At 43.9% G+C, this 136428-nt stretch overlaps 6 protein-coding genes across 15 annotated transcripts; 3 read left to right on the forward strand and 3 right to left on the reverse strand.

The window, feature by feature from the left end:
- The first annotated feature begins 2998 nt into the window (after positions 1-2998).
- Positions 2999-8945, forward strand: zgc:193711 (uncharacterized protein LOC569781 homolog). Its single transcript, XM_036525714.1, has 4 exons — positions 2999-3139; positions 4499-4548; positions 7218-7243; positions 7874-8945. The coding sequence occupies exons 1-4, from the start codon at positions 3108-3110 to the stop codon at positions 8219-8221; spliced, it is 456 nt and encodes a 151-aa protein (XP_036381607.1). The 5' UTR covers positions 2999-3107; the 3' UTR covers positions 8222-8945.
- Positions 8946-10455: 1510 nt separating this feature from the next.
- dixdc1b (DIX domain containing 1b) lies at positions 10456-60998 on the forward strand. 5 transcript variants are annotated; one of them, XM_036524698.1, is made up of 22 exons: positions 10460-10534; positions 15501-15651; positions 21088-21217; positions 21957-22082; positions 22182-22437; positions 24518-24637; positions 49270-49382; positions 49513-49667; positions 50132-50221; positions 50699-50752; positions 52949-52999; positions 53306-53410; positions 53636-53689; positions 53910-54002; positions 54215-54286; positions 54503-54577; positions 56805-56966; positions 57202-57268; positions 57593-57701; positions 57823-57931; positions 58555-58634; positions 58746-60998. In XM_036524698.1, exons 2-22 carry the CDS (start codon positions 15592-15594, stop codon positions 58750-58752), a joined length of 2088 nt encoding a protein of 695 aa, XP_036380591.1. In that variant the 5' UTR covers positions 10460-10534; positions 15501-15591; the 3' UTR covers positions 58753-60998. The 5 variants fall into 5 exon arrangements, with proteins under 5 accessions (XP_036380593.1, XP_036380591.1, XP_036380590.1 ...); XM_036524700.1 differs by lacking the exon at positions 15501-15651 and having other exon boundaries at positions 10456-10534; XM_036524697.1 differs by lacking the exon at positions 10460-10534 and having other exon boundaries at positions 15427-15651.
- Positions 60999-64165: 3167 nt separating this feature from the next.
- LOC118774761 (dihydrolipoyllysine-residue acetyltransferase component of pyruvate dehydrogenase complex, mitochondrial-like) lies at positions 64166-88361 on the forward strand. 2 transcript variants are annotated; one of them, XM_036524236.1, is made up of 14 exons: positions 64166-64479; positions 65824-65925; positions 66267-66391; positions 66770-66911; positions 67247-67373; positions 75398-75585; positions 76394-76547; positions 84489-84556; positions 85215-85343; positions 85560-85667; positions 86296-86414; positions 86867-87029; positions 87534-87670; positions 88131-88361. In XM_036524236.1, the coding sequence occupies exons 1-14, from the start codon at positions 64207-64209 to the stop codon at positions 88258-88260; spliced, it is 1965 nt and encodes a 654-aa protein (XP_036380129.1). In that variant the 5' UTR covers positions 64166-64206; the 3' UTR covers positions 88261-88361. The 2 variants fall into 2 exon arrangements, with proteins under 2 accessions (XP_036380129.1, XP_036380130.1); XM_036524237.1 differs by having other exon boundaries at positions 64319-64384.
- Positions 88362-91942: 3581 nt separating this feature from the next.
- On the reverse strand, positions 91943-101516 carry zw10 (zw10 kinetochore protein). 2 transcript variants are annotated; one of them, XM_036525741.1, is made up of 16 exons: positions 101351-101516; positions 100296-100430; positions 100028-100129; positions 99730-99807; positions 98782-98941; positions 98224-98382; positions 97774-97968; positions 97500-97636; positions 97199-97381; positions 96318-96565; positions 95393-95464; positions 94829-94998; positions 93847-93977; positions 93296-93427; positions 92991-93193; positions 91943-92235 (listed from the first exon to the last, which is right to left on the reverse strand). In XM_036525741.1, the coding sequence occupies exons 1-16, from the start codon at positions 101453-101455 to the stop codon at positions 92115-92117; spliced, it is 2331 nt and encodes a 776-aa protein (XP_036381634.1). In that variant the 5' UTR covers positions 101456-101516; the 3' UTR covers positions 91943-92114. The 2 variants fall into 2 exon arrangements, with proteins under 2 accessions (XP_036381634.1, XP_036381635.1); XM_036525742.1 differs by having other exon boundaries at positions 101325-101400.
- A 2216-nt stretch (positions 101517-103732) lies between these two features.
- On the reverse strand, positions 103733-109170 carry LOC118774649 (G protein-activated inward rectifier potassium channel 4-like). The gene is made up of 4 exons (XM_036524036.1): positions 108689-109170; positions 107032-107290; positions 104677-105874; positions 103733-104193 (listed from the first exon to the last, which is right to left on the reverse strand). The coding sequence occupies exons 2-4, from the start codon at positions 107218-107220 to the stop codon at positions 103997-103999; spliced, it is 1584 nt and encodes a 527-aa protein (XP_036379929.1). The 5' UTR covers positions 107221-107290; positions 108689-109170; the 3' UTR covers positions 103733-103996.
- Positions 109171-109325: 155 nt separating this feature from the next.
- Positions 109326-135842, reverse strand: usp28 (ubiquitin specific peptidase 28). 4 transcript variants are annotated; one of them, XM_036523625.1, is made up of 26 exons: positions 135783-135842; positions 133769-133843; positions 133320-133425; positions 132853-132961; positions 132117-132279; positions 130513-130599; positions 129514-129651; positions 128659-128729; positions 127998-128074; positions 127349-127497; positions 127082-127209; positions 126701-126796; positions 122271-122456; positions 121312-121526; positions 120588-120658; positions 120069-120297; positions 119442-119657; positions 119030-119166; positions 117011-117520; positions 116581-116688; positions 115875-116053; positions 115365-115443; positions 113824-113903; positions 113601-113724; positions 112487-112682; positions 109326-110057 (listed from the first exon to the last, which is right to left on the reverse strand). In XM_036523625.1, the coding sequence occupies exons 1-26, from the start codon at positions 135828-135830 to the stop codon at positions 109882-109884; spliced, it is 3753 nt and encodes a 1250-aa protein (XP_036379518.1). In that variant the 5' UTR covers positions 135831-135842; the 3' UTR covers positions 109326-109881. The 4 variants fall into 4 exon arrangements, with proteins under 4 accessions (XP_036379518.1, XP_036379519.1, XP_036379517.1 ...); XM_036523626.1 differs by having other exon boundaries at positions 116593-116688; positions 119442-119660; XM_036523624.1 differs by having other exon boundaries at positions 119442-119660.
- Positions 135843-136428: the final 586 nt, after the last annotated feature.

Below are 136428 nucleotides of genomic sequence, written 5' to 3' on the forward strand. Positions count from 1 at the left end.
TCATATGAACCCCCCCACCACAACACATACCCACACACATTAAGAAGATGTGTGAATCAACAAAACTGCTTCTGATGCAAAAAGTCTACCAATGAATTTCTCTGGCTGGGTACACTAATTTGCCAGTTAATTGCCATGAAGAGCAGTGGTTCCCATACTGTGTGTATGTGTGTGTGCGTGTGTGTGTGTGTGAGTGAGTGTGAGAGAGAACATTGTGAAAAACACTAGTGTGAACAGCTGTGAAAAAGTGCATACAATCACACAGGCAGCACACCTTTCTAATACTGGGTAGGACCCCCCTTTACCCCCAGAACAGCCTGAATTCTTTGTGGCATGGATTCAACAAGGTGCTGGAAACATTACTTAGAGATTGTGCTCCATGCTGACATGATAGCATCACACAGTTGCTGCAGATTTGTCAGCTGCACATTCATGATGCGAATGTCCCATTCCACCACATCCCAAAGGTGGTCTACTGGATTGAGATCTGGTGACTGTGGAGGCCATTGGAGTACACCGAAATCATTGTCATGTTCCTGGAACCAGTTTGAGATGACATGTGCTTTGTGGCATGGCGTGTTATCCTGCTGGAAGTAGCCATTAGAAAATGGGTAATCTGTGGTCATAAAGGGATGCACATGGTCAGCAACAATACTTAGGTAGGCTGTGGCATTTAAACAATGCTGAATTGGTATTAAGGTGCCTAATGTGTGCCAAGAAAATGTTCCCCACACCATTACACCACCACCTCCAGCCTGAACCGTTGACCCAAGGCAGGATGGATCCATGGATTCATGTTGTTTACACCAAATTCTGACCCTACCATTTGCATGTCGCAGCAGAAATCAAGATTCTTCAGACCAGGCGATGCTTTCCAATCATCTACCGCCCAGTTTTGGTGAGCATGTGCCCACTGTAGCGTCAGTTTCCTGTTCTTAGCTGACAGGAGTGGTACCCGGAGGGGTCTTCTGCTGCTGTAGCCCATCCACCTCAATGTTCAACATGCTGTATGTTCAGAAATGCTTTTCTGCATAGCACTGTTGTAACATGTGGTTAAGGTTGCCAACTTCCTGAAAAAAAAATGGAAATTAGGCGGGGGGTGGGGTGTTGTTGGACTGAGGAGTTCCAACTACTGTGGACCTATAACAACTATATCGGGTCTTACACCTGCATTACCCTTCAGCAGTAGACTTACTGCATCTAAAGATAGAACATAAAAATGCCCACATACTCGGTTGTGAAAAGTCCTATCCATACCATACATTATCACATCAAGGAAACTACAATGGCTTCCATTTACCAGACATGTATCTGGCCCATGAATTAAGACAAGCAAACACACAAACCTGAATTTGATCAGTTTTGTATTTTTGAGTGAAAGAAATACATGTGTAACAAATTATCATTCAAGAATTTTATTTGGGCTGTGCAAAACAGTTTGACATATATTCTCATTCTTTAGAATAAAACAGTACTGTATTTTAAGAAAAACAATATATATAAAACTACATTTGATGGACTCTGATAAGCTTCTTGAATCCCTCATTTTCAACAGTGCTAATGGCAAGCATGTCTTTTGCAATGCAAAATGAAATTGCATTTGTGATGTCTTTGTGTCTTTTCGTTTTTTTGTCGTAAGGCACGGTGCTGGAAAATGCTGATACGATCGTTTGGGGCTGGGTAGTCGCACTGGGTACTGGCCTGGTGCTTGTGGAGGGTCCATTAACAACACTCGTTTGGGACTGTTATTTCTTAATTTCTGCGTGTTCTAACGGGTAATGTTGTTTCAAATGATGAAACATGTTTGTGGTGCTGTTTGTCTTTAATGGCACGTGTCTTCGGCACAGTTTGCAGCGCACGCTGCTCTGTTTTGTTTTCTTGTCGGATGGCCAAATTACCCCCAAACTAGCCTACTGAAGTTGAGTGACCTTTCTTGTCGACGATGTCCTTCGAGCTGGTTACTGGCACTGTTTTTTCTTCGGTGTCGCTCATTTCGCTTATTCCGCTCCAACTATTAGCCCGTCAAGCACATCCGCTTCGATTAAACTATCCTAATTGTTTTCACATATTTAGACTACTCTAGACTATTTTACGTGTCCTTACATCTCAATCACATTACAAATAAAAGAGGAGTCCGTAAAACAAAATGGAAGACATATAGAGAACATACGACAAGAACACTGGTCTTACGAATTTACTCTGTCTGCAATGCGCTACCAACAAGCCTCCCTGGCTTTGTTGGTCGCCACGGTGTTAGATTTAGCTGTTAACGTTCCTGTAAACTCCTCATATACTTACATTACCAACGTGCATCCTTCGGGGAAAAATACAGAGTACGAGCTGTTACGCAAAAACTCTGGCTGTGTTGTCGAACACGCCCCTTTCATGCGAACGCGCACAATTAAGTTAACACCGAATCAACTAACCGACATCTTAATCACCGTCGTAGTGCCGTTTAACACCAATTTAGACAATCAAAGTGACTTTCCTTGATAACCCCGAGTTAAATCTGAGTAGGTTAAACTACCTTCGTAGTACAGCCCTCTGTTCTGAAACCGAAAACCGAGTTTGACAGTTTAGTCAACCCAGAGTTCAGGTTTAAACTAAGAGTTTGTTAAACCTGCTTTCTGAAACAGGCCCCAGGTGTACAGTGTACCTAATAAAGTGGCCACTGAGTGTATTTCGCCAGAAGTTTTCACAAAAGGGTGTGCCACAAAAACATAGTAACACGTTAAGTTACGAATAGGTTCGGAAACCCAAGTCAGAAAATTCAAAAGCTATTACCAACTTAAGTTCAACTTATATGTTTTAGACACAATCTTTAACTAATTTTAGGAAGTACTTTTTATTTTGTCAATTTCACACTAGCCCTATACACACCCATTTTTAAACATAGCAGTAATAGTTAAACATTAATTACTTCAAGGTCGGACGGCGGCAGCGTAGTGTTAAGCTTAAAAGTTGGGGGCGTTTCTCTCGGGAAAGGTAGAGTATTTCGCCCCCTGTGCACTTGAAGCGCTGCGTCTGCCGTGAAACAAGGAAATGACATACCAGAGAGCAAATAGCGTCCGAAGCGAGTGAGTGCGCCTGGAAAAACATGTATTACCATGGGAAACAACTTCACTAAAACATTTGAGAAGTAAGTGACACAACTTTAATAATTCAGATACTTTAGGTATAAATATCTGAATACTATGCAGATTTTTAAAGTAGTGCGTTTTACCATTTTCAAACCGCCTGTTTTAAATGAACGAACTGGTACATATATATTTACATATACAATACAGAAAGCTGCTTCGCACTGATAAAGTACCTAAAAGCCAAGTGTTAATAAAATGAAGCACCTGACTGAATCATGATGCACGTAATCAGTGATAAACTAGTGTTATGATAAAATGTGACATTTCGAACACAAGAATAGCGGGTTTCTGTTATGTTGGCGTAGCCCGCTGTCCTTTTAATGTCACGTGGTACAAAGTCTCTTACGTTTCCCCACCTTGATAGTCCTCATTACTAACTTTTGATACTACAGTAGTATTCCTGTTCACACGTGTTGAGTTCCGCGGAAATGAACAGCACGGAAGAAAAATTGTTCTTAAACTTTGCATACTTTTATAACAGGAAATAATCTATTTCTCTCTCTAAACATTTGTGGAAATATAGACCTATTAAAATGTAGATAACTGAGGTCAGGTCATTTTTTTGGTTGATAACTTACGGAATTTCCCAGTGAGCACTATTAATGTGTAACCAAGTTCCTCATACCTTTGGAGGTCATTTTCTCTTACTTGTTAATATTAATTGGGTATTCGTTAACTTATTTATGATGCGTTTTAACAGTAATTAATTTGAAAGCCATGTGTGCAGAAGAAACTTCGAGGTGAACATCTGGAATGAGTATGTTTACAACATGCTGAGCACAAACCTGAAAGAAGAATTGGTAGAAGTGACCTCGACTGAAATTGGAATGAGAGTGCTTTTGAAGGATGCAATGGTCCCTAACCCAACATTTAAATAAATTGGTCCTACTATATTGTATTCAGTGATACCTAAAAATCCAAAATGAACTTGAAATAGAGGATATTTTCCCGAAACCACGATATATGGAGGTCAAACTCACACAGGAGGGGGAACCTACATGTAAAATTTACAAGGATGTAGTTTACAGCAGCGAGCACTGGTGTTTCACAGCCAGTCAGTGTCAGCTCATAACCTGGGGCTCCAATTTTGCATTTGCAGATGGTTCAATATTTTACATACAAATCCAGCTCAACAGTAACTGTAAACAAGTTTAGTTAGAGAGCATGCAATAGCACACAATATACACCTGAAGAGAGAGTTTTATACAAGTAAAATAACCATAAAAGCTAAGGGTTGTCTACGACAACTGGCATATACTAGCTTGGAAAATGAAAATGAATGTACTTATGTGTATTTGGATTGATTAACATGTACAGCAAGTTCAAACAATATCATCATCATTATCTCCTTCCCTCAGGTGGGGCCTTAGTCCTCACAAGTTCACAACCAAAAGCAAAAAGAAGAAAGGTGAGAGAAGATTTACCATAAATGTTTGCATTGTTTGATCTGAGTATCAGCTTTGATGAAGGGTTTGGTCACATGTTAATGCAGTGTTTCTCAACCCTCTCCTGGAGGACCCCCTGCCCTGCATGTTTTAGATCTCTCCCTGCTCCAAAACACCTGATTCAAATGATCAACTTGTTATGAACTCCTGAAGCTGCTTAATAACAAACTGATCATTTGAATCAGCTGTGTTGGAGCAGGGAGAGATCTAAAATTTGCAGGGCAGGGGGTACTCCAGGAGAGGGTTGAGAAACACTGTTAATGCAAATGACCTCAAATCCCAGATACATATACTAAATATAAACAGGATTAACTGAAGAATAGTGTTATTTTAAGTTGACAAGGTGCCAAAGTGGTTCTGTTGGGAAAATGAAACCTGGGGAAACACTTTGTTTGTTTTTAGCATGCAGTTGTTTGCTGTGTGTGCTGGGTATAGACAGTTAAACACCCATATTGGCCCAAGTGTAAAGCAGGTTTGGACAATCTATTAAATACATCTATTACAATTTTAATTTATTGTATATTCACAGATTGTGAGAAATTGCTAATGCTAAGTGGTGAAAGGAAGTGCCTTTGGCCAAAGCAAAAGAAGGGCTGTCAGTGGGTTGGGAGAAGCATAGTAGAGAGTCAAGTACTGGTACGAATCTTCGACCACAGCCAATGGCTGTTTTTCATATACACATTTTTGGAGGAGCAATAAACATTTTCTTACTCACCACAGAAGGTGTCTGCAAGCGAACAGAGCTCATATTTGTTACCCAACGTCAAGACTTGAAATCCAATATGCTACCATGCACATGACTAAAAAAAAGTTTCCATATCAATTGTAAAACTAGCTGCTGCTTATTGACTCGCCATGAGTCACCTACGAGTTGCTAAATTGTCATCACAGAGTGAACTGTGAAATCTCCAGTATCAACTCTTCTGCAGTGCACTGTAGGACATGTAGTGTATAAAATGAGCTTTAAATTCCAAGTAGATATGCATTAAATGATCATTTAAAGGCTTACTATGAAGTGTTTTACCGAACAGTCCTTGGTGTTCTTGAAGTTTAGTGGAAGCACAGTATATGGGAGGTCAACAAGGAAATACTGGATTCTTTTAATCCATAGGAGAGCTGTGTAACAAACCTCATATGTTGAGGGGGTACTATAAGCCTTTGAATCTTTATTGAACAACATCCAATGTTCTCTGTTCCTCCTGATACACATCTGTGAGTGGAATTTCCATGAACATTCTTGTCATCTCAGAAACAATGGCACCCCATGTCAATATGAATGATGTCAGGGGCCCCCTGATAGGAATTACATGGTGACATCTGCTTTTGATAAAGATGGTCTCTGTCTATACTATGTATATAGTGGTTCTCCATGTGTTTTGGCTTTGTGGTATTTTCATGTTTTAAGTTACAATACAAGTTATTACACTTATGCATTTGGTTAAATGCATGCCCTTATATATGATAAGTAATATCCACTGCATGGCCAAATGCCTGAATAATGGGTTGGGGGAAAAAAGGCCTCTGTTGTTGTACACAAAACTTTCAAATGTATTTTCCATTGTTTCTGTTGCTGCAGATTTGCATGAAATGTTACCATCTCAAGGCAGAATCAGGCTGTTTACATAGTACAATGTTATCATTGTTATACAGCTGTCATTGCTGGGTATCTGTTTGGCCATTGAACTACCAGCCACACTCCCTTGATATCCTAGTTAAGATCTGTAATGGACAAAAACCTGATGAGATCATTTCCATACTTTTGTTCTCTACCTGTTTTGCACACAAAAAAAACTTGTGGAACCTGATTCTTAATTTCATGGGTAGCAGGATCCACTTTGAACAGGATTTTAAATATTACATTAGATTATTGCCATTTAGCAGATGCTCTTATCCAGAGCAATTTACATCAATTACATGTTTTTACAATGAATATCCATTTATACAGATGGATATTTACTGAGGCAGTTACGGATTAAGTACCTTGCTCAAGGGTACAGCAGCAGTGTGGGGAATCAAACTGGCAACCTTTTGGTTATGAGTCCTGTTCCTCAACCACTATGCTGCACTGCTGCCCCATAAAATCAATACAACCGGACACCCATCTTTGCAAATTTAAATGTAGCCAGAGATTATAGACCCTTAGCACTATGATTGTTTCTGTGCAAGCTTCCTCTGGTGGTCAATTCATGGCACTAACATTCATGGTCCTCAAAGCCACAGTGGCTTACATCTATGATAGCTGTCCACTGATCCATTCAGATATGCTAAAACTCAGTGTAGATGAACAACAGTAGTGGACACAATTGTGCTTACATGAAAATCTGACATGAATCCATGGACCATGGATACTCACCTACAGACAAACAGACCAATCCAGCTGCAATACTGGTAGGGTGAAGGTGATGCAACCAAAAGAAATCTGACTTGTGAACCTTAACAAATGTTCACTTGACAGTAATCAAGTTCAGTTCTTCCAACTTGAATCTGTAGTTTCACTTGAACAGTGTTTTAAAAAGAGCTGAGTTAATAGCTTGTCTGATGTGGTGTTGCAAGTAGTTTTGTTGTTGTTTGCTGTCACTCAGGCCCTGTGAGCGTCAGTGCTGGGACTCAGAGTTTTTATTTGTACTTTCAGATGCCCCAGTGCGTCCACCGTCTCAGGTAAGATATGTCAGTCTGAGTTCTCTGGCTGCTAGCCTACTGTAGTGTGTGACACTTCCACATTCCCCACACAGCAAAGATTAAAAGCTGTTTGTTTTCTGCAGCCTATAATTGATATGACTCCAGTCTGTGCAATTCCAAAGACATGCACAAAATGCTGTAATCATGATGAATCTAAGCTATAACCAGCCCCTACCCTTACAATACAGCAAACTCCAACATGTCTGCTTTAGCAGAAATAGGTCTGGTCAGGTTTTGGCACAGCATGTTTTGTAATCTCAACCAATGAATGTCAAAAATACTGTACTTTGTCAGATTAAATACTGTAGCTGGGGAAAGGTAGACTGCACATTTGCTGTTACAGTAAAAATGTTGTTACCAATATTTAGTGATGGAAGAGTGAGGCGTCATAAACCTCATTGTTATTAAAGCACAGTAAGTCTGAAATCACTGACTGAGATGAACCAATAAAAACACTATGATTAACTCTAACCAATTTGTGATGAAACATGACAGCTGCACCTGATTTGTGGTTTGTTAATCTTCCCTCTGCTTCCTATCCCTGCTAATATTATGTACAATGTTTACACCTGTTTTTCATCTGGTCTTCTCACTGCCCTCTCCCTCCAGTCAGCCGAGGCCCACATGTATGACACAGTGGCTGAGATGCCAATGTACTCGAAGGTGAACAAGAAAGGGAGGCCTCAGCAGGAGCTACATTATGCAGAGGTGCAGGTCCTACAGCCTCACACTGCATTCAGCAGGGGGAGCCACAGACCAGCTCCAGCAAGCAGCAGCACAGAATATGCCACCATAGACTTCCTGTCTAAGGCAGCAGCCCCCTTTCACAGTGGTAGCAGCAGGTCAGCCACCTCCTCTGCACCTGCAGACATCATCATCCCCCCAGGAGCCCTGCAAAGGCCAGTCCCACAGCCACAACCGAGGAAAAACTCCTCCAAGAAGACAGTGGTTGTTTAAGAGGGAATACCACAATCATTGCAAATCCTGTCAAATTCACAGTAACTCTTCTAGACTATGCTGTGACATAGTTGTGTCAATAATATTGCTGCAATATTAAAGCAATACTGTGAAAATGTGATATTACTGACACATGCATGCAGTGCCTGGCTGTGTTGATTTTAAATTAATGATTGTTAAAAGTTAATGTTTAAACATTTCTTGCTCTACATGTTTATTGTGGACTGTTATAGCTAGAGGATGTATGCACAACGTGAATATGGAAGCGTTTGAGCATGTTAAGGTTTGTAGAGAACACTACTACCTTGCCTCAGCTTGTCCTTACTGTTCCCAAGCACAAACCACATCAGTTACAGTACATTGTGTAGGTTTACAGTATACTGATTTCATTAACTGGACTGCAGTTTAATCTGTAATTAAATTATAGGAATGACTACATTCTTCTGACACTGTAATTCCACAATTTCACATATTAAATGCATTTCCAGTTATGCATTTAAAAACATAAACAAAATTGAGCATTCATTTTTATCATCTCTGGATAAAATCTGGATAAAATTTTTCTTATTATCCTTAATGAACTGTTTCTGTATTATTATTTTGGACTGTTGTACTTATTTAAGTACATTTGTATAAATGGCTTGCACATTTTGGAAGTAAAGGAACTCACTAACAAGCACTCATTTTTAAAAGAAAAGTTGCGTCTTTGTATGCACATGCACATCCCCTCTGAAAACACAGAACACTTTTAATGACATTTTGTGTAACGTTTTTCTTTGCTTGGTGTCCGTTGTTTTGGGGGGAAAGGGTGTTTGCTGTGTTATACTTCTCTTTCCCAAACTAGACTAAAAGAAAAAAATCCCGTCTGATATTAAACGAGCTAGCACTCTGCTACGCGGTGAGTGCAGTTTACCGCATGTATAAAACACGTGGTGTTGCTACATCGTAACCATAGAAACCTGCTGCATTTCGTGGAAGTGAATCAAACATTGAAACATAGACTGGGACGAAAACATTGCATCTTCCGAGTTAACCGGTTATTTTTTAATGAAGGACGGAAAATGATTTATTATACAAGGGAATCTTTCTGACTTGGTGAGTTAAATCACATTTTAGGTGAAGCTGCACTAGGTTCCAGCGTTCCCGAGCCGTTTCTTATGCCGATGGAATAGCTTAGGGGTAAATGGCTGTGTTTGCTCCGCGTATTTGCATACTCGGGTATTCATTTAAATGTTCAGGCAAGTGTTTTACGAAACAAAGAAGTAACCCACATGGCTATAAAAGAATACGCCATGATTCTGATGACTTACCAAATGAGTTCGGGGTTTTCGAGGGTACTGTCTTTGTTGAGAGCAATGGAGAAATCTGTAGGGACTGTTAAGACCAACTATTTCTGCAAAGATGGACAGTCAGTTGAATAGTCGGTAAAAAGCTACCCTCTAGGCATTACCAGACATTGATACATTATAAATAAGCCCTCTTATGTAGCCTACTGTTAGGCCTATTTGTTTTTCTCGGCCATATTATATAACTGAAATAACAATTAATAGCACAACTTGCATTGAGAATCTGATGAAATTCATACATCATAAGATTTACAGGAAATATACTTCATCCCAAACCTTTGCAGCAATATCTGTACTGTCAGTATGGTAAACGATGCTACACTTTTAACACACAGGACTGCAGAGGCACAAGTACGAGTAAAAAAAAACAATAAGATGTTAAGTAGAAGACGTTAGAGGATTAAATAAAGAAATGCGCAAGATCTCTGACGTGAAAAACGAATATAAACTTATAATAGGGCTACGAGTTTCTCATTCGTTGTAATCTAAAGCAATGGAAAACATCGCAAAGCTCTGCATTTTAATAACTATGATATTTTGTTTATTTTCAATGATTTTGGAAAAAGTACCCATATCTATAGTTTTTAACACCTCCGGAGAATTTTCTAATATATGACTGCTTGCTCAGATTGATTCCTTTCAGTGAAAGTCTGGTGGTGAAACATTTCAATTTCACATGCAGTCAAACTCATGATTCTAACTCTCTTGGATGATTGAATTAAAAGCAATGTTGGCACTGTTGGATGAAAATAGTTTATATCTGGGGTCCATGTTTCAACTTAGCCTTTCAACCTAACATTGACATGTTGATATACTTCAGTATTATTTCAAGTTTCTCATTCCTGTTGGATTAACACCAAAATGTTTTGCAGGTATTTGGAAAATGGGCAGGCTTTGAAGTCAACTCCCCATTGATATAATCATGGCTTTCACTGCACATCACAGGACAGCAACAGTGGAAGGAACTGTGAGTTTCAGTACATTGTTTATTAACATGGGTGGTCTTTTTTGTACAAACTGCTAAAACAGCTGCAATGCTTTTCATATAATGTTTATCACATCTCTTTCTCTCTGTCAACATGATTTTTGATGTGGGATTTAGTTGGCATTGTTCTGGGAGCTATATCTTTATCTCTGTCTCTCTCTCTCTCTCCACTTTCCACACACACACACACACACACACACATATATATATATATATATATATATATATATATATATATATATATATGTATATATATATTTAATTGCATTTTGCATGCGCTATTTACACACTGTATGACAATCACAGCACTACGTGGCAAGTCTGATGTTCTCAGTGAGCTTGACTGTAATGTCATCTTCCCTTATTAACACACAGCATAGTACTTTAAGAGCTTTAGAGCTCTGCAGCCCCATTTACAGTATTACTCAGAATTATGTTATCTTTTCCAAATCTACGAAGAGGATCAAACTTGATCAGTAAATTAAGTGCTCATATAAATATTCATGCATACTGCCATTGAAAATAATGAACCACTGTAAATACTGTTTGTAATTTTAAGGCAGCAGACAAAAAGACCAAGTCTAGCATTTAGCTAGCCAAATATTTTTCATTTTTCTTGCCTGCTAAAACATAAATGTTTTAAAGATATGTGAAACAAAAGACTCTGCAAACACATTCTAAACATTCTTAACTCTTAATTCCTCTCAGAGAACATATAATTTAGAAAGATGAAATTTGACACTGAGTTCAAATGGAACTACACCCATTTCTGTTGCACATACTGCATTGTTTTTATATGTATTCTTGAGACTTGACTTATGGAAATTGAAATATGGCCAGTGATGCAGGCAGTGGAACCATTGTACCCTAAACAAACTGTAAACAATGTGTTAACACATTCGTATTTTAGGCAGATGATCCTGTCTGAGATGTCTGGACAAGCCTCAAAATAATAAAAGACAGACATAAACTAAAGTTTAACCTCATTCTAAGTAGGTGTGCATTGTTGCATGCAGACATTAGTGCAGTTATGAAAAGCTCACTAACTGGTGTTACTTCAGCCAATGATTTTCACAACACATTTATTGTACACAATGGTTCTACAGTGAAGTGTGGTAGTTAAAACAATCATGTAAAAATATGTGGCAAAATGGCAAAAAAAAAACTATACCTGACTATCATGGAGGTGACAATAAACAATTTTCTTTGAGATATTAAATGAGTACAGTTAACATTGAATCCATTGGTGTGTGGAAGTGGTTTTTAAACAAGCAAAACAAAACAAATAGAAAACATATTCATTTAAATATATTAAGCCAGGTGGTATTGACATATTAATAATAGGTATATTTCAAATGAAAGGAGTTTACACATTTATTTCTTGAAGGTGAATATATGACCACAAGGGGACACCAAATACAACAAGATCACAGTTTTCATCCACTGGAACAGAAGCTAATGTGTAGGCTGTGGGCTGTAACAGAAAATTGATTCACCTCAGCATTTTATAATGATGTGGTTCATTTATTTTCTCACCATTTAATTAAGTATCTTGCAAAAACCAAAATAAAAACATGTGGATATGGCGTTAAACTTGTTGCCTGGACAAAGATCTATAATATAACAGAATATGAAACAGAGCATAATGTGAAGAGCAGGAAGTTAAGATCAGAAAGGAAGGATGTGGTTTTGGTGTGGTTTTGTGCACAGATGTCTCTCTCTGTTCTATACTTAATGTAGGTGTTGAGGTACGTATGTCCTTTCTGGTTGCACACTTCTGTCTCGCAAACAGCATCCAATCCTCATCATCTTGCTTGCTTTTATTCATCTGGTGTTTTTGCCCCTGTTCTTAAACTCACTGCAGCTCCGGACATGCCTGAGTTTGCTTCTACAAGTCTGTAATAGCATGCAGGGTCACAGACATATGTAACAACAATATAAGTGTTGGAGAATTCATCAGATGTCTAAATCTATTAATATGATTTACAGGGGAGATGGAAAAAAGGTAAAATTGTGCTAGTGTTTATTCCGTTTTTTCATCAGTGATGGAGAGTAAAGGTAAAATTACATCTGTTATACAATCACTCAATTTTTATTTTATTTACCATTCACAGATCTCTTTAAAGTGGGCATTTTGCTGAGGGAGTTATAATAAAACACTTTTGAGCCAATATGGGAAAAACTAGAAAACTATCTGACCCTCTGTCTTAGATGATCAAATTATTTAGCAGTAAAACTTCTCTAAAAATGAACAATTGCTGTGATCATTTTATTTCCTTAATAGCTTTCCTCAGGAATGCAAATAAACAATACCAAGTGTCCTCCCTCATTTGCTTATCTCAGATGAATATGAATAATTAGAGACTCTATTTTGCGTGCCTATTGAGGGTAGAAGAAAGGTAATGTCTTGCCACCTGATTAAGGTGCACTGCAAAAAGAGGGGTGAGCCAAGGCTTGACCACGGCCACAGCCCCAACTGCAAGCTGTCACATAACCATCACCGAACTTGAAACACATGCATTGGTTGCTTCCATATGAAAATGCAGCCCCGGGAGAATGAAGACCCCAGCCATTTCTAAGTCAGTGTCATGAGCGACATTGGCATGGTTAGTCTGTCACAATGTGTTCAATTGAACATTTACCTCTGGGTTAATTTTCAAACAACTTTAGATTTTTCCTATAAAACATTGATTTGTAAAAATTCCATTTATGTACACATGGCAAAAGGTGATTGTAAGGTAAACTACTCAATTTAGTGTGCTCTCATTATTCAGAGACTGAAGTGAGCTAAATTTTTTAATGGCATTTGGGATTATGCATTGATGATGAACAATATGCTTGAACGTTCAAAGAGAAAATTTGTGCCCTTTTCACATCTGTATGATTCTTAGGTCTGACACAGGATTTCTGCTGTAAAAACTATAGCAGTATTGTATGCGCTCTGTCTCAGTGCTAAAGCAGAGCACAAGTTGAAGACTAAACAAATTATTAGTGGACCAGTTACAGCAGTTTCCAGGAGCTTGAAAGGAAGAGTGTCTATGCTATTCTGGTGTGTTCCCCAAAGATCTTCCCTGTCCATTTCCTGAGCAAGGCTGTGTTTCTAGATACTGTTTAAAAAAAGGAAAAATTCACTCTGACAAAACTGTTTGAAGTTTGCTTCATAGTTGGTGCAGGGAGTGAGGGGATTTATTGAAGGGGTTCAGTAGCATGGTCCTCCAGTGGATCCATGGCCAAGATGCAGCACTTCTCTGTGTCAAAGATATACGGACCCCCAGCCCAGCACATCCACAGTGATCGGTCTGAGAGGATTGCCTCTCATTGAGCGAACAGCAGGAACCTTTACATATTACGCACTCCTCAAGAGCTGGGAAGGTATTGCAAAGTAACACTTTGTAGTAGTAAAGGTCATTCCCAGCAAATCGCAGATGACAATTATTCAGTGTTAATCTACTGAAATATGAGAAGTTTCTTTTTTTTTAGCTTGTGGTAGCGTTTGAATGGTTTTGTATTCACACTCACTGGTTTGGGAGTGTTGTTAGCCTGGTCTGACACTGTCGCTTATTTAACCTGGATGGATACACTTCAATTCTCTTACGCTGGAAGTCACTCTGGATAAGAGTGTCTGCTAAATGAATGTAATGTAAATTTCCCCAAGACTGAATGAATCTGAAACCACATAGAAACTGACTTGCATGCAGCCCTTTAGTTATGATCAGCTACACCATCAGTTATGAGTATAGCAAAACCTGTGAACTACAAGTCTGATTTGGCTTTGAAGATGTGCATCTCTTGTTCTGGACTAACAACTTGTTTGGCTGTTAAATTTTTCAAGAGTCAAGATCAAATTATATAGCACAGTTAACATTCCTGTGCAGGATCCCCAAAAACGAGAATTTTAAAAGATTAGGGAGAGTTGTGCTTTGCAGTGAGACAACTCAAAACTCATTTTCTTTTCAAGTGGAGGCTGCAAATCTGTAGCTGATTACCAGTGTGAAAGCACCTCTGTGTGTTGGAGGTCATTAAATTGGATTAGAACTGAAGCAACTGTACACCACAGCACACAGACGCCCCTCTCCAACGTCGAAATTCAGACCTATTTTTTAAATAACACTCACTGACTATATGTTTGCACTATTCCATGTCTTCTGAGATTATCATTGAAGCAAATTTTGAAATTTTAGTTATGGTTAATTGCAGTTGTTATCAATTGATATTGTTTTGCCTATGCAAACTTTTATTCAGAATTTGTCATTTTTGATATGACGTGACACAGACACAGCCTTGGTGTTGAATGATGGTTTGTTTCATGCTGTTATTGTATTAATGGCCTTTGAAGTGAGTTTACACTAAATGTTTACTGGTCTTGTTTTAAAAGACATTGAAACGGTATTTAAAATATAGGAATATTTCAAAAATAGGAGTTATGGCTAAATTTTAGTAGGCTATTTCGACTCAGTGTTTTTTTTAGGAGCACTTCAGATGTTATCGTTGCATATCTTGTGGTTTTGCAGGTACAAGTAGTATTGTATTGAGTGATGGGGATTGTCAATCACGGCAAAGCAACAAGTGCAGTAATATTATTAATTCAGTATAATGGTATCAGATGATCAGTACACCATTTTTTATGATGTTCTACATATTCTGTTGTATGCAAAAAAACCCGCAAATTTCAGGGTGTAATGCCCAGCAGTTATGGAGATAAGTTTCGCATTTGGTATCTTCATCATCATCCGCCTTGCTTCTCTATGCTGTCAACTTCTGTATGCTGAGGCGTCGCTATGACGACAGTGGAGCGAAGCCTATTGCTGGGCATGCGCAGTGTTGCCTCTCTCGCCCAGCTCACCTCGTATCCTGTTTCATTTAACCAGCTAACGGGTTGCAAGGCACAGATGGCCATTGTACTGACGGGGATGCTGTCTGTATCTCTCTTTGTGTGCTGACTTCATAGCTGTCTAACGCTGGATTGTCAGTTCATGTTGAGATCCGTGCGCCGGCCCCTCCGCTGACTTCCCATCCATGCTGTATGAGAAGACAGAAGAATGATCGCATCCTTATCTAAAGGAAATCTACTAGACGTACTCCAGGAGGGCTTCAATGAGGTAGCTAGCAAGCCCTCTATTTAGCATGATGGCTAACATTCATTGCTGAGCTTCTGCTTTCATTCCGAATGTCACTTTTTTATTTGAATGCTGCAAATTTCTGACGTTTTGATGAGATGACTTTTATAGATGAGATACTTGTTTGATTGTTTTTGTATGCTTTGTTGCTACTCGTTATCTATAATGTAGCTATGTCTTTTAAGTCACACGTGTTTATTTTGTTTATTAAGTGGTTTAGGTAGCCGTTAGCTATGTTCTCCTGCAGCGCCGATTTCTGCATTCAGTAAAGCTAGGTGGCCAGCTAACAGTTAGTTGCAGAGAACGGGGAGAATTTTTAAGTATTAGTCTGGAGTGTCTGGAAGGCGTTACCAAGTTAGCTTATCTACCAGTCTTTGGTTTACACGCTACAGTTAGTTAAGTAATAAATTGGGTTCATCCTCTCATCTCGTCTAGGGTTAGCAGTATTGGCCCGCTGTTTAAACGAAGGAAATCTGCATGAATGGAAAGCGGGCTAGCTAACTAATGATTAAGTATAGTACTTGAGACCTGTTAGCAACGTATACAAGGTCACTGGCAAACAATGCAGTAGTTAGCTAGTAAGCCTGCTACCCAACTGAAATTGTAGACGAGACTTTATATCAAGCTAAAATCTGGGCATTTAAAGCTATTTATGTGTGAAGTTATGGGAAGCCGTGGGAGGCCAATAAGAGAACAAAGGTCCCCATATTCATGGCTGAGAAAAATGCAGTACAGTGTCATGCAAAGAGGGTGGGGGTGCAATTTGTGGGATGTAGCCCAAGCTGACGTTGAAGACCTTAATTACAAGACAGTCATTTCAAAAGTTTGAATTGTGCAGTCAAGTGTTGTGTTCCACATGTGGAATTAGAAGTTGAGACCAGACATTATATTTATGGATTATGTAGTTAAATGCATACCCCAGAGGTTTAAAAATGTTTTTCTTTTCCCTAAGTCAGCTGTCTCCTTCAGATCCAAACCTACCACCCACCCACAAGGAGTCCAGAGACTTCACCAGTAGTTATTGCTTTACTAATGGCATAACTCCAGGCCACGACAGTGTTTACCTTCATGCGTGGAGGTTTATAAACTTCCTGGCTTCATCCAGCTTGTAATGTGTTTTGCTTTTTAAATAATAGTATGCAGCACACTTATGTGATGTGCTCTGTTGTCTTTCAGACTTATTGGTCATGCCTTACTTGCATCCTTCACCTGTTTTGTAAAGTTTACTGGTATTGCACTTTGTAATTAAGATCCACATACAAGCAATTTCTTGCTTTCTGTGGACTTATGTGTACAGACTGTATTTTCACATTGCAAGCCTGTCAAAATGTAGCTGTGCTGTTCAACATTTACAAAGGCAGTCATGCCTACCAAATGCTGTCATTCTGTCACAGCTAGTGTGGCGACAATGCGGGTAGCAGAAATTGTGAAGGATGCTGATCCAGTACGCCTATCCGTGATCATGTGAGTGTCTCAGACAGTTTAGGCTGTGCAGAATTCTAGGAATAATAAACTTCAGAGTCTAGGGAAAAAAAAAACAACACAAGTAGAAACACATGGTAGATTGTAACAGGTACTCATTCAAAATATTTTTTTCTTAGGACTGTGCCCTGGTGGAGGGGCCAGTAAAGTGGATGTTTATATTGTAGGTATGGCAGTGATCTGATGTGAGAGGAAGAAGCCCTCACACTTTCTCTCTCTCTTTTCCCTCTCGCTGTCCTCTCTCAGGGCTGATTATTTGTATATATATTTGTCTTCTGCTATATCGCTTCCCACACCTGTGTTCCTCTCTACATGCAGGTGGCACAATCAGTCAACCATACACTCCCTCCAGCAGCAGCACCCCCCCCCCCCCATCAGCTGTTCTGTCCGGTTGACTTGCTTTGGCAGCTCTGCTAAAGTCCTTAAGCACCTGAAAACCAGAGTGATTGCAAGCAGAGATGTCAGTCACTGATTAATAGAAACATAAGGATAATTACGGTAATGTGTGTGTGTGTGTGTGTCTGCAGTTTTGTGGCAGTGTTGGATCTGAGCTGGCTGGGCTCCAGGTGCTGGGAGCAAACAGTGGCTTGATTCATTCTGCCCGCCGCACAGGGGCAGCCCCCGTATTCCCACAGGACAGCAAACTTATTCTTTCCCGTCCAGGACGCACTGCGGCCTCAATACGCCCCTGTGTTGGCTGATAGTATCAGGCTGGCGACTTGCTCCTCCAGAGCCTCCCTCCCAAGTTGAGTTCCCTGGGGTGGCACAACAGATTAGGTTGGAAGGACAAAGTGCTCCTTGGAGAGAAACCCATTGTGGTTGCAGCGTGGCATGGTTTGTGCCACAAAATACCCATCACATGAGCAAGCTGTCGCAACAACAACACAGGTACAGAACTTCAGAATTATAATAAACTGGTGTCAGGCTGAAACAGTGTGAAAACAAAAGTGCACAACAGTAAGAAAATAGTGCAAAATTTAACTGCAACGCATGTGCTGCTGTCATACTAAAGACAACAGTGAGTTATATGAACTTCAGGGAGATGCTGTGATACCTAGCTTCAAAGTTCAGTATTTACAAACATTTTTTATGCTTGCCCTGCTTTATGCAGTCCTATTTTGGAGTCACCAGTGTCACGTCAGTGTCCTCTCACTGTAACAACCTCTGTATTCGTATGGGAGCATTGAGGCGGGATGAAAGCAGTCCTCCAATACTGGCAAACAGCCAAGGGCTGTTGTTCACACTTCAAGTCCCACAGTTCACCACTGTGAAGTGGGAACGGAAGGGATAGGTGCTCTCTCTCTCTACACTTAACCTCATTTGACCAACCTGTAGGCACATGACAAATTGTAGGGTGCCTGAGAGTGGTGAGATGGCAAGACCCATCTCTATCCCTGGTAGGATTAAGACAGTTTTTTCCTCTGCAGTGAGATCCCTGTTATTGTCAGCAAATGACAGGGTTCATTCCAAACCCTGCCTGTAGGTCTCAGCCTGCTGTGAAACCAAGCATCTTGCTCACTGAGCCACTCAGGACCCTTACAAAGTTGTTTAAACCCATATTTGAGAATCATTACAATTTTGTGATGATTAACATCCCGCTACGATAAACTTGCTTTGTCTTCTTTGTGCTTGCATTGGAGGCCAGGGCCATGGCGCAGAGGGCTTAAGTAGCTCCCATCTGTGCTCATTGCACATAGTGGAAGCTGCAGAAGGCCAGACCCATTTCTGATCACATTGCTTGAAGTCCACACTACAGGAGAGGGAATCCATGTGTGACAGATGTGACCACAGTATGAGTTCCAACAACTATTGTCCCCACAGTAGAGAAGGAAGCAACACGCACCACAGTGCTGTCCTGATGGTTTCGGGCTGACGTCGTCCATATGGGGGCACATTTTCAAATAGCCTTTATACAAAATGCAGGGCTTTTTTGTTGTTGCCAATAGCAACTTAGCACCCCTGAGGTTGCTGTATGATTTTTTTTTTTCTTTTCATTTTGTGCGATCACTTTGATTTCTGCAGTATCACAGCTCCTAGGAAGCAATCCATTGGTAGTCTCACAGTCCAACTCGCAGACCTACCACAAAATCACATCTGCTGGGCAATGCCTCTATGGAAAGGTGATACGACTGCTGCAGATAGCGTGTGGCTTTTTTTGTGTGTCGTGTGTGGGATGGGAGAGATGCCAGTGTGTAGGTGTGTGTATGGTGTTGGGTCTGGTATGAAGGCCAGCATGTACGAAGGGTGAAACCGAACTAAATATTTAACTATAAGAACTTTACCGAGCACTTGTATTAAAGTAGTAAAATGCATTGTGAAGGAGAACCTTTACCTGTCCCTCCAAGAATTGTTAAAATTGTTTTAAATGTTTAAGAATTTTTGTGTTTAAAATTGCTAAATTCTTCAAATGACTGGGCTCATTTCATGCCAATTACATCTAACTAGTTAATTGTGTTGTTACTTGTCAGTTTGTAGTTGTCTCCCTGTGTAAACCAGCCATTCCTTAATTTGCTTCTCTGCCAGTTAAGGCCTATGAAATACGGGTGTGTGGCTGCAGAGCAGGGGAGGCAGAGTTGATTTGGCTGTGTGCTCAAGGCTGGTTCTCTTCTGTGTGTGGTTTTATAAAGTAAATTGTTTTATGTTTTTGTAAGGGTTGCTCCTTCTTTTTGGTTTTGGGAGATGGGTTGACCAGCTTCCTCATACTTACCAGCAGAAAAATTCAGTTTCATACCCTCTCATTCTATAACCTCTCAGGAGATCTTAAGAACGCTGAATATAATTATTCATTCATATTAATTTCCTAAACTGAAAGCATGCATTTCTCTTTGATCATCATTTTCACACAAGTTAACTGGAAATTCACACAGTACTTGAGGGTGAGGGGGCTAGCAGGGAAAGGTATGTTATCATTGGAATGTTAGATCTGGGGAGTCATAGAATATTACAAGATCAGATTAATCAAAATGCTTATTAGTTGTGTGTAATTTTTCTAAGTAAGATGGATGCTTTCATGTAGGGGTGTGTGCCATTGGAGAAAAGGATGCTTGTGTGTAGGTGTGTGAGTAGTATTAGAGAAGAGGATGATTGTGTGTAAATCTGTGTGGTATTGGAGAAAAGGATGCTTGAGTGTAGGTGTGTAGTGCTGGAGGCAGGAAGGATGTCAGCGTGTATTTGTGTTTTATAGGGTTGGAGGCTTTGGGCTGTGTGGATGTGACACCCGTGTTGATCATGTAGAGAAAGTGCTACTTGGGCCGGTCTGGGCGCAGAATCCCATTTGGCACGACCTGGGGCTGGCTGAATGGAGGGGGGATTTGTGCTGTCAGTAAGGCTGAGACTGGAGCTCTGATCCGTAAAGCCTCTTTTTCAGCTTTTAGCACGGCGGGCACCGTGATGCCCCGGTGGAGCTGAGCTGGAGGGGGACACCGACAACCCCCCACCCACTCCCCAGTAGTTGGATCCGGACCCATAACCCGGATAGGGGCGGGTGGGGGTGAGAGACGGGGGGGCGGGGGGCTCATGCGGTTCAATTGTTGTGAGCCCCTGCTGTGTGTCTGGCTCCTACTGTAGACACTGTTCCCTTTGCACAAGCTGTTCTGTACATGTTCCCACTCTCACACTGCATGCTTTTCATAGAGTTAACAACTAGATGCAGTCAGTCAGGCACATTGGTTTTCTGGCTTTAGTATAGACAGGATATGTAAAGGAAAAGGAATTAGCTGTAATGGGTACTTCTCAGGGGCTGTGACTGCTTTGGTCAGCACCTTGCCCTCCTATGGGGAAGCTGCTGAGGGAGCTGCTTGAGTGGACAGAGGAAATGAGGGACACAATCGTTTTTCAGGCTGCTTCCTCAGGTCAGAATGAAGAAGGGGATTTTAAAATAAGAGACGGTCTTGGCTGGAGGAGAATGTGACCCTCATATGGCCTGTGCCTTTTCAGCAACAGCTGGCGGCATATGTGTCCTGGGTGAACGCGCAGCTCAGGAAGAGGCCGGGCGTGGCTCCGGTTCAGGACCTGCGGCAGGACCTCCGGGATGGCGTGGTCCTCGCACACCTCATCGAGATTGTGGGTGAGCACTCCACAAAAGTGAAAGCACCAAAACATACAGGCAGGTCTGATAAAATGTCTGTGTATTTATAGCATTCCTGGGAACGGGCCTCACAATGCACAAGCACATAGGACACCACAAGTCAAACACTGAGAAATGTTACAGTCATTGTGTGCCTTTTCATACTTTACATGGATCTCCCATAATATATACCATAATGTGTGCCTTTTCATACTTTACAAGGATCTCCCATAATATATACCAAAGAGAGTCTGCTGTCAGCCTCTCTGCTTTTAAAGCTAATTCATGAAGCTCTGTTGTATGGCCGCTACAATGTGAAATCCGCAGTTGTCTGGCTCTGTTGTCTGCAATCTTATCAAGCTCAGAGACCATCTCAGGAGACCAGCGAGCCATATCATCAGTGTTTCTTATAGCAGGTTCAGCGTATTGTGAATAGTCTCACAGGGAAGCCTCATCCAAGGGAGCCAGTTATGGCTCAGCACCACAAAGGTCTAATGACCTCACAACAATGGTGTCTGATGAAGATGGACATATTTCCGTTTTCCGTCTTAGCTCTGATTTTAATGGGTGAATCCAAGCCAGGGATTGGATAGGAAGTGCTTTTCCTGGTGATGTAAGTAGCTGGTTGACAGACATCCCTAAAAAGGACTTGGAGGCACAACCATTGTTCTTTAATTCCTCTGGAGAGAGGCTTTGGAACATGCCTTCATTTCATACCATGCCATCTCTGTGGCCTCAGCTGGGGAGGTCCTAGAGGGGATTCACTACCTCCCGCGCGATGTTCAGGACAGCAGAGAGAATGTGGAGAAGGTCCTGCAGTTCGTGTCATCCAAGCAAATCCGCATGCCTCAGACGTCGGCCCGCGGTGAGTGGCCCCTTGTGGCTCGCCATCCTGAAGCTGATTGACAGTGTCTGTGGGTGGTGCCTTGTGTCATTATCCCTGCCCTGTCCTTGTACCCTGCAGACATCATGGAGGGGAACCTGAAGTCTGCCATGAGGCTCATCCTGGCGCTGGCAGCCCACTTCAAGCCCTCTGCCTCCGCCGGTCACAGAGCAGCCGCTGCCATGGGACGGAGCCAGCCTGGGCCCTCCTCGACCAATCACCGTCCTCACTCCACCATGGCCATGGCTCAGAATGCCATGGCGACTTTGGCAGCAGCCCGGCAGGATGCCTCCCGTTCGGGGCGCAGTGTTCTCCAGCTGAGGCAGGAGTGGCACAGGTAAGCCGTTGTGCTCTTTGGTGTTGATCGAAGGTGTTGTTAGTCCCAAAATGGATGACACAACTTTGTGTTATCAATGACTCATTGATCTGAACCAAACATATTGTTATGCTGTGTAGACACAAGCTTGAAATAACTTCACTGAAGACACTATTTTAGTTCGAGTGCAATCCTCCTTTTTCTAGTGTTTCCAGTTCCTTCTGGGTTAAGTGATTCTTACATACCTGAAGAGTGTGGTAGTAATAATGGAAAAGACTACATCTGTACATATGTTACTGTGTCCTCATTTGACTGCCTTTGGGCATTATTTAAAGCTAAAAAAAATCAGGAAGAAAGTAAATAGCACTGGGTCTGTATTTATCAAAACACCTCAGTATTACTGAGAAACATTTAGCAAAAAGTCTGACCTCAGAGTAGGCAGTGGGAGTTATTTATGAAGCTTCCTACCCTCACCAGGGAGTTAGAGACATTTTCTCTAAGTAGATGTCGAGTAGTAATTTTAATGGCACGTGTAGTGCCACAAACAAACAGTAGTGTTGACATTTTTCACAGTTCATTTGATAAAATGGGAAACAAATGCAGTTGGTGAAAGGAATAGTGTTGTCATACAGCTACAACCACAATCACGATCAGGAGTTTCATAAATCTCAGTACATGCCAACAAACAAATTAGCAGAGATGGTTTCCATTCTTGGTCAACTTGAAAGCAACAATAAGTGATTTTTTTATTGCTTTTGTTAATGATTGAAATAATAGAATGTTTGTCTAGGCTGTATTGTTTTATGTCATAATTAGGGATAATATGATTCCAGATTCCTCTCAGGGTAATAGGCTGGGAAATTCCACCTCTGCCAACATGAGTCCACAGTTTACAGATATTTTGTAGAATTACGCAAGCTGTTGTTGTGAGGCTGGTTTTCAGGGACTGTAGCAGCTTTCTCTGGAAAACATGAATTTTCCTCTTCCAGCTGCTCAGTTCCCCTCCTTGCAACACTTATTTTATGTGCCCTTAGATGACATGATTGAAATGAGAAAAATTGTTTAGGTCATTCGTTGGCTTTAAACAGTGCTAGGCGTGCTATACTTAAATTCAGTTTGACATGTAGCTAACTGTGCTGTACTTAAGCTGTGTACCTGCAAACAGCTTTTACCAGTAGAGTCATCTGGCATGGGTTTTAGGGATATCCAGTATCACTGAGTAGGTGACAGAGATTTAGTTCAAATAAAACATTTTTCCCTGTCGGCAAGAAAAGCAAAGTTATAATTACTATTATTTCAATGATAAGTGTTGACACTCTACTGCTATAATGAATGACAATGTTTCTGATGGGGGTCAATGACAAATAAAATACCCTCCTTATCTTTTTAACAGCTCCGTGCTGTCAAATGTATTCAAAAAAATTATCTGCTCCCAAAAAATGTGTACACACCACCTCAGTTGGTAACCCCTAGTGGGTTAGGACACCTTGTGAGGACTCTTAAATACATGTTGAGATAGGAGAAAGCATTTTGATAAATAGCTTTTCACTTTAGGAGTGAGAGTAGGAACAGATTTCAAGAACTTGGGGCCCATTTCCTGCGCTGAGACACTTGTTAAATACAAACCCTGGTTTTAAAGCCACCTATCCATCTTCTGACTGTGACCCTAAAAGTGTGGAGTGTAGCTGCTAAGTGTTACGAGTGCTGTAAAAATTGCTGGGTAATTTTCTGGGTAATTTCTGCTCTTCAGTATTTCTTGTTTACCATGAGCACCATAATGCGCTCTTCTGTGAGCCTATTCCCAACTACCACTCTGCCTTCAAACTGCAAGTCTCACTCCAACACATTAATATCAGTCTAAGACCAGGCCTCACCTGGTCAGTTGAATCCATTGTCAGCTCTATGTTTAACAGGATTATCTGACTGAGCGGACGCATACATTCTTGCTTTAAGAGGATCCGTTAGCCTGTACTTGTCAGGTGGGGGGGGGGGGGTGTTCTGTCTTTGCCTGTCAGGGATACTCTGTCACCCTCCGGTGGCTGAAGTGGTATACTGCACCTATGCTTGATCCTCCATAGTTTACTGTATTCTGTACCCACAGCCGCAAGGCCAGCGTGGATGAGGAGATTGAGAGCCCGTGCTGGAGCGTCCGGGCACTGGTTCAGCAGTACGAGTGCCAGCGGGAGGGGCGAGAAGACAGCACAGAGACCCTGCCCTCCAGGTAAGCCTGCCCCGTTGACAATGCCAAATCCAGATGTGTGTATTCCCTAAATTACTCACCCACCCCACATCTTAACAGTTTAATTGCCACCATATTTGTAGTAGTGGTTATTGAGAACCAACAACTAACAACAAAAGTTGTAAGCCTGCCACCAGATGGAGCAGGCCAGTCAGTTTAAAAATAATGATAAGTCTGTGTACCATTACCTCAGCATGGGAACCTGTGAAAACAGAGCACCATGTGCTTTTCACCTTGCTAAAGTTTCAAATCAAAAAGGAAAGAAGGCAGATACAGAATAGCTGCATCCTCATTTTCATTCAGAAAAGGAAGGTGCTGGTGCTTTATACATTAACTAGGCAGGAAAATGTAGAAAAAAAACATTCTGAAAACAGGTTGTAACTGAGCTGTCATCATCAGGTATTTAATCTGAAGTGATATTGGGATGAAATATATATGGGTAGTATAAGAAATGACCCCATTGATGAATTTCACTCAGAAATCTTGTTTCTAAGGAATCACATAGCACACCTAACCTGTTGTGTGCACTATATGTCACAGTGGGGAAAATGGTTTCTTTATAACATAGCAGTACAACAAGTGTTCCTCCAGTTTTACCAGTCTCTCGTGTCATGTGGATGGCAAAAGACTGTATCAGTTTGATTGGCATATTACTAACAATGCATTGCTTAGTTCCAGTGAATGGCTCCATAGCAACAGTGTAGAACTGTGGCTGTAATAAGGCAGGTGGAGCAGAACTAATCAAAACTAATGAGCTGAAGAATGAAATGAGAATAATTTCCTTGTGATCTGTCTGCATGAAGGTATTCTGTCCAGGAGTCTGCCTGCTGCTCAGAGATGTAATGCTTTTCAGTACTTTTTGGAGAACACTTGATAACTGTTTGTGTTTGACAGGTTGAAATGAAGAAAGAACAGGATAGTTGAAGTGCGTGTAACTGCTATATCAGTGGAAGAGGGACAGATAGGATATACACCAACTGTACACTTTGGAGAGGAGAGGCAGTCATTGACCTAGTCATTTGGGAATAGCAGCTCATTATTGCCTAACTCCAGGATTTGTGGGCTCTTCTGTGTGTGTGTGTGTGTGTGTGTGTGTGTGTGTGTGTGTGTGTGTGTGTGTGTGTATTTGTATGGGTGGGTGGGGGATTGGGTGGCTGTGCATGTATGTGTCTGCGTGTGTTTGTATGGAGGTGTCTGGGGGTGGATGGGTGTTTGGATATGTATGTGGATGTGGTTGTTTTTGGGTTTTCGTATGGTAAGTGGATGTTAGCATTTGTATAGGCACAATGTGTGTTGTGTATTGTGGAGAAGCTGGCCAACACTTCTCACAAAAGAGCAGAAAGAGCAAACATTAAAAAAAGTTTATTTCAAAATAGAGTTAACAAAAATAGTTAACAAAACCAGCCTGAGTAAGCAAACAGCTGAGGGAAAAATGCTTCCCCTGCTCCTCCTCTCTAGCCACACACCTGCATTTAATAGGCCTTTAATTAGGCAGGTGTGGCCCATTAACTAATGGGCTGGTTCACATAGACAAAAGCAATTATCAATTGACAATTAATAGAATTGATCAATGAGCTGATTTATTTACAAGGTTGGAAATGGAAAGACAGCAATTCTTAGACATTATAGGCATTTAGCAGACATTATTGGCATTTAGCAGGTGCTCTTATCCAGAGCGACTTACGTCAATTACAGGTTTTTACAAGTTCAAGTTTCAAGTTTATTGTCATATACTTGATAACAATACAACATCATTACCAGTAATGAAATATAAATAATAGCCTCAGAGCCAACTCAGCTTTACATAATAAATGAATAAAGTAAAACAAAATAAGTAAAACGAGTAAAATAAAGTAAGATAAAAAATAGAATAGGTAAAAAATAAGTAGGATAGTAACAAGTAACAATGTAGCAGTGTAAAAACATTGCAGTGCAATATTGATATAATTAAGGTGTCGAGTGGTGAATTAATCTAAACGGTGTAAACATTGTCTCCTTAAAGTGGCCAGTGTGTGAGGTAAGGTTCCATTCACTGTGGTGAGTATATGCCATGTGTATGGTGTGTGTGCAAGTGTTAGTGTCAGCAATTCAGAAGCCTGATGGCTTGCGGGTAAAACCTGTCTCTGAACCTGCTGGTTCGGGTCTGGATGCTCTGGTACTGCCTGCCAGACGGCAGGAGCGTGAAAAGTCTGTGGTTGGGATGGCTGGGGTCAGAGAGGATCTGCTGTGCTTTCCTCTTGCAGCGCTGGCTGTAGAGGTCCTGGATGGCTGGCAGCTCAGTCCTGGTGTTGATTTGACCACCTTCTGCAGAGCTTTGTAGTTGAAGGTAGTGCAGCTGCTGTACCAGGCTGTGATACTGCCAGTCAGGATACTCTCAATAGTACACCTGAAGAAGTTTGTGAGTATCCTGGAGTCCATGCCGAACCTCCTCAGCCGTTGGAGGAAGAAGAGCCACTGCCTTCAGGACCACACCTGTGTGGTGTGACCAGCTCAGGTGTGGTCGTGAATGTTATCCATTTATAGTGGGGCAACTCTCAATCTATGGGACATGCAGCTGTGCCGAGTGGGTGCAGTCAGTGCCATTGTCCCTCAGAGCTGTACTGGGGTGCCCGGTCAGTCCTCTGGCCCAGCTGAAAAATTGGGGAACATTGGGGGAGCCTTGTACTCCCCAGCTCCACTCAGGAGTTACGCAATATCTCCACTCCTTGCTACCTCCCTTGTTTTAATTGAGGTCATGATGTGACCCATTTCTGCATTTTACCGGAAATGTCATTTCTTTCAGTTGTGAATGTCTTGTGTTATTGTTATGAAAAGTGTTGTGAAAAGGATTTAATCAGCTGAACGTGGAGTGTATCATTACAGTTATTCCTTCTTTCACAAGCTCTGTTTGCTTTTTTGAGGGCAAATTGGCCTTGTGCCTTCATGTATATTTATAATGTAGCTAGCAGATCCTTGCTGTGCAGGGACTATGCTTTTCCTTTGAAACTTTTAGCTGTATTTCTTCTAGGTCTTTCAGCTCAGCATTCTTGAAGCCTCCCATCTAAAGAGGTTAATTGTATTAAGAGCATTTTAGAAGATTAATGTGAATCTTTAAATGCCAGATTGCACTAATAATTATTTGTGAAGCAGCAAAATCTGGCTTACTGTGCCTGAATAAAACATCCTCACCAGAAACACCCCAACTGTGTATTGTATCTCATACTACATTTGGATTAGTAGATGTATTTGTACATGTGTTTGTAACTGAGGTGGAACTGAGAGGCTTTCTAGCAGTTTAGCCAGCTTCCTTCTTTGCTTGTCATGTGGCCCGTGGAGCTGCCAGCTTTGAGCAGGCCAAGTTCTGTGAAGATCGTGTCGTTTCGTAACCCCCAGAGACCAGCGATTTAAACCTCTGGACGCTATCCGCTTCCCGTGGGTTGCGGTTGTGTAAAAAAAATCAGTTGGTTACATTCCTCCTGTCGGAGCGATAACATCAGACATGGTCTGCTGGCCTTGATGTCCTGCTGATGGCTCGAAGGCTCTGCTGGTTAGAAAACTAGGCCTCCTAGGGTGCAGAGCTGTCAGGGTAGCTCTCCCCTGTTTCCACCTCGCTGTTTACCCCCAAAGTCCTTTCTGATCACAGCTCCTCTGCTTTCTCTGTGATCTTTACCCTCATCGCTGCGCAGTGCATTTTGGGATATGACACATAAATCAAAGGTGGTAGGGCATTATGAGACGTAAGGCCCTGAGCGGTATTGTCTGTGAAGCCAGCCCGCTCCGCTGCTCAGCGGCAGATCTCTTAGTTAAGGAGGAAGGTGCCTGAATGGTGTTGTACTCACACTATACTACACTTCACTGGTCTGGGAGTGTTGTTAGTCTGGTGTGACACTGTTGCTCATTTAACTTGGATGGATACACTTTTGTTCTCTTATGCTGAAAGTGGCTCTGGATAAAAGTGTCTGCTAAATGAAAGTAATGTAATGTAATGAGGAAGTGGTGTGCTTGGGGAAGGTTGCAACGTCTGATCATGCTGCGGTGTTTACATTCTTCCTTTACATATGAATGTGGGTGGTACATGTGTTCTACATGTTGCAGTGTGTCAAGGCATCTGCTGCTTTCTGCGTCTACTCTGAAGCCTTCATTTTTAGCCATACGTTTACATACACGGCTGCTGCCATTTGCTCTTGCCTCACTTTCAATTTGTGTCTTTGTGTGTGTATGTGAATGTGTGTTAGAACTCCTGGGCCTTTGTGTTTAGGAGAGAGTCTGCCTTGTATGTTTATAGAAACCAAGAGATACTGCACATCAAGGAATCCTCTCCTCCCAGTCCTGGAGCTGTCAGAGCCCTCAGTTTTCACTACTGATATAGAGACGCCCCCCTTCACAGCCAGCACACTGATCCCCCTGCCGAGGGAGGGAGAGAAGGGGGAGGGGGGAGGGTAAGCAGTCGAGGGCTGGGCTGTGTCTGACATTTCCACACAGCAAAGGAGAGAGAGAGAGAGAGAGAGAGAGAGAGAGGGAGAGAATCATAATCTGACTGTTTCTCTCAGAAGGAAGGAAAGACCTTTCACGAGACAAGGGGATCTGCTGACTACCAATGCCGGTGTGAATGGGGAATAATTATCCCAAGACAACACGGGGAGAGAGACAGAGGGAGAGCGAGAGCGAGAGAGACAGAGAGAGAGGAGAGGGAGAGGGATAGGAGGGAGGATGCAGCTGCCTTGACGATAGAATAGCAGTCCTTTTTCATGTGTCTGAGACAGAGGCAGAAGCAGGATTTCCATATGGCTCAATGAGAAGGGGGGCCGAGGGGTGGTGAGAACACACGGCTGCTTGCAAACACTCAGACGCCTGGAGAAAATGGGGGTGAGTGAAGAGGAGGGTTGTTTGGTTCTTGGTGGAAGATCCACTCAGAGAGGCGTGAGGGGCAACCCTGTGATTCACTGCGGCCAGTGAGGATCGCTTTGTAGAACCACTGCCTGCGTGGGATCCACCCAGAGCGGAGTGCTTACAAAAGCAGCTCTTTATCCCTCTGCTGACTAAATTTTTTTTACCCGTCTGGATATTTTGACATTGACCCGTCACCCTCACTGGTTTGGGGAGGCGATTTGGGCGATGCTGCTGAGCGGGATTGGGGACGTTCTCCTGGGGCAGGGCAGGAGCAGCTTGGGAGGGTAGTGGGGGGAAGTGGGCGGGGTGAGGAAGGGTGTGAGGACAGCTTTTTCCAAACACCAGGATGGGAGCCAAGCAGATGAAATGGTAAGAATGGGGACTTCCTCCTGTGCATCGTTGTACTCTGTCTCTGTCTCTCTGTGCCATCAGGTTATCTCCAATTCTACAGCAGTTTAAGCCAGTCCAGGCTGTTTCCTGTTCATGTTTCTAAGCAATGCTGTCAGCGTGCAGGAAATTCAGATGTTTTTTTCATTCCTCTCCATGGTAACCACTCTGCTGGACTGTGTGGATTATAAAGACTGATTATCTCCCACTATGGCTCTATGACTTCATCAGCCTGTCTGTCTGTCTGTCTGTCTGGCCCTCTGGTAAGTGCCTCAGGTAGACGTCAATGTAGTGCCAGTGTATCGTGGTGTGAGAGAGAAGACGTCACTACTCTTCCCGCCACATTGGGAGGTGGCAGTCAATTATTGCCTGACTGTTTTTAGGAATGCAGATATTGGTGTGAATAGAGTTAAACAGATGCCTTGATCTCCTTAGAACAGAGGATTTGCCACACCCCAGCTCCACAGGGGCCGGTACCACAGACTACTGTGTTTTTCAGTGCACGTCAGTGGTCTTTATGTTCTAGTGTATGGCACTGTGTTCTGTTATACTAAAGTTGTGTATAGGTTCCATGTTCTGGTGTAATATGTAAGTTCTGGTGATGGCAGTAATGTATATGCTTCAGCACCAGTAGTTTATATGCTCTAGTGTGTGGAAGTGGTGTGTGTGTCAGTGTGTGACAGTAGTATGTATATGGTACTTTGTGACAGAAGTATATTCTGGAGGTATCACAGTGTTACATGGCTTTGTTACTATGTATGATCTACAGGAGCTACATAACAAACTAATAATCTGAAAAAAGGAAACTGGCAATGCTCGACTGTATGGCTATATTGATACCACTATATGGACAGAAGTATTCGACACCTGACCATTACACCAACAGGGATTGTAATGACATTGTATTCAAATACATATACTTTAATATGGAGTTGGTCCCCCTTTTGCAGCTATAACAGCTTCCACTCTTCTTGGAAGGCTTTCCGCAAGATTTTGGAGTGTTTCTGTGGGAATTTGTGCCCATTCATTCTGTAGAGCATTTATGAGGTCAGGCACTGATGTTGGATGAGAAGGCCTGGCTCGCAATCTCCGTTCCAGTTCATCGCAAAGGTGCTCGATGGGGTTGAAGTCAGGACTCTGTGCGGGCCAGTCAAGTTCTTCCACACCCAACTTATCAAACCATGTCTTTATAGCCCTTGCTTTGTGCACTGGGGCACAGTCATGTTAGAATAGAAAAGGGCCTTCCCAAAACTGTTGCCACAAAGTTGGAAGCATAGCATTGTCCAAAATGTCTTGGTATGCTGAAGCATTAAGATTGCCCTTCACTGGAGATAAGGGGCCTAGCCCAAACCCTGAAAAACAGGTGTGGCCAAATACTTTTGTCCATATAGTGTAGATAATGATAGTAGTCTATGTTTGTCACTGTGTGATCAGCACATTCATGAGTGTATACCAGTTATGTAACTGTGGGTTACATGTATAATTTCCTTTGAATTTCTGCCATAACCACATGGGGGTTTTTGGTTGAATGCAGTTATTTTTTTTAGAAATTCATCTCCACAGATGTCCTCTAAAACAGGCTGTTGAATGCAGAACCACAGATTTAAGTTTCTGCCTGTGTGCCGGATACTGGAGCCATAAAACAGATTTAGCACTCACTGAAACACAGTAAGATGGGGGTTATGGTGGATAGACACTGACAGATATCCATGCTGAAAAAATCCTTTTAATAAGCGATATGGCCTGCGTCCTACTCAAATCCCCCTGGAGTCCTTAGCCAAAGCATTATCCTCTACTGCAGTAGAGCGGGTGGCAGTGTAGCATAGTGCTTAAGGAGCAGGACTTGTAACCGAAAGGTTGCCAGTTCGATCCCCGCTGGGCCACTGCTGGTGTACCCTTGGGCAAGGTACTTAACCGACAATTGCCTCAGTAAATATCCAGCTGTATAAATGGATAACATTGTAAAGAACTGTAACCTATGTAAGTCGCTTTGGATAAAAGCGTCTGCCAAATGAATAAATGTAAATGTAAATGTACTCATGGCACTCTTGGCCTGGGTTCCAGTTTTGTATTTGAAAACAATAAATGCCAAAAGTGTCATGGAAATATAATGCCTAAATGAATTCCTGTGATGTTGCTGGCTTCCCTCTCCTCTCTCCATCCCCTGCTTGGTAGTTTTTCAGGGGTGGGCAACCAGACTGACCCAAAGTTGTCATGGGAAAGCCAGCTGTGTTTATCACTGTCACACGAGCGTGATGTTGGCTCAGCAGGAATCGATGATTTTTGCACAAAACTTCAAACATGTTTTTCCACATGTTCTTTGGTGTCCACCACACATTGGCCCCTGCTGTCAGTGTGTGGCTCTCCCCTGAAAAGCATTGTTGACCAGCCCATGTACGTGAGTCACAGTTGCCCCCTGTGAGATTTCCTGGTACAGACATGACGTACAATTGCTGGGAGTCATTGCAGACTAGCTTTGGTGCCTACAGCATGAAATGTTGGAGCTGTGGAACTGAGCCATGACACCTTGGGGTTCCTTTCAGTCTTGGTGCTCCCTATGTTTATGTGTTCTTTTGAGGGTGGTGGGCCTGAGCTAGGCTGCATGATACCATAATTTTGCACTTTGATGTTGATATCAGTTAAGTTTCACAATATTCAATACCCTATCAATACCATGCGAAAAAACCACCCGAACACTAAAAATAAGCTATTTTTTCTTTAACAAAGGTTCGGGTTAGGGTTGAGATATCTGATCCTGGATCAGCACTGAAAAGCAGGTTTTGTGTATGTTCTCCCTGCTCGGACATAAAGGGAAGGATTTTTTATTAGTAACAGACTGCATGTTTCTAATGAACTCAAAGGTGCAATTTTGATCATACAGTTACAGACAGCTCTGATACTTGTCTATTTCAGAAGGCTTAATTAAAGAAGCATGAAACCATTTTTGAAATTTTGTAGCGTCAAAGTGTCAGCATTTTTGATAACCATACTGCACACCCATAGATGCATGTTAGGACGATCACAGCACGCCTGATTCACACAAGGTGATTGCCCTGTTTCCTGCCCGGGGGCCACAGACCCAGGTCTGCCTGCCTCAGACCCACGGTTGGATGGATCCTCTGGATCCTGCTCTCAGACCTTCTCTCAGACTCTCAGACTCATCTTGTTTTTAGCGGGACTATCAGAGAAATCAGCAAACTGTATTTTTAGGAAAGATGACAGTGTTGGAATAAAAGTGGGACCTTACCCCCAAAGCTGCCATTCAAAGCAGGCCCCTTATTGACTCAAACCAAGGCCTGTACTTGGATACCATGTCTAATCCAGCCATGTGAGCTAAACCCTGAAGTCAAAGGTCAGTCTGAAAGCTGACAAGAGTATAGCATATTGGTTAAGGAGCAGGGCTTGTAACCAAAAGGTTGCAGGTTTAATTCCCCAGCAGCACTGCTGCTGCACCTTTGGGCAAGGTACTTAACCCACAGTTTCCTCAGTAAATATTTACAGTTACATTTATTCATTTTGCAGACGCTTTTATCCAGAGTGACTTAAAACTAGTGTTAATTTTGTCAGCTATTTTTAAATTTAGTCTTTGTCTTAATCCTGCGTCAAATGTCCTTAATAGTTTTTGTATATATACATATATAGTCAACCATATACTATTTTTATAGTCAGATTTTAGTTGACTAAAAGTCTGGGCATTTTAGTCTTATTTTAGTCAAATGAAAACGAGAAGTATTTTAGTCTAGTTTTAGTCAATGAAAATCATTTTAGTCTTTTCTATTTTAAACCATTAGATTAATTTTAATTAACATTTCAGTCAGTCTAGTCTAACCAAAAGAGATGGTTGTTATTTCAACCTTTCACTCATCTCCCATAAGAATTGTCTTACCATTACCTGATGAAATACACATGTTGAATGACTGAGAATGCAGCTTTGTAAAAAGTGACTGGTCTGATGGTTTAAGAAATACACTGAACATGTTCTGATTTTATTTTGAACACAATTCAAAACTTTGTGCCCAACACCCTCTTTAAGACTCCTATAAACCAATGAGATCTGGACTTACAACTAAATATATTGAAACCAGTTTTTTGGTTCTCTTAAGTACATAACAAACTCATCTGTTCTGATCAGAAATAAAAGTAAATAACAATAGGTAGCCTGACAAAACTGAAAAGAATATAGTAGACACAACTTGCAGTCCACATGCATTAAATAAAACTAAATAAGAATGAAGCTGGTGTTGACAACAAAAAATTAGGTAGGCTTAACAATTAATGTTTATGTTGTTTTAAAACAAGGTTAAACAATTGCTGTCTAGCAAGCCAGATCACATGGCATTAGTATCTAAGAACAAACAAGGCAGTGTTGGCAAGGTTATTACATATGCCATGGCTCTCAAATCTCAAGCATTGACCGTGTGACACACGCAATTGACAGCTCTCACGCTATACATGCGCTTTCTCATGCCAACTCGCCGTCTACGTTTTCTCCGGTGTATAATTTGTTTATTAAATAGGAGTTGAGACGATGATGGTATCCATGAATTTTGTACATGTAGTTTAAAGTCTACATATGTACGCAATGCAGACTTTGCAAGATACAATGCTCTGCATCAAAACTAGCGCACGATAGTTCAGATTCACACATCACATAGCAAAATAAGTACATCTGTGATTAACGGTGCGTTCATGTATTGCACCAGTAGCTGCTCAAGTGTTCGCAGAGTGCCGTTATGACTGAAAGTTGTAACGTGTCTTTTAACTAGTTAAACTGCTAGTTTTACAATGAAGCTGCCCCTTGCAATCTACTTTATATTTTTCTCACAAATATCAGCACTGATAAAGGTCTAGCTTTAAAAATGATGTAGGCTAACGTTATGTTACATTTTACATGTAAAATAACGTTTGGGGGCAGAGAATATTAGCTAGACAAACTAATGTGAGCTACCTACAAAAACATAACAGTGTGCATAACATAGGTTTAAGTAAAATGTTTGCCAGCTAAGTTGCCTGGGATTCATTTTTTTTCTCAGTATAAAAAAAACATGATACGATACATAGCCTGTTAGCAGTGTTGCATGCCAACATCTCAGTTCAACCCTACGTTACCTTTGTCACTCGTTTTCATCTCCTTCACAACTTGCAAGCCAATTAGCTTAATGAGTCCGGTTTGGTTATAAAGCACAGCCTGTATAATGTAGGCTAAACACCACAGCTAACTGGTTGGCTTATAGCTTAAAACCATCTTAGTTTTCATATTATGATCAAGATGTTAACTTAACGTTACCTGAACTTCTTGGTGGTTAGCCTTAATATGCCGCTTAAGGTTTGTTGTGTTCTTTCCAGATATTTTAAAACCACATGGCTTCCCGTCAGATATAATTAGGCATTCCAGGATTTTCCATCAGTCTCATTATATTTGAAATGGGACCAAATATCCAGTCGTCTCTCTCTCCCTAGCATGTTGCTGTCATGACTGAGTACATTTGCTTTTCTGTAGTTGCAGAACTGTGTCTTGCACAGGTATCGCCCTGGCATACTGTGCGCAGCACCGGAAGCAAAACAAAGTTAACATGCCATCTAATAAACACAGTATTTGGATTGTCATTTAGAGGGAGAAACCATTGCCTGTATTTTTGTCTCCTCGTTTTATTGACGAAAAGAAAGAGAGATTTTATCTAAGTTTTTATTCTATGATGTACATTTTAGTCTCGTCTTTTTTCGTCAACAATATCACATGTTAATATAGTCACAGGCAGTGTTCAAGGACATTGGTTCTCGTCATCGTCTCGTCTTAGTCATGGAAAAAAGGGTCGTTGACAAATATATTTTGTCTAATTTCACTACTTACAACTGAGGTACAGTACAACGCAAGCGGAAAACCATACAGAGTCAACAATATTAGAAGCACTGCATGACCAGGTTTCAGTGGTTGGTCAGGCAAGCTACAAACTAGCAGGTAAAGCTAAGGAGTACATTCAACAATTAGATTATGTTTTTTTTATAGTTTAATAGGAGACAGTTTGAGACATGAGAAGTTCCTTTAGGGGGTAGTCTTTCAGGTGCTCAGGTGAGAGCAGAACAGCTGTGTCTTCAGATGTTTCTTGAATTCAGAGAGGGACTCAGCAGAACAGATGAAGTGTGGAAGTTCATTCCACCATCGGGGGACAACGGCAGAGAAAGTCCTGGATAGTGATTTTATGCCGCGATGCGATGGGACCACCAGACACTGTTCGATAGCAAAGCGTAGTCGGGAGGGAATATAGGGTTGCAGCAGTGAATTCAGTTCAGATATCCAGCTGTATAAATGGATAACATAAAAAACTCATAATTGATGTAAGTCGCTCTGGATAAGAGCATCTGCTAATTGTCAGTAATGTAATGATGTAATCTACATTTCCTTCTGTTAAATAGTAGTGTAAAATCTGTGCTTTCCATAAGAATAATATGTAGGAAATATGGTTTGGTATTTCTCTCTTCCCCACAGACAGCAATTATCTTGTTTTCCTTTCTTCTTTTTCTTCCTTCTATTATTTTTTTAAGTCCTAGAGTTAGACCAAACAGCCCCCCTTCATTCCCTGAAGGGTCCTTTTAAATGTCGCACTTACGCAACAGTGCCGTGATTTAACTGTTGTTTCAATCCAGACGCACACACGGTCCAAAATTTTAATAGCATGCGTGGAATGTCATTCTCTGACTGTATGAGAATCACACATACAAAAGACTCATTTCTTTGTCAGGGTATTGTTTTCCCACCAGAAGTTATTTTTGTTTTAGTAGGTGATTAATTCTTCAACTCTGTTTAGAGCAAATGAGGCCTGTGGACATGAATGGGCTGCTTTTTGTCCCTGAGGACAGGCTGCTGGCATGGACCCAGCATGGATCTCTCTCACACTGCGAATATACTGACGAGCACATGGAAATACACTAACCCACCTCACAACAAAAAGAAAACAAAACAAAAAAAAAAAGAAACATTGGCATTATCTTTGTCAAAGTGGCAGGAGAAGAGTTTCTGAAAGCGGTGTGAGGCTGTAGGCAGAAAGCAAGGCTTTGGTGGCATTTCAGTCCAAGCTGCTTTCAAAGAAATTTCATCCTCCCCCAAGATGTGAGAAAAGAGAGAAAAAAACAAAGGAGTAGAGAGGGAGAGAAAGAGAGAGAGAGAGAAGTCTGAGCCTGGGGGGCTGCTGGCCCAGTCAGAGCCCCGGGCAGACAAAGGAAGCAGATTGCTACAGAGCAGACACGCGCGGAAACACACACACCCTCACAAACACAAATACTTTCACAAACACAAATACATTCACACACTCTGAAACACAAATACTGGCTCACACACAAATACATACACACATACAGCCAGTCACCACTCCCTCTCTCCCTGTCACACACGTACCACTGCAAACAATACTCCAGTGTCTCTTTAAGGGGTCAACTTCATTGCTCTTTGCAAAAAGGCATTCTGTTTTTTTTTTTTTTTTCCCCAGATCTGCCCCATCTGTTCCCACACTTCATTCTCTCTCTCTCTCTCTTGGACACACACACACACACACACACACACACACTATGTCACATTTTTTGATAGGTCAGGAATGGTATGTCTTTCTGATAACCATGACATGGTATTTTGGAAGGAAACTTGATCAGGGAGACATGCCTGGGTTGAATGAGACACATGGCCACAGTCATATGATACAGCTACAGAGAGCAGAGGTCAAATAGTGAGAATGAGTCACATCTGCCACCTTGATTCTCTCTGATTGGATATGAGTGAAACACTTCTCTTTGATTGGGTATGAGTAAAGCGTTTCTCTCTGATTTGGTGTGGGTAAAGCACTTCTCTCTGATTGGATTTTTGTCATCGTATGGTTTTCACACCTCCACTTGTAGATCCTTGATTCATCTCCTGAAAGGTTCGCCACATTCGTTTATGGTGTCAGTACTTCAGCTTGAGATCTCTTGCTTGTGTTGTGTTTCTCTGTCTTCCTGTCTGTCAGTGTTGGTGTGTCTTTGTTTTTGTTTTTGCATGCATGTGCTTTTGTTTTTGTTACAGCCCCATGTGCTCCATCGTCCCTCCTCCTGGCCTTCTGCCACACCCACCACTTGAAGCCCGTCCTGCTCACCTGTTCCCTGTTAATTATTATTAGCATTATTATTATTATTAACATTATTAGTCAGTGTGTAAATACCCCTCTGTTTTCTTTGTTCTCTGCCAGTTCGTCTCAGTGTGTTAGCCTGTTTCGGTCCCACCTGTTATAAGCTTATCTGATTGCTGATTGTTTGACTTCTGCTTTGCCCCTTGGATCCTTCCTGCCTGCCGAATTGGAACAATTCTCTGTCTGGTTAGTTTTACTACTCTGCCTGTTTGGACCCTGATTTCTGCCTGAGCCCTTCTGTTCCTGTTTACCCGTCTGATCTCCTGTGTATGACCTCCGCCTGTTTTTTTGGATTTGTGTTTGCCTCGTGTTTTTGGATATTCTGCCTGTTTTTGTGGATCTTCTGGTTTTGACTCAGACTGTTTTTGACTACTGTTTTGCGGCTTGTGCCTCTTACTAAAATACCTAAGTTTGGCAGTCTGGTCTGCGCCTGGGTTCTTCCACCTGAAAGCCTGACAGATGGTGTTATATCCGCACGTCACATTTGTGACTGGGCACTCCATTACTAGGTGGCTGGTGTCTTGCGTGTCTGTTCCACAAGCTGGGCAGGATGGTGACTCGCACAGCTCCCATCCATACAAATGGACTTTTCCCTAGCTTTAAAATGGCTATGGCTATTGCGAGTTTCCATTGGTAGGGATATTTGGTTGTCTGGATTATTTCTGTAAAGGTGTGGGCTAACCATTCCATGCCTCTGTCTCGCAGGTGTCTGGTCATTTCTGGGTATATTCTGTCTGGTTCCGCGGATTTTCCTGTTTCTGTTTTGCATTGCTGCTCCGATTTCTCTCGTTGTAACGGGCTGTGTAAGAACTTCACTGTCCTCCGGATAAAGTTGTTGGTATTGTTTCTGCACCCATGTTTCGAATTTATACTCAGGGGTCCCCCTACTTTTGAACTGCTTCACAATTTCCTCTGGGGACAGAGGGGATGCCTTTTTCATGTTCGAGTTCTCTGAGTTTAGCTTTTTGAGTTGCCATGCTTTTCTGCTCGTGAGTGAGTGAAGTCCGGGTTCTCCACTGTTTCCACCCCCCTCGTCTTCCTGTCTCTATTCAGTGACTCAAGTAACTCCTCCGTGATATCCTGGTCCAATGTTTGCTTGTACCTTTCCATGAGTTTCACTTCTGGCTGACCAACATGGTATGTACTGTTTGCGTTATCCTCTAGGGATGTGTTTCTTTGCGCTTTTCAGTATTACTTTGCAGAAACGACTGAAATTTTTGTGTTCTAGTTTTATGCATGGGCATGCAAAGTCAATTTCAGAAGCGAAATTTGACCAGCAATTTAATGTTAAAAAAATATAGCAAATGCTAACTGAAAACTATGAGAAGCTTAATCACGATAATGAAAACATAATGAACCATGTAATGTAACATGTGCTACATGTGTACAAATGAGTTATGTGCGAAAGGGTTAAGCATGTAACAAAATATAAAATGTTAACGTACAAAATATTTAAAAAGTATACAAAAAGTATTTGTGTTGCCTTCATGCAAATTTCCTGCCTGCATCCGTGCCATGTGGAAGAACGCAAAGTGTCATCCAAATGACAAAAAATATTGCTGTAAAGTGTGTGATTTGCGACACAATGAAATAAGCGATAGAGCGCAATATGAAACAATAGACGTTTTTCTATCGTCACACGATATATATATATTGTCATATCGCACAGCCCTAGTGACAACAGCCAGCAATCTGCAGTTTTTGGCCTGCACGTCAAAGTTCATTTCCTACCGCAAAGCATTGTTTGAGCTACCAGCGATGAAGAAAGCTCTGGAAACAAGGAAAAAAAATTGAGGATGAGAATAAAAATGAGAATTGTTGACAAAAAGGTAACATGACGTCAATTATATGGAAGTGGTTTGGATATCTTAAAAGCGACGAAGTTCAGATTAAGACGGTCTGCAAAATATGTCGTCGGTCGGTGTAAACCAAGACGGGAAACACGATAAATCTTTTTCATCACCTGAAAAGGTACCATCCCTGCGACCACACTGAGAGTATAAAAATGCTGGCCCATGTTGGTCCGTCCACAAGTTTTAGCAGTGCTAGCGGGGCTGTACCAAAACAATCAATTGTGTCATCTTTTGCGGCCATTGCCCCATATGAAAAGCGATCAAAAAGGAGCAAGGATATAACAAGTGCAGTTTCTTACTTTCAGACATGATGCACCTGAGCACAGTGGAGAAAGATAGGTTCAGGAAATTGATGTTAAATGTTTATGTTATGTTATTCTATTTTTGTTAAACTATATTTTAAAGTTTAACTAATGAACCCTCTGGTTTCTTTAGGGTTCAATCATTATCAGGACTTTCTTTAAACTGGCCGCATTATCAAATTGTATATCGTGAGAAGCATCGATACTGATCAATATGGAAAAAAATATCGTGATCATATTTTTTTGCCATATTGCCCAGCCCTACTTCCCTCTCACTGGCATGAGTACCATTTGGGCGTTTGAGGATACAAAGGTCAGGTCAGGATTACATTCTCTTTGCCATCTCTGTGACAGGAAAGTTCCGCTGTCTCTTGCACTGTGTAGGAGGTGGTAATTGTCATTTGCCCATTTGCTGATTTCCTTTTCTGCAATGTCAATACTGTTGTATCCCCAATCATTATGGCGACTGTTAATCTCCTATGATGACCGCTGGATGCTGGTATTGTGGTAGTGCAGGCACTGGCCAGTTTTTATTAGGCGGTTTGGATATGTTGACTATTGTCCTCTATGCGAATCCCGGCACTCTCCTCCATCATCTTAGAGGGGTTTCTCACATATGTCATTCCACCATATCTTTCATGGATGACTCTAGATATGATTGTATAGACGGAGATTTTATATTTTGAGCGAAGTGAATTTTCTTCCACATGGGTCTCCTGTAAGGTTACTATCATCCACGTCATGTTTTGTTAGTAGTCAGCTCAGGTATTCACAATAAGCCCTCTATGTTTAAGGATAAAAAGCCAGGCTTCTGTCAGCAGAATCACGGTCCTTGTTATCCTGCACGACAACTGAGCCAGTATGGTTAACTTTTTGGAGAAATCTCATGTGTTGGATGTGTGTGCCTGGGAGGGAGCATTTGCTCCATTCAGGCAGCAGGTTTGGACCACTCTTTGTCTGACTCCTCTTTTTTGGCCAGTTCATGCGTTTGGACCGGTCTGTGTTTGCCCTCAGAGTCATTGGAGTACTCAAGCCCTTGCGCATTGTCAACGTGAGAGTCTCTGATTAAGTGTTGGTGAATTCTGTCTGATCAGGTTTTGGTAAAGCATTTCTCTCTGACTGGGTTGTTGCTAAAGCACTTGTCTCTGATTGAGTGTAGTTAAAGCACTTTCCTCTAAATATGTGTGGGTAGAGCACATATCTGATTTTGGTTTCAGTAAAGTAATTGTGATTGGCCTGAAGCAGACAGAGCACGAGACATGGTTCAGGGCAAGGCTTAGATCAGTCGCCCTGCACACACCAGTGTTTTGACACTTCAGCGTTCAGTGTTCATCTTCACCCCGATAACCTAAAAACAGTTTCTTCCTTCACATTGGACTTGTAGTGCACATTATTAATTTGCCTCTCAGAAGCTGTTCTGCAGGGAGATTTGCAGAGCTTAGGCCTGCATTTCGTATTAGGTCCAGCTGGATGGGCGCCCCGCTCACGGGCACAGCAGCTGCGCCCCCACCTGGGCAACAAACTGTTACACAATGTCCAGCACAGAGAGAGACAGATGGAGCTGATTTTGCCCCCTGTTTGGATTCCTCTCGCGTCATGTCACCACGGTCAGTGGGCAGTGTGCGACGACAGCGAGGGAGGGGCCACAGAAGGGTGTCTCGCTGCCTTAACACTTCAACATGGCGTTTGTGTCCTGCTGCACGTCTGCCTGCAGATCCAGGCAGCACCCAGTAAATAATTCACCACAGCCGCTGTAAGAGCATCTGACTCTGCTAAGGCCTGTTCCGGACTGTCAGACTGCAAGTACCCAAGATTTGCTTGTGCTTACTAAATCCTAGGATATTTACCTAGTAGCACTTGTAACAGTTTTGGCACCTTTTGTTCACAGTCACAGGAGCTCTGGCCTGCTGCTGTCTACTTGCCACATGGCCAGGCAGAGAGCTGAGACACCGACCTTCTGCAGGTGGTGGGGGGGTGAATTTCTTGAGCGCTTTACGAAAAACAGGGCTTTCAATAATTCATTAATTGAAGAAGACACCAACAGTTCATCGACGGGCTGTGGTCCCTGAAGTGGGTCAGGTGTGCATTATTGATGGCTTCTTCAATCACACAGCACAGCTCCAGGCGCTGAAGGCTCTCTCTTATTGGCTATGTGGTGCACGGCCCAGACTTTAACACTGACAGCAAACACTCTTGCGCACAGACCTTGCAAAGCTGGTGAATTTTGGCATGTCAATAGTTTCTGTTGCCTTTCAGATAGCAGCAGACACATGTAAGCGGAGTTTCAAGTTAGCCAATATGTTGCTTCGTCTCGAACTGTGTGTAGCAAATTGAAGGGAGTATTACATTTTTTGGCCTGAGTACTTTTTAATATATGTTAGAGGCTGCTGAATTTGTGTAAAGACCCATGAAAAAGGAAGATTATGTATGCACTTGTGCACCACTAATTTTCTACTAAGTTCTCCCAAAAAACCTCCCAAGGAATTTTAAGGTTTGAAGCATTATGTTGTGAAATGCTTGTAGCTGAATGTTTGCGCCATCATAAACACCTCTGTTAAACCACAAACTGCACTTACTTTACTCTTCTCAGTCTTCTACTGTCAGTGAGTGTAGTATTCTGACAGTACTTCTCTGAAAAATCAAAAGTACTGCTTATTGTGACATTTACTCCAAAGACATAAATTGGCATAAATTCCAATGATTCGATTGCGCAATTTCTCTTGCCAGGATGAGTTTGTGCTGTGTTTGTGGAGTGGTCTCTGAGCTCCTGCATTCTATTCAATTCAGTCGGATAAAAATAAAAATTGGGGCTATTTACCTAGCTATTAGATAGGATAGGTCTGATCTGCTCCTAAAGTTGGATCTTTTGTTGCCCTTAGGGGACAGAAAGGTAATTTTCCACCTTTTTTTCCTCATCGAAGCGTTGGCCAACGAGCTAGCTTGTCAGCAAATGTAGCTAATTTGGCACATACTCTAGCTGACAAGAGGTTTTTTTGGTTTTTCGCCCTCTCAGGAGCAAATCTTTAAATCTTTAAGTAGCATACTTTGTCTTGCTAGGCGGGTAGTTTAGCTAGCCAGTCAGTTCGAGATTACTTTGTTTTTACCGTTCCTCAGAGTTTGCTTTTAGGATATCCTGATTCTGGTTGAGCTAGTGCATCTGCTTTTGCTGAACTGTAAGCACAGTTTTATTGTATCTAGGCTGAGTGGTATTTCTTGTGTTTAATTTCTGCTTTTGGATGTTCTGAGCCACCTAGGTGCTTTAGCACTTTTTAGCTGGTAATTCTGTCTTGTCAGCAAATCTTTATTTAGGGAAAGTGCGCTCAGTTAGGGGTGAAAAATGTGGCCAAAACTGTGCGAGAGTTGCCGGATGATTGGATTTCTGGAGGGAGAGATCCAGGATGAGTTTATCTGTGACCATTGCCGACTTGTTGAACAAGATTCTTGATCTCTAGGCCCAACTAGCTGGACTCCACAGTAATCCTGAATTGTTAGAGTTCCAGGAACTGATTAATATGCCCTATAGGGTAGGGGGAAAGATACAGACCAGATAGGGCGAGAGAGCTGGGTCACAGTATGGCGTAGGCATAGAAAGGGGTGCAAAATTCCAAGAGGGGCGGCATCTCCGGAGATCGCGGTGACCAACCGTTTCATGCCACTGCAGGATGAGTTGGCCCACGATCCTGAGAGTGGGAGGACTGATGAGGGGGACTCAGTCATTAGAGGGTTAGATAGCATAGTGTGTTTGTGGTACAAGGAGTCTCGTATGGTCTGTTGCCTGTCTGGTGCCTAGGTTGGAGACCTCCTGGAGCGTGCGGACAAGCTCTTGGCCAGAGCGGGGGAGGATCCAGTGGTCATGGTCCATGTTGGAACCAGTGACATAGGAAGGGGTTCGTTCGGGGTTCTACAGGACAAATTTTTTTGAGCTAGCAGGGAAGATTATGAGCAGAACCTCCACGGTAGTCTTCTCTGGAATTCTACTGGTACCACGTGCAAGCAAAGGGAAGCAAGCCTTTATATGGAGGTTTAACACGTGGCTACAAACCTGGTGTAGGAAAGAGGGGTACAGGTTTATGGGGCACTGGGACTCCTTTTGGAACAGGGATGACCTGTACAAGCGGGACGGGTTACACCTGAACCGGAGGGGTACTGCTGCATTGGGCCAGCATATGCTTAGGGTAGCAGAGGGTTATTTAAACTAGGGTCTGGGGAGGGTATACAGTGAGATGGGTAGGGATAGACAGACTGCCGGAATAGAACACGCCATGGCTAAGTATTTTATTAGTAGTGAACCATGATTGCAAATCAGTCAGAGCAGCACTGTAATAGAGGTGGTTTTGAGCAGCTGGGAGTAGAGGGGAAGGACAGGTAATGCACACGTGGTACCCTGAAATTCCTCTGTTTAAATGCTAGAAGCATAAAAAATACAATTTTGGATCTAGAAACTGTTATGAGCAATAGTAATTATGATGTTGTTGGGATCGCAGAGACGTGGCTTGGTGCAGGGGATGGGGATGAGTATAACATGGAGGGATACAAGCTGCTAAGAAAAGATAGAACCAGTAGAAGAGGAGGGGGTGTAGCTCTCAATGTAAAGGATAATCTTAATATTCAAGAAATTCCAGGAATGGAGCTCCTTGGTGTTAGTGAAGACATATGGATTAAGATATTGGGGGAAAATGAAAAAGGTCTGAATGTTGGAGTATGCTATAGGCCACCAGCCTCAGACAGCAGTGTCAACAGTATGCTTTGATAACATTAAACTAGCATGTTAGGAAGGTGAGACAATAGTAGTGGGGGACTTCAATTACCCTTCAATTAATTGGAAAGCTGTGTCAGGTCAAGGTAAATGTGAGGAAGAGTTTTTGGATGTTGTAAATGACTGTTTTTTGATACAGTCTGTTACTCAACCTACGAGAGAGAACACAATTCTAGATCTGGTTCTGTGTAATAATCCTGATAGAATCGGTGGTACCGAGGTAGGGGAACCACTCGGAACAAGTGACCATTGTGCAGTTACATTTGAAGTTTTTTGGCAAGTTAAGTCTGCATTCTCCAATGGTAGAGTTTTCAACTTTAGACAAGCTGACTTTATTAAGATGCATGATTATACAAGGGATATAAACTGGGTACATCTTCTAGATGGTAAAACTGTGAAAGAAATGTGGTGCATATTTAAAACAATTTGTCTGGATGTACAGCGTACATTCATTCTGCAAGTGAGAAAAGGGAAGCTGAAAAAGAAGCATCTACAGTGGATGAATAAGTTGCTACAGGGCAGTTTGAAACAAAAAAGGAAACTATGTAGAAAATACAAGCTGGATGGCTCAGAGAGTAATAAGATTGAATACAGTAATATGCGCACTAAAGTTAAGAAAGAAATAAGGGAAGCTAAAAGGCGTTTTGAAAGACAGATTGCACTAGATGGAAAGAACAACTCTAAACGCTTTTTCCAATACTACAGGCGAAAAAGGATAGTTAAGGATGAGATAAGAGGTATAAAAAATAAGGATGGAATTTTGGTTTATGATAACAAAGCTATTGCTGATACCCTAAACAGTTACATTGTGGAGAGTTTCACTTGTGAAGTGTTTTCACGTATGCCTTCAGGTGCATTCAATTCTCAGAGTATTATGGAGGAGATTGATTTAAATGATGCAAAAGTACTAGATAAACTCCAAAAACTTAAAACAAATAAGGCATGGAATATATCCGATGGGATATATCCAAGAATTCTCAGGGAACTAGTGGAAGTTTTTTTTCTGACAGTTATTTTTAAACAATCTCTTAAAACTGGAGAAATACCAGATGACTGGAAACATGGCAGTGCAGTACCTATCTACAAGAAAGGAGACCAAACGGATCCAGGCAATTACAGGCCTGTCAGCATAACTTGTATCACATGTAAATTATTGGAATCCGTCATTATAGACAATTTGGAATCATACCTTGATCAAAATGGTATCTTAAATGATAGCCAGCATGGTTTTCGCAGAGAGAGGTCATGCTTAACAAACCTCCTGGACTTTTTTGAGGCAGCTACAGGGTGTTTAGACTCAAACCAAGCATATGATGTTATCTATTTGGACTTTCAAAAGGCATTTGACAAAGTACCGCATGTGAGGGTAATAGTGAAAATGAAATCTGCAGGAATTACAGGACCTATCACCGAGTGGGTTCGAAGTTGGTTGTCTAGTAGAGCGCAGACTGTAACTGTGGGAGAAATTGTATCAGAACAGGGTTCTGTACAAAGTGAAGTCCCGCAGGTATCGGTGTTGGGACCTTTGCTGTTCCTTATGTATATAAATGATCTTGAAGCAGAGGTTAGTAGTAAAATAGTAAAATTTGCAGATGATACAAAACTAGGGGGTCTAGTCAACAGTATAGAATCAACTAAGGTAATACAGGAAGACCTAAACAGAATCCAAAAGTGGGCACATACCTGGCATGTAAAGTCTTGCATGTGGGAAATAAGAACCTTAGGCAAGACTACTTCATGGGGGGGGGGGGGCAAGAATGTGCTCAATTTGAAAAAGACTTGGGAGTAATAGTTGACCCAAGCTTAACAGGATCTAGGCAGTGTGCTGTAGCAGTAAAAAAGGCCAACAGGATGTTGGGGTATATAGCCAAAAGTATTGATTATAAATCTAAAGAGGTTATATTGAAATTATGCAATGCTTTAGTCAGACCTCACTTGGAATACTGTGTGCAGTTCTGGGCACTATAAGAAAGATATTGAGGTTCTTGAAAAAGTTCAAAGAAGGGCAACTAAATTAGTTCCTGGCATGAAATATAAAAGCTACGAGTAAAGACTCAAGTCACTTAACCTATTTAGACTTAGTGAGAGGAGACTTAGGGGTGATTTAATAGAGGTTTTTAAATTTATAAAAGGACTCAATAAGGTAAACTACATTTTAAGGTGAGTTCAGTCAGTAGAACAAGGGGACATAAATGGAAACTAGTTAAGAGTAAGTTCCACACTGATATAAGGAAGTATTATTTTACACAAAGAGTTATCAATACATGGAATTGGTTGCCAGGTCATGTAGTTGAGGCAGAGACCCTTGCTGTGTTCAGTTCCAGACTTCATGCAGTATTGGATACTCTCTAATTGTAATGTCGAGCTTAGTTGGGCCGAATGACCTGTTCTCGTCATAATATATTCTTATGATCTTATGATCTTCATTCCAGAGGAGAATTTTCAGACAATCCCTTTGCAAATAACCAAACCTACACAGACCTGTCCCATCCACAACTATAAAAATCCCACTTAGTACTTCCTTTCCACGTGAGCTGTTCACAGCATCCTTCCTCCACCCCATCTCCCCCCTTTATTTTCCCTGATTATGATGTTTACAGTGGGTCAGGGGTGGGTCTGCACCCTCGGCCCATGGCCAGGTACGATTGCGTCATAGGACTCTAACCCAAAAATAAAAATCTAAAAAAATATCTACTGAACTGAGCATTTATGTCTAACCAGCTTTAAGCAGGGTGGCATGTGGTTGTCTTGATGAAAAATACTTGGTTTTTAACCTGAATTTTGTTGGTTTGATCGATACCATTTTCGTATACATGAGCAAGGTACCTCTCGTAAATCACTTTTAGTAAAAAAAAAAAAAAAAAAACTAAATATTTACTTTTTAGTATAAATGGGTAGTGTTTAAAACATCATTTGTTTAGTGAACATGAATGAAAATTACTGCTAAATTAACAATAAGAAGAAAGCGATTGAATTGAAAACATAAAATCAAAGGCATAATTTTACATTGGTGGTTGAAAACTTTACAAGCCAAGTGCGTAATTCCTCAAGAGCATTCACATTCCATTTATTGGTGTCCTGCCATAAGGAAATGGAGTGTACAATGTTGACTTCTTCCTCTTGTTTGTCTACAGTGGATTGTCTGTCTGGATATACTGTGGTGCAGCAGTATAGATTGTTGCCCCCTGTGCTATCTTCTAATTGGACAATATGAGCACCAATAAACTAGTATGAGCTACAGCCAATCTTACTGCATAATAGATTGGCCCTAACTTTGAAGATCAAATATAATCAAGAGTTACCTTTAGAGCTGACCGAAGTATATATCACTTATATCAGAAGTTTGAAAAGTAAGAAAAATATTTTCTTTCTTTTTCCTCAATTAGGTACTGAAAGTGAGTTGCAGTGTGGTTAGATTGAATTCTGGTCTGAGAATTTTCTTATTGATTGGGTCTGTCTTTTTTTCTTATGAAAACACAGAATGGTTTAATAGGGTGACAGAACAGACTTGCAGACTGTTTATTTCCTGTTATGTTCTTGACTTTCTGCCTATTGGAGTGGGTCGTGCACACACTGCAGAGAGTGTTTCAGGACTTATGTATTATATATTATATTATACTTATATAAATATTCAACCCTTTCACATGTACGGTCACACTGCTGTAATTAGCCCTTTCGCGCATACGGTCAAACTGGTGTGATTAGAACACTAGATTGGAAAAATTCTAGCTAACATTAGCTTTAAGGAAACAGTGATTTAACGTTACAAAGTATAGCAAATGTGGCATTGAAAACATGAGAAGCTTAATAATGCTAATGAAAACATGGCAAACCATGTAACGTAACACGCACGCAACATAGCATAAAATAAGTCACGCTGAGGGGCAGTTGGAAATATTTTTGAACTTGTGTACGAAAGGGTTAAATTTTGCCTCTGTGGCTAAAAAAAGCCATGCAAGTTCATTTGAGACCATGTGTGTTGACATATGGTAGTTTATGTAGTGTTAGAGTACAAATTTGACTAATGCAGATGATGGTAACATTAACCAAAGATATTTAACCTAAAAGTGCATTGGGAAGTGTGCAATTATACATAAATACTGTATAAATAAAATGTAAACTCTGGAAGTTACCATGGCTAAGAGTATATCATAAGTAAACAAAGTAACAAAAATTAAGATACTGTGTATGGATATGTGGGTTTATTATTGGGATTTAAACATTTCTGTTTTGGCCTACACAGATGACTGACAGCTGTGATGTCTCTTTTTACCTCCCTGCCCCCACCCTTCAGTCTCAGCTCACCCAGTCCCACGCACACACCCAAAGCAGAGTCTATTGTAAGCCAATCGGAGGACAAAGGGGAGCTTGTGGATGGCCAATCAGAGGAAACATCTAGCAAATCAGGTATGTGTTTACTGTGTTGTAGCCGCTGAATGGGTAGCTGTTTTCAATCTCCAGTATTGTCACTATCCCCTGTACACTGTACCTTTTCACAAGCCCCTGTTTTTCCGTAATCTCCCTGATAATTCTTCAGATGATGTGGCAAAGCCCGTGTCCTTTGGGCCAGGGGCTGCTGTAGTGCATGCTGGGCCAGCGGGACGCTGTTCATGGGAGGACCAGCTGTGTGAGCAGCAGGAGCAGCTAGAGAGAGAGATGCACGAGGCCAGGAGGATGGTGTCCAGTTTACAGGTGACTCTACACACACGTGCGCCTGCACACACGCATACGCAACCACGCATACACACAAACACACGCACATGTGTACACATACTCACATACACACACACGCATATATGTACACATACATACATACATACATACATACATGCACAGGCACACACATACACATGCTCACTCACGTGCGTGCACACATTGAGAGGAGGTGAAGACTTTCTGGTTGAAAACGGGGGTGGTACACCTTTAAGACGGCAGGGGGGATTAGATGGATGTCTCTCTCACACACACACACACACACACACACACACACACACACCCTCATTACATGACTGCGTGTGCATGTGGGTGTCCTGACAATAATGTGTGCAAGCAGAGGTTTTCAGTTCAGTTCTGTGGATTGGCAGAAGTAGACAGAGGTCTCACTGGTTCCACCCCATACTTCTATGTGCATTTACAAGTGTGTGTGTGTTTCCCAGGCTTTGCTGCTACATGGCTCACTACCCGAAGACGAACAGGAGGTCTCTCTGAGCCTGGGAGAGGGAACGGAGAATGCAGAACAGCAGCTGGTACAACCCTCTTTCTCCCACTCTCGCTACCTTTTTACTTTATTCTTCATATTTTCCTGTTTTTTCCTACCCTGTCTGAGTAGTGCAGAGAGATACCCCTTTTAATTTCTCCCTCTGTTTCTTTTCATGCCCCTCTCTCATTCTGTCTCTGTCTCCCCCTCCCTTCCTGGCTTAATAGGGATTAAGTTTCTCTCTCTCTGCTCTGAACCTTTGTCTTGTTGAGGAACAGGTATTCATTTACTCTGTAAACCAGTTCTCTGGGTATCTTCCTGGGCTGCAGCCCTCTTTTCTTGTCCTTGTTCCCTGTTCTTTTTCTGAACTGATTTTAGCTGTCTTTATCTGCAACTTCAGAATACATACTTTATTTTCTTGGTCTGCTTTTCTTGAAGGGTAAGTTACAGATGAATGTACAGTAAAGATCAGCTCTACCGGAATGAAAGGATATGTTTTAGCAGTGTATGATTTCTCTCTCTGTAGGTGGTAATCCGCAGTCGTCTGGACCAAAGCATGGAGGAGTCTCTCAATTTGAAGGTAAACAGCTGAGGCCAAATACGTCTGATTGAGTTAGGGAGGGGGAAAGAGGGGGGAGAAGGGGAGAGAAAGAGGGAGAAAGAAAGAAGATGGTAAGGAGAAAAGTGAGGGGTTGCAAAGAACAAGTGTGTTTGTGACGGGAGGTCCTGGGCCAAGGTAGTGTGTTTAGCCATGGTCACTGACACCTCTTTTCCACCAATGCGAACTAGGTGCTAGTTCTGGGCTGGTGCTAGTGCCAGTTCGGAGTTGCTTCAACCTGCAAACCTTCTAAGAACCGGTTTGCTTTTCCACGGGTTATATATATGTCTGTATACGTCTCTGCTTTCCCGCTAGCGCCAAGCTAGCAGTGGTGGCTGGCGTTGCCAGATTGGGCGGGTTCCCGTCCAGTTGGGTGGTTTTGAATTTCATTGTGCGGGTTAAAATTGGTTTCGGCGGGTGAACAAAATTTGGGATGGTTTGGGATTGGGACCCTGGGCCAGACGACTGCAGATTGGTGGAGAAGAGCGCAACAACACTGTCTAGTACCGTCATGATGACTGATTTAATGGAGACTGCAATTGGATGTGATTGGACTGATTGGATGGAGACTCTGAGGAGTAGAGAGAAGCGCATCATATATGTATGGAGGGCAACACTCCAGTCCAGAAGGTGGCGGAAATGCACCTAAATGCTGTTTGCCAATGGCCAATATACAACAGAAGAAGAGCAAAGCTGAACAAAACTACAAATAAATAATATTTATCATGTGAAAGTAGCCTTACATTGTCGGGGTTTTCGCTGTGGTGGTTTGCTGCTGCTGTTGTTTGTCGCTATAGGATTCTTTTTGCATGCTTTGACTGCCGGTGTACATTGCTTTTAAGTATGGTACAGTAAGTAATCAGGACAGTTAAACTACTGAACTAAATATTGATCAAATATTTTGGGCGGGTTTGTGTGCATTTTGGCGGTTTTTGAACAGTTTTGGGCTGGAAACCACCAGCTGTATCTGGGAACGCTGCTGGTGAGCTGGATACAGGGGAAGCCCAATCACTACCTTTAAATCTATCATTACTTTCAGACTTTTCCCCTTTATTGTCCTTGATTAACAATAAAACAAATAATTCACAGAATAATCGACTCCAATCACGTAAATAGAGTAAATGATTGTGCTCAAGAAACAGCGCAGATTGTCTGTAGTTTGTGTGCTTGCGAAAGCTACAACGTGAGATTGTTTACTTAACAAGGATGGCATTTATCGATTTAAATTTCGTTAAGTGCTCATGACACATCACAGCTTTTGTGAGGTCTGTGTTCTAGACGTTATTGTTCATTGCACTCAACCTAACCTAAAAGTTTATTCTCGGTAATTTAAATCAATTTAACTAAATTTAGCTCCATTCTGTAATTTGAATTTTGTAACACATGAAAGCTATAATGTGACACATTTAAGAGAAAGCTTTTGGATTACTTGCCACTTAATCATTCAAATAGCCACCCTTGTTAATTAAACAATGTCATACTGTAGCTTTTGCAGTAGCACACAAATTTCAGACAATCTGTGGTGTTTTGCAAGCATAGTGTTTTGCTAGCTTGCAGCCACCACTGCAAGCTAGCAGGAACAAACAACAACAAAAACAAGAGAACAGTGCTTTAAAAAACAGACTTGTCCACTACACTTTATACAATATTAGCCTTTTGTGAAGCCAAATGTTAAGTGACATTGGTAGGTGAATCAATGGCAATGTTAGAAAGTAGCATGCTAACGTTAGCTACTGTTAAGGTTACGGTAGCTGGCTAGCTAGCTGTTGGTCAGCTAACATTACCCAAGCAAGCATAGGTACTAATTTCTCACATCAATGATACAAAAGTCTAACGTAGCAATGATGTGAGAAATTAGTAGCTATGATTGTTTGGGTAATGTTAGGTGACCAACAGCTAGTCAGCTAGCTAGCCATCAAATGTTACATTCGTAATATTGATGTGAGAAATCAGTAGCTCGCGAAACAGCTAAGAAATATATAGCTGGCTGGCAACAAGGCTAAACATTTGAAAAATAAAACTGGTTTTCCTGGCCAAGAGCCGGTTCTTTGGCTGTCGAAATGCGAAGAACTATTTCGAGATTAGGCACCGGCTCCGAACTGGCCCTCGAACTGCCTTGGTGGAAAAGGGGGCTTAGATATACCCCTACCTCATCTGTTTTTTCTGTCTGCCCTGCAGAAGGAGCTGCTGAAGTACAAGCAGGAGTCACGAAACCTGCAGGGAGTCAAGGTGAGACCAAACCCATTTCTCACCTTTGCTTTTAATTGTGTCAGAATGGAATTGTACAGTATAAGTGCTACCAATGTAAAAACAGACTGCTTATGCCCTTTGACAGGAGCTCTGAAAATAGACTTGAGCAGCAGGTTTGAGAATGCACATGTCTACCCCCTGTGCCTGCAGGATGCCTCTATGTGTCTTTGATGAGTCTCTCTCCTCTCCCTGCAGGACACTCCTTTGTGTCTTTGATGTGTCTGTCCCCTCTGCCTGCAGTACGCCACTATATATCTTTGACGTGTCTGTCACCTTTCCCTGCAGGACGCCCTGCAGCAGCGCTTGGCAGTGCAGGAGGCGTCTGTGCTGCAGCTCAAGCAGGAGCTGCTGCGATCCAGCATGGCCCGGGAGGAGCTGGTGGGACAGAACGTAAGTCACATACCAGTCAGTTGCTATGCTATAATGATCTGTACAGCCAAACAGTGTGTGTGGCATGGGTAGAACTCTGTGTGAGGACAGAGGTATATCTAACCACTGCTGAGACAGTGGAGGGGAGGGGTTTGTGAGTGTATGTATGGGAGGAGTGGATATTATTTAAACATTGGTTGTGTGCGGGTGGAGTGGATGTAATTCAGACAATGTGTACATTCCCAGGCGGAGCTGCAGAGGAAGCTGGAGGACAGGAGCAGACAACTGAATGAATATAAGGTGAGTCCTTCTGAAACAGCTCGATAAGTATAAGGCGAGTCCCTTTGAAACAGCTCAGTGAGTATAAGGTGAGTATATCTGAAACAGCACTGAGTGTGTCATGGGCCTCACTTGGATAGTGCTCCATGCTGCAAAGCCATCTCTGTCTAAGAGCACACACTCTGTAGCAGGTGAAAATCAGTCTTAAGGGCTGAACTGGTGTCACTGTTGGTACATGCAGAAAGACCTGGGGCAGAAGGAGAGGCTGCTACAGCAACAGCAGCTGAAGCTGGATGAAGCCCTGCGGAAACTGGCAGAGAGCAGCCATCACAAGGTAGAGACTCACATGCGCATGTGCCATCGCTACACGCACACATACCCACACACACATGCAATAACTACACACACGCCATAACTACAAACACACCATCAGTACACACATACTGTCAATACACACACACACACACACACATACACACACACACATGCAATAACTACAAACACACCATCAGTGTTGAGGTGAGGTTTCTACCATGTCAATACCAGGCTGGCCTGCAGAGGGAACTAGAACACAAAGAGAGCCTCCTGCAGGAGCTGATGAACCATGATCTGGATGAGGTACTGTCAGATTCCAGCAAATTTTATTTTGCTTCTTGTAGTTCCTGGTGTAGTTTTCTCAGCCACACATAAATCTGAATATTTCATTTTAAAAGGCATTGACTGTATACAACTCCATTAATCATACTCATAACAGTTTGTATAATGGTAGCAGAGTCGTTGGACTAACAAGGTCTGTGTTTGTGGATATGAAACATGAGATGATAATGCTTTCAGTCTGTGTTCCAGGTGGCTGGCCCTCAGAATAATGGTTATTCTCACCTGCCAGGCCCCACCCCCCCACTCAAAGGGGTGAGTCCCTCACATCCCAGATGGTTTTAGCACAAGCATATTTTTAGCACATAGCCAATTGCTGTATTTCATTAATGGAAGTTAGCAGCATTAACATAAGCGGTATCAATATAATAAACCTGGAAGTGAGGCAGGGCAACAGAGAGAGAACATTTAGAGTGGAAATTCTGTTTAAATTAAACACAATAAGTCACAATTTATCAGGTACAGTAAATGTTTTTTTCATCTTTAAACTTCAAGTTGACCCCTACCTGTAGTACTGTTAAGATGAGATGAGCATCAAAACCAATCACAAAGCTCAGAGCAAAGCCCAGAGCTCATTCAGGGGTATACCACAGACTCAGAGCAGAGCTTGTTGGATAAAACAGGGTGTATGTTGAATGTCTGTATACAGGTGCATCTCAAAAAATTAGAATATCGTTTTTTTTCATAATTTAATTCAAAAAGTGAAACTTTCATACATTCTAGATTCATTACACATTAAGTGAAATATTTCAAGCCTTGTTTTGTTTTAATTTCGATGATTACGGCTTACAGCTCATGAAAATCAGAAATCCAGTATCTCAAAATATTACAATATTTCCTAAGATCAATCAAAAAAGGATTTACAATACAGACATGTTCAGGTTCTGAAAAGTATGTTCATTTATGCACTCAATACTTGGTCTTATTTATAAGGTATTTAACATGTGTATATGTTTTCAATAACACATGCATAAAACGAAGTTGTGATTTTTTCAAACGTATATCTCTTTGAAATGGCTGGTTTACCTATTCAAGATAATATAAGGTGATGCGGAAATGGCAGTAAAAATGGTCAGGAACATTCATTTATGCACAAATCTGCTCATCTCACGATTTATAGATAAGGCGTATTGTGAATTGGGTCGCGATGGTTTGTCATTTTTGAAAAGTGGGTCCCCAGAAAAAAAGTTTGGGAAACAGTGCAGTAAGTTATATTAATGTATTTGAATTGCTGACAAATAGCGCATTAATGGACAAAATAAAAAGACACCTGTATAGCCCATCATACAGGATTTACGAGACTAATACCACAGGCAGTAGCATTAGCCTAATCACTAATGACCCACGTTGTTAACTTAATACATCTAGGCTATGCCAACAGAAAACACAAAAATGTAAAATCTCATACCAAATTAATAAAACCATCATTGTTGTTTCAAGCAAACAACTTAACAAGATCATAAAAAATAACTAGACTACAACATATCATAGCATTATTTAAATCACATTAATTTTATTTACTATTTGTAAAATGAAAATAAATATGCATGAGACCAAAAATTATGATTTTTGTTTTTTAGTGCCAGGCATGATAAAAGATTACATAGACTGCATATTCTGCATAATTATAGCAACAACAACATAACCAATCTGATATATATATTTTTTTAAATGCAATTTCCTTACATGGATATTCAGGTATAACCACAATACAACTAAGTAGGCCATAAAATGTTCATTAAGCAGACTTTTATAGGGGGGGGGGCTAACTGAAAATTCTCTCAGGGGGCCCAGAATTCTTAGAATTCCTAAGAATTCTGGGACATTTCAAGGACATGTAGGACCTCAAATATGGTGCAAAACATACATTTAAAGCAGGACATGTCTATAATGATCAGACTAGCTCTAGACCACTTGCATTCAGGTTGGGGGCCATGTAGACCTTTGTGTATTGCTACGGGCCTTTTAGGGTCTCTCAAGGGTAAACCCTGGAGCATCAGGGCTTACTTGGTGTGGGTTTTTAGGGCCCCTGTGACCTCTGGGCCCCTGGGCCTGTGCTCGATAGGCCCGTGCGGTAATCCAGGCCTGTATATACTTAGCCAGACTGTGGGGAGCGACCCCATTCAAAAGGTGTCAAATGACACTAAAAACACAACCCATCTGCAGGAAAGCTTTTTCCCAATGAAAGAACCCAATTGTCCTAAAACAGCCACCTTTTCTTCTTTTGCCGCCACCTGCTCTTCCTTCCCTTTCCTGTAAGGTAGTCCTTTAAACTTACCGGTGAAGGAGGGACTGCCCTGCTGCGCATTGGTATTGATGCAGTGTATGCCAAATCAAAGAAATAAAACATACCAACCCATGTCAGCGTTTGGAGTGAGCAATGTCTAACAATGTCTGTGTGTTTGCATCTGTGTATCACTCACCCCGGGGTCTGTATGTGTGCATATCTCTTATCCCGGTTCATGCATGTGTGTGTGAGCAGGCGGAGGAACTGCAGCTGGTGCGTGACGCTCTGCGAAGTCTGAGAAACAGCTTCAGTGGGCATGACCCCCAGCACCACACCCTGGACACACTGGAGCAGGGCGTGGCCAGCCTGATGGACCGCCTCCATGCCTTGGACACACGGCGCAGACCAGACAGGAGGGTGAGAAACTTCTCATCCGATACTGCGCTCGTACACACACACACACACACACACACACACACACACACACACACACACATACATGAATACGGAAACACAGGCACATATACAGATGCATGCAGATACCTGTCACTGGACAAACACAGATACATTTATTGCGCATACCTGCACAACACATGTACATGTCATACTTTTAGACATATGTAAATCTTCACACACTTCTGTCACTTTGCAGGGTCGTGGGAAATCACCGGGGCGCAAAGCCACTCACACAGACCGTGACTCATGGCCTTCCAGCACCAGTGAGTGCCCTCCACAGTCCTGTCGACATTTCCTTATGGTCTAACTTTACTGAAAGCATTTTTAGAAAGGCAGAATCATCACTGGCCCATGTACAACTTACTGTTGCATGCATGCTGCTTAAAGTACACATGGGGCTGTTCTCTGAGTGCTCACCCTCTGCAGCAATTTGGACCTTGAAATAAATGTTCAAGTTTAGTGGAAGAGGCAAAAAAACTTGGAAAATGAGCCCTGTTGAAAGTGCTCAGCTGGATAGATGAAACGCACTCCAAATCAGTGGTTCCAAAACACATACTCCATTATTTGGATTGTCTCTCTTCTTACAGAAATGGCTCATTCTCACAGTAGCCCAGTGCTCAATGCCTCAATCTCGACCAAAGTGCTCTACTTCACCGATCGATCGCTCACGCCCTTCATGGTCAACATACCCAAAAGGTCAGCTCTGTTGTTCGGTGTGACCATTGCATTTGCGCTTGAAGTCCTGCCTCTGTGAGTGTGTCGGCCAGTGTTCCACAGTATATATCTGCTGATGTGATGGACTGTGCTCTGTTGGCAGGCTGGGGGAGGTGACACTCAGAGACTTCAAGGCGGCTGTGGATCGGGAAGGCAACTTCCGGTACCACTTCAAAGCCCTGGACCCTGAATTTGGCACAGTGAAGGAGGAGGTAGGTGTGTGGGACAGTATATTCTCATTTTGAAATTCAGCTGTGCTTCATGCTGAAAGCTCTGTGTTTGTTTAGACTGCAGTGTTTCTCAATCCTACTCCTGGAGCCCCCCTGTCCTGCATATCTTCAGTCTATCCTTGCTCCAATCACACCTGATTGAAATGATTAACATGCTCTTTATTAAATCAGGTGTGCTCAGCTAATAAAAAGTGCCACTGATGAGTTCGGTCAGGTAAGTAGAGCAGGGAAAGATGGAAAACGTGCAGAGCAAGGGGGGCCCTAGGAGCAGGATTGAGAATCAGTGGTTTAGAGGGCTTACCATTACAACAGAAATAGGTTTATCTACAGAGAAATTGAACCAAGAGCTGATCTTCTTATACTTATCAGATCTAGATGGTGAAACAAGAAAATTTGATATTACACTAGCTGTGTGACATAATGAATTGAGCAGATGAGTTTGTATGAGTTGTGATGTGATGCAGTTAGCTGATCTCTGATCTGTGATCTGATCTTGTGAACCAGATCTGTGTGGCTTGCATGATGCGATATCTACGACCTGTATGATATGATGTCCTGATTTGATCTCCCTTTAACGAGTGTGTCTGTGATTGGGCTTTCTTCAGGTGTTCCAGGATGATGCAGTGGTACCGGGCTGGGAGGGAAAGATTGTTGCGTGGGTGGAGGAAGACCATGGGGAGAGCAGGTAGGGCTGAGTATGGATATGTTGCGCAGTTACACGCACACCCACCATGAATATGCATAAACCCTCCTTCGGACACAAACACAATATCATTGGTCTGTCTCTTCTCAACAGGACCTAGGGGTAGGCTGTTGAAAGGACCCTCTCCCTGCACTGTTCCAGCCATAAGCCAATGCGGAGAGGACCAGAGGCCGTGTACAGGACAAGCAGCCATTGTGCATACTCCAGTGCTGCAGATGGTTACCCTGTCATCTTCTGGACTTGGCAGTTGTGGCTACCATTTCTCCCTGGACCCAACTGGCCCAGAGCAGGTGAAAATGGATGGGAATGGTTAATGCCATTGTTGTCCAAACCCTCTGCCCACAGGGCCCAGGGGAAACCACCTCCACCTCAGTATGGAGACATATCACAGGCCTGTGACCACAGCATTTCTGTACCTTCTCAAAAATCCTACTGCATACTGAATAGACTCAATTGTGAGAAAATGGAGACAGAACACGCTGTCTGAGTTTGTGCCAAATCTTGTACAGCCATTTACAGCACTCTCTTTAGAACAGAGTCCATCAGTCTTACTGCATGTCGTGGTGATAAAAATTACTTTTTGTAGCTCATGATTTCTTGCACAAGTATTTCTGACAAGCCAGTTGTTACACATCAATGAAGATCAGTTCCAGAATCTCTGTAGGCAGACCATCACGCCTTCTGTGGACAGTACCATTAGTTTGGACTGAACAGCTGCACAATGGCTTTGAGCTGTAGTTGCCATACACGGCTAGTTTCATTAATGTCAGTAAACAGGTTTCAAGTAAGCAGAATTAAAGGATGGCAGTTGCAGTTAAATCTGCCACTACCACTGTGGCTGTGTTGAGGGGTTTGGCAAGAGGGAGTTTTTCCAGAGTTTGTGTAACAAAGAAGAGTGTTTTATGCCAAAGAGAGCTGGGGCCAATTCCAGATGTAAACTGGAACCCGACTGTTTTCGGTGTAAAACAATATCATTGATTGTATCATTTTTTTTTTTTGGTTATTGAAATAATTGCTCTACAATTCCACTGGCAGGTATTTTGCTTGAACCCTTTAAAAATAAAGTGATACTGAAAGCAAAATTGCCCTCAACTCTTTGGCCAAAACACTCTAATGCCATTCAAGACCTGTCTCAAAGCTACTGAGGAGCTGTAATATCACTGTGTAGAAAATGAGACCCAGCGCTTACAGCGAAGGTCAAGTATGACGGTGTCCTTCACTGGAGGACACGCTCCCATAATGCACTGCTGGTGAGCCTGGCCAAAGTGTCACATGGGTTAGGTTCCAACATATTTTCAAGTGGTGCTCAGTCATGTGTTGAAATTGAATGTTTGTTTTCTAGAATGTCTAAACTGTGGAGTGTTTTTAATCAAATTGAAGGTTTTATTTGCAGAAAGCTGTAATTGTGGCTGGTAGAGCCTTCATATCTACTGTAAACAATTAAGTGTGTGAAAATGGCCAAACTCTCCTGGCATGTTCCAGGGGCGCTTGCTGTGGTTGCTCTGTGTATACATGCTTCATTTGTGTCATACTCTTCAGGATGAATGTGATAACAGTAGAGCAATATAGAATGAGAGAATTTATTTTGTGAAGGCTGGTACAGTATATTCCAACTGTTTGCCTGTCTTTGATATCAACTTTGTAATTTTTTGTCTATTGTTGTAAATAAGTTTTATAACATATATTGTTAAAGAGAAGCATGATGTTTTATTTTGAATGTTTAAACTGGTACATTGATACCCCTAGAATGTTTTATGAGGAAAGTGCTTTGTCAATGGGTCTTTAACAACAAGGAGGCAGTACCCACACCATGCTGTTCTTTGTTTTCCCAGCATGCAGGTGTATTCACCCTCCTCTCTTGACTGTTTAATTTTTAAACCACTAGAGACCATTGTACATGGTTGCTTGAGACCCTTACCTGCCTGGAAGGTGACTGTAGTCACAGCAAAGAAAAACACACAACACTGTGACTGTGTTTATTGCTCATGAATACCTGATTTCCCACTGGAAGCAAGTAAGTGCAATCAGACATTGCAGTCCATGGCCCCTTAAGATGTCAGGACCATCTGATATAGGGATCCAAATGTAACACCCTTGGGGCAAGTAATTAGAGGCAGAGAAGAAGAAACCTGAAGTTGCATTATATAGCTGGGGGAAGGGGGACCAATTTACGTGCAACCTGTACAATACTGCCATACTATAAAACATACTTTTTCCTATGGACATTTGATGGATTTTGCCGTTGTTTTTTACAGTTCCGTTTCTAAGAGTTTAATAGATTGCCTCACGTTTTAAAACGTATGTTTCCCTTAAAGAGCTATCCCATTAAACATTGCATACTGGGTACACTTAAGTCGTGTGTGCATTGCTTTTAAAGATTCTCCAGTTCTACATTTTATTTTAGGTACATTTCCTTGCATTCTAAAATAATTTATACGACTCGCGATTGCTAATCTGGTGTTTTATTTGCTTCTACTAGAAAATAAAAGCGTTTTTTATACTTTTGAGACATGAAAAAAAAATACAGCTGTACCACTGATTTAAAATGTAATAATTACAGATCACACTCAATTACAGTTGCTACGCATCTTTACTTCAGCATATAATATAACCACTTCATACGAGACTAGATCTAGCCGTGCAGGCGAAGCCACAAGGAGACATTGGGCATAATCAAAAATGTTACAGGGTTCTGATGGCAATCGACGACACACTGTTGTTGACAACGTAACGCATGAAGAGTTGAGTGCAGGGGAAGAACGCGAGTGAGGGTCCTGCAGGGTTTGATAGAACGTTCATTGCGTTTTGCTAGCTGCTGTGATATCGAGTTGGTTACATTACCACACAGTGACTAGCGGCTAGCGAGTCGTGTCTCCCACGAACCAATCAAAATACGATCTAACAAGCTAGGCGAGTAAGACATAGCAAGACTTCCAATGAGTACACGTTTCAAAACATTGTTAGTTGGCTAGTTTAATATTACACCGCAGCGTGCAGCCAACACAGCAGCATCCCCACAGTTTATGCCTATTTATAGAGACAGAGCGCAACGCGTCATCGAGAGGGGAAACTACGCCCCCCGTGGGGGAAAACATTCCGTGAAGTTGAACGGGAGTGAATGGGAAATTGCGGGACACCGTGTCTTGAAATAGCTTTAACAAAAAATGTCAAAGCCAGCCTATTTCAATACCCTTGATATTTAGAGAAACTAAGTCTGATTGGACTCCCTCAGTATCCATTTTCTATACCAAAATCAGTGTTATGTATGTTGTATGTATGTATGTTTTTTAGTTAAAATATAAATTGCAGTTACACTTGAGGCATAGAGGCTTTGGCTGGTGAAAATGATGGCTGGCGACAAGTGGTGTACTGGCCATCGGACAGACCGTCAAAAAAATCAATAAAGTTTTTACCCCCCCGTGTTTATTTCAGTAACAAGATGCCATAATTTCACGAATGCTTTCACTTTTAAGGCATGTTGCACAGCAGTTTTCAATGACACACGTATGTAATCCTTTACTTCGACACTGACAAAGTCACACCACGATTAGTTCAAACAGAGCTTAGTTGCGTAAACATACCGACAGCGCACCCATCTAACCAAAGTAAAATAATGCACTGTCAACCCCGTTTTTTTAATTAACGCTAAATAAAACGAGACAAGTTTTCAATGTTAGCTGTGTGCCGTTATCACGGCAAGCAAGCTAGCTGACTACTTAGCGGGTTAAAGGGACCGCTGATGTCCAAGTTGTACCTAGCTAGCATTAAACGCGATGATATAAAACTTGCTACTTGACGTTTATTCAGAAGAATATAATCGTTTGTAAAGTCCATGCACATTAACTAATTACGAGGTAGTCTCAGTTGTAGACAGAACTTCGTATCCAAATACACTTTCATACACTTTAATTCCCGCACGCACCCCCCGGGGCCGGTCCTAGCGGGTAAATCCTGGGCTGATTGAATTTCTTTCCCAGTACACCCCTGTTGGCGACTAACGTTAACTTTGGAAATCAACTAGCCACAGTGGCTGGTAGCTAAATGTTAATGTCAAACCCTGATTACAATGTTATTCTCCACATGTAATTTGCAGAAGGGCTTATTAAAAACGACTAATGGATAAGCCATTTAGTCCCTGCAAACATGAAGATCGACCATAGATTGAGTACTTCGGTATCTAGCTAGCTAGCTAACCTAGAGCAAGCTACCGTAGCTAGATAGCTAGCTAACTAACTTATCTGGAGAATTGGAATCAATCATATACATTTTTTAAACTTTTTGAGCTACCTGACACAAAATGTCTGCTGCACACACAGACGTGAATAGTATCGTGATCCCATAAGGTCCCCGTGGCTAGGGAACCCTCCTGTCTGTTAGCTTTAAGCCAACTACGACGTCTTTTTGGCTGCGTTTTGCGTCTTGGAATCCTGTAAAAGCTTAAATCTGGGTTAGTCATCTTATTTGCCGTGCAACCCACCACGCAACAGCTTTTTGGCATGGTTGCGATTTTAGGTTTAAGACAAGAAAGAGAATTGTGCGATGCAAATCAGTGGAAACTTCAGCGTTGTTTCCTCCCACGGCGTGGGCGTGGCCTAAATGCAGGGGCTCGTACGTTTTACGACCATATTTCACGACGGTAGGCGGTGCCTTCTTTGCTAGGGTTGCCAAATGTAGTAAATCCACGTGTGAACGGGGTGGTGTATAGCTACAAATTGGCCGTCAAGAAGACTATTCCTGTTGACAGATAAAATGATTGATGTCTGGTGAATAAAATGATATTCCAATCTCCCACTAAAAAGTGCTATTATTGTACTCTGCATGCAATATTCTCAGGTGACTAGTGAATCTCTAGTGTGGAATACAAGGTAACTTTTGGTTACTAGACCAGGATGTTGAACCTTGGAAATGGTTCACTGTGAACAGTTAGAGGAGAAACTATTTAAGCAGTATTTATTTTCATAACACATTTTAGGCCACTGACAAAATTTGCGGCTATTCAGATAGGGTATTGAAGACTGAAAATGGAATCCATCTGAAAGAACTCTTTTGGGATTAGTACTACAATCAGTATAGCATTAATTTCATAGAAACATTATTTTTGTTGAGTATTAGTAGGACAATATACCTTTCCTCAAGTTGAGAGCAGCAGTGTGGCAGGACCACATGCAGGACAGCCAATCTTTTGTCATCTAAGACTAGAGTAAACAACTTTTAGAATTAGATAGCGACTAATGTTTGTTGACGCAAATAAAAAAAATCAAGCGAAGAGGCCATATCAAAACTAGACAACAAGGAACTGTACTATAAAACAGGAGTGACGTTTACTCATTGATAATTTTTGTGTGCATCTGGCAATCTGAGAAACTTGGACAAGTAGAAGGAGAGCCGCAAAGTGATGATAGGGAGGTCATTGGAAAGTGAGGGCTCTCAACCATTGGCGTGGATTTGCGTTAACTTCAATCAATTAAATGTATCTTTGAATTAATCCCGTTTTCGATGCTGGAACCGTCCTTGTGTAGATCGATTTGCGGCGAAGCGTTGTTAATAAATAGCTATGATGTTGCGTTTGGTGGTGCGGCTGAGACAGTCTGCCAGTCTCACCCGGTCCAGTCTCCATTCGGGTCCTGCTTTTACCTCGCGATCCGAACCGAGAACATGCCACCTAAAAAGGTACCATTCAAGAGGTTCGACTCGACTACGGCCGTTGTGTCATGCCACGAAATTAAGCAAAGGTACCAGCCGCAACAGAAACTCTTTTCTGCAGTGTAGTCAGATTCCCAGTTTGCATCAGAGCCAGCGGTACTACAGTTTACCACCTCACCAAAAGGTAATGACTTGATTATGAATCGGTGAATCACTGTCTCATTTAGAAAGGCGGTTGCGAGCAGTGTTTCAGCGATGTGGAGACGACTTCACAAGATGTTGCGCAAAATTGTCTTTTGTGATCTCCATCAGTGAAGCAGTCCTGTCTAGCTAGTTGGTATTCTGTAAACTCCGTTGTGTTACCTTTAAAACGGCACGGCAGATAATTCCTCAGACGCAGTGCCGTATATTTTTGTGCACATACATTCCCACTCTGGCTGGCTCCTCCGTTAGGGACACTGCTCAGGGTAGCTTAGGTCAGAGAAAGTGAAATCTTACTTTTTTTCCCAAAATGCCTAACTGTATTATCCCTGGAACAGTCTTCAACTTAATGGTTTAAACTATATCAGCTAGTACGAAACAGCATTTTAAACCATTTCACACATTCATCATTTTAAGATAGACTGGTAAATGTGTGTGTCAGTGTATTTTAGTTTATCAACTTGTTTTGAATAGATTATCAGTGTCAGGTTACACTAACCTTGTACAGAGAGATGTACTCTGCACAGTTACAGCATTTCACACTGCCATTTGAGTGTTAACTCACTGTACATTGCACTGTTTGTATATATATCACAGGACTTAACCTTGGTGGTTGCCAGGGCAACTTAAAATGTAACAATTTAAATGGAAAATCTGGAAATTCTGACACATCTGATTGTAAAGATTCAACTTTAAGACAATAAACATAAAAAATGCCAAATAAGAAAAGTGCCATGTAAGCACCGTTTACACGCTGTGTGCTGCAGTGTTCACTCTTTAACAATCTGCTTGCTTTGTATTTTGTGCTGTGCTACTGTTTTAAAGTGAGTTTTATTCAACGAATGCCTTTTACAGTGACTGTCTTGTGCAGTGAGTGACTTTTAAGATGATTATGTATTGTGCAGTGTCTGTTTTACCATCGCTGTCTATTCTATGCAGTTAATGTTTGTTGTGTCTGTTTTAGTTTTTTGAGATTAGTTGATTGTGTGTATCGTGATTCGTGTCTGTTTTATATAGTCACTGTGTGTTGTGTCTATTTTATGCAGTCACTGTGTTGCTGTGTCTGTGTAATGCAGTAACTATGTGTTGGTATGTCTGTTTTATGGAGTTACTGTGGTAGATGCTGCAAAGCAGGGCTTGTTCACTTGAAGAGGTTGTTTACTGGGAAGTTTAGGTAAAAACTCACATGAGCTTTTCCAAATGATTTCTGATGATATTGGCTATGTTACTGGTTGGTCTATACCTCAAACCTAAAAATAGCCTGGAAATGACATGGGGCCTTTATGAATATGCCATGGAAGAATGATTCTCCACTGTGTTCATACAGGTGGAGTTGCCTGCTTTATCTCCCACAATGCAAATGGGCACCATCGCCCGCTGGGAGAAGAAAGAGGGGGACAAAATCAGTGAGGGAGACCTAATCGCAGAGGTAAAGAGCAAAGCACTTTCATCTCTCTGTTAAACTGCTTTACTGTATTACCTTTCCTTACAATTACATTTCAGCCAGGTCTGTTAACAAACCAGATGTGGGGAAAATTGGAGAATGAAAATATACCATGTGTACTGGTGGATGCCATGACACTGTTTTTATTGTTTCACTAATTTTGTTTGATGGGTATGACCACTTTTTCAAATCGTTAATGCAAGACTATATTAGCACAGCTCAGTTTGTGTATTGACGGATCAGTGTTGAGAACTTTATTTAATGTGGGGATGTCCACACCCCCATGTTGCTCTTACATCTGAGTGGTATCCATTGTTACTCTTCAGGTGGAGACAGACAAGGCCACCGTGGGCTTTGAGATGCTGGAGGAGTGCTACCTGGCCAAGATCCTGGTACCAGAGGGCACGAGGGATGTGCCCATTGGAGTGGTTATCTGTATCACTGTGGACAGGTCAGCTGCTTGGTGGCATTTATCTCTGCTTGTATTTAAAAACATTTATAATTTTAGCAAAACTTCACATTGGCCCCACAACTATGTTTTGAGGACCAAGGACAGAGTAAGACCTTCCTTTTTGAAATATGTTCCTTTTGCAGCAGTAAAATCTGAGAGCATTTCAACTGTGCTGTTTTGCTGCATTTTTTCCTTGTCCAATTCCTTGTTGTATTTGCTCCTAGCTCTTGTGAAGCCTTGAGGATGTGCATGTGTTTAATTGATGACAAAAGCACAGGAAAGCTTTTGGTCCAGTACTGTGTGGTGATGTTTTATGCTGATTGGAGTTAAGCTTCCAGGATCTCTGCCCCCTTCTTATGTAAGCCCTCTTATCCTTAGCCCAGACCTCATCCCTGCCTTCAAGGATTATACTCCGGAAATGGCCATGGCTGCTTCCAGCCCGGCCGTGGCGGTACCCCCGCCCCCACCTGCAGCGGGCCCTCCACAGGCTCCAGGCAGCTCCTACCCTTCACACATGAAGGTAGGTGCCAAGGTGGATACCAGCAGGACATCAGGAGTCCGGTCCCACTATGAGCTTTGAACCAGCAATCAATGGAATCAATAGTCCCTTGGTTCTGTTCCCTCCAGAACTGGTAACTAGTTTTACTGTTTTTCCCATCCTGAAGGACCTGTTGATTAATACAGGCAGTTTTCAGTCCCCTCAGGATGGGAAAGCCAGCTGCTATGAACATAGGAAAAATTTAGTGCTCATTAGAATTGACTCATATACTTGCCCTGAATGAAATCAGGAGCTGATGCTCTAACACTGTTATGTACAGTGACCCACTCTGATGCCCTGCTCTCTCTTCACCTCAGATCCTGCTGCCTGCCCTGTCCCCCACCATGACAATGGGCACCATGCAGCGCTGGGAGAAGAAGGTGGGGGAGAAGCTCAGCGAAGGGGACCTGCTGGCAGAGATCGAGACAGACAAGGCCACCATTGGTGAGTCACAAGAGCCCAGACAGCGGTGTTTGCTTGTCATTCATAATGGCGACAAGAGTTACATGGAAATCAGGAGTAGAGCTGCTAACCAGGAGTTTGCGGGATCTAATCTCTTCTGGAGACTATATCCCGCAAGGCACTTAACCTGACTTGTCTGAGTAAAATATTCAACAGGGTAACTAGATAATGTGTATGAACTGCATAAAATGTATGATATGTAAGCTCTTCTGGATAACACAGTGGAGAGACATATACTGATGAGCCAAAACATTATGACCACCTGTCTAATATGCTGTTGGCATGGACTCTGCAAGGCCCCTGAAGGTGGTAACTGGCGCCAAAACATTAGCAGCAGATCGTTCAAGTCCTGTAAGTTGTGAGGTGGGGCCGCCATGGATCGGACTTATCGGTCTGGTACATCCCACAGATGCTCAATAGGATTGATATCTGGAGAATTTGGAGGCCACACCTTGAACACTTCATCATGTTCCTCAAACCATTCCCGAACAATGTGTGCAGTGTGGCAGGGTGCATTATCCTGCTGAAAGAGGTCACTGCCATGAGGAAATACCATTGCCATGAAGGGGTGTGCCTGGTCTGCAATGATGTTTAGGTAGGTGGCACATGTCAAATTGACGTCCACATGAATGGCCGGACCCAGGGTTTCGCAGCAGAACATTGCCCAGAGTATCACACTCCCTCCACCAGCTTGTCATCTTCCCACAGTGCATCCTGGTGCCATCAGTTCCCCAGGTAAACGGCGCACATGTACACGCCCATCCACGTGATCTAAAAGAAAACGGGACTGAAAGGACCAGGCGACCTTCTTCCACTGCTCCAAGGTCCAGTTCTGACACTTGCATGCCCATTGTAGGCGCTTTCGACGGTGGACAGGGGTCATCATGGGCACTCTGACCGGTCTGCGGCTACGCAGCCCCATATGCAGCAGGGTGCGATGCACTGTGTGTTGTGACACATTCCTCCTGTAACCATCATTAAAATGTTCATTGACTTGTGCCACAGTAGACCTTCTGTCGGTTCGAACTAGGGCTGGGTAAAGAGGGTCCGTACTTCTAAAACACCAACCGAATAACACTGGTACTACTGAGTATTGCAATCTGTTTACACATTCAGTGCTACATTTCAGTACTTTGTAATAAGGACTCCCTATTAACTTTCTCATTTAAAGCTTTGCTCACATAGAAATTCTAGTTTGATCGTTCAACAAATATCAGACGTTTTTAGCAAACTAGCCAGCATTAAATACTTGATACCTAATGTTGCTAACGGGGAGTGTGTGGGAGAATGAGCTAGCTAATGCTAGCTATACATGGCTAGGGGCTAGGCATATTGGAGAGCTGTAAAAGAGATTGTATATAGAGACTGGAGAGGTAGAGCAAATCAGAAGTTGCAGACACCAGAATGGCGGCTAGTGCACCCTAACATGTTCACTACCTGTTGATTATATTGGGGAAACTCCTGTCCTTTCCCATCAAACTAAGGGGATTAGACATATTTTCAACCTAATAGTTACACCCATAGTTTCCTAGTTTCCTCACTGTAATGGGTTCTCAGCTAAAAATCTCAGACAAAAATAGAGTTAACTAGCTGCAAACATTTGTCAGTGCCTAAAAGCGAAACATTGTAGAAACATTAGTGCAACTGTTGTCACTTAAAATTGTGCTTTCTAGCTTGCTGGGCAGCTATATTGATTTTAGTAGGATTTGTTATAAAGCTGTATATTGTAGCGTACCAGGTTCTTTTCAGGAAGAATGACGCTGCAAGTTGCTTAAGTTAGCTAGTCAGCCGTTTATTAGCAACACACAAGGGAAAGAAGGAGGGGACTAACTAAAAGGGAGAGCAAACACAGTCACAGTGGGTAACTTTGTACACAAAAAATGAGCAGTCCGCAAGGCATGCTGGTCCATGCTCCGCCCACTTCCTCAACCGTCACACTGCCCCTGCCTAGGAGGGTTGCTGTCCCCAGCGACTAACGACAAAGTCCCAGAAGTTTTGGGGAAGTCGCTGCTGATGCGGAGGCCACTGTGAAGGTCCTTTGGCGTCCCCTGGCGGCGTGACGGAAGTTGCTGGCTGGCTCCCGGTCCCTGACTCCCCCCTGGAGGGAGCCAAGGGTTGGTAGGGTGCAAGCCAGTCGCAGTGGAGCACCACCACCTGATTCTGCTGGACCAGCTGCACCTGGTACACAACGTCGGAGAGCCGCTCCAGCACCGTGCACGGGCCAAACCACTGGCTCGTGAGCCGGAGCAAAGTCCTCCCCCTTGCACCACAAGTCGTACGCCTGCTTCTGTCAGATCCTGGCACTGGAGAGAGCCCGTCTGTCCACCTCGTGCACTTCCCGGAGCCGCTCCCGGAGGTTGTGTAGGTAATCCAATCCCGGCGCACCTTCTACCTCAGGCTTGGGGGGTGGACTGAACACCAGGTCCGCAGGGATCCACACCTCGCGCCCGCCTCGGGCCACTTGGTGAAGTAATCCATGGCCATGAGCATGTAACGGTTCCCCTGGTCAGTGGTAGGGAAAGGGCCCAGGATGTCCATGCCTACACGCTCCATCGGAGCCCCCCCCGGTACTGCTGCAGGGGAGCGTGGGAGCACTGGGTAGGCCCTTTCCGGGCTGTGCAGGAGTCACACTGGTGGATGTGGAGTTCGATGTCCTGCCGACACCCTGGCCAGTAGAAGCGAGCCCGCAGCTGGTGCAGGGTCTTGGCAACCCCAAAGTAGCCCACCCCCGCTGAGCCGTTGATGAGCTGGAGGACCTTTGAGCGCAGCTGGCGAGGCACCAGGAGCTGGAGGAGGTCAAAGCGACCCCTGGGGGATTTCCAGCGGTGATATAGGAGACCATCCCGGCTGGTGAGGCTGGACCACTGAGAGTGGAGAGTCTCGGGATCCAGCGCCGACACTGCTGCCCACACCGGTCACTGGCCTGCCTCCACCCACGCCTGGACCCAAAAGAGGTCAGGATCCTGGCTCTGGTCCCGTCGGAGCTGCTGCTGGTCCAGGGTTTCCACGCTGCCATCGCTGCTCGCCGGAGAGGTGGTGTCGTTGTCCAGGGGAATGGTTTGCAGGGTCGCCACCACTGGGGTCGCCGCGTCCCGGTCCCCAACGTGCTGACAGTACCAGCACTCCTCTCCCTCACAGGGGCGTCTGGACAGGGCGTCCACGTTGGTGTGGAGATGCCCGGCTTGGTGGCGGACCTCAAAGTGGTAGTACTGCAGCGCTTTGAGCCACGAGCCAGCTGCCCCTCTGAGGTGAGGGAGGCGTGGTCAGTGCGCAGGACGAACCTGCGCCCGTAGAGGTACGGCCGGACGTGACGAAGCCCCAGGATGACGGCCAGCAGCTCTTGACGGGTGACGCAATAATTCCGCTCCGGTCGGCTGGGGGACCGGCTGAAGTATGCGATGACCTGCTCTCCGTACTCCCCCTCCTGGGAAAGCACCGCGCCGAGGCCCACGTTGCTGGCATCGGTGTCCACAATGAATGGACGCTGGGGGTCAGGGTAAGCCAGCACGAGAGCCTGGATGAGCGCTAACCGGAGCTGGGCAAAGGAGGTCATCCAGGTAGACCACACAGCGGCTCCAGGGAATGTCAGCCAGGACCCTCTCCATTACAGAGGCCAAAAGGCATGACTCAGAACTGCCACAGCCCCTGGCCGATGGAGAAGGTGGTCTTGGGGCGCGCCTCTGGCGTCAATTCCACCTGCCAGTAGTCGCTGTGGAGATCGAGGGAGCTGAACCAGCGGGACCTGGCAATATGGTCGAGGGTGTCATTGATGCGCGGCGGAGAGTCTTTGCGGGTGACCCCATTGAGGAGGCGGTAGTCCACGCAGAAGCGCTATGTCCCATCTTTCTTCTGGACCAGAATGGCAAGAGCAGCCCAGGGACTACTGGAGGGCTCGATGATGCCTGCCTTCACCATTTCCTTCACCTTCTGCTGCCACCCGCTTGGGAAGGGGAAGGCAACGGGGGCGGGGGCAGAGGTGGATGGGGCGTGCATCGCCGGTGTCGATGTTGTGGTGCACCAGACCTGGAGCAGTGAAGACGTAAAGACCCCCTCCATCGCTGGCGGCAGCCCGGTGGACCTCTTGGCTGGCAGCGGTGACGGGGTGGTCCCTCCAGCTGATGGCCGCGGCCTGGTGGACCTCCTGGCTGGTGGGAGTGGCGGGGCGGACCCTCTGGATGATGGCGGTGGCCTGGTGGACCTCCTGGCTGGCGCTGGTGATGGGGCGGACCCTCCGGCTGATGGCAGCTGTGCGGTGGGCCTCCTGGCAGTCCCTCTTTGCCGGCGGAGCGGAGTGCCACAGCTTCCAACCCCAGGTAGAGCATAGCCCTAGGAACGTCCACTGTGGCCTCCCACTTAGCCAGCAGGTCTAGGATGTCAGCTAGCCAAAACTGATGGCTACCGCTATGGCTAGTGACGGACACCCGGAGCGACTTTTCCGCCTGCATCTGGGTGCGTTTGCCAGTGACTGTGGCGATGCGCAGCCTGGTGGGTTTCCAGCCCCGCGGTCTCGGCCCATCAGTGCCAGGCAGGATTCTGGGGCGAACCAGCGAAATGGTGGATCCTGTGTCCACCAGGGCTTGGCATGGGGTGCCATCGAGGTTGCAGTCCATACAGAGCCCATGTGACTGGCTCGGCCGGCCGAGCCGCAGTGATGACTTGGCGAGGGAAGGAGGGTCGTTGGCGGGTGGCAGTTCCCCCGTTGTGCCATCCGGCTTCAGTTTAACGGCGACTGGATCGATGTGCTCCGTGGGGCCGGAGCTGGGCAGTGGCGTGCGACGTGACCCGGCTCTCCACACTGGTAGCAGCCCTCTGTTGAATGCCCGTCCGCTCTCCTCGCTCCCTGTCGTGGTCACTGTGGTGGTGTGGTGGAGACCTGGCGGGCCGCTTCTTCCTTGTCGCTCCCTTCACACTCCGCCTGCCGTACGCAGTGCCTCGCGCTGGGGGAACGGTCTCCCATGCGCAGTACATGCTTCACCCGCTCTGCTTCGAGCAGGGCAGCCGACAGAGTCCCGGGCGCAAGCAGATGGATGTGCCCCTGAAGTTGTTCCGGCCGGAGCCCCCGTACGAAGGCCTGGAAGGGGAGCTCCTCTCGCATGGCGGCATCAAAGGCTGGGTACCCACGCCGGGTGTACAGACGGAGGTCTGCAGCGTAGGCACCCTGGCTCTCTCCCTCTTCCCTCCGGCGGCCGACCAGTTTGTCCCTGGCATCGTCAGCGTGCTCGTGGCAGCCGAAACAGCGCTGTATTGCCCCCTTAATGGCTGACCAGCTGAGGCTCTCCTCGAGCTGGAGGTCTGAGGACCTGCAGCGCTTTGCCCTCTAACACCAGAGCAACCTCGACCGCCGTCTCTTCTGCTTACCACCTGTTGAACTGGGTGGCCAGCCGCACTTGGATGAGGTGGTTCTTCCCCACTATAGCGTGGCAGCTTCATCACGCCCCGGCGGGAGCCCCTTGGCTCCATGTGGGAAGCTGTGAGATCGGCTCCTGGCTGAGCTGCAGGGGGGGCAGAGACTGGTCCCACAGACCACGGCGTGGTTGGATCTGCTGGCATAGCCGGACTGGAATCACAGCGTAGCAGCGGCGTTGGGGATCTGGCATTCCCTCGTTGGTCTGGCACAGCCATCAGGGGTGGAGCACTGGCTCCATAGGCCGCCTCCCCTTGGCGGGCTTCCGAGGGCACGGCACTCAATAGTCTCATCAAAGAGCCTCTCTACTTCATGCAATGACATCATTCTTCCTCCCGTTTCTGACACCAGTTGTAGCGTACCGGGTTCTTTTCAGGAAGAATGACGCTACAAGCTACTAAAGTTGGTTAGCCAGCTGTTTATTAGTGACGCAGGCAGGCAGGGACGTAAGGGAAAGGGACTAACTAAAAGGGAGAGCAAACACAGTCACGGTAGGTAACTTTGTACACAAAGAATGAGGCATGCTGGTCCACGCTCCACCCACTTCCCCAACCGTCACAATATATATAATTCCTGTGATCTGCATATAAAGCTATTACATAAAAAATTACATGTTATTCGCTCACAACAAATTAGGGATGCACAATGATATCGGCATGACATCGGCATAAAAACTTAAGAAGTTCATTATCGGCATCGGCAGATATGAAAATTTCTGCCGATGTGCCTGGCCGATAAGGTGATGCGTTAACTATGCGCATGCGATGATGCTAAATGTTTATTATGAGCGCCAGCAACAAGCTTCAACATGTCAGCTGTATGGAAGTATCTCGAAGTATCTGAAACAGATAACAAAATTGCTATTTGCAATGCTTGTAAAGCACCACTGATGCGAGGAGGGGTAAAATACACTATATAGCCAGAAGTATGTGGACACCTGACCATCACAGCTATATGAGCTTCCAAAGCCATGGACATTAATGTGTGTGAGGGGCACAGTCATGTTGGAACAGGAAAGGGCCTTCCCCAAACTGTTGCCACAAAGTTGGAAGCATACAATTGTCTAAAATGTCTTTGTATGCTGTATCATTAATGTTACCCTTCACTGGAACTAAGAGGCCTAGCCCAGACCCTGAAAAACAGCCCCAGACCATTATGTCTCCTCCACCAACTTTACAGTAGGCACCATGCATTCCGGTAGGTAGCACTCTCCTGGCATCCATAAAATCCAGATTCAACCATCAAACTGCCAGATAGTGAAGCATGATTCATCACTCCAGAGAACACGTTTCCACTGCTGGCATGCTTTGCACCACTTCAGATGTCGCTTGGCATTGCGCATAGTGATGCTGGGCTTGTTTGCAGCTGCTCGGCCATGGAAACCCTTCTCATGAAGCTCCCAACGCACAGTTCTTGTGCTGATGTTGCAGCCAGAGACAGTTTGGAACTCTGTAGTGAGTGATTCAACAGAGGATAGGCGGTTTTTACATGCTACACGCTTCAGCACTTGGCGGCCCCACTCTGTAAGTTTGCATTGTCTATGGCTTCGTGGCAACAAGCTCAATAATTAGGAAAGGTGTCCACATAGCTATATACACTATGTGGCCAAAAGTAAGTTTCTCACTTTGGGAGGATTCTAGTTGTGTGCTTTTGGAGGGGCGCGAGACCATTTTTTAATAACACCGTAAGGAGAGAATGCGATTTGAAATGAAACAATACAGCCCGCAATCGCCGAGCTTGTGCTATTGGGACTCGAACGGAGGTCCTAATGGTTTCGACCGACCCCCTAGCTAGGTTTCTCACCCAGGGAGGATGCTAGCTGTGTGCTGCTAAGCTTCTATTTGCTACCAGAGGGGCGTGAGACCATTGTTTAATATCGCGGCTCAGTAAGTAGAGAATGCGATGGGAAATAAAACAAGACAGCCTACGACCGCCGAGTTCGTGCTTTGGGACTCGAACGGAGGTCCTAATGGTTTCGACCGACCCCTAGATGAGTTTCTCACCATGGGAGGATGCTAGCTGTGTGCTGCTAAGCTTTTCTCTACTTGCGTGAGAAAAATTTTAAATAATGCGGCTCCAGAAGCAGAGACGGCAGTGGGAAATAAAACAAGACAACCCGGTATCGGCATCGGCAATTGGCCAAAATGAGTTTGAAAATATCGGCATCTGGAATATCGGCAAAAATCCAATACATTCAATATATGCATCCATACTGCAAATGAAGTAATTTTTTTAATAACCCACATTTTCTCTGACGTGCTAGTTCAGGCCACACAGATTCACAAATCATTGCTAGCTAGCATTAGCTACCTACCTTAGGCATTATTGTTATAAATGGATTGAAAATATGACTGTAAACCCCTTTGTTTGGTAGAAAAAGGCAGGAATGTCCCCCTTAGGGTAAACGGAAAATTGACACAGTGCAGTGCACTGGACGCCATGGTTTCTGCAACTTCGGCAATATAATAGGCAGCATAATGTTTTGGCTTATTAGTGTATGTAATGTACACTGTATTGTGTGTGTTTGACTGCTGCATTAAATACTCTCTTATGGTTGTGTGTTTTCTTCACCCTCTTCACTCCTCCATCCACAGTTTGCCAGGTTTCGAGGTGCAGGAGGAGGGGTACCTGACCAAGATCATGGTCCCAGAGGGGACTCGGGACGTACCCCTGGGGACTCCACTGTGCATCATTGTAGAGAAGGAAGCTGACATCAAGGCCTTTGCTGACTATGTTGAGACGGGTATCGCAGAGATCATGACCCCACCCCCTGCACCTGCCCCTACCCTGGTAAGTCTTTCACTACCATCTCTTAATCTATCTCTTTTACCCTTGTCGTGAAACACCATAAGGTGTGCTCTGCCATTGTAATGTTGTTTAATAACTGTGATTAGTGTGGCTGCACAGTAGGGCTTAAAGCTCCTACTGATGATGATCTTAGACAAACAACTGGATGAGTAGATGGATGAGTTCTAATGCCTTCGTAATTCAAAACTGTCTTGGATAGTCACATTTAAATACTAGTCACGACTTATCAGCTGCCTAATGGCCTGATGTTGCGACTCAGCGACCACGTGGTCTTGTGATTAAGATACTCAGGAATTGATAAGAGCCCTGAAACCCTCTTTCTCATGTAGGTGTTTCCTTTAACTTTGCTAGCCAGAACCTTCCACTTTCAGGTATATTGCACTTTGGACCCAGGGGTCTAGTGGGTAAATCCCAGGTGGAGATACAGCTCATGTATTTGAATGTGTTTATCTGGTGTTTGTGTAATAATACAGTAATAATGCAATGTTTAAGATGGGAACATTTTAAGTCACCCTGGGATAGGGTCTTATACAGTCAGTGTGGATAGCAGGTGATGTGAATCTATTTGATGTCTTTCTTTGTTTTGTTGAGGTACAGCAAAATTCAGCATTATCCCAGAAAAATGTAATTAATTTCACCATGATAAAATACAGATAGCCCTCACTGTCCATGGAGCAAAGGTGACAACGGTCTGACATATCTGCGTCTCGGTTGCCATGTTGTATAGGAGACCATGAGGATCAGGAAGGTGAAGGGTTGTATTATCTGAATCCATTTACTAATATTACAGGTGGCAGCGCCCCCACCTCCCCCACCGGCCTCCCCTTCCGCACCTGCTCCCAGTCCAGCTGCCCCACCCGGGCCCCCTAAGGGCAGAGTGTTCGCCAGCCCCCTGGCCAAAAAGCTGGCTGTGGAAAAGGGAATTGATCTTTCCCAGGTCAAGGGTGAGAACAGACAGACACTACACAATTACAATGTGTGTCATGCAGGAAAAGCAACTCCAGTGTTTCCAAAATATATGATATATATTTGCATATGTCTCTACTTGTAAATTAGGATATTAGGACAATCAAAATAGTCATGTACTTTAGTTTTAAATAGTCAAAATGAATGTTTCATTTAGAAAAGCATCATTCTCCCCTACCTACGTATTTCCCAATACAGTATTACAATGCAAAACATAATTTACCATTTTTCATAATTTATTACAACCCCAATTCCAAAAAAGTTGGGACAGTAAATGAAATGCAAATAAAAACAGAAAGCAGTAATTGGTAAATTTACTTTGACTAGTATTGAAACAAAAACAGTATACAGACAAGGTATTTCATGTTTTACCTAATCAACTTCATTGTTTTTTGAAGATATATGTTTATTCTGTAATTTATGCCTGCAACACATTCCAAAAAAAATGGGACGGGGGGAATTTAGGACTAATAATGATGTGACAAGTTGAAATAACAAGGTAATTTGAAACAGGTGATCTTAAACAGGAGAGGCAATCGTGTTATAGTATATAAGGAGCCTCAAAGAAAGGCCTAGTCCTTCGAGAGCAAGGATGGGTCGAGGCTCGCCAATTTGCCAACAGATGTATCAGCGAATGATCCAGCACTTTGAGAACAATGTTCCCCAAAGACAAATCGGTAGGATTTTGGGCATTTCACCCTCTACAGTGCACAATATAATTAAAAGATTCAAGAAATCCGGTCAAATCTCAGTGTGTAAAGGGCAAGGCAGAAAACCACTTTTGAATGCGCGTGATCTCTAATCCCTCAGACGTCATTGTCTTAAAAATCGTCATGCCCCTGTAATGGATATCATGACATGGGTTCGGGAATATTTCGGTAAACCTTTGTCAGTCAAGACCATTTGCCGCTGTTGCAAGTTAAGATACATCAACACTGTCCAGAAGCGCCGCCGACTTCTCTGAGCTCGGTCTCATCTGAGATGGACAGTAGCACAGTGGAAACGTGTTTTGTGGTCTGACAAGTCAACATTTCAAATAGTTTTTGGATAACAGCTGTCGTGTTCTCCGGGCCAAAGAGGAAAAGGACCATCCAAGCTGTTATCAGCTTCAGGTCCAAAAGCCAGCGTCTGTCATGGTATGGAGGTATGTCAGTGACCATGGCATGGGTAACTTGCACATCTGTGAGGGCACCATTAATGCAGAAAGATATATACAAATTTTGGAGCAACATATGCTGCCATCCAGACACCGTCGTCTCCAGGAATGTCCCTGCATTTTCTAGCAGCACAATGCCAAACCACATTCTGCCTGGATTCCAAGTGCGTGGCTGCGTAAGCAGAGAGTGTGGGTGCTAACCTGGCCTGCCTGCAGTCCTGACCTGTCTCCCACAGAGAATGCGTGGTGTGTTATGAAGCACAAAATACAGCAACGAAGGCCCCTTACAATTGCGCAGCTGAAGACCTGCATAATGGAAGAATGGGGGAAAATCCTGCTTGCTAAACTTAACCAACTGATGTCTTCAGTGCCCAAACGCTTAATAAGTGTCATTAAAAGAAATGGCAATGTTACACAGCGGTAAACACTCAACTGTCCCAACTTTTTTGGATCGTGTTGCAGTCATCAGATTTGAAATGAGTGTATATTTTCAAAAAACAATTAAATTCACAAGGTAAAACATCACATAATGTGTTATTGTATTGTTTTCAATATAGTACAGGGTGAATAGAATTTACAAATCACCTTTTTGTTTTTATTATTTTCCCTACTGTCCCAACTTTTTTGGAATTGGGGTAGTATTTTTCATTATAAGGGTACGAGAATTTTAAGAAACCTTTGGCACAAAATTGAAATCTCATCAGAAGTAATGAGAAAAAAAAATCTTATTTTAAGAGAAATAAATATTATGAGACATTTATCTCATGAGTTATTTTTTTGCATTCTACCAAGTACATTCACACCAGCAAAATGACTAAGCTTATTATATAGCAATATAAATATGTAACTGTCAGTTTATTGGAGTTATTAAGAACGTTGCACAGTATTCTCTGAGGTGTAATAACCTTCTATCAGTATAATGCCGTACAGTGTGACCCAGCATTAGAGAATTTAAAAGATAAAGAGAGGGAGAGTATATCACAGCATTTCTGACTTTAATGAATAGTGTAAAGCCCATAATCGCCTCTGACTTGGATCACCCTGTGTCTGTCAGGACTCAGGCACGGACTCAGACGCGGACCACGAGTGCTCCAATTACAGGCGTTTATAAGCAAAATCCTCAAACAAGCAGGCAGTCCAAAAACAGGCAGGGTCAAAATACCAGGTAAGCAGTCCAAGGGCAAAACAGGGATCAAAAACCGAAACAGGCAGGGTCAAACCTTGAAGGCAGGCAGATCAGGCAATCAGGACAGAAGGGCAGGCAAAGAACGAAGTCGAGGAACAGGCGAGGCAAAAACCAGCAAAATCCAAACAGGGTAAACAGGCGGGAAACGAGACAGGCAGAAACACTGAAACGATCTGGCAAACACAGAGACAAGCAGGGTAGATATAGGGCTGGGCTGATTAGGTGATGGGAAGCAGGTGTGCAGGCAGGCGGGTGGAGACAATCAGGTGGGTGGAGACAGGGCGGAGAGCGGGGCAGGGCTAGAACACAAGGAAAACAAAGGCACATGGACAGGGAAAAACAAAAACACAACAGCTAGGGGGCGGGAGCCCTGACAGTACCCCCCCCCCTACGGACGCCACCGGGCGTCACAGCAGGCGAGCCTGGGTTCCGGCGGTGGAAGTCCCGGATCAAGGCGGGGTCCAGGATGTCCCTGGCTGGGACCCAGCATCTCTCCTCGGGTCCGTAGCCCTCCCAGTCCACCAGGTACTGGAGACCGCGCCCTCGACGCCGAACCCCCAGCAGACGGCGAACAGTGTAGGCTTGGGCTCCACCGATCAGGCGGGGAGGCGGAGGAGTCCGGGGAGCTGGGCAGAGAGGGCTGCGGACGACGGGCTTGATCCTGGAGACGTGGAAGGTCGGGTGGATGCGGCGAAGAGAGAGCGGGAGTTTCAGCCGGACCGCTGCGGGGCTGATCACCTTAGCGATGGGAAAGGGACCAATGAAGCGGGGAGCCAGCTTGCGGGAGTCCACCTTAAGGGGCAGGTCGCGGGTGGAGAGCCACACTCGCTGACCCTGGCGATAGCGAGGGGCCTTGGAGCGGTGGCGGTCGGCAAACCGTTTAGCCTGAGCCACAGAGCGCAGCAGCGTGTGCCGAGCGCGTCTCCAGGTGCGGCGGCAGCGTCGGATAAATGCCGCCGCTGAGGGTACGCCGACTTCCTCCTCCTGGGCCGGGAACAGGGGAGGTTGGTAACCCACACAACACTGGAATGGGGAAAGCCCTGTAGATGCAGAGGGCAAGGAGTTAACGGCATACTCCACCCAGGGAAGGTGCTGGCTCCACGCTGACGGTTCCTGGGACGTCAGGCATCGCAGCACCGTCTCCAACTGCTGGTTCGCCCGCTCGGTCTGGCCATTGGACTGAGGATGGAAACCGGACGACAGGTTGACGGTGGCACCCAGTAGCCTGCAAAACGCCCTCCAGAAATGAGAGGTAAACTGCGGCCCCCGGTCGGACACCACGTCGATGGGCAGACCATGCAGCCGGAACACATGATGTATGAGCAGCTGGGCAGTCTCCTTGGCGGAGGGTAACTTGGGCAGCGGTATGAAATGTACTGACTTCGAAAACCGATCCACAATGGTAAGGATGGTGGTGTTACCATCAGACAGGGGCAGGCCGGTGACAAAGTCCAGGGCTATGTGGGACCAGGGTCGTCTGGGAACAGGCAGGGGTTGCAGCAGGCCGGCGGGCGGTTGGTTGGACGTCTTGTTCTGGGCACAGACCGAGCAGGCGGTGACGAACTTCCGGACATCATCCTCCATGGTGGGCCACCAGAACCGCTGGCGGATGAACGCCACTGTGCGACGGGCACCGGGATGGCAGGAGAGTCTGGATGAGTGCCCCCACTGCAGGACCTGGGAACGAACAGACTGGGGAACAAAAAGACGGTTAGGGGGGCAGGAGCTCGGGCCCGGCTCGGCCTGGAGGGCGGTGCGGACGGTCGTCTCGATGTCCCAGCGCGCCGCTGCGACAACGCATCGAGTGGGCAGGATGGTGCTGGGCTCCTGGGTGTCCCCGGCGGGTACGAACTGGCGTGAGAGGGCATCCGGCTTACCGTTCTTGGTTCCCGGGCGGTAGGACAAGGTGAAATTAAACCGGGAGAAGAACAATGACCAGCGGGCTTGTCTAGGGTTCAGACGTTTGGCCGACCTGAGGTATTCCAAGTTCTTATGGTCGGTCCACACCAGGAACGGCATGCTCGCCCCCTCCAGCCAGTGCCTCCACTCCTCCAGCGCCAGCTTGACAGCTAGCAGCTCCCGGTCGCCGATGTCATAATTGCGCTCAGTAGGCGAAAGGCGATGGGAAAAGTAAGCGCAGGGGTGGAGTTTGCTGTCGGTGGCCGAGCGCTGTGACAGGACGGCCCCCACTCCCACGTCCGAGGCGTCCACCTCCACAACGAACTGCCGGGCAGGGTCTGGCTGAGTCAGGATAGGCGCAGAGGTGAAGCGGGTTTTCAGGTCACGGAAGGCCTCTTCAGCTGCCGGGGACCAGGAGAAGGCCTTGTTGACCGATGTCAGAGCGGTGAGGGGAGCTGCTACCGTGCTGTAATCCCGGATGAAGCGGCGGTAGAAGTTGGCGAATCCAAGGAAGCGCTGCAACTCCCGGCGGGAGGTGGGACGAGACCACTCCTCCACCGCTCGGACTTTCTGCCGGTCCATCTGGATGCTCCCTGCCGTGACGACAAAGCCCAGGAAGGAGATAGTGCTTTGATGGAATTCGCACTTCTCCGCCTTGACGTACAGGTGGTTTTCCAGCAGGCGCTGGAGAACGCGACGGACGTGCTGGATGTGTTCAGGCAGGGAGCGTGAGAAGATGAGGATGTCATCCAGATAGACAAACACAAACCGGTTGAGCAGGTCTCGGAGGATGTCGTTGACCAGGGCCTGGAAGACAGCCGGGGCATTAGTCAAACCGAACGGCATGACCAGATATTCATAGTGCCCAGACGGAGTGTTGAAGGCCGTCTTCCACTCATCTCCCTCACAAATCCGGACCAGGTGGTAAGCGTTGCGGAGGTCCAGTTTGGTGAAGACGGTGGCCCCCTGTAACGACTCAAACGCAGAGGACAGAAGCGGCAGGGGGTAGCGGTTCTTAACTGTTATGGCGTTGAGGCCCCGATAATCAATACAGGGACGGAGGGAGCTGTCCTTCTTACCCACGAAGAAGAACCCAGCCCCTGCGGGTGAGGAGGATGGACGGATGATGCCTGCAGCAAGGGACTCCCGGATGTACCGGTTCATAGCCTCGGTCTCCGGGGGTGACAGGGAGTACAGACGCCCCCTCGGAGGTGACGAGCCGGGCAGGAGGTCGATGGCACAGTCGTATGGACGGTGCGGAGGTAGCGACGTGGCACGGGACTTGCTGAACGCAGGTTTCAGGTCCAGGTATTCAGGAGGCACCGCCGACAGGTCTGGGAAGTCCTCGGGGGCAGGAGAGACCGGCGATACAGGAACCAAGGCATCCCGAAGGCAGTGGGAGTGGCAGTACGGGCTCCAGCCCAGGATCGTATTGCCCACCCAATCAATGTGGGGGTTGTGCTGGGCTAGCCAGGGGTGACCCAGGACCACGGAGGCTTGTGGGGTGTTAATAATATGCAACACGATCTCCTCGCGATGGTTACCAGAGACGAGGAAACTCACCGGAGGAGTGGCGTGGGTGATCCGGACCAGCGGGGCCCCAGTGATGGCGTGGGCTTCCAGTGGCGAGTGCAGCGGGACACGGGGCAGTTTCAGCTGGGCCGCCAGGTTGGCATCGATGAAGCTCCCGTCGGCTCCTGAGTCAATCAGGACGGAGACTGCGTGAGGCTGACCCCCGATGAGCAGCGTGGCCGAGAACAGAGGACGGACTTCAAGGGACTGGTGTAAGGGGGTGACGCTCACCTGTAACCCTCTAGCTGTGGGTGAGTTCTGGTCTTTTGCCGGGCAGGTTGCGATGAAGTGACCAGGCTGTCCGCAGTACAGGCAGGATCGGGTGCTGATCCTCCTCTGATGCTCGGCGGAAGACAGACAAGTGCGGACAACCCGCATCGGCTCTGGGGAGGCAGGTGGCGGACGTGCAGGGTTCCGTGCGGCCGGCGCGGGCGGATGTTCTCGGGTGAGGCTGAGCGGTCCACTGGCCCCTCTCTCCCGGCGTCGCTGCGACAGGCGCTGATCAACTCGGATGGCCAGGTCCACCAAGGCGTCAAAGCTAGCTGGCAGTTCCCGGGTGGCCAGCTCATCCTTGATGGGCTCCGAAAGACTGTGGAGGAAAGCGTCGTATTGCGCCTCCATATTCCACCCACTAGTGGCGGCCAGGGTGCGGAAATCAATGGCGAGATCGGAGACCGACCGGCGCCCCTGGCGGATCAGCAGCATCTCCCTGGTGGCCTCATGACCGTGCCTGGAGCGGTCAAACACCCTCTTCATCTCCTCGGCGAAGGCTCCGAATGAGTGACAGAAAGGGGCGCGGGCATCCCAGACCGCGGTGCCCCACTCCCTGGCACGGCCTGTCAGCAGGGTGATGACATATGCGATCTTCGCCCGGTCTGTGGGAAACGTGGAGGACTGGAGCTCAAACACAAGGGAGCACTGGGAGAGGAACGATCTGCAGGTTCCTGGATCCCCTGCATACGATTCAGGGGGTGGCAATTGGGGTTCCCAGCTCAATGGTACAGGTGTGACAGATGAGGAGGCTGCTGCGGGAGGTGCGGGGCAGTTCTCCTGGCTCAGCTGCAGCTGCTGTAGCTGAGCAGTGACAGCAGCCATGTTGGTAGCGAAGCTCTCCAGGGAACTGCTGATGGCTTCCAGCTGGCTCTGATGGCTCCCCAGCAACGCACCTTGCAGCTCCAATGCCACCTTCATCTGGGGAAGGTCCGCTGAGTCCATACTGGCCAGATCGTACTGTCAAGACTCAGGCACGGACTCAGACGCGGACCACGAGTGCTCCAATTACAGGCGTTTATAAGCAAAATCCTCAAACAAGCAGGCAGTCCAAAAACAGGCAGGGTCAAAATACCAGGTAAGCAGTCCAAGGGCAAAACAGGGATCAAAAACCGAAACAGGCAGGGTCAAACCTTGAAGGCAGGCAGATCAGGCAATCAGGACAGAAGGGCAGGCAAAAAACGAAGTCGAGGAACAGGCGAGGCAAAAACCAGCAAAATCCAAACAGGGTAAACAGGCGGGAAACGAGACAGGCAGAAACACTGAAACGATCTGGCAAACAACACAGAGACAAGCTGGGTAGATATAGGGCTGGGCTGATTAGGTGATGGGAAGCAGGTGTGCAGGCAGGCGGGTGGAGACAATCAGGTGGGCGGAGACAGGGCGGAGAGCGGGGCAGGGCTAGAACACAAGGAAAACAAAGGCACATGGACAGGGAAAAACAAAAACACAACAGCTAGGGGGCGGGAGCCCTGACAGTGTCCTCCTGGAGATGCTGTCATATGCCATTTGAGAGAGCATACTTCCTTATTGTAGCTACAGTAACAAGACCTGCTGCTGTCACAGGATGTTATTATTCCTGCTGCATTCCAAATTAAGAATTAACAGGATTTGTTTCTGAATGTGAATGTGGTTTACTAATGTTTTCAAATTTTTACTGTCTTACTGGAAGAGCTGTGTAAAACCTATCCTCATGCGAATAAAGTGAATCTAATCTAAGTGACTGCAGAGATGTTGTGCAGAAGAGGTGCTGTAAAGTAACTGCTCCTGGTACTGATTGAGCCTAGCCTGATTGGCTGTTTGGTAAAAGTGATCTTTCCCCTCCTGTTCCAACAGGGTCAGGCCCAGATGGCAGAGTCACCTGGAAAGACATCGAGAGCTTCATCACAGCCAAGGCTGCTCCTGTAGGTCCCCTGGCCTCCTTTAGGCTTAATATCTGTCCGTTCAGATCTGTTCAAGTTATTATGCCCAATTAAGCCAGTTATGGAGAATCCACTCTCAGTGCATTGCAGTTTGAACTGTTCCAGGTTGTATGATAGGCTGGAATACCGAGTGGAATCCACCTGCCAATGACTTGCATTCCGCATACTAAGCTGCTTCTGGTAAAACCTGGAATGACTTATGTTATGCTTTGGGAGTGCTGTTTCCATCTCTGGGGGCAATATCATTTTAACTCTTTGATAATTCCTTTGTTAGTGTCATGTGCCTCTCTTTATTCCTCCACAAAGTCAACCCAAAATTCAACAAGATTTTTTTCTTCATATGTATAGGGAGCCCTGCACATGGCAGACACCCTTATTCAGAGCCCAGCAGCTTACATTTTAGATATTTGCCAAATCAATTTAGTTCCCCAAAATATAGTATGTTGCTTAGGGATATAATGCTTGCATTACATTAATTACAAGCATAGTTGCTTTAACACTATACCCTATAATCACATATGAATGAAATCTGACTGAATGTCAGTAATAATGAGATGTTCTGCTCTGTATTGTATTGTACATGCTGGCAGTGAAAACATTGAGCTGATTTTGACTGTAGTGCCTGTGTGTGTGCCCCCAGACTCCACCAGCTGCACCAGTGGCTGCCCCTGCTGCCCCAGCCCCTGCCCCCGCCCCCTGCCCTGCCCCTACCATGGAGGCCGTGCCAACAGGAACCTTCACAGACATCCCCATCAGCAACATCCGCAGAGTGAGTGCAGTGACTTGCTATGTGAGCTCCGTCAGCTTCCTCTCTCTTTCTCAGTCCCCAGTCTAATGTGGTTTCTCACTCTGTCTTTGCCTCTCATTTTTTCCCTGTTTCCTACTTGTTCTTTTCTTCCTTTCTCCCTGTCTCTACGTGCCTTGCTCTTCCTCTTTCTCCCCTTTTTCCTCTCTCCTTTATCCTCTGTGTCTCCTCTCTGGGCAGGTGATAGCACAGAGGCTGATGCAGTCCAAACAGATCATCCCTCACTACTACCTGTCTGTGGATGTCAACATGGATCAAGTTCTGGAGCTGAGGAAGGAGCTCAACCAGGTAGATTTGTAGAGGGCAGGACCCACCCATAAGCCAGCATTCAACACACAGTGACACTTAGCTCATTAACATTCAGCACTACTACACACAGTAACACACCTCACTGTCCTCCACCACTGAAAGACACAATAACACACTCCACTAACTAGCATCCAATACGCAATAACACACCCCACTAACCAGCATCCAATACACAGTAATACACCTCACTAACATGCAATACACAGTAACACAGCCCACTAACCACCATCAAATGTACAGTAACACACCCCACCAACCAGCATCCAATACACAGTTACACGCCCTACTAACTAGCATCAAATACACAGTAACACACCCCACTCACCAGCATCAAATACACAGTGACACACCTCACTATACTGCAGCATTCAACAAATCAGTTACCTGTAGAATTATAATACAAGAGTACCGGGCATTCGCTTACATACAGTACTCCAGCACCCAGTGTGAACCGCTGTGTGATTCTGTTTAGACAGATAATGATGCTGATGAGGACAAACGGATTTGTCAAAAAATCCTTTTAGACCATGTGTTATTCACTCTGCCGTTTGTTCGTCTGGACGCGCGTGTGTGGTTGTGCATGTGTGCAACTACCTGTCTCTCTCAGGAAGTGAAGGCGGACAACATCAAGCTCTCGGTGAACGACTTCATTATTAAGGCCTCAGCCCTAGCCTGCCTGAAGGTCCCTGAGGCCAACTCCTCTTGGATGGATACTGTCATCCGCCAGTGAGTCCACCTGTTTGGGCCTATGAGTCACAGCGTTGCCTAGAATGATACTGAATGTTTCCCATAACACATAGGTTTAGGCTTTACCACTGTCTGTGTCAGTTATAGTGAGGACCTGTAAATAGATCCTGCATTTGTCATTTTTATTTCAAGTCATAGGTGAATTTTCAGTGCTTTTATACATCTGTAGTCAGTTGATAACAACAGCTGCCATCAGTTGTTGGAAGAGAAGTTTAACTGAAAGGCTTAAACATAGAGTGCAGACATAGGGAAACAGCTGTGAGTGTATGTTGCATTCCCTGATTTTTAGAGAATTTTGTTTGCTCTTATCAAAAGTACTTAAGAAGTTGTGAAAGCAGGCTATTTGGGCTGTTTCTGGTTATGATAATGTCTTTTCTGGTTATGATACATGTCTTTTCTTCAAACATTGTGCTGCTAAACTTCTTCCTCAGGAATCACGTGGTTGACATTAGCGTTGCAGTCAGCACGGCCAGCGGCCTGATCACACCTATCGTGTTCAATGCTCACATCAAGGGCCTGGCAGCTATCAGCAAGGATGTGAGCACACTGGCCACTAAGGCACGCGAGGGCAAACTGCAGCCACACGAATTCCAGGTAAGTGACCCACCAAAAACTTTCTGCCAGGTCTGTAACATGCCCGGTGTGGACAGGAACACAGAGTCTAAAAACTGCATGACAGTACAGGGGAACTTTACACTTTTTGCTCCTGCCACAAAGACACACCCAGGGTGGTTGTCTGACAAAATAGACATTTACAAATCAATTTTGTAAGGGCTACTTACTTGGTATGTGTTTGGTATGTACAACTGTACACTTGCCCTGCAGCTAGTTTTCAATAACTTACTAATTTCATAAAACCCAAGATTTTGAATTCCAGTTTTATATGCATGTTAAATGATAAATGTGTGAACTACTGGTAGTTTTCCTGAGAATATCCCCAGGTGGCCTTGTGTATTCCCTTGGTTGGAGGTTGGGAGGTGTCCACAGTTGATTTCCTGTTTGTATGTGCATACCCAGTCTGTGTGCACCACGTTTCTGTGTGAACTATGTCTGGGGCCCCCTGCTGGTGGTTTCAGAGCTGTGCGTGTTTGTTCTCAGGGCGGCACATTCACCATCTCCAACCTGGGCATGTTTGGCATCAAGAACTTTTCGGCCATCATCAACCCTCCCCAGGCCTGCATTCTGGCTGTGGGAGGCTCAGAGAAGAGACTGCTGCCTGCAGACAATGAGAAAGGGTGAGGGAAGAAGGGTGAGGGAGGAAGGGAGGGTGGGAGGGTGAGTTTGGGCCAGTGAGGATAGGAGAGTGAGGGTGTGATGAAGGGAAAATGGAAGAGGTGAAGAAGGGAAGGTGGGGAGGAGGTAAGAGAAGAAGTGACGCAGAGGGGCTTCCGGAGGCTCAGTGGGGAGGACTGAAGAGACGGGGGAGGGAGGGCAGAAAGATACCCTCTGCAGAACAGTGTTGCAACCTTTCTGACTCATTCACAAATCCATTAATTCACGCTTGTTCTGTTTGGCTTCTGTTACGTTGTGTGGTGTGTGGTACGGTACGTGGGAATCCAGTCAACTGCAGGATAAGCCTAGTCATGCTGTTAGCAAAGGTTGCTTGTTTGGAATGAGGTGGTAATACAATTTTTTTCTGCAAAGATGTTCCCTGCCTGCCCCTCTTATGAGGTTTCGTCCCCCTGTCCTGCGCAGGTTCGATGTGGCCAACATGATGTCTGTGACACTGAGCTGTGACCACAGGGTGGTGGATGGGGCTGTGGGCACCCAGTGGCTGGCCGAATTCCGCAAGTTCGTGGAGAAACCCGTCACCATGCTGTTGTGATCCCTCCCTCACCCTCTCATTTCCAGACACCCGGATTAGGGTGGCCTGCTCAAAGGAGCCGCCATCCCCTATTAAATGTATAGTCTCCCTCCCTCTCTCCCTCTTTCTCTCGTACACATACATGTACGCAGACGGTTTAATTTAAACAGAGCAAGCAGATCTATTTTTGGTCTGTCCAGTGGGGTTAAAATGTAGACAAAACCAAATGTCGTTCATTCATTGCAGTTTGGAAAAGCATCATAATTCTGTGAAGGTGAACAGACTCTTCCTGATTGTTGTTTTGCAGATTGCTTTTATACATTGGTGTGGCATTGCAAGATGCAGATGCAGATGTTTTTAAAAGAGGAACATGTAGGAGACAGTTACAGATCACAGTCATTGCCTCAGATTTCAGAAGCATTAGTATGGAGAGGGTCACAGGAGAGAGACTTGTGTCCCTGACAGTCCAGGGGACTTTTGTGAACGGGATGCAGTTTGCTATCAGCAGTCCATGGTGCTCACTTCAAAAAATCCTCTTGACATGTTTCTGAATTCTTTGTTTCAGATTCTCTACCTCTGTTCTTTTTGTCTTCATCACTCCTCATAACTCTGTTTTCAGGTCATGTGCGCATTAAGACACTCCCAGTTACTGGTGTCGTGCAAACTACACAGGCAATCTATGTCACTGGGACATTGTAAGCTTTAATGTAGGGACATTATTTATTCATTACCTTTGTCATGTTTCATTCCAAATATGGTCATGAGCTTTGCATGGTTCTCAACTTTCAAATGGGAATTCAGAATTCTGGACATTAAATATATGGATTTACATGTCCTGTTTTTAAAGATGTTAGATATGGAGAAAACATTGCAAGAAGTCTTGTTTAAGGTCAGAAATACATAGGGAAATGTGCTCTGCTTTAAATAAGCAGGAAGTCCTCTGTTCAGTACTTCCTGTTGGGTCTCTGAAAAGCTTCTATTGTTCACCTCTCACTGCAGGCCAAGTAAAATATGCAAGAATCAGGGGGGTTAAATGGTATTCTTGGGAGAAGTAATACTTTATAATGTATAACCTGTATATAAAACAGGTAGAGGTTTAATCATGTACCATTATATGTTACATTTAGGGTATTTATCCTTTGAAAAATGTTCCCATACTATATTATCATTCCACCACAACAGGAGTGATACAGAGATTAGTCCCATCAGTAAAGGTTTTGTTGTTTCTTATGTGTCCAGTGATGAATGTAAACCTGGGGTTCTTCTATGAGAAGGTAAAGCACAGGGTTTGGTTCTGACCTGTCAAGCATCTCTGAATTCTTCCTTTGCACACAGTGTGCATTGTATGTCCTCTCAAACCCTCTTCCATGTCCCATTTTCTACGGAGTTACATTTTCTAATATTCATTGACAAATTACAGCCGCAGGTGCCATTCAAGATGTTATAAATTACAGAATAGTAGGCAGGATTGGAATGGAATGTTAGAGGTTAATTCTAGCCTTAAGAATGTGTTTCAGGCGGTGAGAAAGGATGCGTACAACTGTCGCCATATCCTCACATATACCTCAAATGTGTTTCTGAACCATTGCTGTTTAAATATTGACCTTCAGAGCAATACCTACCTCAGTACCATAGGTGAAGTGTGATGCAAACAAGCTAAATTACCGGTATTCTTTGTTCTGTACATTTAGAATGCTCTGTAACCTTTATTTGATGTTATGAATCAATCCTGATATGTCTCAACAGAAGCAGTGTCAATTCAGAATCAATGGCTCTACAAAATGATCTACAGGTAGGTCACGTAGCAGGAAGGCTGTCCTGTAATAATTTTATTCTTCACAAAGGCCCTATCTTCCATGGACACAGCCCAGAGTGCTGAAGAGTCTTGGTTGTGTTGTCACTGTCCTGAGGCGCTGCTGTTCAGCAGTACAGGGATTGAATACACGAGGAATGGACAACTATTTTGTAGCTCATAGACAGCATACAGAATTATATTTCTGGTGGGTTGCCCCTTTAACTGTACATTATATTTCTGCATTCTCTGTCTGACATGGGGCGGGGAGGAGTTATTAAAGTAAACCAAATATATGTACATATGTCTATGTATGCATACAGTGAGGCCAAAAAGACTAGTAGGCCTGGGTCTGCACACAGCATAAACACTGAGGTAGCATGTACAGCACATCAGCACAATACTCAACACTCCATTTGAAATGGTGCTTATATTAAGCCTGTCTGATGCACATCCTTATGTGAAAAATCCTGGGCAGTTCCTTCTTCATCTACTTGTTTATGCCTTTTGTAATCAAATTCAGTCTCTGCCATTTGGCCAAAGTTCTCAGTGTTTGTACACTTAAAAGCGCACACTTGTGTTGTAAAAATAAAACCGATTAAAGAATTCTTTTGGTCCACATATGCAGTTCTGCTTATTCCCGCAGCACCAAGGGCCCAGTATTGAGAAGTGTAAAGGTGACAGATATGATTATGGCACACTGTGGATGCATCCACCTTTGAGCAAAGCAACAGAGAGCAGTCGAGCGACAGAAACACAATGTTATATATACACAAAACAGCTTTGTTTGTTGAAAGGCTATAACAGACAGTATTCTGCTGGATGTCGTGCTCGTTTTTTCTGCTAGTGAAGACAGCATGCAGGATCTCCTTAACTGATGGGCCTATCATGTGGTGTCAATCCCCCACTTATATGGGCCAACTGAAAGGTTTTACTGTCCACTGTAGCGCACTAAAATTGGTTTGATGTCACATGATAGCGCTGCCCACTGAGGTTCTCATGGAGCCTCATGAATCTTCAGACACGATCCTCCACCCTCACTCTCACCCCCATAGAAGAGGCAGATATGGTAGAGCTCACACACATCTTCCAAAGTGTCTGAAACCCATTCTATAGCCACAGACTTAGTGCTCAAGCATCGCAATATTCACAATGCTGCAGGAACATACATTGGGACATACCAGGAATAGAAATGGCATTCTGATTCATACATTCTGATGCAGGTTGAGCCATTCCAAGTCCTTTTACAAGACGCAGGTTAGTATACCACCAGTGGTACACTATCATGCTTGTAAGACCTGGAATGGCTCTCTCTTGTGTATTTGTAGTGATATTTCCATTCCCACCCACAACATGGCTGACAGTCCCTAGTAATGCACTGCCTGGCTATGGGTGGGAACCAGTTCCTCTAGTTTTATGTCATTCTACATATTACAAATGTTAGTTTTGAATGCAGATTCCCAACACAAAAAAGTGCCACAGGATATGACTAAAGAAGTTGAGACAGCTGGCACAAAACATTCACAATACATATTTTCTCCGGTAAATTAAATTACTGTATTACGTACTGATGAAACACTCAAAATAAAAAAAATGTACTAGTCATATGAGTAGAGCTTGTACAAACGGGTGCTGTACCTTACAACTTTCTTTACCTGTTTATGGGAAATGACAACACTATCTGATCTTTAACAACATTTGTATCTGTTCCCCATGAATCTATCACTTATCAAGTACAGTGAAATTACTGTCATTTTTAAATGCCTCAGAACAGCAACATATTCAGAGCAACACTGTTTTTGTGCCGCAGCACTAAAGTGCTCCCTCTGCTGGTTGAAGGACACACTTCATTGGAAAGGGGAGTTGTCAGAGCCTTTAGATATTCAATGTCACTGTTATGAGTGCCAAACCTTAGCAACATGAAACACAAAGGGTTTATTGATATTATTTTATAATAGCGTACAAGAAAAATAGGCGTGGACAAAAGGAAGCAAAGTATATATGACCATCTGCTGCCATCCCTCAGCTTTTGAAGGAGGACCTCTGTACATAATTAGTTTGAGGAGAGAAGGGGTGTCAGTTTTCACTTGATTTTGGTGAGGGCAATGGCCCTTCTCTCTGTGTTCTGGAACAAGGCTCTGATCAGGCTCTTCATCTCATTGCTGGAGAACTCCAGCGCCAAAGGGCCCTTTCCATCTGCCCACCTGGAGGGGAAGATGAAAACCAATCAGAATCAAGAGGAAATCAGAACCAAGAACCAGTCATTGCTATCCAGCCAATCCTGCCTCTTTTCACAAGCTACAGCACCTCGAGCACACTGACGACACAAAGGCACTGAGCAGTGTTAACAAATATGTACCATACACATGATCTGAATCCAATGATCAAATGCCCATCTGCAAATTAAATCTGGACCGGCCATTCTGGAGGAGGAGCGGCCAAAGCTGCTGTATGAATTTGTTTCATCTTTTCCTTGTAAGTGGATGTGAGAAAGTGATGATGGTGCAGTTGGTACAAAGGCAGTATGCCAGAGGATAGGCAATTCCTGTCATATGATTGTGGGATTCATGCAGGTTCCTGTGTTACAGTCAGAGATTCACACCAGGCTATATCCTGTTCACATGTGAACTTCAGTTAAACTATCCAGAGCACAGGGAGGAGGAAGCCAGCACAACCTGTGACCCTAGCTGCCCATCTCAGTGGTACACTTATGAAGGCATTACCCCATCACTGAATTGAACCCTTTTAAACTGCCTGCAACTCAGCTGTGTACATGTATATGTGTGTATGCTCACTGTGTTAACTAATTCTAATCAATTCAATTCCAAAACTTCATACAAGGAACCAACATACTCAGCCATGTGTTCATAATGGACAAAGACAGACATGCTTCCAAAAAAGAAAAAAAAAAAAGAAACATTCAGGTGCAAATTTCAAAAACATCACTACTGCACAGTACCTGTCCACAATGTCCTGAAGGTTAGCCTGCAGCACAATCATCAACTCCTTAAACGTCATCCACTTCCGGACGTAGACGGGCACCTCTTCCTGGTACTTCCTGTTCTTATATTCCTCAGGCAGTGGGATGAACACCAAGGGTCCTTCATCAATGACAATCTTACAGAGTGTGTGCAGGAGGTTAGCATCCTCAGTGGAAATGTCCTAGAGAAATAAAAAAAAAAAAAAATGCATGTTGAGAACAATATAAACAATCAACATATTTCTCAACACATGAAAGCATAGAAGAACCGTAATGGAACTTACCTCCAACATCATGATTTTTGTAATGATCTCAGAAATGGCAGTATTTAAGAGAGCACCCATTGATTTGCAGTAGATATTGACTGGCAGAACATCTTGCCAAACTGTGCCTAACCTCTTCAGCTGATGGATGACCTGTAAACAATTTAAAAAAAAAAAAAAAAAAAAAAAACACAACCTCAAAAATTCAGAAATGAGACAAAGATTCTCCAGAGATTACACCAGATATTGTACCCCTGACAGAGAATATTCCACTGGAGTTCCTTAAGTACCAGATTTCTTTGGCTAATACCAGAGGGAAGGAAAAGAAAGCATTCTTACTTCCTCATGCCTGAATGTTTTAGTGTGTGTTTTCACTTATTTCTGGAGACCTCCCAGCAATATAGCTCTCCCATCAATGCGGAGAATTCTTTGTGTCTTTTTTGAGCTGACAAACTCCAGACAGAGCACATGAACCCCAGCTCCTGATCTCATCCCAGGGTGTAACATGAGGACAGGGGAGGGGGTTAAGCTAAGGGTGAAACTCTCACTGCTGCTCCCTGCCAGTCTCTCACCTGTCTGACTGCTTTGCTGGCATTGGAGTAATTCTCCTCAATGTCCAGATTGGCAAAGTTCCTGGCAGTAGACAACCTCTCCAGCATCTCTGCTCTCTGAGCCCTCATCTGTTCAAGGAAGCACTCAGTTCCTGGGAGAGATACAGAGAGAGAGAGAGAAAGCTCACTGAGCAGGCTAACACTACCGTCAGTCAGCGTCAGGACAGCCACTGCTATAACAACTCCGATACCCAAATAACACAAAACATCTTAAACACGCTTATCTGAAACACTGAAATGGATCATCATTAAAGCACAAAATAAAAAGGAATGCTATAGGACCGTAAAGAGATTATACCTGGGCAGAATGCCTGACCATGGTCAAAAACACAAAGCAGAGGCAGCTCCTGACCAAATATCACCAAAGTCATCACAACCTGGCCAGTGAAAAGGGCTAACACAGACAAATGTGGTAAACCAGGGAAGACAGGCTCTGTGATCGCTGTGATACAGGAGAGGTTGAGACAGAACTCCACTTTCTTCTAAAATGTACTAAATACTCCCATGCAAGGGAAAGACTCATTTTACATCAAACCTGTCCTCCCACATTTTAACCAACCAATTGAAACAGACATGTCAGTCATAGAAATGTCAGTCATACTGGGAGAGGGGCCCACAGCCCCACTAGGAGACACAGACACAGAGTTAGTTGGTGGGGTATGTTTATCACTGCCCCCATTTTCAATTAGTGAATGCTGTTCTTGTAAACCAAGTTCAGATCCTTGCTGACATACTGCTGTTGTGTCCTTGCGTAAATGTCCCAACCTGAACAGTTTCAGATTCATCTAAACTGATATTTAGACCACCTGGTAAGATGCTATAAAAATACCCTTTGCTTGCTACACTGGTCAAACTTGTCAAAGTCAAAGTGTAGATCCAGACTGGTTCTGTCCATAACGGACGTCTGCTTGTGCAGAAACTTCTGTCTCTGCCTGGCCCTCACCCTGTTTCCTGAAGCCGGGGACCAGGTCCACAAAGGTGCCGACTCCTTCACAGAGCGGGTGTGGGAGGTGATGTCTGAACTGGTGGCCCAGAGTGAGCAGGTGGTGAGCGATGAACATGCAGTTGTTATGATGGATGGCAGCCAGCTGAGGGAGCTTCAGCAGATTCTCTCTGGGGAAAGACAGACAGATGATGGCAAAAACTAACTAGGTACTTTGACAAAAAAAAGTATGTCGATTTTTTTTATAGCATTTCCTGTTGTGTTTAGGTCAGGTCAGTTCTACTGGAAAACTATCAATGTTTGAAAGAAAAAAAAAATGGACTTTCGGAAGTACATGTACCTTCAAGTAAAGCTGCATGCACCTCTGTGTGGAGAGTTGTCGCTGTTAGATAAGTTCCAAGTTCCAAGAACATTCCATTTTTGCAGAAAATCTTAACGCTGTAAATTCATTTATTTCGGCTTCATCTGATTACATCTACTTTTGTGCTTGAAGTGACTTCCTGATGAATGTCTGATTAAATGAACTAAAATACAAAGACCTTAAAATGAAAAGGAAGGACTCACTTGTGATATGTGGGAACGACGTCATAGAATAGCTGGAAAATATTTCGCACAGCGAAGAAAAGTTGAATGGCACTAAAAAATACAAAATACGTCACTGTAATTTTTGTGAATATTTCTGACATATACCTTTCATGCTTCTTCTTTAGCAATTAGTATTATCAATTAACAGTAATTATCAAACATGAGCAAGGCTTCACAAACCCACAAACGGGCAAAGTTTAAATAACTTAAAGAGCAAAGAGTAGATTCGGTCAATTTAGTGATTGACAGCACACAGGAGCTCCACCCCTACAGTGGTCATGTAGCCTCACTAACCAATCATTATTAACCAGTATCCTTGCTATACCTCTCCACATCCTCCCACTCCCATCTCAGGTGAGGATATGCCAACAACAGACAGTTGGACAAAGAAAAACAAAATCGCACAACTGGAATAACAGAGGTAATAAAAATAAACTCAGCTCAGTCATATCAGATCCTATCAAACAGTTGAAGGGTAACATGTGGCTGGCACAAATTTATTTATGAAGCTCTGTTACAGTTTAAAAAAAAGGACAGCTGGAACCTGCAGGAAAAAAGCAAGCATTTGAAATCAGCATTCTAAGGCAATTTATGTGGAATGTACTTAGTTCATCAAATAAACACCTTTTTTTCAGGAAAGTAACGTGCCCTGGATTTTTTTTTCACAAAATAATATATAAACTTCAAACTATTAGAGAACACATTAGTAGATAAAACATGTTATCTAATAACATGTTTAATACAGTAGGCTGAACTACCAAACACCTCAGGCTGACCTTTTAGTTAACAGGGGCAATACTTAAAGGTCATCAGTGACCCTCCTGTGAGGCCTGAAAAACCCTTGTGCCTGCTGGATGCCTGAGTGAGCAAATGGAAAGAGGTGGCCAGGCTTTTGGAGGTATACCATTGTTCAGAGCTGCCCACAGCCTGGGACAGGGTGTGCAGGGCCAGCTCCATCAGCTTCTGCACCGACTCACTGATGCGGCACACGGGCAGGCAGAGGGTGTGCCGATCCAGCTGCTTCTCGTTCTCCAGCATCACCAGACCCTCTGACCGGAACTTCTCCCTCGCGCTCACTGCCTGCTTCTTGGCCTCGTCCCTGGGCTCCAGGTTCAGGAGCTTGGGGATGGACAGTTTGGACTCTGGCAAAATCTACAAGACGGCAACAATTTTGTTACGTGATTTCAAGGAGACGTAGCTTTTTGGCCAGGGGCCCAGGAGGCTGCGGGCCCTGTGGGGCCTGGTTCCAGACATACACTCAGCTCACCCAATCACTATCATGACTGAACCAATTTTGGCTCCTCCTCCAGTTCCTCCAAGAGAGATGGATAACTCAACGGATGGCCCAACTCAACCTCCATATGGCTAGACTCAAGCTCTAATAGTGAATTAAATTGGCTACATGGGCCTCGACTTCATCTGTGAGAAAAGGAACTTCCACTTGCACTTGCCTTGTGTTACATAAAGGGAAGCTAGCAGATCAAACCTGACATGAATAAGTCAGAAAACACAACTACCTACTAAGTGATAAGACAGTGATACACTTCTGTTATGTTGTCACTGAAGTGTATACTTTCAGAGCAAACTTAGTTAATGTGAAATAAATAAACGTGAAGTAAATTCAAGTAAATGTGAAAAAAAATTTATATACTATATATATAAATAAATAAAAATAAATAATATTACATATATATATGAATCATATAGTCATCTGAAAAATAAACCCACAAGTCACAAAAAGCTAGGTAAATTTCCTCTTTCCTGTGCACTAACTGAAGGCCTCACCTTCACAGTGTTATGGATCTCTGATGTCATCAGGTTCCGCGCTTGCAGGATTACATCTCGACATTTTTTGCTGGCAAAATGGCAGTTGATGTTTCTAGCGTACTTCAGCAGGTCTGTAGACTCGCCCGTGAGGTACTGCATCTCTCTTAGTGTCTTCTCAAACTCCTCTGTCTCCTTAATCACCTTTAACGAGACAACAAAGAGAAAAAACAAATCAGGACTTACAGGCGAGTAAAAAGCATGCTTTTGTCCTGTTGCATATTACAGTACCCGCAGAATCCGCTCCCCCACCTCCACCTACCACACTGTACTGTTCCAGCCGGCTGCTGTCAGTTGGTACTGAGTATACCAAGCATTGGCGAATAATGCAATCTGACATCTCATCCCATATCATGTCCCCTAGAATGACACACACTTTCTTCTCGTCCACTGTAACATCTGTAATAGACAATTAAAAACTTTTGAGCAATGTTTTGCATCTTTAATTACCATCCAACCAATATGTATTTCAGGTCAACTTCTGACTCCTTGGTTCCATAGACACGTGGCCTTTTCTAAATGGAAAAAGGTCCTACCGAACAGGTGCGTGTGTAGGGCCTTGAAGACAGCCAGTACTTTGCTGTACACCTGAGACGGGGATGGGTGCTTGTCGGTGGTCTCCACACACTGGAAGGAGAGGACAACGCTCTGTCCTGACACCTCTTTCAGCTCCATGTGCAGAGAGGGGTAGGTAGCCAGGGGCTTCAGAATGTACTTCAGGAGTACCTGACCTGGAGAAGACAGGTTTTCCACCCCCATTTAGATAAAGCCATCACTAGATGTGGAGAGGGAAGCTATAATAGTTCAATCAAGACCCACATTAGCTGAATCAGGTGGAGTCCCTACAGTGCCCCAGCAAAGGGTTGACTAGACCTAGAGAAAATATAATGTCTTGCATAGCATGAAACACTGCTCCTAGTTCATTGCGCGTAGAAAAGGACAGAGAGAAGTGGGTGGGAAAAGGAAATGGAAGGAGTGCATGTCACCGAAGAGCATGATCTTGTTGTGCAGCTGTCCCTGGGCACCAAGGGCCTGGAAGACGCTGGCAAGCAGCGGGGTGGTGCCTCCCTCCTCCGCCTCCTCCTTCAGTGCACTGCTGCTCAGGTGGAGCTCTGTCTTCAGGAAAGACTCCGCGCTGGTGAGTTCTGAGGGAAGACAAATGCACTGTCGGATTTGGGGAAAGAGCCTCTGCGTGTACACACACTAGTGCGCCTCCTCGCTGGTTTCAAAGCCGCTGGAGTCACGAGGCTGAGTTATCCCCGCTGCTTGGATCCATTGATTCATGGGAGGCATGCATTTTGACTGTTCACATGATCGCCCCAGAGAACCTACACTCCAGCACCTCTACTCAGAGGTTCTGATTTTGATCATGTTCTCACAGGCCCTCAGACATCACATCAGTGGTGGTCAGAGGTTGCACTCACCAAAGCATTAAACACCTGACATGAACACTAGATAAGATAACCACTGTGTGTGTGTGTGTGTGTGTGTTTCTACAACCTCTGCCAAGGGGGTGTGCCTTCCTGAGAGCGAAGGAGTCCCACCTTTGGTGGGGGGCAGCTTCCAGACAGCCAGCCTCTGCCACTCCAGCCCCAGGTGATAGATAAGGTTCTCTCTCTGGATGGTGTGCTCTGACCTCAGGGCTCGCAGCAGCAGCAGCTTGCAGCCCTTCTGGGCCTTCAGAGCATCCAGGCAGCCCCGAGCCTGCAGGAAACAAAGCCGTTTCATTACTTTCATCATCATTCAACTTTCAGTAGGACTACCGCTTTCCATCAGCTCATACCAGGATGCAAGGCCACCTACAACAAATTACATCCATTACGTACAAAATCCAAACATTAGGCACTTTCATATCAACAGGGTCTTCTTAAAATCTAATATGCAGTACTGTTAACATTCCTCTTGCTTCTAGCTGTGCTAATTAATTTTCTTGTATACCTACTGTTAGTAAAAGTCCCAAACACCAAAACGCGTTTTGTTACGACAAAGAAGCAGATTCGATGTTCGTAGAAAAAAACAGGAAGGTTTATTTGCACAGCCAGCCATGGGAACATCAGCATGGAGCAGAAGTTCAACAAGTATAGCATTTCGTTATTTTTTTATACAGTTACATTTATATGTGAGTTATGATGACCAGCGGGGGTGCTGTTTCTGATTGGTTTTGTGGAGCTGTGCAAAGCTAAACAGCTCCCTCTCTAATTGGGTTTTTCCTGAGCCCTGTAACCTAATTGGCTCCGTAGGGTTCACAAGAGGCGTCGTTTGGCTCCGGTCGGATGTAGCGACATTGCCTTGTATTCTAATACACATTTCGTGTCTCCGGATCAAACGCTGTGCCATTCCACAAAACTGTCTCCTAACACTACCTTTCTGATACGTGCCAGTTAGTTCAAGGTTTTTTTTTAACTACATACAAGGGACTGGTTAAAGTGGAACAGCATGTACCTAGATGAATGACAGTTTATCACTCCCAGCAGTATTATGTAAAGCCATACCTTTTCAAGTTGTGTGGCTGCAACTGTGTACTTCTTTTCCAGAAGGGCTCTCTGATATTCCTCCATGGCAGTGTCAAACTAAACCAGCAGAATGCACAACGCAGAGGGGGAGTTAATCAAAAGGTAATGTATTGATAACGTACTGCATGTCCAACAACACTGTTCAGTTATCGATGCAACAAAATGTCTGTAACAGGAAATGGAAGACAATCTGTTTTGATTGTGGAATGTGAATTAATCAGTTCATTCATAACCAGCCCAGCGACACTGATACATTATGGCATGAGTGGGTATTTACCCCCTGCAGCCACTTCAGCATCCCGATCACAGTGCTGTTCTTCTCCAGCTGCTGCTTGAGCTCAGCATATTCAGTCACAGCCACATGGAGATTCTGCTGAACCTGGGAGAGAGACCACCATTCAATATCCAAGGCTGTGTAGATTAAATGGAAAGCACACGCGGCTTTACATGTAGTTGTGACAGTGAGAAAGAACACATCACATGTGGATTGTTAATCCATGGCATCGAGTATGGAAAGCAGGAGCAAGTTGCACTGAGACACATACCTCATTCTCAATGCAGCTTTTAAGACTGCTGATATCTTTGGACACCTCCTCCACCTGCTCCATGAGCTCTTCTGCCCCCTGCATGCTGGGCAGGAACTCGATGTACTTGTTATTGATCATGCTGCATACTTCCTCCTGTGAGGAAAACAGAAGGAAGCAGGTAATGCATAATATTTACAGCTGTTCATGTGGGAGCGGTTCGGAACTCCGGATGCAAACAGTTTAGACTTTCTGAAGGCATCACCTGGAGGGTTGATAATTCCGGGATTTAAAATCAACTCGTCGAGCCAGCTAATTGTCCACGAAACGTGTGGAAACCTAGCTGTCCAGCATGCGTCCAACATGACCGCACCATCTAATCCGACTAGTATTTCCATGTTAGTTACATGTCGCTATCTTACAAGTGTGCCATTCCATAATGCCTAGATAACTGTAGCCAGCTTGGTGAACTACGGTATCGCCTTGGTTAAAACGACAGCACCTGACCTCTGCTAATCATAACCGGTATCGTTACGTGACCGTCTTATTAGCTAACTTACCTCGAAAACCAGCTATATCCGTGGGGCAAAATAATGGCGACATTGTACTAACATACGAAGGTGTTCACAGCTATTAAAGTTATATAGCTCGCAAAGGTTGGCTATCGTTAATTTCAAAAACTACCTTGCCAGTTAGCCATGTACTCTCTAGCTAACTCTAGTCAGAACGACTAACGTTAGGTGTCTTGCCTTAGACCAACGGTTAGGACAGCACTCCTTGACACGTCGTTGCCACTATAACTAGCTGAGCTAACATGTCACCCAGCCAGCGGATCGAGCTCAGAAAAGACCAAGATCAGAGTCCAAAATCTAAAATCATTCTGAAAGTCAACCTACAAAGCCAGCCGGCTAGTCACTAACTAGTTAGCTGTCTAACTACAACATCTAGGGAACTAGTACAAGAAATATGCAGGTGATCATGCGGATATGCAGCCCCAACTAAAGTTTAACAGTTAGCTACATAGGTAGCTACGCTAGCTATTTTACTAACCTTGGCTAAGACAGCTGACAACGTACCTTTGTCTCCTCCACTTTACGAGACAACTTGCTTATTTTACAGCTGAGATCTTCTTTTTCTAACTTTCCAGAGCTGGCAAGCACCTCCGTTACAAAGGAAGCCATTTTTTAACATTTACGTCTACGCCAGGGATATTTGCGCAAACCCCGCCAATCCAAAATAATATCCCCCACGTTCACCCGCTTTTATATCTGAATGGAGTACTTCCTGTCTTCAACCTGATGGAGGCGTGACGAAAGCCCACAATGCATCATGGGACTTGTTGTTTTGAGGGGAGATGTTCAAAATGTTTTGCTGAATTTTATGCGCACACACTTTTCAGTAATTGTTTCATCCACTGCAGCGCTTCTTGACCATTCAAAGACAAGTACGCGAAATACATGCGATGTCAGCTGACTTTGATATTGTTTACTGACGTCAGACAGTACAAATGCTTTGCAAATTGAGATGCATGTATGTACGTCGCTTTGGATAAAAGCATCTGCTAAATAAATAAATGTAAATGTAAATGTATGCAGACACACATCTTTAAAGTGAAATAAAAAAAAGTAGTATCGTGTCACTCACTGCTCCCCAAATTGCGGCAGGCAGCAGTGTATTGTATTGCCCATTTGTCTTTTATTTGGGGCCCAAGATGTGATTGGAAAATCTAGGCTTTGTGAATTGTTGGTTGGTCTTATATACTGTAAGAAATTAATGTCGTCTCACCTCAATACATTTTCCACATGTGGTTAGGAAATGCAGTATTAATCACTTTGAGCTGCAGGTGTCAGTTGGTCTTTAGACAGCCATGTCAACTGGTCATAGCCAGTTTCTGTGGCTAGCCTGTGGTCAGTAGGTCAGGATTTTTATGTTTGAAATACTGTATTTCACTGTGATCCACTGTGTAGTTTGCTATGGTGTATTTTCATTTTAGGTCCAGATAGCACTCCATTTCCCTATGCTTTTTTGTGTGTGTCCACACATTATTTCCTACATTTTAATTTTCCTGACTCTGTGGTGGTATGGTGTAGTGCAGAGACTGTGAGGTTTAAGATGGAGCTGGCCAGCTGAGTCTGGGGACCAAGGTCACCAAGGGAACTCTTTTCTGGGCTCTGCAGAGACTTATAGTGATATGAGTGTGGGTCGCTATTCTTTAAATGTTTCCAAAATTGTATGTCCTTTTTGGGATTTTGATTAATAATGGATTTTGGCCTGATTCTGTCCTGTATGCATTGTTTGGATGTTTTATCCGCGCTGTAAAACATTTTTTATAAAACAAAATGCAGCTGAAACTGGGTATTTGTTTCAAAATCTTAATTTTGTAAGCACATCTTGCACTTCACTGCTATATAGGATAATTCTAATTCTTATTCTTAGCCAAATTTGTATTGCGATATCTGTATACATCCTTCTCATTATGATGATTCCCTGCATGCTTTCTCTTTGAGTAAATTTACTGGCAGGTTAAGAATTGCAGAGGAACCTATTTCCCGGTCTACATAATTGTAAGTGACATGTTCTGTGTGTTTTCTTCATGATGAAGCAAAACATTCCTTTTACAGTGTCCATCATGACAGCTAAAGGGCATACCAGGAAGATCAGTGAATCTGTGCCTCAAATGCGCATCATCATGCAGCATGATGACATGACACGTAACCTAAGTTTTTGGTCACGGTTGATGGTCACACACCATGCAAAATTCTTCAAATTTACAAACCTTTATTATGTGGGGAGTTGCTCACACAGACATCACAGTCAATGGGATGAGTCGTCTTCAGGTTTGTGCAGCATAGCACTTTTAACATAATCTTTCTAACCACTAACACCAATATGTTGGAGTGGCACAGTGGCTGCCATGATCGGAGTCTTCATGCTGAAAAAGGTTTTAAATAAAATGTGTAAATTGCCTTTTTGGAAAACTTACATGGAAACATAGGCCATGAAAATATGAATCGGTACTATGCTGAGCAGTCACAATGAATCCTGTCATGAATGGTGTGCTGAATAATCATTGGTTGTTTTTTTCATGCAACAGAATGGAATAAAGATATTGCTGAGGTTAAAACTTGAATTCCAGGAGACACTTACTGAAAGGCAACACATATTTAACTGAAGTGACTTGTCTTTTATATCATAAAATATCACCCTTCTTCAGTGACCCTGTCATTTCAAAAGAAATTTTATTTACTCTTAAAGCAATGTTATTTGTCACATCTGTTGTACATATAACAAAGGCTAATTTTCACTGAATGGCGATATTCTCATGTTTTGCCCAGTCAGGCCATCCACTGCTTCAGTGAGTATTTCTGTACTTGAAAGACTGGATGAAAACTCAAAGGTTACTCAAAAACAAACAGAGGTCTTTCCTCCACGTTAAAAGTTGTACCAGTAGCTCCAACCAGTATTTACCAGAATGGCTTAAAGTTCTATATTATTTGTCAAAAGCCTGAGGCCTCTCTAAGGAATGAAAATCTCTAAACTCTTGACACTTTTTTAAAGGTGACCTAGCAAACCTATACATTCATAAAATCACTATAATCCCATATAATAATGCCATTGTTGTCATTGTGTGGGCTCTCCTCTGATATCATCAGTCTTAGACCGTGTTATCTAGCTCATAGGCACTCGTGAGGGATTACGTTGCTGGACAGGTACAATATGAGCTAAAAGAGGGCTTCTTCATCCTTTCTCTCACTCTGTTCTTTAGCACTGAGAGGAGAGGTCTGGATCTCAAAGGTCTTGTCAAATGCACTGTAGTCCACGCGAAATGCCCCCTTTTCCAGGGACATACATGACTCAAAACGGTGGCCCCACAGAATCTCATCCTCTGTGTATGACGTTCTGGCCTGGCAGGTCATGCCTGTACAAAAAATAAAAGAACATTTCAGATTTTAGAAGTTTATTTCCATTAGCAACCCGTGTAGTTCCAAACCACCATCTGACTCTAACATGTGCACAGTGCATATAGAGTTCACGGGCTTAATATATGTAAAATTATCTGCATGTATCCTAGCTAGTGCAGTGTTTAGATTGATTACTGTGAATTTCAGTGGTGGGGGTGAACTTATTTTTCCTCACATATTTAAGAACCAAGACATTCTGGTCCAACATGTAATATTAATTTTCGTCCATACTATGATAATAAAAATGACAATATGGAAACTGAAACAATCAAACTTTCTTCTTCAATTTCACTAAATGATATGATAAATGATATGTAATTATTATCATGTAAATGCTATAATAATAATTCACATTGTGAAATGTGTTCCTTCCAGCCTGAAAACAGGAAGAAAGAGAATGTTAGACGCCATCTTGACAAACTCAACTCGAACTCACAGACCTGATGCTTCGACTATTCCCTCCAGGATGACAATAATCTCAAACCGTTCTCTCTTCAGAGACTTCGCCCCTATATCCCAGAAGGGGCTGCTTTCATTGATTATGTGGGTAATAGTCTGAGGCTCTACCAGGAACAGCCTGTCTGCGCCTGTGTCGTATCCCAGGTTTATCTCCGATTGCTCCAGTGGGATGAACTCCCCTTCCTTCGTCTGCCTGGATTTGATCAGCTTGGCTCGTATCTTGGCGTCCACCATGTGGCTCTCTCGCAGGTCCCCAATGCGGAACAGCAAGCACAGCTTCTCATCCCGCTCAGATATGACGCAGTGTTTGCTGAATATCAGTGTCTGGGCCCTCTTCTGGGGCCTGGAGATCTTCACGAACATGCACCCGACCATGAGGGCGTCAATGATGGAACCGATGATGGACTGTGCCATGATGAGGACCACCCCTTCCACACAATTGGCTGTCACCATCCTGGAGCCATAGCCAATGGTCCTCTGGCTCTCCACGGAGAGAAGCAGGGCTGCCAGGAAGCTGTCCACGTTCTCGAAGCAGGGGCGCCACTCAGGGTCGTGCACGTGGGCCACATCGTCCCGCAGCCAGGCGTCCAGGAAGTAGATCTCAGCAAAAGCCACCCATGTCACAATGTAGCACATAGTGAAGACGAACAGGAACCAGCGGTACTTCAGGTCCACTAAGGTGGTGAAGATGTCAGACAGGAAGCGGCTTTTGTCTTCGATGTGGCCCAGGTTGACCCGACACTTTCCATCCTTGGTGACGTAGCGTTGCCGCTGCTTGCTGGTGGAGGTGTACACCTGCAGGTCATCATCGACAAGCTTGCACCGCTGCCTCTTGGAGTTGGCCCGGGGTGGAGAAGCTGAGACACTGAGAATGGTGCTCTTTTTGGCCATAGTGCTGTGGTCGGCGCCAAGGGCACCAGCGTACCACCTGCAGCTTAGCCGCTTGAGGTGACGTCCACCATGATGGGGTTTAGGCAGGTCTCCTGGGTCCTGGTCCTGGCAGTTTGGATTAGGGCTTGTCTCATGGTTGCTTGGACCTAGTTCAGAGCTCTGGTGATGAGGGTAAGTCAGTCTGTGTGTTGGAGGGGGCAGGGTCTCTCCACCATTGCTCTTGCTGGAGATAGTAGAGATTCTTCTTGCATTGAGCACAGCAACTGCCATGACAGTTTTAGTTCCAACCTAGAATGGGGAACAAAAGATGACTACATATGAATTCAACTGATATCAACTAAATGTGTATATAGAGGTTATGCACGTGATGTTACAGAAGGTGGAGTCACTGCAAGTTACACCCACTGAGTGGCAGAAAGACTTACTGAGTGGCAGTGTTAGCGTTCAACTTTAATGCCGTGAAAACACAAAAAACACATCTAAACCGGGAAAGAGCTGTTGTGCGATTGACTGTACAAATAGATTCAACAAGAAATCGGAGCTAACCTTTTACAGGCTTCCGAAAGTTAAAGAAAACAGAAGCAAAAGGATTGCTGCAATTCGCAGAAACAACTGGAATCCAGGCACCGATACGTGTAGCTTACAGCTTTCCAAATAAAAGTTGTAATAAAATAAAAATATTTGTACAAACCTGTCCACATACTACCAGAATATCCATTGGTGTCCTCGTTACTTTAATTTCGCTGTTGAGCGAAATTAAGTTGATCGCTGTTTGGAAAATTAAGCTATGAAGCGTTTTCCTTATAATAGGCGTCAATGGAGAGTTTTGCTTTTTTGATAGGATACAGTGTTTATGACATGTGAGATGTCAGACAAATCTGGTGATCATTGAGTGCTGTTTTGGGACATTAAGCCACGTTAAGCTTTTTCCTTATAATGGGCGTCAATGGAGAGGAAAACGCTTAACGTGAGATAACGACCACACTCCTAGGATTTCAGTTTTGTTTTTTTGACATGAGGAAGTGTTTCTGACAAGAGATATCCGAGAGAACTCTGGTGATCATTGATCGCAGTTTTGGAACGTTAAGCCACGTTAAGCGTTTTACAATGTTCTGGCTTTTGTATGCCTTCAGGCTTTGCTCTGTGTATTTCCCCGGCGTTGAAATCAGGTACATATAAATGTCAGGAAACCCGATTCCTGGCGACATGTCAATGTCCATGGACCACTGGTTCTTTGGTAAGTTGTGTAATCACTGTCGACTCCAACTGCCTTTAATTTAAGCAGATAATAGTTTGTTTTACTCCCGCTTTCGCAGTTTCCCCTGCTAAAGGCAGCCATGTTCTGCCACTCACTCTGACTGAGGGGGTGTATTCCGGCGGGAAAGTGACGTCAGTGCATACCCTCTATTCTTCAACAGGAAAGGGTGAGGGAAGGGGCTGGGTACCTTTCTTTGATATGGGCTGTACCGGGGTGTGTCTCGGGGTGGTCTGGGGAGGTATGCTAGGAGATGTTTGGCTGTGAGGGTCTGTGCTGGTGGGATGGAGTTTCTCCGGAGATCTCTTCTGATGGGACTCCCACAGTGTCCGTTGGTCTCCTGCAGGGCGATTCTGTTGCAGATCACAGTGGAGGTCATCACCTAATCTTCTCTCTTGGTGCAGGGGCAACCCAGACCACAAGCGCTGGAGCAGGCTGATCTCTGGTAACTGAGAAATACCACAATCATTGAAATGTTCCTGCTATCCACAGGGTTTCAACCATCCTCTGACAGACCTGGATGATTGAGCACATAGTTATGTAATAATCTAATAACCATTCTTACTCTGTGTCAGTGGTCAATTTCACATCCATGATTTACTTGATATAGCAGTCATAGTGATTCTGAGGCCCAATACAAAAAGTAGTCACGTGAAGCGCCGATCCTGTTCCAATTCCGCCCTCCTGCCCCCACCTGTTGCAAATGTGAAGGAAATTGCCCAAATTGCAAGTTAATGAATGGAATTGTTGGGACACCCAAGACCAGTGAATCCCTGCAATGGCAGGATTTATTCCTCTGCTATTCTAATGTCCGTCTGATGGACAAGAGCACAACATGGCAGATGTCATTTGTTCTGTTCCCATCCTTATCCCATCACCCTGTGTGCTCTGACATCATAACCACGCAACACATCTCATTTCCTGTGATATCACTGCTTTCCCAGCATGCTGGGTCTAATTAAACTCAAGGGATTACGCTGTGATCCTAAATTAATCTGAACCCCCAACACACACACACACACAAACACACAGCATGGTTATGGATTTCGAGAGATTACAGTCTTATAAGGGTTTTGGATAATTATTTTGCCCAGATGGGAGTAAATAAACCTATCATTTCCTGCTTCTCTTTCAGATTCTGTTGTTGCTGCTTTCTCTTGCTTTGTGTATCACAGCACAAGTGTTGGCAGACATACAGGCTTTCCTGCACTGTCCCAAAACTGCTGTGGAGTGCAACAGGATACAACCGCTACTTATGTGTCATCTCTAACAAACCGCATGAAGAGTAGCTCAGACAAAGAGCTGGAATCAAACATATTCTTGTCAAAAACAAATGGAACTACACAAGAGCTTCTTAAATTGTGTATGCCATACTCAGATTCTACAGTTTCATGAAGTTTTGCCGTACAATGATTATCCTAGTCATTTCTGCCACCACATGCAATACAGACCTGTAGCTATGAAAAGCATGATGAGAAGCCATACAGCTAATTTTGAAGTTCTACTCTGTAGCTGTAGTTGGCATATTGCCCTTGTCCACCTACGTAACACACAGTATTTGAGCCACAATCAATACAAGCATAAGTGTACACACATTCTCCCACAGATCAATACAGATAACTCTGATATCAATAACAACCCTTGTACAGATTAACTGAAATAAACAACAACAACATAGACAAGGACTGGTGACAGAATCCTTTCTGGAATTAAAATGACAATTAAAAGTCTGCTTTATTGAATGAAGCAGACCTTTGGATTTTGATGTTCCTTACTTCCATAATATCTAAAATAACAACAACAAGGAGCAAATACAGCAGAACACCCAAAGAGCACAAAGACAGTACCTGTGTATGCTCGCTTTCCTTCTTCACACTCAGAGAGGGTGGAGGATGCACAGAAGTGTGTTGCATTCAGACTGCCTGGGCAGCACTTGCGCTCTACATCTCTCCAGTTAAGAGCACTGGGGGAGTGCTCCCGTGGACAGACGTACTGTGCTCAGATCTCCAATCCTGCAGTGGCCAGAGGTCAGGCGGTAATCTAGCCCCATGTCACCATGGGACCAGAGAAGAACCAGTTGTTCTGGAAGATATTTGAGCAGATGTAACACACAGACAGATAAAACACAGAATCCTGAACTGGGTGTATGCTGTATGCTGCTACAGAAGACGCATTTTGAGAACATTATCAAGATTGTGTGTGTATATGTGTACGTGTATATGCGTGTGTTTGTGTATATCTGTCCTCAAATATCAAACACACTGCACAGTTGAAGTACAAATAATGATCTATATTAAAATGTTTTAAAATGCTTTCGACATGACTTCTTTAAAACAACTTATTGTAAATGTAAAAAAAAAAAAAAAAAAAAAAATCTGACCATTAATAAAAATAGGCACGCAATTCAAGAAACAAAGATGGAGACAAGAATGAAAGAACCAGGGAACAAAAGAAAAGAACACAAGAGCTCAAAGGAAAGGGTGAAGGTTTATTGAAGTCTAAAGTGGTAGCAGTTTCAACAGTGGGACAGTGGAACAACTTTATGAAGCAAATGTATATAGAATTAAAAGACAGAATCAGAAATGTAAAGAAATCTAAAGTTTAATCCTAATATTTACTGTTGCTTAATGGACAATGGTAGTTGTAAAAGTAAATCATAATAAAATCAACAAGTGGCTTGATTTCCATTCCTAGGCATGGACACTCAGTTTACTGTTGAAAATGTCAATGAATAGTACAAAATAAAGACACATAATTGCTCAAACTACTTTACGTTCAATTAACATCAAGCTCAGCATATCAACACATCATATACCTGAATGTGTATGTTTAAAAAAGAGAACTGGCAAAAGCCCTAAGGAGAAAAAGACACATAAACACAGAACAGAAAGTGGTGCGTGAATAACACTTGGCAGTCATATTCTAGTGAGTTAGAAATCTTCCTTGGGAGGAAGACGGCTGGGAGGTGTTACAATCTTGGGGGTCATACCAGAGTATCCCTGCCATTACTGCACTGGGGGGAAGGGGGTGTGGTGGGGTTTCACTTGACCGTCAGGATAGAGGTGTCGTGGATGGACTCCATGACCGCAGCAAGCCTGCTGCACAGGTCGTGTGGCGAGTTGGGCCGGACCTTAGGTGGCTCCTTCAGGACGATCATCTCCGCAGAGCAGTCCAACATCCTGGGCAGGAATTCACCCAGCTTCTCCTGAAGGACATCTTCAGAGGCAGAACCGAACATGAAAGAAAAGAAACACAAACCACCACTTATGCAGTTCTGTTGTGTCTGGTTGCTGTTTTTTCCTTTGTTTTCCACATACTCCACCATACTCACATGGCAAAACATGAGTAGCAGAAGGTTAACACAAGGTTTTTTTTGCACCAGTCCCTGAGACCAAAGTGACCTTCTTACTCAGTTTTTGCTACACATTTTCTTGGACAATTCCCATATACAAGTGCCTTAGCATAGCATCCACTGTAGATATTAGAGCCCGACCGATATAGGATTTTTAAGACCGATACCGATTTTTTAGGATTTGAGGATTTAAAAATCCTCAAATATAATGATATATCGGCCCATATATAAATATATATATATATATATATATTTTTTTTTTTTTCAGAAACACATAACATAAACAAAGATTTTCCCTAACATTTGTTATGTGTAGTTATTTAAGAGTCCTCACCAAGATAACATGACATGATGCAGTTTAAAACTAAACTTGTTTTATTATCATAAATAGTACTTTGAATAAAAGTACAACAAAACATATTAAAGTTTTGATAAATAAGAGTCAAATGTATAAAAATATTTTTTTTGTCATTTAATAATTATTACCTTACACCTAATCTGTCACAATGACAACTTTCAATGTAACATATTTATCCCTTTACCAGCACTCTTTTAATTCTATCCAATGCAAGGTATGAGAAACCATTTTTCAACCACCATTTGGCGCCGTCTAAAACATGCCATCTTAAACTATGCAGTAAACCTAGAGTAGTGACCTAGAGTAAAGGCTGCTGTTAAATGCATCTAATACTACATGACTGTCTGCAATGAGGACTTGCAACTTTGGGATTTCAATTCAATTCAATTTTATTTGTCGCACTTTTTACAACACAGGTTGTCACAAAGCAGCTTTACTTTGTTACACTGTTCCCAGGCCCGAGACCCCCTGATTTCACGCTACACGTTTGAAAGAGAAGCTAGATAACTTTGTTTGGCTACCAAGCCATGTTAGATACTTGTTCAGCTCACGTTTATTTACGCGCCCCCTCTGGTTTAATAATTTCCAATGCACCGACTGTAACTACAGACATGCGAGTTGCAGTATACATTTACCATTGCTTCATTTAGGCAGAATAAGTTAAACGCTATGGTTTATCCGCTCATTAACATTAGGAGTCTTCCACTGATAAACATGGCATTAGCTAGTTCTGTGGGTAACCTAATTTGGCAATGGACAGTGTTATAAGCCGCTGTAAGCGATGTTGCTAGAGAATTTTTAGAAGTGACGAGGGAGAAATGATAGGACCGTTGTCTGTTTACTCGCTAGAACTGCCACACTGTTTCATAAATAAACCTACAATCAAGTCTGTCAACATCTTAGCCTACACCACTCAACTACCGTAACGTTAAACTTAATTTTGATGTCTGACTGACGGTACCGGCTTTCACGTTACTGCAGCAAAACCAGCCATGGCTGACATGAATGTTGTCAGGCTTATATAGGCTAAAGGGAGAAATGATGGGGGATATTTATTATTATTTAAGTAATGTATTTCACGTGAAAATTATCAACTTACCATGAACACAGATGATCTCCGTCGTGGGCTACTCTGCTCGACTCTGCTTGCGCAACAGGTGTAGCCTGCGTTGTGCATTTAACTAGATGTTACGTGGGTCAGCGAGTGAGTTTCGAACCTGGGTTCTAACCGCTCACTGCCAACACCTTACAGGCAGGGTCGTTGCCAGTTGAGCTAAAGGCAAACTGCCCCTAGCCTATCGGCAACAACGCTAGTTAACCAGATATCAGGCAGCGATGTAACTGCTGCAACCACTCGGCTACCTGCTACCCGCTACCCCACAGGCTTCACGCAGGGCTCACACGAACTACTCACTTCAGCTCTGCCACACTTGGGTCAGCTGATTGTTGTGATGTGTGGCATTCCTAACACGTGTGTTGCCAACAGTGGAGTTGCAGTGTGCCCTCTGGTGGACAAACTACGCAACGACAACACTCATAATGCTCGTCTTCGTCACCTTCGTTTCTTTTTAAATTTTCATTTATCAGCCGTTATAAACGCCGATTCCGATCTACCTGCATTTAGCTCATATCAGCCGATAATTATCGATCCGGCTCTAGTAGACATTTACATTTACATTTATTTATTTAGCAGACATTGTCCATTTGTACACCTTCATCTTTGCGACACAATGACAACATGGTGATCTTTGATTCCAAAGTGCAGTTCTTTAAACTAAACAACACACCGCCACCTTTTATGACTAACAAATGACAATTTTAAAAAATGTGTGGGAACCAAGTAAATGCAATTAATCCTGATCTGCAGAAACCTCACAGAGAGCTTGTTATGGTGCTCAGATAGACACTGACGACTGGCCCTGACCCCTGACTCACCACCCATGTCCTGGCCCAAGTAGGAGCACCAGCGGCTCCTCATCACCTCGATGGCATCCAGGTCATCCTGGCTGACGTCGTCCTGGATCATGAGGTGCATGCAGGGGATGACCGTGTCGTTCATGATGCTCACTCCCTCCTCCACGTCGCTCTCCTCCCCGCTCTTGAACAGCGTCGCCGCATTCTCGTTCAGCTCCTGGGCCCGAGACACCACAAGGGGACAGACATGCCACACGGTTTGGAGGGCCTGCTGATCGCTGTCGATGTGCTCTTGGGCACATTTGCTCTGCATTAACTCAAACTCAGGTTCAGGTCAAACTAAAGTGGTACACGATAATCACCACTTTACAGAGACATCTTAGCCTGCAAGATCCCTGCATGGGGTGGAGAATACTGGTCAAAATCTTTCCATTCATGCATAGCTGGCACAGCGTAGGGCGGCATAGTAGTAGTGTAGCATAGTTGTGGAGTTTTCTTTCATATGCACATAAGTGGTTAATAATTCTGTGAAGTGTGTGTATGTGTTATAGCGCCCCTAGCGGCGATGTTCCCGGGGGGTTTATAGTACTGTATAACTCTGTTGTTGCTCACTCGCGTTTGACCGGCGAAGCTGAGCTGTTGACTACCTAACAGGCTACAACTATAGCTACAGCTAACAAACTACAGCTAACAAACTACAACTATTACTACTGCTAACTACTATCTTTTCTAACTTCTGTAACCCTGCTCATGTGTGGATTGTAGAATAAACGTGAAAAAGGACAGAAGATGTGTGGTGCTTGTGAACGCTGTTGAGTGGTCGCTGTCTTCGTCGGTCGAACGACCCCGTGCGGTGGGAGTTGAGGCAGGTTAAAGCGAGTAACCCGCTATAACCGTACAATAGTGGTTAAGGAGCAGGACTCGTAACCGAAAGGTTGCCGGTTCGATCCCCGCTGGGACACTGCTGCTGTACCCTTGGGCAAGGTACTTAACCCACAATTGCCTCAGTAAAAATATCCAGCTGTATAAATGGATAACATTGTAAAGAACTGTAACCTATGTAAGTCGCTTTGGATAAAAGCGTCTGCTAAATGAATAAATGTAAATGTGTATTTGCTATTGAAGTGGCACTCACCGTCAGACATTTCCTCCTATAAAGTGCGATTAGTGACTGATCAACGCCTTTCTTCTCCCCAGTCTTCAGCAGTTCCATGTTATTCTGGTAAGCGTAGGCCAGGTAGTTCAGTGCTTCCCTTACTCTGTGAAAAGACAAGAACTTGTTAAATGACAGGCCGTTCATTCACAGTGATACTGACAGAGGGTGTCTCTACTGATGGGTCCGGTGAAGGTTCACATACTTTCCATTCTGGTACTGCTCCAGGCCCGTCAGCACGTACAAGAACACGGTCCGAAACAGGCCATAATCCTCATGCCATTTCTATCAAAACAAGAATCAGCATGACAGTCACAAGCAGCCACAAGCACCAATGAGAAATTGAACAGAAGAGTCACTCAACTATTATTTTGCAGAGAGCTTCACCATGCAAGAGGATATAAATATGCATAGTTAAATTTTCTACCTTGAATGTATTATAATTGTATTGAATTGACAATGAAGTTCTGGAAAATTTATAGTAGCAATATAATTACACCCACAGGCAACAACTGCATATACCCTAGGTTACCTTGTGAAATAAGAAATAAGTGAATCAAACAGCCCCAGGACACTACATGTGTACACTACTATATATAAATGTAACACAATAAAATGATGGGAACCACACTATAAAATGATATTGAAAAAGAGAACAGCAACAAAACTGGTTCCAGGTATACCTATAAGCTAAGAAGGGAGACTTGATAGGTAAGCCTGGATTTGGTCAAAACTGCAACACCATCTTGGAAAAAGAACGCAGTATGTACATTATGTCCATACATTACGTCCAACTTTATTCAATCAAATCAGATTTATCCTCATGAGGATCATCTGCACTCAACAAGGTGAAGCCAATTTGTTCTGTCTGTGAGATCCCAATCAGGGCCAGCAAATGACACACCCTTTTTCAGAATGGCCCAAAGGTCAGTCCACACTCAAAGCGAACACCTCCCTGACTGAGCCAATCTGGACCACCAGGAACTGTTTTCAGGGGCAAGTGACAGCTTCTGTCCAAAAAATATTCTTGACTGCCTCCAACTTTAACTGTTTTAACTCCATGACAAAATGCATCACATACTCATTAAAATAAAAATCTCAAAGACTAAATAATAGAATGTCATAATGACGGGTTATGCAGTATTACAGGAATAAAGCACGAATGAAAATTAATGTAATGTAAAATGTAAATGTATGTAAATGTAAAAAAATGTTTTTTTTTTCTTTTCGTCAGTATCAGTATTTTGGGTGTATAATATGCATAATTCTTTTGATGTAGAAAAGCTCAGAAAAGTCATTAAACTGCACTTTAATTAAGATGACACAGCGTTTCTGATTCCGAATCATGGCCCTATCTATTTAGTCTCAACAAACGAGACTCAAGGGGGATTTGATTGAGGTCTTTAAATTTTTAAAATGAATTAATAAATTGGACTATAGAGGCTATGTCAAGCAAAGTAATGTGAGCAGAGAGCAAGAAGACATTGGTGGAAATGACTTCAATATCACTCTGACATTACAAAGTACTTTTTTAAGCAAAGGGTTGTTAATATATAATGACCTCCCAGGTTTTGTGGTGGAAGTGGAGGCCCTTAGAGTTTTCAAGACCAGGCTTGACACAGCGCTAGGTACACTGTAACCTACAGGTGAAGTGGAAAGCTTAAATGGGCTTATGTAAGCATCAGTTGATAATGTAAAGAGTACTATTAATGAACCCCAGAAGGAAAAAGGGGAGAGCTGGCTTACCATATACTCCTCCATATCCATGTCCTCTGGTTTAATTAAGCGGAGCTTGGCCCGAGCTTCTCTCATGATACTGATTGACCTGAAAGAGGAAGACTAAGAGTGGGCTGGGATCCAGGTGATACTATGAAAAAGAGCACCATTTTGCCTCTTTGTCTCTGAATGAATCCTTTGATGGCCAGTATCACACAGTCCTGATACAGTGCATGTCAGGAAACATCACTTCCAATGCAGTGATTGGGGAGGAAAAAAGCAGCTCTTGCACACACGCATATACCCAAACAACCAAACACCCAAACACATCTACACTCTTAGGAGATATTTAACTTTTTTGTTAGTGTTCTGCTGAAATTGTTTCACCAGAGAACATTCCATGAAAGGTAGAATCTTTATCAAGTTGGAAAAAATGTAACTTTAATTGTCTCCCTAGGTATAAGAATGTAATAGAACTGACATAAAAATGAACTCCACATATATTTCCATCGGTCAGAGGAAATGTGGGAGGGCACATGCCTGTCATCATAACTGAGGTTGCGGTCTGCAAATTGCTCCAGAAGAGTCCTTTCTATGACCCGGTTAGGAGCGTGGTTCTGGAAGAAGTAGACCAGAACGTGCTGGAGACGGGGGTCCTGCTGGGGGGTGGTCTCCTCCTGGGACAGCTGGTAGAGGCGGGAGTACTCTTCGTGGAAGGCCTGCCGAAAACATTGTCACACTCAAGACTGAGGGTGGCATAAATAGAGCAGAAAGAAGGGGGCAGGTGCAGTTCTGTTTTTGTCCACCCTCTTTGGTTAACATAATCACCACATGCTTATCCAATCACTGCTGCAGTGCATGATCAAATTACCCATATTTTTAGGCTTAGCAAGTTAGTGAGCGCACCAGCTGTATGGTCCTATTTAATTAATGATCAGCAGTTTAGTAGTACTGTACCTTACAAGTGTCATTCTAAAGTGTGATTCAGAAATTGAAATTAACTGATTATCTTCCAGGAAAAAAGTCAATACCTATTTCTAAATGAAATGCTCAAGCGCTTCACTGGACTACCAAATGCAGCTGATGGCTCTGATTAATTAAAACTTGGCACATATATCGCTGCACTCCCCATAGACCAGCCTAGTACAGCCTTTCAAATGTGAATGAATTATACACCACTTGAAATGCTTCACTAGTGCTTTTGGTTCTGTTTTTCAAAAGTATAATGATGCTCTTGCAAACACACTGTGACGGAAACCTTTATGAGTCCTGCCTCTGGCCCTTCTTTGTCGAAAGCCTGTCTGGCTTTGGCGATGGCCATGATGATTCCCTGCATGGCTGGCGTGAGCATCATCTGCCACAAGGACACCCAGAGAAGGTCAGAGAGATGAATACCAAGAGAAAAAGAGAAATTTACCTTCAGTACAACAGCACTGCTGATAGATGAGAATCCAAAATATAGATTAAACAAACACATCACGTGTGCTTGCTTATTTTTGGGGGTATTCGATTCCTTTAATATGGCCTTTAAATAAAAGTACACAGGTAAAGAAACAAGCCAGCTCAATACAAGTAGTGAAGCTCATTTACAATACAATGAGTACACTCCCTTTCAGCACAAAAAAACCATGGTGTCTGTCTTTTGGGGTTCTGTCCTATGCATGCCATAGCTGTACCTCTTCGTTATATCCATCTGCGTCAGATCTGACCAGAATCTTCCCTACGTTGGGGATCTCCACCTCAGAGACCTGGCTCTCCGGCTGCCTGTTTCTTATCTCAGTGGGTGTATCTAAGGCCTCGACAGGTATATCTGAGTCCTCAGCAGGCGTGTCTGAGGACTCAGGAGGCATGTCCAGGGCCTCAGGGGGCGTTTCCGAGGCCTCAGGAGACATGTCCGGGGCCTCGAGAGGCGTGTCTGAGGCCTCATGAGGCATGTTCGAGGCAGCGGGGGGCGTGTCTGAGGCCTCGGGAGGTGTGTCTGAGGCCTTGAGAGGTGTGTCTGAGGCCTCGGGAGGTGTGTCTACAGCTTCAGGCTCAGGTTCTGGCTCTGTTTTTTGCCGTGGCCCCACCTCATTATCACCGCCCCTGGCTTCCACCTGCACCTCCACCTCCACCTCCACCTCCACCTCCTCCACTTCTCCTTTGGCCTCTGGTTCTGGCTCTGTCTCTGCCTCCACCTGAGGTATCTGACCCAGGAAAGGGCAGGGGATGCAGGCAAAGAGAGGGAATGGTTAAAAAAGTGAACTACTTTTCAGAAGACTTTTCCAAGGAAGCTTGATTACTCAATTTAGAAGGCTGAATTTTTACTGAGGCACTTCTGACTCAGGATATCGTGTTCAAGGGTACAACAAGTAAAATACCTCAACTGAGCTCAGTTCTACTGAGATTTGAACTGGCAGCCTCCTAGTTACAGGTAAAACCCACTTAATCCACAGTGACTCGAGAGAACCAAGATATAGCAGAAAAGAGAAAGGGGTTAATGAGATAGGAGAAATGTATAAGTTGGCATGATTAGCAGATTTTTCCCCAATATATGAATATGTTAAATATTAAAATGTCTACATATGCTATTAGTGGCCATTATTTGAAGGAATCCTACTATGATACTTGTGTTCACAATGAATACAACCTCAGTAAAGGTTAGCTAAGTAGGCTATAGTGCTCAAATGATTTGAAGCTGTTTTCCTATTAAAAGACCCACCATTCTGACCATTTCTGAAAGGAAAACAGAAAAAATATTGGGATCACTGAACTCTTTGGCCACTAGAGGCCACCTTATCCACATGTATGACAATATCTCAAGCACAAGAAACAACATTGAAAATTTTGCAATACATGCTTTTTTTCTTTGGCATGAGGTGACAAGAAAACATCAGCCAGTAGCCAAATGAACTACACAAGCGACATGTGCCCGAAAATCAATTAAACTTTTAATTTTCACGTATATTCCTATTAACATTCTGTCATTTTGCAGCTCCATTTCAAAATGCTGAAAATAATCACTTTTGCACTTGTATAACTCAAATTGGTGCGCACAATGTGAGCCAGGAAACCCACTGATCTCTCTTAAAGCCAGTGAGTCACGAACTAATTCTTGTGTGACCTCTCTCCTCCTGCTGGAGAGGAATAACAGGCTCAGGCTCTATATAAAGCCCGACCCTCTCTAAATACAGCCCCTGAAACACTGTCACCCACACCCACTACCATCAATCAGAGAATGCCAGGAATGCTCAAGAGGCCAGGAGTGTCAGGTGTCTTATCTCTTTTAGGGTGGGGGTAAGCATACCGCTACATTGTTCCATTCTATCTCTTCATTCCAGTGGGGCAAACTAGAAATGGCCATTAGCCCAAAGTAGCAACAAAAAACTCAAGTAGAAATGGTATTTGTACTGTGAGTGGGCAGCAGTGTGTCATGGTGGAATTTCAAAAGACATTGATAAATGGCAGATAAAGCACTGCTGCAGTACTTTGCAAAGTACTTCACCTGAATTGCTTCAGTAAACATCCAGTTGTGTAAATTGTTACTTTATTGATAAACTGTATTCTGCACATGCATAACTCAATGGGTATGTGCAACATGACCTGTGACCACTGTGACTCTTTGATCTGTCTGCACAAATGAAGTAAAAATTGTGCCTCACATATGAGTTTTATTATTAGCGCTGAGAGGCGATAACCCCTTTGTCCTGGCTTACCTGAGAGGGGACTTCCTGTGCCACATTGCTCTGGGGGCAGTTTGAGATGTCCACAATGACCTGAGCGGTTTGCTCTCTGTCAACACCAACTTGGTGTGATGGCAATGAGCAGGGTTCTGGCTGGCTGGGGGCGGGCTCTGAGGGGAAGCAGAGATGAAGATGTTGCTCTGTCAGCTGAAAACCTCCTCTCACTGGGAAGTTGCATGCATGTTATGGGCCCTTTCACAGAGGTGCTGAGGGGAGGTGACATCCAAATCTAGTTTAAACAAAATGTAAGTCACTACCTCTAGTTTTGGATTTCCAGCTCCCATGAGAACCAATGCTTGATGAGAGCACCTCTTAAATATTTGACTTGTTTCAATAGATGACCTAGAATCAGACCCCCCCCCAACCCTCTGCCCAGGTTTCTGACCTTCTGGCTCTGGTTCCAGGGCAGGAGCGGGGGCAGGATCTCTGGTGTTCTCAGTTGGGGGGGCCGCGGGTTCCTCCTGAGGGGCCCTGCAAAACTGCTCCTCCCACTCCTGCAGCTCCTGCTGGAACCAGCGGTTGTCCTCGCGGACATAGCGCTGGAGAATCGGGGGAAGGGAGTCCAGCCCCTGCAAGACGTGTCCCGTCTCATCATCTATGTCTTCTGGGTACATGTGGAGAGGAGGAACATTAGAGGATTACCACACCAAGCCACATTAAGTCTGCAATGCTCATGAAAAAATGAAATGTTTAAATAGGTGAGTTGTAAACATCATTCATATTTTCTCACATATTATACTAATGATCCAAACTAGACAGTAACTCTAAATCAGTTCATTTTTAACTCTTTGCAGTTAATTTGTGTCAATTTCAAGCTCATATTGGGTTAAAATTGATATGGAAACTCATATATAACCATCATTGTTAGAGAACAGCTCTAGATGCTGTTTAATAAAATGCAGTGGTTGCAGATAAACGGTCAGTTCTTAACTGAGAATATTTTATGACCTCATTTCTGCATCGAGTATTTATCAAAGATGGAGATTCATAAAGACTGTAGGAAAAGACGGACCTGTGATGAGGTGTGGCAGCTTATCATCAATGTACATGAGACAGTAGGCGCTGGCATTTGTCATGCCACCATACGAGTCCCTCTCCAGCTCCTCCCAGGATGACTCGGTGACCGAAATGTCATTGTACTTGAGCCAGCGCCTGTGGGAGTGGTCAAAGATGTAGGCCCAGTAATGGCCCGCTGACGCCTGGCCTTCGTGGACGAGGACTGCGTGCAGCCTGTAAGGCACCTGTGAGACACAGCTGAATCAATCATCCACTTTGCATCCCTCAGTATCTGTATATGTGCATGTTGTTGTGCACTGTGTTACGGTGAATATGCTGGAAAGCAATGATATTTGGTTGGCTAATCAATGTAACAGGGTGCCCTATCATACCAATGTCAGGAAAAACTGAATGTTTTATTATTTTTTTTAAAGCTGTTTATAGGATCTCCTGCCCTGTGAGAGAAGCAATAGCAGCAGGCACCAAGATCTCTGGGGAAGTGTTGGCCATGACCTGACCAGAAGGAAGGGGTTACCTGGCACAGAGTGCCCTCAGCATACATGCTCTCCAGTGTCTGGCTCACCCTCTCGATGTTGCTCTTGAGTTCTGAACACATGTAAGGGGGAAAGAGCTTGAGTCACAGGGGGGATCTGGAAGTCATTCAAAACTATGAGGTCCAAATGTAATAACTACCAAAGCTGGAACTAATGGAACTGTAGCAGTCTGCTCTTGTATAAAAACTAAAAACCCAGCAGTTTAGTTAGGGACATGGCAGAAACGGATATATATGAATACAGATTTCATCCATCCATCCATCCATCCATCCATCCACTGTTAACAGCCACACTGCAGAGAGGGTTGGGGGTGAATCTGGGAGCAGGGGGCACAGGGCACAAGGAGGGACACCCAGAATAGGACACCACTCCATGTATCATTCTCAGACAGAACCTACACAGAGGAGAACATAAACTCTTCATATATTCAAACCCAGAACCCTGCAGCTGTGAGGCCATGTCATTACTCACTGTACATGTTACATTATCAAATTGCCAGAACACTGACAAATAAAACTCGCTATGCACACCTATCTTCAGAAGAAAACTGTCGTATTACACTCAAAGAGCAGAACAGACATCCGCGACCATCATAGCTTTTGAGGGCCTGACTTCAAAAAACAAAATAACTTCAAACCAGACAGAGGCAGCTGTCAACCAGAGTATCAACCAAGGGGGAGACAATAGCCATGGCAACAGGTGTACCGTTAATGTTGCTCTCCACCTCTGTCCTCCAGCGCTGCAGACAGCCCTTGACAAAGTGCAGCTCTTCCTCTGTTATACTGTGGGGTGCTGGGTATGCTGGTGGATCCATTGGAGGCCTGCACTGGGTGAAGGGCTTATATATGGGTGTCTTCTGTGCTGTGTGCTGCTGGCATCCAGAACCGCTGGATGGTCCCGCATCTGCTGGTTCTGATAGGCTAGGGAGCAAAACATCCCCTTACAAACTGCCAAGGCTGTGTATGGAACTTAACCCTTTCGCGTATATGATCACACCGGTGTGATTAGCCATTTTGCACATATGGTAAAACCGGTGTGATTAGAACACTAGATCACTAAAAATTCTAGCTAATTTTAGCTTTGAGGAAACAGCGATTTAACGTTAAAAAAATATTGCAAATGCGGCGGTGAAAACTAAGAGAAGCTTAATAATGCTAATGAAACATAACAAATCATGTATCGTAACACGCGCGCTACACAGCATAAAATAAGTTACGTGTGAAAGGGTTAAATAGGCCTCTAGGGCTGTGTGGAGCAGTAGCAACAGTTTCCATAAAGGGTAGTACAAACTATGTCAACAATATGACTTCAATTAAACCATTTGCCAAAAAAAAACAAGTTAATGTATGTGATGTGAAATTTTGAGTTGATGACCATCAACAGAAATGTTTATTATGTGCCAACTGAAAAATGAAAAGTGACACATCAAAGTTGGTTGATTTAACATGAAATGACCCTGTTGGGAGACTTTTTGACCATCCTACGGTGCTAAAGAGTGATTTGAATGAATCATAGTGTTTTTGCCATGGAAAGCAAAGTAGTCTGATTGGTTGGTATGAGTCAGTGGTTGCCAGTGTGTGGCGGCTCTACTCATTATAGGCCTCATGAAGCCTCACTCTCCCAGCACTGCTAAGCAGCAGCAGTGAAACCAGAGCTGTCCTTACCTGGAGCCTTGATGGGTGGGGTCTGTGTGTTGCAGGGTGTCTGGGGATGCAGGGGCAGGTGACAACACTGTCCTCAAATCCTCCGCGGGCGAAACGCTCGTCGGCTTGGTGGTGGCAAACTCCAGCACATACTGTAACATGTCCGCCAGTGGGTATTTAGCCGGCCCCGAGCCATAATTCTTGTAGCTAGAATAGGAAGGAAACAAGCAATGCTGTTCATTGCTGAACTGAATTTTGCCATGAAACGTTTATCTGTTAGCTGTAACAATGAGCCCAGATGAAACCTTCATAACCACAGTAAAAAGGTTAAAATTTGTTCACATGGTTGTCAGTGCTCCCGCCCCCTAGCTGCGGTGTTTTTGTTTTTCCCTGTCCATGTGCTTTGGTTTTTCCTTGTGTTCTAGCCCTGCCCTGCTCCCCGCCCGGATCTTCACCTACCTGATTGCTCATTGCCTTCACCTGCCTGCCTGCACACCTGCTTCCCATCCCCTTGTCAGCCCTGCCCTATATCTTCCCTGCATGTCCCTGTCCTGTTGCTAGCTCGTAGCAGTGTATTTCTGACTGTTTCGTCCCCGCCGGTTTTCCCCGTCTGTTTGCTGTTTCCCTGCTGTTTTCGACCTGCCTGTTTTTCGACCTGATTGCTGCCTGCCGCTCTGCATTGTTCGCCCGATTTCTCTGCCTGCCCGTTCTTCAACCCTGCCTGTTCCAGTTTACCTGTACCTGGATTTTCCCTCAGACTGCCTCTCTGGTTTTGACCCTGCTTGTGAACTGTTTATCGATCTGCTTACGATATCATTAAATCTGCCCGGAAACCGATGCACTTGTGGTCTGCGACTGAGTCCTTGCCTGAGCCCTGACAGTGGTTGGAAATGAGAGAAATGAAAAGAATATATTTTTAACATGTCAGAATATACTGTACATCATACAGTTTATTTCAACATTTATTGTCATGCACGTGTCAGTGGAAGCGACAGCCCTCGTGTGAAGCCCTCCTTGTGTGAAGACCTGTCTGTGTAAAGTCCTGCAAGCCCACCTGCGTGAGTCCACCGAGCGAGGACACCTACAAGGTTTGTCATAAACAGAGACGTTTAACCCTTCCTTTCTTTCTCTCATTTATGCTTGCCATCAGCCAGAAATGCGTGTTTTCAACACATCCTGGTTGTTCTAGACAAATGCAGCTCTCGTGTCATTAACAGGAGGAAACGCAATCCAGACAGACGCCTCAGGTGCACCCCCTCTGCTTCTAAGTTGGCCTCTGGAACTGCCAGTCCACGGTCAACAAAGCTGACTTCATCCCTGCCTTTGCTACCCAGTCCTCCCTCCAACTCTTGGCTCTGACCGAGACCTGGATCCATCCAGAGAATACAGCAACTCCAGCAGCTCTCTCCACCAATTTCCTTCCCCCACACTCCTCGCTCAACTGGGTGGAGTGGTGGAACAGGTTTGCTGATTTCCAACACCTGGAAATTCACTCCTCTCCCTTCTCTATGAAACAGCGCCTCCATTGAATACCACACATTATTACTGAACCTGTTAAGATGTATTTTGTTGACATTCACCGTCCTCCAGGTCAGCTGGGTAACTTCACTGAAGAGCTGGACGTGCTACTGTCCTCTGTCCCTGAAGATGGCAGCCCGTTTGTGATCCTTGGTGACCTGAACACCACCTCAACAAACCTCAACCTGAAACGTGTCTGCACTCCAGTGACCCACAAAGCAGGAAACCAGCTGGACGCCATCCTGACACGTAACTGTGACACTGACAACCTCGTCACTCCGCTACACATATCTGATCACTACTTCGATCAGTTCATATTGTGTCTCCCTCCATCTCCACCATCCTACCCTCCTCCTGGTTCCTTTCACCACAACCTCCGTTCCCTCTCACCCACTCACTTTTCCTCCATGATCACTGCCTCTCTGCCCTCGCCCAGCCCCTTCTCCTCACTAAATGTAGATGACGCCACTGACACTCTCTGCTCCACCCTAACCATCTGTCTCGACAGCATCTGCCCTCTCTCCTCCAGGCCTGGCTTTCTGAGGTTCTCCGCGACCATCGGACCAAGCTCAGGGCAGCCAAGAGGAAATGGCGCAAATCCAGGGACCCCCGCTGATCTGACTAAGTATCAATCTCTCCTTTCCTCTTTCTCCTCACATATCTCTACTGCTAAGGCTGCTTACCACCAGGACAAAATCAACAGCATCTCAGACACCCGTAAACTATTCACAATGCTTGACACTCTCCTGTGCCCTCTGCCACCTCCACCCCACACCTCTCTGATTGCTGATGACATCGCCACTTTTTTCACTGGAAAGGTGGAGGCCTCCACTCCACACATTCACACCCAGCCTCCACCCACATGCAACGCTACTGTTCACATTCTCTCCTATCTCTGAGGCTATTGTCTCTAAACTGCTCCTCTCCAACCGACCCACCACCTGCGCTCTGGACCCAATCCCCTCCCATCTTCTAAAGGCTATCTCTCTCACACTCTTACCTGCACTCGCTCACATTATTAACACATCACCCACCACTGGCACTTTCCCCGCCACATTTAAGCAGGCTAGGGTAACCCCACTAAAAAAATCCCCACTAAAATCTATGCTTAGCCCCTCCCAAATAGAAAACTACAGACCTGTCTCTCTCCTCCTGTTGTAAACCGCTTGAAAAAGCTGTTTTCACCCAGGTCTCTGCTTTTCTCTTCCAGAATGACTTGTTGGACACGAATCAGTCGGGATTCAAAACCAGCCACTTCACTGAAACGGCCCTCCTGTCTGTTGTCGACACCTTGCCGGCGGCGAGAGCTGCCTCCATGCCGTTGGTCCTCATCCTACTAGACCTGTCCGCCACATTTGACACAGTGAACCACCAGATCCTCCTGTCCACCCTTGCTGAACTGGGCATCACCGGCACTGCACTTCGCTGGTTTGAGTCCTGCCTTACAGACAGATCCTTCAGGGTATCCTGGAGGGGTGGGGAGTCCAAGTCCCAACGGCTAAACACTGGCTAAACACTGGGGTGCCCCTACACTTCTCTCTATACACAACCGCACTGGGTCAGATCATCCAGGCGCATGGTTTCTCCTACCACTGCTATGCCGATGACATCCAGTTCTACCTCTCGCACCTCTGTGACCTCACTGTCTCAGCGCGGATCTCTGCCTGTCTTTCAGATATCTCAGCCTGGATGAAGGAGCGCCACCTTGAATTCAGCATATCCAAGACTGAGCTCCTAGTCATCCCAGCCAGCCTGTTGATCCAGCACGACATCACCATTCAGCTAGGCTCAACGACACTGACTGCGTCCAGGGCTGCTAGTGATTGATGACCAGCTAAAATTTACTGACCACATTGCTATGACTACAAGATCATGCAGATTGTGTGGTACAACATCAGGAAATGATCATCCGTAGTCCGTCATCTCAAAACTGGACTACTGCAATGATCTTTTGGTCGGCCTACCTGCATGCACTAGTAAACCTCTGCAGTTGATACAGAACGCGGCTGTAGGTCTGGTTTTCAACCAACCAAAAAGGGCTCACGTTACACCTCTCTTGGTTTCACTCCACTGGTTCCCTGTAGCTGCCCGCATCATGTTCATGGCCTTGATGCTTGCATACAGGGTGACCAACAAAACTGCACCTAAGTACCTGAACTCACTGCTGCAACCCTATGTTCAATCCCGACTGCTACGCTCTGCCAGCGAATGGCGCCTGGTGGTCCCATTGCATCGTGGGGTTAAATCACTATCCACAACTTTCTCCGCCGTTGTCCCCTGGTGGCGGAATGAACTTCCACACCTCATACATGCTGCTGAGTCCCTCTCTCTTCAAGAAAACGTCTGAAGACACAGCTCTTCTGCTCTCACCCGAGCACCTGAAACAATTCCCCCTAAAGGAACTTCTCATGACTAAAACTACCTCCTACTAAACTATAAATAAAAATAAAAAAAAAATTGTAATGGTTTAACGCACTCATTAGCTTTACCTGCTAGTTTGTACCTCAAGCAGACCATGCTCTCAGCTGAGAACTACTGTCTCATTGTGGAAATGTACACATCCTGTCCCTGTACTGTCACTATACTCACTGTATGCACTTTTGTACGTTGCTTTGGATAAAAGCGTCTGCTAATTAAATAAATGCAATGCAAATGTAAATGTACCTTGCCTGGCCAACCTTTGGAACTTTGTCATGCAGTGCTTCTAATACTGTTGACTCTATATGGTTCTTTTTGCATGTGTTGTATTGTACCTCACTTGTAGGTTGCTTTGGATGAAAGTGTCTGCCAAATGGATAAATGTAAATGTGCAATATGTTTTACGGTATGCATACATTTGCAATATATTTTATCATAAAATGAAATGTCCATTTATACACTGTATACAGTAATGCCTACATTTTGGATTTCCATTTTTTGCATTTCTCCCTCACCTCTCTAGTTTCTGCTGCAAGGCGGTGAGCTGCTCCTTCAGCCTCTTGACCTCCTCTCTCCTTCCCTGTGTCTGCTCAATGTTCTTGTGAAGGTACCTGTGTAAACAGTCCAACAAGCCAAAGGTAGCCTGCTGGGGGCTTAAATGTCCCTCATACTACCATAGAGCAAGAGAACCCCCTTAATATATATATTAGTATATACATATATACATATATATATACATCTCTATAGAATGCAAGGCTCAAAACACACTATATATATATATATATATATATATATATATATATATATATATATATATGCACACACACACTGTATGTGCATACACATGGCACGTACAGTTAAAACATACTGTTAATGTACTGTACTGTACAGCTCACCTGTCCATATATATAATTTGAGGGAACTCCAATTTTTTATGTATTTTCTCTGGTCGTCCTAAGGATTGGTTGAACTCAAACCTGGACAGTTCAAAGGTCAGTACAGGTGGTAACTTTGAGAACCATCGCTGTGAAGAGAGGAAATTCATGTTTATTTCTGTCTGATTAACCAAAAACCTTGTAGGAATATGCAGCCAACATCAATGGCTGTTGATAAAGAAGATTTACTTAATGATGTAAGTCATCATTAAGTATGAGAAAGCTCACCTCTCGACCTGAGGAAACTGTTTGATCTGAGTGCAGAGCTTCTATCTCCCCCTCCACCATGGCGCCTTCCAGACACTCGTCCAAGTTATTGAATCCATTCACTTGCAGTGGGTACTGACCAAACTGTTCAATGTTGGAGAAGGTTTTGCCTAGACAGAAACATGACACAATATGGGCAACAGCGTAGCACAGTGTCAAGGAGCAGGGCTCGCAACTGAAAGGCTGCTGGTTAGATTCCCCACTGGGACACTGCTGCTGTAGCCTTGAGCAAAGTACTTAACCCAGAATTGCCTCAGTAAATATCCAGCAGTGTAAATGCATAACATGTAAAAACTTCAACCTATATAAGTCACCCTGGATGTTGCTATGTGACAATAATGTAATGGTCTACCAACACTCACACTCTTCAATGTCTTGACAGAAGACAGAAAGACCTCTGTACAGCCTAGCCACATTGTCCTTAACATGGAATATCAAATTGAGAGTTGTATTACCCTCTTTCCTTTATTTTGCAAGATTTTTCATTTAATCAACAGCAGTGTGATGAATACATTGCTTAAACTTACTTACTTAAAACCCTGTCACTAAAGCTATGGACAAAGGACATTGTGTTGTGACTGAAAAGGAGTCAAAGTGCTCTTTTTCTTACCTTCATGAGTTCTCTCTGCCACAAATGTCCCATAAAACAGCTGCACCATTGGATTCTCTTGCTTATCGTCAGGATTACTATATATCAGATAACAGTAATACATAAATCATCATTTCATTTATAACCTTAACTGCTAAAACTGAACTCAGTAAGCTAAATAGCAAATATACATTTTAAAGATTCACTGTCAGCAAAAAATTGTATTAAGGGCAGTAAATATATGGACACGTAAGTCTGGAACAGGAGTCCATGCCATCCCTCATAATTATTCCTCCTTTTCAAATGAACAAAGTGATACTGCTGTACTTACATGCAAGTTAAATCCACAGTAACATTCATGCAGTGTCTCACTCATTCTACATTTTTATGCACATATTCACACTACTTACAATTGTAACAAGGAGAGATACAATAAACAAACTATAACAAATGAGTTCCCCATTTTTAATACTCCAGGGAAATAATCATTAATGATCTAACAACAAATACCATTATTTGGCAAACAAGTTCATTTTATCCAGTTTTCAAATTAACTACAGACAGGGTCATTACATATGATGCCATGAGTGCCAGTTTAAATTGAACATGAGTACAAGATGGTGAGAAAAGTCATATCAGGACAGTACATTTGAAAAGTGTTTTTGATTTAACAGTGACTCACTTTCCATTAGCTGCAAGCTGAAAGGCATCCTCCAGCCAGTCAAGGAGCTTGTGAGTGAACTCACTTACATCCTAGAAGAAAGGGCCACAATGAAGAGGGCCACAAGCAGAGCTCATTCTTTGTATTTATGTCCATGCCAGATGTAAAGCTGGGCTTTCCCCCCACTTTTCTTAAATATTACAACAGAAACACAACAGATGGGAAAGAAAGGGTTCATGAAGCCCAAATGATGTGTTATTAGTCACTCTCTGATTTGAACAAATCATTGTATTTTTCCATGAAGAGTCCAGTCTCTCAAGTCTCCTGATTAATTTAAAGTGAGTGACTGACGGTATATGGCAGCTCCACCCATAATGGGGTCCACAAAGACTCATTCTCCTGTCCTTAAGCAATAACTTTAATATGTGAATGAGCACTTCTGAGTTTTGTTATGAATGGATCCTTTTGCCATGTGTACATATGAATCAACTAGGCCAATTTCAATGAACCATACGGATGAAGTTGGTGCACAACTGCTGTTGATCCTGGGGTTCTGTGGTAGTGTGCTAATTTGGTTTGTTCGCTGCAAGCGGCCCGGGGCCCCAAATATTTTTTTGCAGCCCTATCATTTTCGACCACCACTGCCAGCAGAAGGCTACTGCTATAGGAACAACATATGCAATTACAACAGCAACTCCATCAACGGCAGTGAATCAACAAGATAAGCAAAGGTAAAAAGAACACCAGCATCACCAACACCAAAAACAAAAGGTAAACCAACAGAAACAGTGGCAGCAGCAATGACAGCAACATCCACATTAAAGGTATTAGAATACACTGAGCATCTACACCATTGTGTAGACCACAGCACTGTACCTGCTGGGCCTCACTGGTTCGGAAGGCATCCTTCAGGAGCTCCACAGCAGCAGAGGGGTCCACGAACCTGCGGGTGGATCCCACCATGAGGGCAAACAAACAGCGCAGCTCCTGCATGAAGGCAATGTTCCTTTTCTCCTGTGACAGATGAAAACACTCAACTCACCAACTTAGCAGAAACCTGTCCCTGTCCTGTACATACAGATCACATCCTGAATCAGCTTGCACTGGGCATTCTTCTTATTAACCACTAGTCAGAGCCTGCATTCCTCCTCCCTTCCTGTCTCCATAAAAGAGTTCTGGTTGCTGCTTAAAGAGCTCTGGAGCAGCCACCCTTATCAAATACTGCATATTTCAGGAAGTGCCTGGAATATAGATTGGTCTTTTCAAAGATTATATTAATGACCATAGAGAAACAACATCCTTACATGTTTATGTTCAACAACAGTAGAAATGACCTGTCAAAATGCAATATAATAAATCAGATATCTTATCACTCACATAACAATCATGTGCATGAGCATGTGTTCAAAAGGCAGCTTCACACTCTAGAGCCAGAGTAAAAGTACAATCAGTTCCCTCAGCTGGGAACCCTGGTCTTTAGCCTGGAGAGCTAATGGTTTTGCTTGCTGTGTCGTGCAGATGGTGAGGGCTCCAGTTAGGAATCCACAGCTGACATGCACTATTACACTGGTGCCACAGCTCACATAATGAAACAGATACCTGTCAGTTGCCTGGGGCTACTGAGGAGAGTTAAGAGGGGGAGGGTGGAGCAGTTCAGTAACTTGAGAGAAAACATGAGTGTCAACAACTGAAGGTGACGTCAACTTCTAGAGCAAGAACAGAAGAAAACTTACCTGGGGACCTATCTAGCTTAGGAAGCTAATGATATCTCTTGTACCAATACACACACATATTCTCCCAGTAACCAATATGGCCTTCCTACTGAAACACCCCTCGCACCAGCTGTATGTCCCCAGCCCACCCTGTCCCACTTACCGAGTGATTCTTGCATTTCTCCAGCACACTCTCAGAGAGACAGTAGTTGAGCACCAGTCTGCGGAACACCGGCAGGTGGAACAAGGACTAAGACAACAGAGAGCAAAAGAAAAGCAAAAGAAAAGGTCTAGAGAGTCACACTTACAGGACTGATTTCACATGAGGCCACAATATAAGTCACATGAACAAAACCAACAAAAGCCATGTGATTTTAATAACACAGTGGTGTTTGATTGCCCAGGTCCATGTCTGCAAGATACATATACAAATAACTGCACATCTCAGAGTGCAATTCAATCAACATCTGTATTCAACCAGCCATAAAATACAAAATGTATTAAGCATTTTAAATGAAACATCCAAAAAATTGCAACTTTGAAACAAATTCAATTACCCCTTATCATGATCCTACAATACAATAGGGGCCTGTAAAAAAGAAACTGAATTGTTCTCATTTAATTAGCTAATATCAGCACATCAGCTTTTCTGGTTAAACTGACTCGTTCCAGGAAAAACAAACAACTGATCAAACAACAATGGAACAAAATGCTCTTTCTGAATATACAGTATGTAAATGTGTTGATAGACTCATAAACTCTAAAGCTTCCATAAAGTCTGCGTCCTCCACTCACTTTGTGCCATTTGATGAACTCCTAACAAAGACCTGCAGATCGATTCAGTGCGCATCTGGATGAAATAAAGACAAATGAGCATTCTCTGTTTTTCCAATCTCGCTATATAAACTGATTTCAGAAGTGCCTCCAAAGTTCACAGCTCTCTATATCAACCAAACACCACCATATTTAATTACTCCTGCAGTCTATCAATATCAATGAGGGATAAGATTACGATGAGAGGCACCCGATACTCTCCACTAAATTCAGGCTGGGATGAGCTTAATAGAATTAACATTCTCAGAGCCCATGTGAAAAAACACCTATCTCACTCTCCTGTCATTCCATATAACTGCTATTTCACTGTATGTTTGATTATATCACTATAGGTAAAAGGAAGGGCTAAGCACAGGCAAGAAACAAGGCCTAATAATACCACCTTCTAAAAGCAGACAGCTCCATTTGAGAATACATATTTGATATGATATATAATGTTTTTTTCTTAAAGCAAACCACACCAACATTTTGGTTTCCTAAAGCTCAAAGCTAAAGAACGGAGAAAACTCCAACACTCTTCACTTGAAGTACATCACATTGTCAAATAAGCAATGCAAAGTCTTGAGAGTTTGCATCTTGGAACAGTGTGAACCCGTGTGAGGTCAGTGTATATGAAGAAACAATATTGTTTTTGTTTCAGCATTAATGTATGTGACAACTCCCATTCAGAATTTGAAGCCACGACCCTCAGGGCCAAAGCCTAACCTAACTTGAAGCCAATTGATATTCTCAGACTCATTTGACATTTTGCGACTTTTCAGTGACATTTTAAGGGCAAATATACAATTTCAAGTGATCATTTCTATCATTACACTAAAGAAATTCCTTCTACACTGTGCTATACTGATAATAAAATTGCACAGTGAACCATGCGCTATGCTACCAGCAACCCTTTCTTCTTCCTCGACTTGCCATGGCCTGCTCGTCATGCACCTGTATTACAGCGCTGAACCAGCAGGTGTTTCCCACATTCCGCATTCCCACGGGGCAGCCCTCCTGGCGGATCCAGTCAGCTGGGCGGGAGCTTTCTCCCAAGACCTCACACCTCCTCCTCTTCATCTGCACGGCATTCTCCTCCGCGCTGACCTCCAAGGCCCTACTCCCACCCAAGGGGAAAGAGAAGAGAACCTTGAGATCCAGGAACAGGAAGAGGGATGTGACCTGGGGGGTTGGTCCACCAGAAACACAGCTTCTTACAGCTCGCATCTTCATGTAGTGTAGTCTTTCAGTCAAGAGGCAACAAACAAAAACAAGGACACCTCCATCTTTTTGATTCTCACAATGCAATGTAGGGTCAAACACACACATGAACCTCCTTCACTGACTCATCTGCTGTATGCCACTAGGTGCCAGCAGTACAGGGAGGTAGTTGTATACACAGGGTGCTAGCCATTTACACTGGGCACTACCTGTATACACAGCTGTAGTCACATAAGGCGCTGGCTGTATGCCATATATACTTGGTGTCAGCACATAGGGCTATATAACAGGGGTGCTAGCCGCAAACACAGGCTGCTAACTAGGGTGCTAGTTGTGTACACACGGCACTAGCTGCATACACAGGGTGCTAACTTTATGCTGTATACACAGGGTTTTAGCTTTATCACGTTTACACAGGGCACTAGCTGTATACATAGGGTGCAAGCCGTATACAGTGGGAGCTTCATACCTGTTAAGCTCTTGCTCTTCTGCTTCGGCATTCTGGGACTCCTGTAGACTGAGCTCTATGGCGGTCTGAAGGTCATCTTTATCCCCATCTGGAGTCATGTCCATAACCTCTGCAAAATAAAAAAGGAAAAGAACTGAATACCACTAATTCTACATTCCACTAATAAGCAGCTCTGAAGAGACAGAGATTAACTGAAGATAACAGTGCAAAGGCTTCATAGGCACAAAATGTAAACTAGGTGGCACAAATCTGAATCCACACAAGGAAAAGACTGCACTTGCAGGAACTGTAAGAGGCATGAAATGAAGCTGCACATCAGCTGAATTACTGAGTTTCCACACAAGCCCAGGCTTAGGAATAAATACTCAACTGGAAAAAAATGCACAGAAATTTCCTCTGCCAGAAGTTGGTAGTGGCCTCTACTCATTGATCTGGCAGGAGGGCCATATCTCTTTTAGCCCACCTACTTTTCTGTGTGACCCAGATGCCCTCCTTGCCCTCCTCAGACACAGCCCCCTCCTCAGGTGGTGTGGTCAGGAGAGCAATGGCCTGGCCCATGTCACCATGACTGGTCTGGGTTAACAGAGAAGCCCAATAAACAATAAGTATTATGGCATGAGAAACAACTTTGATTAAGAATGTCTGCTTTTGCTGATGAAAACATATTTCTCAGTTAAGCAAACAAGACAAAAGACACAACAGTTTGGCAATGATATGAAATGCTTTCCTGCATGATGCTGGGAAGAGGCCCAAGGAAGGCTAATCCTACTGCAGTGTTGTTTCTCCTTGCCTTGTGATTTTAAGATAGTGTTACTATTTTGTTTGTTTACATAACATTATGACATCTGAGATCTGGAGTAATTGAGCTGAAAGCACTGTGTGAGTAACAAAAATGAGAGGCTTTGTTTGCACGTACCTTCAGGGCCGCCTGCAGAATCTGCAGGTCCTGGATGGCGGTGATCTCTCTCAGCTGGTGGATCAGGATTTGGCTCTAAAAACCAAATAACCCAAATGAGCCTAACAGATTTCTGTTAATTAAGACATGGTTTGTGTTGACTTCTTACTGTATACACCAATAAGAACTGGAAATCATACAAGAAAAGTGTAACTGGAGAATGAACAGGTGCTTGATTTTAATTTCACAATTCTGAGATAATGTTATGTGTATATGTGCAATTACAGGAAAATTTGATTATCTGAAACGTCAATCTCACAACATATTTGTAACAACTACAGCAGTACTGGCTAAAACTCCATTTAAGATAATATAATGAAACCACATTTATAGCAACTGGGCTGTTTTGGAAAAAAAAACAACAACAACGACAACAAAACACACATGGGCCAATTAAGAGAAGCAAGGCATGTCAGAGGCTATATAAAGTCCAGCCCAAAGGAGGTGGAAATGTCACAGTCACTCAGCTGGGCCTAAAGACAGCCAGACAGACTGGACCAATGGCAGGAGACATATATGGAGAGCTGGAGTGCCCTGGTGCTCTGGTCAGGGTCTATTTTGGGCTCTGACACAGATAACGCCTGTGTTTATCATTCCCCTTGCCATGCAGCAGGAATATGAGAGTGACACAAGCAAGGGACACTTCTCAGAAACCAACTCTACAGTACACTCACCCTTTGGCACAGATTAGGAGAAATTAAGCAGCAAAAAGTGGACCGCAAGTGAAAGAATAACTTTGGTGAACAAACAACAAGGTTGCTGAACAGCAAATGACATACTGCAGTGAGCTAATTCACAGTTAGTCAACTTTACTGAATATTGTCTGCATGGAACTTTTTTCTGAGCTGCAGACAGGCAAAGCTTGAAATGTCTTCTGCACAGACACAAGTGTTAATTAACATCTAATACACTGTGTATGTTTTAAACTAACAATGTTGTTACAGTAGCTCACATTGGTGCTAGTTTTTTTATTATTGAAATGGGAAGTCTGGATGTTTTCTTGTTCTGTAGCTTAACACACAAAACAAAGCAATCCATTGTATTAATGACAAAAAAAAAACAAAAAAAAAACAAATCTAGGAAAGACCTGAAATGAAGCTTATATTAACTAAATATTCCTGGCTTCTGACAAAAAGTATCGTTTTATACTTCCATGACACACGCAAAAGGTTTATAGCAGATATTACTGTGGTATCACTATCTGTATACAGACGTCCAGTGATATTCACCGCGTCACAACACGACATTCCATAACAGTAATAACTCCTCCACTACAACTCATGTGTTTCTTCTGGTAATATAATACCATTTACAAGCTGCTTTTCAAATAGACAGGGCTGAGATGGAGTTAATGATTGTCATGTAAACGATTGACTGAATGCCAAAATGCAGCTGAAATAATATGGCCTGCCGTAAGTATCACGGGAACTCTCAGAATTAGAATCAAATGAGTCTGGCCTGTTCACGCTACCAGATTTCTCTAACCAATGCGTGACGGGCGTGTAATGGTAAACCTAGGAACCATAAATCATCTAGCTGTTCCTGTGGTCTCCTGGCTGGGACAGGTGCTATCTGGCTGACATTTGGGGCACTGTTCTACGTACACGTACATAAAGTTACAGTATGAAGCAAGGATTAACAATGTTTAATGTAGTTAAAGGACATCAACTTCACGCAGTTGAGACATCAGCTACCTCAGCAAATTTGTATATTTTAACCTGCTACCTTTCGCAGTATCTAGGTTATACTGCATTGGAAATGAACTGGTATTAGGAAGACTGAGGCTTTGATACCAACTTTGACAATATGTAATGATTAAACATAGTCGTTTAGAGTGTCTGATACCAACTATTTAGAACTACTAATGAAGTTTTTCCACTATTGCCCCATGCATAAGGACAACTTTTTTTAACACACTGGCTTGAAACATTTTGGTGTTGTCGAGGAACTCACACTGCTTTCTTAATTTGCTCACCGGATCTGCAGAGGTCTCCCCATGTTCACACTGTTGTTCAACTCTCATCGCTCCGGAGCGGATTTTCTCCCCCTACTTCGCAAGCTCGCCTGTTCCGCTCATCCACCTCAGACACCACAAACACACGCACCTAGCAGACGCGCACACAAGTCACCATCACACGCACCCAAAAGCGCGCACACGCGCACACACACGTCACAAACACACGTGAGCAGCAAGCGCGCTCTCCCGTTCGAAGAAAGCCAGGGTAGAAAAACTAGTGTGGTGAGGACCAGCAACATCAGCAAGGTAGCCAGCATGCCGCAATATACTATAAATCTCATCGCATTGTTGTTAGTGAACATATAACTGCACATCTGCCACCCTTTGTCTTTTTAGAGGTGTTGCAATCTTTTGCATGCCATGATGTCTTTAGTAACTATGAAGCAGCTACTCTAATTGCTACCTGAAAATGTGCACGTTTTTTGTTTGTTTGTTTGTTTGTTTTTTTAATCTATAGACGGTAGCGGAGAGTGACCATGTCTGAATATCTTTGTTTGTTTCCACATAACAAGCATAATATAAATGCCTGGCCATCAGCTGCTTGTTTTATTGTATTAGTGAAAAAAATAAACAACAACATCCCCCTGAGCCGTCCATTTCCTGC

This window comes from Megalops cyprinoides, chromosome 3 (assembly GCF_013368585.1).
Source record: "Megalops cyprinoides isolate fMegCyp1 chromosome 3, fMegCyp1.pri, whole genome shotgun sequence".
Classification (NCBI taxonomy): Eukaryota; Metazoa; Chordata; class Actinopteri; order Elopiformes; family Megalopidae; genus Megalops; species Megalops cyprinoides.

Bases quoted from the DNA above. Each gene is read 5' to 3' on its own strand.
- usp28 (XM_036523624.1), bottom strand. From the start codon at position 135,830: ATGAGAGTTGAACAACAGTGTGAACATGGGGAGACCTCTGCAGATCCG. The intron at 127,210-127,348 runs GTGAGCTTTCTC...CTCTCTTCACAG, and splicing joins CAGTTTCCTCAGGTCGAGAG to CGATGGTTCTCAAAGTTACC. The intron at 113,904-115,364 runs GTAAGCCAGCTC...TTGTTTTGATAG, and splicing joins TGGATATGGAGGAGTATATG to AAATGGCATGAGGATTATGG.
- dixdc1b (XM_036524698.1), top strand. From the start codon at position 15,592: ATGATCGCATCCTTATCTAAAGGAAATCTACTAGACGTACTCCAGGAG. The intron at 21,218-21,956 runs GTGAGCACTCCA...CTGTGGCCTCAG, and splicing joins ACACCTCATCGAGATTGTGG to CTGGGGAGGTCCTAGAGGGG. The intron at 22,438-24,517 runs GTAAGCCGTTGT...CTGTACCCACAG, and splicing joins CTGAGGCAGGAGTGGCACAG to CCGCAAGGCCAGCGTGGATG.
- zw10 (XM_036525741.1), bottom strand. From the start codon at position 101,455: ATGGCTTCCTTTGTAACGGAGGTGCTTGCCAGCTCTGGAAAGTTAGAA. The intron at 98,383-98,781 runs GTGGGACTCCTT...GTCTTCCCTCAG, and splicing joins GAAGCTGCCCCCCACCAAAG to AACTCACCAGCGCGGAGTCT. The intron at 93,194-93,295 runs GTAAGTTCCATT...TTATTTCTCTAG, and splicing joins CAAAAATCATGATGTTGGAG to GACATTTCCACTGAGGATGC.
- zgc:193711 (XM_036525714.1), top strand. From the start codon at position 3,108: ATGGGAAACAACTTCACTAAAACATTTGAGAA. The intron at 3,140-4,498 runs GTAAGTGACACA...TCCTTCCCTCAG, and splicing joins TTCACTAAAACATTTGAGAA to GTGGGGCCTTAGTCCTCACA. The intron at 7,244-7,873 runs GTAAGATATGTC...CTCTCCCTCCAG, and splicing joins CAGTGCGTCCACCGTCTCAG to TCAGCCGAGGCCCACATGTA.
- LOC118774761 (XM_036524236.1), top strand. From the start codon at position 64,207: ATGATGTTGCGTTTGGTGGTGCGGCTGAGACAGTCTGCCAGTCTCACC. The intron at 75,586-76,393 runs GTAAGTCTTTCA...CTAATATTACAG, and splicing joins CTGCACCTGCCCCTACCCTG to GTGGCAGCGCCCCCACCTCC. The intron at 87,030-87,533 runs GTAAGTGACCCA...GTTTGTTCTCAG, and splicing joins TGCAGCCACACGAATTCCAG to GGCGGCACATTCACCATCTC.
- LOC118774649 (XM_036524036.1), bottom strand. From the start codon at position 107,220: ATGACCTCCACTGTGATCTGCAACAGAATCGCCCTGCAGGAGACCAAC. The intron at 105,875-107,031 runs GTACCCAGCCCC...TCCCCATTCTAG, and splicing joins ACAGCCCATATCAAAGAAAG to GTTGGAACTAAAACTGTCAT. The intron at 104,194-104,676 runs GTCTGTGAGTTC...TTTTTTGTACAG, and splicing joins GGGAATAGTCGAAGCATCAG to GCATGACCTGCCAGGCCAGA.